Genomic DNA, 144179 nt, shown 5'->3' with positions numbered 1-144179 from the left:
CGCTTCCTTTCATTTCTTTTCAATTTTTTGATCTATTTTTTTAAATTAAGGAATAATTGGTTTACAGAATTTTGCTATTTTCTGTAAAATCTCAACATGAATTAGTCATAGATTTCCATATATCTCCTCCCTTTAGAAACTCCCTCCCTTTTCCCTCCCCATCCCACCCCTCTAGGTCGATACAGAGTCCCTGTTTGAGTTTCTTGAGCCATGCAGCAAATTACCCTTGGCTATCTATTCTATATATGGTAATGAAAGTTTCCATGCTACCCGTTCCATACATCGTACCCTCTCCTCCCCTCTCCCCATGTCCATAAGTCTATTCTCTATGACTGTTTCTCCATTTAGTTCGGTTAAGTTCAGTTGCTCAACGTGTCCAAGTCTTTGTGACCCCATGGAAGGCAGTGCACCAATCCTCCCTGTCTATTATGAACTTCCAGAGTTTACTCAAATTCATGTCCAATGAGGCCATGATGCCATCCAACCATCACATCCTCTGTTGTCCCCTTCTCCTCCTGCCTTCAATCATTACCAGAATCAGGGTCTTTTCAAACGAGTCAGTTCTTCGCATCAGGTGGCCAAAGTATTGGAGATTCGGCTTCAGCATCAGTCCTTCCAATGAATATTCAGGACGGGAGGGTGGATCTCCTTGCAGTCCAAGGGACTCTCAAGAGTATTCTCCAACACCACAGTTCAAAACCATCACTTTTTTGCTACTCAGCTTTCTTTAGAGTCCAACTCTCATGTGGATATATGACTACTGGAAAAACCAAAGCTTTGACTAGATGGACCTTTGTTGGCAAAGTAATGTCTCTGCTTTTTAATAAGCTGTCTAGGTTGGTCATAACTTTTCTTCCAAGGAGTAAGTGTCTTTTAATTTCATGGCTTCATTGACAATCTGCAATGATTTTGGAGCCCAAGAAAATAAAGTCTGTCTCTCTTTTCACTCCTCCCCCATCTATTTGCCATGAAATGATGGGACCATACGCCATGATCTTAATTTTCTGAATGCTGAGTTTCAAGCCAGTCTTTCACACCCCTCTTTCACTTTCATCAAGATGCTCCTTAGTTCTTCACTTTCTGACATAAGGGTGGTGTCATTGGCATATCTGAGGTTATTGATATTTCTCCCAGCAATCTTGATTCCAGTTGTGCTTCATCCAGCCCAGCGTTTCTCATGAGGTATTCTGCATATAAGTTAAATAGGCAAAGTGACAATATGCAGGCTTGATATAATCCTTTCCCTATTTGGAACCAGTCTATTGTCCCATGCCCAGTTCTAATTGTTGCTTCCTGACCTGCATACAGATTTCTCAAGAGGCAGGTCAGGTCGTCTGGTATTCCCATATCTTTCAGAATTTTTCATAGTTTGTTGTGATTCGCACAAAGTATTTGGCATAGTCAATAAAGCAGAAATAGATGTTTTTCTGAAACTCTGTTGCTTCTTTGATGATCCAACGGATGTTTGCAATTTGATCACTGGTTCCTCTGCCTTTTCTAAATCCAGCTTGAACATCTGGATGTTCACAGTCCATGTACTGTAGAAGGCTGGCTTGGAGAATTTTGAGCATTACTAGCATGTGAGATGAGTGCAATTGTGATGTAGTTTAAGCATTCTTTGGCATTGCCTTTTTTTGGGATTGGAATGAAAACTGACCCTTTCCAGTCCTGTGGCCATTGCTGTGTTTTCCAAATTTGCTGGCATATTGAGTACAACACCGTAACAGCATGATCTTTTAGGATTTGAAATAGCTCAACTGGAATTCCATCACCTTCACTAGCTTTGTTCTTAGTGATTCTTCCTAAGGCCTACTTGATTTCACATTCCAGAATGTCTGGCTCTAGGTGAGTGATAATACCATCGTTTTTATCTGGGTCATGAAGATCTTTTTTGTATAATTCTTCTGTTTATTCTTGCCAACTCTTCTTAATATCTTCTGCCTCTGTTAGGACCATACCATTTCTGCCCTTTATTGTGCCCATCTTTGCATAAAATATTCTCTTGGTATTTCTAATTTTCTCAAAGAGATCTGTAATCTTTCCCATTCTATTGTTTTCCTCCATTTCTTTTCACTGATCACCGAGGAAGGCTTTCTTATCTCTCCTTGCTATTCTTTGGAACTCTTCATTCAAATGGGTATATCTTTCCTTTTCCCCTTTGCTTTTTGCTTCTCTTCTTTTCAGAAATTTGTAAAGCCTCCTCAGTTTTCTCCATTGCTGCCCTGTAAATTAATTCCTCAGTACCATTATTCTAGATTCTATATATGTGTGTTAGAGTGCCATATTTATCTTTCTCTTTCTGACTCACTTCATGCTGTATAAGAGATTTTAGGTTCATCCTCCTCATCATAATTCACCTCAAATATGTTCCTCTTTTTGGCTAAGTAATTTCCCATTGTGTACATGTACCAGAACTCCTTTATGCATTCATCTGTCAATGGACATCTAGGTTGCTTCCATGTTCTAGCTATTATATATAGTGCTGTAATGTACAATGTGATACATGTGATATTTTCAATTTTTGTTTCCTCACAGTATATGCCTAGGAGTGGTATTGCTGTGTCATACAGTGGTTTTATTTCTGGCTTTTAAGGAATCTCCATACCATCTTCCATACTGGCTATATCAATTTACATTCCCACCAACAGTGCAAGAGTGTTCCTTTTTCTCCACAGTATCTCCAGTATTTATTGTTTGTAGACTTTTTGATGATGGCCAGTCTGACTGGTATGAGGTGATATCTCATTGTGGTTTTCATTTACATTGCTCTAATAATGAGCAATGTTGAGCATCTTTTCATGTGTTTGTTAGCCATCTATATGTCTTATTTAAAGAAATGCTTGTTTAGGTCTTTTCCCCCACTTTTTGATTGGGCTGTTTGTTTTTCTGGCATTGAGTTGTATGAGCTGCTTGTACATTTTGGAAATTAATCCTTTGTCAGTTTTTTCATTTGCCATTATTTTCTCCCATTCTGAGTGTTGTCTTTTCACCTTGCTTATAGTTTCCTCTGATGTGCAAAAGGCTTTATGTTTAATCAGGTCCCACTTGTTTACTTTTATTTTTATTTCCATTACTCTAGATGATGGGTCAGTGAGGATCTTGCTTTGATTTATGTCATGGAGTATTCTGCCTATGTTTTCCTCTAAGAGTTTTATACTTTCTGTTCTTACATTTAGGTCTTTGATCTATTTTGAGTTTATCTTTTTGTATGGTGTTAGGAAGTGTTTTAATTTCATTCTTTTACACATAGCCTTCCAGTTTTCCCAGCACCATTTATTGAAGTGGCTGTCTTTGCCTCATTGTATATTCTTGTCTCCTTTGTCAAAAAACAAGTACCCTTAGGTGCATGGGTTTATTTCTGGGCTTTCTATCTTGTTCCAATGGCCTATGTTTCTGTTTTTGTAACAGTACCATACTGTCTTGATGATTTTAGGTTTGTAGTATAATCTGAAGTCAGGAACATAGATTCTTCCAGTTTTATTGTTCTTTCTGAAGACTGCTTTGGCTCTTTGGTGTCTTTGTGTTTCCATATGAACTGTGATTTTTTGTTTGTTTGTTTGTTCTAGTTCTGTGAAAAATGCCATTGGCAATTTGATAGGGATTGCATTGAATCTGTAGATTGCATTTGGCAGTATAGTCATTTTCAAAATATTGATTTTTCCCACTCAGGAACATGGAATATCTCATCTTTTTTTATGTCATCTTTAATTTCTGTCATTCATGTCTAATAATTTTCTGTGTATAGTTCTTTTGTCTCCTTAGGTAATTTTATTTCTATATATTTAATTATTTTTGTTGCAGAGGTGAATGAGATTGATTCTTGATTTCTCTTTCTGATTTAGTATTATTAGTATATAGGAATACAAGTGATTTCTGTGTATCAATTTTGTATCCTGCAACTTTGCTAAATTCACTGATTAGCTCTAGTAATTTTCTGATACTATCTTTAGGATTTTCAACCAGTCCATTCTAAAGGAGATCAGTCCTGGGTATTCATTGGAAGGACTGATGCAAAAGCTGAAACTCCAATATTTTGGCCACCTCGTGTGAAGAGTTGACTCATTGGAAAAGACTCTGATGCTGGGAGGGATTGGGGGCAGGAGGAGAAGGGGATGACAGAGGATGAGATGGCTGGATGCCATTACCGACCTGATGGACATGAGTTTGAGTAAACTCCGGGAGTTGGTGGTAGACAGGGAGGCCTGGCATGTTGCGATTCATGGGGTCGCAAAGAGTCAGACACGACTGAGCCACTGAACTGAACTGAACTGAACTGATGAACAGTATCATGTCAACTGCAAACAGCAAGAGCTTTATTTCTTCTTTTCCAATCTGGATTCCTTTTATTTATTTTCCTTCTCTGATTACTGTAGCTAAGACTTCCATAAATATGTTGAATAATAGTGGTGAAAGTGGATGCCCTTGTCTTTTTCCTTATCTTAGGTGGAATGCTTAGAGTTTTATAACATTGAGAGTATTGTTTGCTGTAGGCTTATCATATATGGCATTTACTATGTTGAGGTATCCATATGGCTGGATGTCATCACGGACATGATGAACGTGAGTCTGAGTGAACTCCGGGAGATGGTGATGGACAGAGAGGCCTGGCGTGCTGCAATTCATGGGGTCACAAGGAGTCGGACATGACTGAGCGACTGAACTGAACTGAGGTTGAGGTAGGTTCCTTCTATTCCCATTTTTTGAAGAGTTTTATTGATAAATTGGTCCTGAACTTTGTCAAAGGCTTTTTCTGTCTCTATTTAGATGATTATATGGTTTTTATTTTTCAATTTGTTAGTATGGTGTATCACGTTGATTGATTTGTGTATATTGAAGAGTTCTTACATCCCTGGAATGAACCCAACTTGATCCTGGTGTTTGAGCTTCTTGATGTGTTGCTGAATTCTATTTGCTAAAATTTTGTTGAGGATTTCTGCATCTATGTTCATCAGTGATATTGGTCTGTAGTCTTCTTTTTTGTGTGTCATCTTTGTCTTTGTCTGCTTTTGGTATCAGGGTGAAGGTGGCCTCATAGAATGAGATTGGAAGTGATCCTTCCTTTGCAATTTTTTGAAAGAGTTTTAGGAAAGGCATTAGCTCTTCTCTGCATGTTTGATAGAATTCTCCTGTGAAGCCATCTGGTCCTGAGCTTTTTTTTGGGGGGGGAGGAGGGAGGGGGGAGTGTTGGGTGGAGATTCTTAATCACAGCTTCAATTTCAGTGCTTGTAATTGGGTTACTAAAAATTTCTATTTCTTCCTGGTTCAGTCTTGGAAATTGAACTTTTCTAAAAATCTGTCCATTTCTTCCTGGTTTTTCATTTTATTGCTATATAGTTCTTCACAGTACTCTCATAATTCTTTGTACCCCTGCATTTTCTTTTGCAGCTTCTCCTTTTTCATTTCCAGTTTTGTTGATTTGATTCTTCTCTCTTTTTTGCTAGATGAGTCCTGCTAAAGGTTTGTCAATTTTGTTTATCTTCTCAGAGAAACAGCTTTTAGTTTTATTAATCTTTACTATTGTATCTTTCATTTATTTCTGCTCTGATCTTTGTGATTTCATTCCTTCTACTAATTTTGGGGTTTTTGGTTCTTCTTTTTCCAGTTGTTTTAGGTGCAAATTTGGGTTGGCTATCCGATGTTCTTCTTGTTTCTTGAGGTAGGTTTGTATTGCTGTAAAGTTCCCTCTTACAACTGCTTTTGCTGCATCCCATAGGTTTTCAGTTGTCATGTTTTCATTGTCATTTATTTATAGAAAATTTTTTGACTTCCTGTTGATTTTTTAAGCAGCCTGTTGGTTATTTAGAAACATGTTGTTTAATCTCCATGTGTTTGAGTATCTTACTTTTTTTCTCTCCTTGTAATTAATATCTAGTCTCATAGCATTGTGATTAGAGAAGAAGATCGATAATATTTCAATTTTCTTAAATTTACTGAGGTTTCATTTATGACCAAAGATGTGGTCTACCCTGTAGAATGTTCCATGTGCCCTTGAGAAGAAGGTGTATTTTTTTGCGTTTGTATATAAATCCTGAAGATATCAATGAGATCCATCTCATCTAATGTATCATTTAAGACTTGTGTTTCCTTATTAATTTTCTATTTTGATGATCTGTCCATTGGTGGGAGTGGGTGTTAATGTCTTCTACTATTATTGTGTTACTGTGAATTTTTCCATTTTTGTCTGTTAGTGTTTGTCTTATGTATTGAGGTGCTTCTATGTTGGGTGAATTCAGTTCAGTTCAGTCGCTCAGTTGTGTCTGACTCTTTGCGACCCCATGAATAGCAGCACGCCAGGCCTCCCTGTCCATCACCAACACCTGGAGTTCACTCAGACTCATGAACATCAAGTCAGTGATGTCATCCAGCCATCTCATCGTCGGTTGTCCCCTTCTCCTCCTGCCCCCAATCCCTCCCAGCATCAGAGTCTTTTCCAATGAGTCAACTCTTCACATGAGGAGGCCAAAGTATTGGAGTTTCAGCTTTATCATCAGACCTTCCAATGAACAACCAAACTGATCTTCTTTAGAATGGACTGGTAGGATCTCCTTGTAGTCCAAGGGACTCTCAACAGTCTCAACACCACAATTCAAAAGCATCAATTCTTCAGCGCTCAGCTTTCTTCACAGTTGAACTCTCACATCCATACATGACAACTGGAAAAAAATATAGCCTTGACTAGATGGGCTTTTGTTGGCAAAGTAATGTCTCTGCTTTTCAATATGCTATCTAGTTTGGCCATAACTTTCCTTCCAAGGAGTAAGTGTCTTTTAATTTCATGGCTTCAATCATCATCTGCAGTGACTTTGGAGCCTCAAAACCCCAAAACATTGTCTGACACTGTTTCCACTGTTTCCCCATCTATTTCCCATGAAGTGATGGGACCAGATTCCATGAACTTGGTTTTCTGAATGTTAAGCTTTAAGCCAACATTTTCACTCTCCTCTTTCACTTCCATCAAGAGGCTTTTTAGTTCCTCTTCACTTTCTGCCATAAGGGTGGTGTCATCTACATATCTGAGGTTATTCATATTTCTCCCAGCAATCTTGATTCCAGCTTGTGTTTCTTTCAGCCCAGCATTTCTCATAATGTATTCTGCATATATGTTAAATGTCTGTTTTTCCATGTCCAGCTGTTAGTGTTGCTTCCTGACCTGCATACAGATTTCACAAAAGGCAGATCAGGTGGTCTGTTATTCCTATCTCTTTCATAATTTTCCACAGTTTATTGTGATCCACACAGTCAAATGCTTTGGCATAGTCAATAAAGCAGAAATAGATCTTTTCTGGAACTCTCTTGCTTTTTCCATGATCCAGTGGATGTTGGCAGTTTGATCTCTGGTTCCTATCCCTTTTCTAAAACCAGCTTTAACATTTGGAAATTCATGGTTCACATATTGCTGAAGCCTGGCTTGGAGAATTTTGAGCATTACTTTACTAGCGTGTGAGATGAGTGCAATTGTGTGGTTGTTTGAGCATTCTTTGGCATTGCCTTTCTTTGGGATTGGAATGAAAACTGACCTTTTCCAGTCCTGTGGCCACTGATGAGCTTTCCAAATTTGTTGGCATATTGAGTGCCACACTTTCACAGCATCGTCTTTCAGTTGAAATAGCTCAACTGAAATTCCATCACCTCCACTAGCTTTGTTCGTAGTGATGCTTTCTAAGGCCCACTTGACTTCTCATTCCAGGATGTCTGGCTCTTGGTGAGTGATCACACCATCATGATTATCTGGGTCATGAAGATCTTTCTTGAACACTTCTTCTGTGTATTCTTGGCATCTCTTCTTTGTATCTTCTGCTTCTGTTAGGACCATACCATTTCTTTCCTTTATCGAGTCCATCTATACATGAAATATTCCCTTGATATCTCTAATTTTCTTGAAGAGATCTCTATTCTTTCCCATTCTGTTGTTTTCCTCTATTTCTTTGCATTGATCACTGAGGAAAGCTTTTGTATCTCTCCTTGCTATTCTTTGGAACTTAGCATTGAGATGTCTATATCTTTCCTTTTCTTCTTTGCTTTTCTCTTCTCTTCTTTTCACAGCTATTTGTAAGGCCTCCCCAAATGGCCATTTTGCTGTTTTGCATTTCTTTTCCATGAGGATGGTCGTGATCCCTGTCTCCTGAACAATGTCACAAACCTCTGTGCATAGTTCATCAGGCATTCTATCTATCAGATCTAGTCCCTTAAATCTATTTCTCACTTCCACTGTAAAGGATTAGATTTAGGTCATATCTGAATGGTCTAGTGGTTTCTCCTAGTTTCTTCAATTTAAGTCTGAATTTGGCAATGAGTTCATGATCTGAGGCACAGTCACCTCCCAGTATTGTTTCGCTGACTGTATAGAGCTTCTCCATTGTTATATCTTCCTCTTGGATTGATCTCTTGATCATTATGTAGTGTCCTTCTTATCTTTTCCAATCTTCTTTATTTTAATGTCTATTTTTCTTATATTAAGATTGCTATTCCAGCTTTTTTTCCTTTTTCTTTTTTTGCTTCCCATTTGCATGGAATATGTTTTTCCATCCTCATGTATGGCTGTGAAAGTTGGACTGTGAAGAAGGCTGAGAGCTGAAGAATTGATGCTTTTGAATTGTGGTGTTGGAGAAGACTCTTGAGCGTCCCTTGGACTGCAAGGAGAGCCAACCAGTCCATTCTGAAGGAGATCAGCCCTGGGATTACTTTGGAAGGAATGATGCTAAAGCTGAAACTCCAGTACTTTGGCCACCTCATGTGAAGAGTTGACTCATTGGAAAAGACTCTGATGCTGGGAGGGATTGGGGGCAGGAGGAGAAGGGGACAACGGATGATGAGATGGCTGGATGGCATCACTGACTCGATGGACGCAAGTCTGAGTGAACTCCGGGAGTTGGTGATGGACAGGGAGGCCTGGCGTGCTGTGATTCATGGGGTTGCAAAGAGTCGGACACGACTGAGCAGCTGAACTGAACTGAACATTCAGTCTATATGGGTCTAAAGGTCTGAAGTGGTTTTCTTATAGATAACATATATATAAGCCTTGTTTTTGTATCCATTCAATCAGTCTGTCTCTTTTGGCTGGAACATTTAATTCATTTACATTTAAAGTAATTATTGATATATATGTTTCTATTGACATTTTCTTAGTTGTTTTGGGTTGATTTCATACATATTTTTTCTTCTCTGGTATTTCTTGACTGTATAATTCTGGTTAATATTTGTTATAAAGCTGGCTTCGTAGTACTGAATTCTCTTAGCTTTTAATTGTCTAAGAAGCTTTTTATTTATCCATAAATTTTGAATGAGATCCTTGCTCGGTACAGTAATCTTGGTTGTAGATTTTTCCCTTTCAGTACTTTAAATATATCCTGTCATTCCCTTCTGGCCTGCAGAGTTTCTACTGAAAAATCAGCTGTTAAGCATATGGAGTTTCCCTTGTATGTTACTTGTTTTTCCCTTGCTACTTTAATATTCTTTCTTTGTGTTTAGTCTTTATTAGTTTGATTAGTATGTTTCTTGGTGTGTTTCTCCTTGGTTTATCCTGTGTGGGACTTTTTGTGCCTCTTGGACATGATTGACTATTTTCTTTTCCATGTTGGGGAAATTTTAAACTATAATCTCCAAAAATTTTCTCATATCCTTACTTTTTCTCTTCTTCTGTGACCCCTATAATTCAAATGTTGGTGCATTTGATATTGTCCCAGAGGTCTCTGAAAGTGTTTTCAACTGTTTTTATTCTTCTTACTTTATTCTCCTCTTCAGAAGTTATTTCCACCATTTTTTCTTCCAGCTCACTGATTCGTTCTTCTGCTCAGATATGCTGCTATTGATTGCTTCTAGAGTATTTTTAATTTCAGTAATTGTGTGGTTTGTTTCTGTTGTTTATTCTTTAATTCTTCTAGGTCTTTGTTAATTGATTCTTGCATTTTCTCCATTCTGTTTTCAAGGTTTTTGATCATCTTTTCCTATCATTATTCTGAATTACTTTTCATGTAGTTTGCCTATTTCCTCTTCATTTTTTTGTACTTGTGTGTTTCTACTTTGTTCCTCCATTTGTGTGTTACTTCCTCGTCTTTTCATTATTTATTTTATTTTTTTTTAATTTATTATGTTTGAGGTCTCCTTTTCCCCTGGCTTAAGGTTGAACTCTTTCTTCCTTTGGTTTCTGCCTTCCTAAAATTGGTCCAGGGGTTTGTGTAAGGGTGAGATTTTTGCTGAGTGTTTGTTTGTTTGTTTGTTTGTTTCTCTGATGGGCAAGGCTGAGTGAGGTGGCAATCCTGTCTGTTGATGAAAGAGTTTGTATTTTTGTTTTGTTTGTTGTTAGATGAGGTGTTCTGCACAGGGTGTTACTCCTGTTTGGGTGATGCTGGGTCTTGTATTCAAGTGGTTTCCTTTGTGTGGGTTCTCACAGTTTGATACTTCCTAGGCTTCCCTGCTGGCTCAGATGGTTAAGCAGCTGCCTGCAATGAGAGAGATCCAGGTTTGATCATTATGTTGGGAAGATCCCCTGGAGAAGGAAATGGCAACACACTCCAGTACTCTTGCCTGGAATATCCCATAGACTGAGGAGCCTGGTAGGCTACCATCCATGGGGTCACAAAGAGTCAGACATTACTGAGCAACTTCACTTTCAGTGTTAGTTCTCTGGTAATCTATGGTCTTGAAGTCAGTGCTCCCACTCACAAGACTCAGGGCTTGTTCTCTGGTCAGGAACAAAGATTCAACAAGTGGTTTGTAATTAAGTGAGATTAAAACAAATATAAAAAACAAGAAACAAAAAATGAACCCCAGACAAATGGCAGTTACAAAATCAGGCATATAATAATTAAAATAATGGTACACATATACATATGCACCCATGAGAAAAATCAAAACAGTCCAACAAAAATAAAGTAAAATAAATTGGCCTGGCAAACAAAGGAAAGCAAAAATTATACTTATCTGTTAACAAAATTAACTAAAGTACAAACTGGAAAACAAAACTAAAGCAAGGTGCCAAGTGGAGAATAAAGAAATGAGAACAAAACTAAAAAATAGATTGAGAGGAAAGGAAAGAAAGAATAGATATGCAAAGTTAAAATGAGATATATGAAGATTTATATACATTAAAGATATTAACTGCAGAGGAAAAAAACATTAGGAAAAATAGACAAAGGAATAACTGTACAAAAATATGAGATGTATGAGAAAATTAAATGATAAAATTATAAAAAAGAAAAAAATACAACAGAAGAATAAAACACGAAAAAAAAGGTGGAAACTCTACAGAATTGCAAAAGCCCAATTTCAATGCAAATATTTATAACAACAATAAAAAGTTTGACTGAATATACACATATCCATATAAATCCATAAGCAAAATCAAAACAGTCCAACAAAAATAAAGTATAATACATTGACCTGGTGAACAAAGGAAACCAAAACTTATGTCTACGATAACAAAACTATCTAAAGCACAACCTGGAAAAAATAACTAAAGCAAGGTGCCAGTTGGGAAATAAAGCAATGAAAATAAAACTAACAAATATGTTGAGAGGAAAGGAAAGAAAGAAAATAAAGGATAAATGCAAAGTTAAATGAGGTAGATAAAGAAGATTTATATACATTAAAGATTAAATGCAAGGGGAAAAGTACATTAGGAAAAGCAAACAAAGGAATAAATGTAGAAAAATAATAATAGGTTAACAAATTAAAAATTCAAATTAAAAAAAGTGAAAAGAGAGAAAAAAAAATAGAAAACTCCACAGAACTATAAAAGCCCAATGTAGAGGGAGAGTTTTTTAACAATAAAAAAATGACTGAGAAAAAAAATTAAAAAGCTGAAAATCTTAATTACATTTCATAATGCCAATGAAATCCACAACTATGGGGGAAGGAGGGAAAAAAAAAAAAAACAGAAAAAAACATTCAAAAGATTCTACAGAGCAAATCAAAACATAAGAATAATAAATGTTATTCTTGAGTCACTGCTGTCAGAGTCCTTTCCCTTACTGGGAGTCACAGTCTACCTCATGTCCCTAAGATTCCCTCCAGCACTGTGTTGATCTCTGGGCCTGCTGTGGGGGCAGCTCAGATTCTAATCTGGTCCTTCTCCTCTGTGTTCTTGTCTCCAGTGTCCACAGCTATCAAAACCAATGAATTTTCTTTTGTGGGAGCTCTCAATGGCCTTTTATATATTCCATAGACACAGAATCTGCCTAGTTGACTGTGTGGATTTAATCTGTAGCTAGTATAGCTGGGACGGTTTTGGGTCTTATTCCTTAGCCACACTGCGCCTGGGTTTCAACTGTGATTTTATTTCCACCTCTACATGTGGGTCACCCACTGGGGTTTGCTCCTGAGGCTGCCCTAGAGGCCTTGTGTTTGCCCCTGTGAGGGCCAGATGTGGAGGTGGTGCAGCTGCTTGGGTAACAGGTTTTCTGGTAGCAGCAGGTACTCAGGGGGGTTGACAGCTAGCTCAGCAGGAAATATAGTGCTCGAGAAGGATATGGAAACCAGTATCAGCCAATACACTTCAGTATTCTTGCCTGAAGAACATCCTTCCCTGACAGAGAAGCCCAGCAGGCCACAGTCTCAGTTCAGTTCAGTTCAGTTGGTCAGTTGTGTCTGACTCTTTGAGACCCCATGAATCGCAGCACGCCAGGCCTCCCTGTCCATAACCAACTCCCAGAGTTCACTCAGACTCATGTCCATCGAGTCAGTGATGATATCCAGCCATTTCATCCTCTGTCGTCCCTTTCTCCTCCTGCCTCCAATCCCTCCCAGCATCAGAGTCGTTTCCAATGAGTCAACTCTTCGCATGAAGTGGCGAAAATACTGGCGTTTCAGCTTTAGCATCATTCCTTCCCAAGAAATCCCAGGGCTGATCTTCAGAATGGACTGGTTGGATATCCTTACAGTCCAAGGGACTCTCAAGAGTCTTCTCCAACACCACAGTTCAAAAGCATCAATTCTTCAGCTCTCCGCCCTCCTCACAGTCCAACTCTCACATCCATACATGACTACTGGAAAAACCATAGCCTTGACTAGACGGACCTTAGTTGGCAAAGCAATGTCTCTGCTTTTCAATATACTATCTAGGTTGGTCATAACTTTTCTTCCAAGGAGTAAGCGTCTTTTAATTTCATGGCTGCAATCACCATCTGCAGTGATTTTGGAGCCCCAAAATATAAAGTCTGACACTGTTTCCACTGTTTCCCCATCTATTTCCCATGAAGTGATGGAACCAGATGCCATGATTTTTGTTTTCTGAATGTTGAGCTGTAAGCCAACTTTTTCATTCTCCTCTTTTACTTTCATCAAGAGGCTTTTTAGTTCTTCTTCACATTCTGCCATAAGGGTGGTGTCATCTGCATATCTGAGGTGATTGATGTTTCTCCCTGCAATCTTGATTCCAGCTTGTGTTTCTTCCAGTCCAGCGTTTCTCATGATGTACTCTGCATAGAAGTTAAATAAGCAGGGTGACAATCTACAGCCTTGACGTACTCCTTTTCCTATTTGGAACCAGTCTGTTGTTCCATGTCCAGTTCTAACTGTTGCTTCCTGACCTGCATACAGATTTCTCAAGAGGCAGGTCAAGTGGTCTGGTATTCCCATCTCTTTCAGAATTTTCCACAGTTTATTGTGATCCACACAGTCAAAGGCTTTGGCATAGTCAGTAAAGGAGAAATAGATGTTTTTCTGGGACTCTCTTGCTTTTTCCATGATCCAGCGGATGTTGGCAATTTGATCTCTGGTTCCTCTGCCTTTTTTAAAACCAGCTTTAACATCAGGAAGTTCATGGTTCACATATTGCTGAAGCCTGGCTTGTAGAATTTTGAGCATTACTTAACTAGCATGTGAGATGAGTGCAACTGTGTGGTAGTTTGAGCATTCTTTGGCATTGCCTTTCTTTGGGATTGGAATGAAAACTGACCTTTTCCAGTCCTGTGGCCACTGCTGAGTTTTCCAAATTTGTTGGCGTATTGAGTTTAGCACTTTCACAGCATCATCTTTCAGGATTTGATACAGCTTACCTGGAATTCCATCACCTCCACTATCTTTGTTCGTAGTGATGCTTTCTAAGGCCCACTTGACTTCACATTCCAAGATGTCTGGCTCTTAGAGTAGAAATAAGTGAAACATAGGCAAGTAAAACAGCAGAAAAAAGATGAAGGAAACCAAACACTGAATAAGAGTGACAAAACTTTAGTTTGACTAAGGAAAAAAAAAAAAAAGATAAAGCTTAAATAAAGAACTTCAGAAGCTAAAGAGGAGACATTACTACTGACACCACAGAACAAATAGGAGTAAATAGGGCAACTATACATAATTATATATTAATGAATGAGATAGCTTAAAAGAAATGAATAAATTCCTAGAAATATACAAGATATAAGTATTGAATTTTGAAGAAATACAAAATATGAACAGACAAGTGACAAGCAGAAGATTGAATCAGTAATCAAATCCTACCAACAAAGAAAACCCCGTATCCAGATGTATTCACTGGTGAATTCTCTGAAACTTCAAAAGAATTTGTACCAATCTTTCTCAAACTATTCCAAAAACTGAAGAGGAGGAAACACTTCTGAACTAATCTTTTGAAGCCAGGATTACCTTGATACCAAAGCCATACAAAGACATTACAGGACAAGAAAACCAATAGCTCTGATTAACCTAGATACAAAGATTCTCAAAATACTAGCAAAGCCAATACTAGCTGTTGATAAAGCCAACAGCTTAATAAAATAATTATGATACAATGTGACCATAAGGTATTTATAGCTATGACGCAAAAATAGTTCAACTTATGCAAATAAGTGTGAAACACCACATTAACAGAAGGAATGAAAAAACTTTCAATAAATGAAATATAGAGGAAAACAGGTGGAAATTTTTATGATGTTATTTTCAATATGATACCAAGAATACAGAAAAAAAGTGAAAGTAGGCATATGGAACTTTATTAGACTAATACACTACTGCAAAGGAAACAATCCACAGAGTTAGTCAATATTTTATACATTCCTTTAGAATTTAATAATAGCAATGTTGTAAACTAATATCATTATTATGGAGGTATTATATATAGGTAAAGAAAACCTCCTCCAAGACAGTAGATATAATGACCTATCACTGATAGCTTATTAAAGAGTCAGAGATTACTAGTCATTTGCTATTTGTTCCATGAGTTTTGTCTTTTTTTTTTAATTTTTGTTTTGACTATGGTGGCTCAGATGGTAAAGCATCTGTCTACAATGCTGGAGACCTGGGTTCAAGCCCTGGGTTGGGAAGATCCCCTGGAGAAGGAAATGGCAATCCACTCCAGTACTGTTGCCTGGAGAATTCCATGGACAGAGGAGCCTGGTAGGCTACAGTCTATGGGGTCACAAAGAGTCGGACACAACTGAGCAACTTCAGTTCAGTTCATAATATTAGCATTTTGACCTTTTTTCTTTCTTTCTTTCTTTTTAAAATTTTTTTATTATTTTCTTTCTTTATTCTCATTTTGATTTATTTTTCTCCCTATAGTTGCTTATTTAGAAATAATACTTTAACGTATTAATTATCTGAATTAATAATTTCCCAATATGTTCATCTCATGAAGACAAAACCCTGCCTCACTTCTTTCTTGTTTTAGACCAATATCTTACCCTGCATTTAATTGATAAAATCTTATTAGAGACAAAATATATTTTTTTCAAATTTAAAATTCGTATTTGACAAATGTTTTTTAATCACACACACACACACACACACACACACACACAGCAACTCTGGAACTCTAGGAAATCAAATGATTTATATTTCAAACATATCATTTAAATGGGTAAGTGCTATATCATAAACTTACCTTAATATTTTAATTGCTTTTAACTCACCTAAATCAAATGGAGAGTTACACTTATATATTTCTAAAATAAAAAAATTATTTTCCCTGTCACTAAATATAAAAATTTTGTATTTTATTGCACTAATGTTTTGCAATGATGAGTACTAAATAAGTAGCATTTTGTTAAGAATCGGATAAAAATTTTCCACTCCTCAAGTGCATGATTGTTTGCTGGGAGCCAGTGTGAGGAACTCAGCCCATGGCAAAGGTCATGAGGAAGGAGGCTTCGGCATACGCAAAGGCGGGATCGAGCCTCAGGAAACCCCCTATTTCTGAGCATCTACCCTCAAAACCAGGGTCTGCCTACTTTATTGTTTCATGCTCTCACCTACACCTCTGAGGTGCTGTTCCCCACTGGTTCTCTCTGAGAAGGAGAAAACTTGCTCCAGTCAATAAAAATTCCTGAGTGTGACAAGGGTGTCTCAGGTCAAACCTCTCTGCTGGCAGACTAGTTTGTGTGACAGGATTATCCATACTCCTGCCACTATGCACATGATTGTTTACTACCTCTTAACCATAAATAGCACAAAGAGTTTGAAGTATTTTTAAATTCTTAATTAGCATAGGGCTTTTCTCACTGTTGAGTCAATGATTGCCGCCAGGCCTCCATATCCTTAGGCACCTGGGAATATATTAATGTATTTGGAATATAGAAAATGAAATATAGTAGTTTTTGATGTTAGCAATACTAGACTTTTTGAGTTAATGAATTTTCTCTTTTGTTATCGATCACTGTACTTTGTTACAAATCACTGTGTCCTTGCTATGTAAAAATGTAACTTTAAGACTTTTAGACTAAAGTAACTTTAAGACTAAATAGATCCTAAGGGGAACAATGGTGAAGGGTTTTCATTTGTTGGGCTGATGTTTGCTGCTAAATCTCCATATTCCCTGGCCTTATAATGAATATAACTAGCATATAGGAGAAATAAGTATTAACCTTTAAGATTAATCATGTTAACCTTAGGTTAAATAAATTCCTTTCTTAGTTGTAACCCACTACACCCTCACCCTATAGGAATACAACTTTATCTGGTACCTTCAGAGGGTGGCGCCTGGTTTAAGAAAAAACACCCTTGCAAAAAATAAGTTTTCTGGTTAACTGACCGTTATCAGAAAGAAAGGGTCATAAAATGTCAGCAGGCCTCATAGCCAGAAGATGATGTAAAACCCCTAAGACCTTTTTTTTTATACATTTATGTGAAGCACTTGATTTTGATAAAGGTCAGGACTGCTGACCCCCACGTGACATTAAAATTTCCATTTATCTCTATGTGTAACAAAAGGTATATAAGCAAACCTAAAAAACAAAGAGATCAGATCAGTTTCTGGAAAGACTGATTCCCACATGTCGTTCTTTCTTTCCCCTTCTGGCTGAATTCCACCTGGAGCGTGGGTGCTCGCCAAGTCTACTAACTTGCCCTGGCTTCTAAGATCTGTGAGAAAGGAAGCCCAAGGTAGGGCACCCTCTGATATTCAAATGGGCACTGGTGGCCCAACGTAGATGGTGCAAACTCCTTGTCTTGGAGTTTTATGGTATCCCACATAAACCAAATTATTCAGACTCTTTTTCTCCACTAATATTTTGTACTACACTAACCGTTTCTAATATCTCTATATATCTGTAATTAAGTAAGTTTTTTCCTAGGATGCCAATTCCATCTCCCCTTCAAATTACCCTGGATCTACTGGGGCTGGACCCCAGCAATTGCTCTTAAAAATATACAGACAATGTTGAATTATCCAAAATGGCTACTAATATGTACACAAGTGGCATAGCACATATAGATCATCATGGCCTTATGTTAACCATTTCTTTCTACTGCTGACCTGATAAAGTTCTTTATATTATCAATTAGTGAGATTAATGAGATTTTTAAAAAGGTCTATAGACTTTCACATCAATTCAGTTCAGTCGTTCAGTCGTGTCCGACTCTTTGCGACCCCATGAATTGCACCATGCCAGGCCTCCCTGTCCATCACCAACTCCCGGAGTGCACTCAGACTCACGTCCATCGAGTCAGTGATGGCATCCAGCCATCTCATTCTCTGTCATCCCCTTCTCCTCCTGCCCCCAATCCCTCCCAGCATCAGAGTCTTTTCCAATGAGTCAACTCTTGGCATGAGGTGGCCAAAGTACTGGAGTTTCAGCTTTAGCATCTTTCCTTCCAAAGAACACTCAGGACTGATATCCTCTAGAATGGACTGGTTGGATATCCTTGCAGTCCAAGGGACTCTCGAGAGTCTTCTCCAACACCACAGTTCAAAGGCATCAATTCTTCAGCACTCAGCTTTCTTCACAGTCCAACTCTCACATCCATACATGACTAGTGGAAAAACCATAGCCTTGACTAGATGGACTTTTGTTGGCAAAGTAATGTGAACTGTATTAATAAAAGAAAATTCAGCCCTGTAAAAATTTTTAAATTAGTTTTTTAGAAAATATAGCAAACACAAAATTTCACATTATTGAAAAGGAGAGAATTAAAACAAGCAAAAACAGAAGTTATTTCTGTCTAAAACCCCTGGCAAAAGGAGCATTTGTAGCTTCTTAGATTCTGTTCTGCTGCTGAGCCATGGTATGGCCTGAATCTGATGTAAATGAATCATAGCTATGTAGCTTCTAATATCATAAGATGATACTTCAGATTAATAAAATGAGAGGAAAAAAAAAAAAAAAAAAAGAATGCACTGTCAGTTTTCAAACCAGAAGGCATCAAGATTTGGCAATGTATTCACTGTAGGAAAGTTTATACAACAAATTCTGTTGTTGCTATTATTATTGATTTATGTGCCTGGTTGTGTGAATGAGTTTTATTTGTTTACAGAAAAGAGTAGTTTCAAAATATATACAATGAAGAGTTATTTGTAATTGATCCTACCTGCAGTAATTAATGGTGGCATATGTTAACAAATTACTTTTACTTCTCACTGCCTGAGCAACATGGACTTTGAGTGGAAGAAATAAATACTAATTCCCACACAGCTTTTGTATTACTTATATATTTGAAAAAAGAGACTGGTGTTTAAAGTTTAAACAGTATGTTTAAATATTAAATAGAATTTTCCTCGGATTAATTGAGAATGAAAGCTTAAAAAATGAATTTCTAATGCCTGCAATGTCTAACAAGACAGTATCACAAATAACACTTCTCTTCAATATGATGATCACAAGTTTGTTTTGTTTTTTTTTTCCAAAAGTTCTCTTTAATTTTTTATTTCACTTAAAATATATTCAGATCACAAGTGAAAAACTTATTTATCATTCAGGAAATTTGCTGCACTCTAGCAGGCAAAGGGAAAGGGTGGGACTCAGCTTTTAACAAAGCAGTTGGTAATATACTCTGGTCTTTATTTGTCCTTGGTCAAAACCAGACTATTAATAGCCCGAAGATGGATCCTTTCATACTTTAGAGTATCTGAAGTGTTCTTTAAGGAATCCTTTTTTTTTTTTTTCCACTCACTATTTAAACAGCATGAGATTTCCTCTTCTCTTGTTCTGTTTGTATCTGAAGTACTTTACTGGTATTTTCATTCTTCAAGGATATTGAAGCCAACAACATATAATTTTTCCTTTGAACTGCAGAGTATAATCTTTACAGTTTGGGTGAAGAATGTGAGATAAATGAATGAAAAGTGAGCAAACATTTATATTTTCCATTTAAATTATGTATTTCCTCAATATTGTGTACATCCTTGATATTCTCTTTGAAATAATATATCAATATTTCTTAGATCAGAAATTCTTGAGATTGAAGATCTATAATTTAAACATGACTGTGATATTCCCATTCCTACAATGTCAAGGTCCTTGTGTGGGTGTAAAGTCACTTCAATCATGTCTGACTTTTTGCAACCCTATGGGCTGTAGACTGTCAGGCTCCTCTGCCCATGGGATTCTCCAGGGAATAATACTAGAGTGGGTTGCCATTACCTCCTCCAGGGAATCTTTCTGACTCAGGGATCAAACCCTTATCTCCAGCATAGGTGGGTTTTTTTTTACCACTAATGCCACCTGGGAAGCTCTGCATAGTCAATGCTGACTTAAATAAGTAGTGTGTCACAGCCTGGAGATATGTTGAAAGGAAGATATAACTTATATAACATAATAATAATGAACTAACCACTTGCTTACTGTACTGCACTGTGGTCCAGACCGAGTATATATGAATTCTTTTAATATAACTTCAAGGAGAGTATTACCCACTGGCCAGAGAATTTGTTCTCCATCTTTGACTTGGTAAGAGAGAACAAGCAGAAACTGTAATCCAAGGGAATTCTGCATTTTAACTGAAGAGTGTCAGTATACTTCCTTTCCATTCTTGCTAAAATGAAGATTATCCAATTCTGAAAGTTATTCTCTATGAGATGACAGAGGGGAAGTTCAATTCTGCAAGACTTAAAGGAACTGCAGAGAACTGAGTCTAGGAGATTCTGAAATCGATCTCCAATTTATTCCACCAAGGCCTTATCCTCCAATTAAGCATTGCTATTAAAATTTAAAAAAAGAAAAAAGATTAAGCAAAAGCAGTGGTACATTAGTATCATATTATCCCTGTAGACCAAAAAAGTACGTTTCCAACCAGTGATAGAATCAAGCTCAACTTCCCAGCTTTGATGTCACAATAAAAGACAAAATGACACATATATCCATTCTATATTATCCTTCTTCATTTCCTGACAGAGATCCTCCACTTTAATCAATCTAACCAAACTGAAATATTGAATCCTGTCATTAAATTTGCATTTTTAATATGGATTATCTTTGTCATATTTTATAATTTTTAAAAAATCTATTAATTATTTCTAATACTAGGATTTGATATAATACTCAATATAGGTAGATCTACATTCATAAGGTATTCAATATTGAATATAGACTGTTGGTGTTCAGTCGCTAAATAGTGTATGACTCTTGTGATCCCAGGAACTGCAGCATGCCAGGCTTCCTTGTCTTTTACTGTCTCCCAGAGTTTGCTCAAATTTATATCCATTGAGTCGGTGATGCCATCCAACTATCTCATCCTCTGTTGCCCCCTTCTCCTTCTGTCCTCAATCTTTCCCAGGATCAAAGTCTTTTCCAGTGAGTCAGCTCTTCATATCAGGTCACCAAAGTATTAGAACTTCAGCATCAGTCCTTCCAATGAATATTTAGCACTGATTTCCTTCAGGATTGACTGGTTTGATCTCCTTCCTGTCGAAAGGACTATCTAGAATCTTATCCAGAACAATTCAAAAGCATCAACTCTTTAGTGGTCAGCTTTATTAATGATCTAAATCTCACATCCGTACATGACTACTGGAAAAAAACATACATTTGATTATATAGAGCTTTGTTGGCAAAATGATGTCTCTGTTTTTTAATACTCTGTCAATGTTTGTCAGAGCTTTTCTTCCAAGGTGTAAGAGCCTTTTAATTTTTCATATCTGCAGTCACCAACTGTAGAGATTTTGGAGCTCAAGAAAATAAAATATGTCACTGTTTTCACTTTTTCCCCATCTATATTTCATGACGTGATGGGACCAGATGTTATGATCTTAGTCTGTTGAAGGTTGAGTGTTAAGCCAGTTTTTTTTTTTTTTCTCTCTTTCCTCTTTCACCTTCATCAAGAGGCTCTTCACTTTCTGCCATTAGAGTGGTATCATCTGCATATCTGAAGTCGTTGACATTTCTCTCAGCAATCTTCATTGAAAAGCAGGGACATTACTTTGCCAAAAAACGTCCATATAGTCAAAGCTATGTTTTTTCCAGTAGTCATGTATGGGTGTGAGATTTGGACTATAAAGAAGGCTGAACATCAAACAATTGATGCTTTTGAACTGTGGTGTTGGAGAAGACTCTTGAGAGTTCCTTGGACTGCAAGGAGATCAAACCAGTCAATCCTAAAGGAAATCAGTTCTGAATATTCATTGAAAGAACTGGAGCTGAAGCTGAAGCTCCAATAATTTGGCCACCTGCTGCAAAGAACCAACTCATTAGAAAAGACCTTGGTGCTGGGAAAGATAGAAGGCAAAAAGAGAAGAGGGTGGCAGAGGATGAGATGTTTGGATGGCATCATCAACTCAATGGACATGAGCTTGAGATAGCTCTGGGGGATGGTGGATGACAGGAAAGCCTGGCGTGCTGCAATCCATGGGGTTTCAAAGAGTCAAACACATCTGAGTGACAGAACAACAACAATCTTGATCCCAGCTTTTGATTCAGCCAGCTCTGGCATTTCATATGATGCACTCTCCATATAAGTTAAACAAGCAGGGTGACAATATACTCCTTTTCCAATATTGAACCAGTCTGTTGTTCCATGTCTTGTTATACCTGTTGTTTCCTGACTTGCATACAAGTTTCTCAGGAGACAGGAAAATAATTTTCCAGTTTGTTGTGATTCACACAGTCAAAGGTTTTAGTATAGTCAATGAAGAATAATTAGATGTTTTCCTGAAATTCCCTTGCTTTCTCTATGATCCAATAAATGTTGGCAATTTGATCTCTGGTTCCTCTGCCTAGATAGACAACAAATAGTTAGGTATATAAGTAGATATCCAATAGTTAGTAGTGTGTTAATATGTTGTTGCTGTTTAATACTAAGTCATGTATGACTCTTTTTGGACCCCATGTAGCTTGCCAGGCTCCTCAGCCTATGGGATTTCTTAGGCAAGAATGCTGCAGTGGGACTCCATTTCCTTTTCTAGGCGATCTTCCTGACCCAAGATCAAGACTCATCTTCCTGTATTGGCAGGTGGATTCTTTACCACTGAGCCAGCAAGGAAGCCATATTGATATGTAACTATATGTTAATATTAAATCAGATACAAGGGTGCAAGATGAAATATACAAAAGTGGACTCATAACTCAGTTTAAGAGAAAAGGTATAGAGGGAACTTGTAGACTCTTAATTCCATCTCTGCCTCCTCAGAGAAGAACCTTCTCCTGCGTGTATCCTTATATTATTTGTATGATGTCATCACATATATTTCTATCCTAAACAACAGAGCACTTAACTAAACATGTTTTTAAATTAAATAGAATTAGTCATGCATTCTGAAACTGTTTTAGTTAATATTCTGATTCTGACATTCATGAATATTATCTCATAGAGTAATAATTCATTCTATATGGCATCTAATGCATGACTTATTTCAACCTGTTTCTCTATGCTGCTGTTGATATGTCAGTTACTAATTTTATATTAAAAAATCTTTGCTGTGAACATTTTGTGCATTTTGTTTGGTGCATATGTCAAAGTCCTTCTCTGAAAAAAATATGGTTGTGAAATTACTGAATTATAAAATATTTATATTTCAAAATTACTGGATAATGCTAGAATGGTTTTCAAATTAGATTTGTGAAAATTCACCACCTTCTTCAATGGATAATATTTATTGTTTCTCTATGTTGTCACCAATAGTGAAAAACTAAAAGTCTTCTAAAATATTTGCCAAGCTGGTGTGTATCTAATGAGGTTGACTGTGATTCAGTGAAGGCTAACATTGTGTTTTAGGCTTATAGACCTAGGTTTCTTCTTCTAGGCTATCCTTGTTCAAAACATTTGCCTATTTTTGTATTAAAAGGTTTGTTCATTTTCTTCATTGTATTAAGAGTTCTTAATCCTGTATTTTCTATATGTGCATAAAGTCTTATCCTAATTTACAATATACTCAATTTCATTGTAGTAAAACATCACAGATATTTTTATTCTGATTTATTGACCAACTCTAGAATTCTGGCCTAAAGAATTCCATGGACTTTATAGTCCACTGGGTTGCAAAGAGTCAGACAGGACTGAGTGACTTTCAATTTCACTTTCTTTCACATTGCTTTGTCATATCAGGAACTTAATTGCATGGATCTGGTTTTGATGCATTCATCAAATTATGTATTTCTACACTCATAAAATATTTCTTAGTTAATGTAGCTTTGTGATAATCTTTGATAACTGGTAATCTATATTTCTTACTGTACCCTGTCAATGATCTTCTTAAATATTTTGGTTACTGTAAGCCATTGTTCTTCTGTACACATTGTGGTCAGCTTCTAAGTTTCCAATAAACCTGCAGTGTTTTCCCTGAATTTATCTAGAATCCATGTTAAATGTTGGGATAATTGATATGTTGGTGATATTCTATCTTACAACCCAAGATATAGTATAGTTCTCCAGCTTTTTAGGTATTTTTAATTAATTTCAACCAAATATAAATAAATTATTTTAAACTACACTTTTGTTGATTTTAGAGTTCTTATATTTATTGTTTTTCTTTATGAAAAATATAGCTTAACCTCAAGGATAGTGTTGATATTTTGTGAAATATCACAGACATTTTATTTTTAATATAATAGTGATGATGTATTGTTTCTTTATTTCCAATTCAGAAAATGTATCTCAATATTTTACCACATGTTAGATATACAATAGACTTTTATCAATGTATTATGGCAATGAGAAAAATACTTTATATTCCTTGTTATCTGAAACTAATTTTTAGTCCCATAGAATATAGATATTTTTCAAATATATTCTCTGTATCTATTAAGATGACCATTTTTTGCTTTCTTTTATTGGCAGGATGATAACACTCATTGATCCATAATTTATATATTTCCAATATCATTCCATTGGTAATATTTTGTCATTTGTATTATGCTATCTTCTTTAACTATGCCTGACTCATAAATGTGTTTATATTTATTTAGATGTGTTTATGGACTATAGCCTACCAGGCTCCTCTGTCCATGGGATTTTCCAGGCAATAGTCCTGGAGTGGATCGCCATTTCCTTCTCCAGAGGATCTTCCCAACCCAGGGATTGAACCTGGGTCTCCCGCATTGTAGACAGACACTTTACCATCTGATCCACCAGGGAAGACACTGTATTTCTCTTTACCATCTTATTTGTACTATACCTCCCCATTCCCCCTTTATATCTATTTTCCTTCTTTTCTTACTCTTTTTGTATTGAATTTTTTTCCACTTACTTTTTCTTCAAGTCATTTGAAAGTTGAACACTGTGATTCTATTTTATTTTTTCATTAAAAGATATCTATCATTCCTTTTAATATTTGAATATCAATGTCTGTCTGTACTCTCATTCCAAACAATACAAACAATTTTAACAGTTTGATTCTCATCACTTTCCTCCTGTATATTTATTTATCTGGTGTCTTAGTTTGAAAACTTTGAAACACAAAAGCAATTATTAATTTTTATACTTAATAGCCATCTATGTTTAATTCATTTATCACTTTATTTGTTAATCCTTCTTGCAATACAGCCTTTACCCTGAAATCAATTTTACTTTTCAATCATCTTTATAATTTCTATTAATGAGAGTCAGTGAATAAACACAACTTTTGCTCAAAAATATTTGTTTTCTCCTTTTCACAAATTATACTGAGGCAATATTTCATCATATTGAAGATATGTGTTCATTATCTTTGAACTTCCATTATTTCTGGGAAGCTGTGGTGGAAAATCAAAGATGGATCACAGTTATCCCTACCTGCCAGTGCTCCTTATGTGCCCCTCCCATAACTTATAACTCAAGTGTGGGCAGTATCTATGACTTGGGCTTCCATAGCCATCAAGTAGTTAAGACTGCACACTTCCAATGCAGGGCACACGGGTTTGATCCCTGGTTGACGAACTAAGATCCCACATGCCACAGGTACTGCCAAAAATAAACAAATAAACCTACAAGAATCCTATGACTTGCATCCAGCCAAGGGAATTTGATAAAAGTTGTCACAGCCACAATAATGTTACCTAATGTTATTTCAGCTTCTAAAATGTTTGCCAAGTGGGTGTGCATCTGAGGTTGACTTGGGGTGAGTCCATGAGAGCTAATGTTGTTTTTGGCTTATAGACCTTAGGTTTCTTTTTCTAGACTATTCCTGTTCAAAATATTTGCCCATTTTCATATTAAAAGATTTGCACCTTTTCTTCATTGGATTAATAGACCTTAACCCTTTATTTTCTATATGTGCATAAAGTCTTCCCCTAATTCATATAACCAGATAAATAATTTCAACATAGTTAAATATATCACAGATATTTTTTATTCTAACTCATTGCTTTGTCATGTCAGGAACTTAATTACATGGATCTGGTCTTAATGTACTCTATCAAATCATTTTTTCCTACACTCATAAAATGCTGTTTAGTTTATGTAGCCAATTTTGTGAGCTCTGTCTCTTGCTGGCTTAGAAGAGGTTATGCCATAATCTGTTTTTTGACAAGGAATTTAAGGCAGCCTTTGGCTAACAGGTGAGCTTCCCTGATGACTCAGACTGTAAAGAATCTGTCTGCAATGCAGAAGACCCGGTTTTGATCCATCCCTGGGTCAGGAAGATCCCCTGGAGAAAGGAATGAAAACCCATTCTAGTATTTTTGTCTGGAGAACTGCATGGACAGAGGATCCTAGTGGTCTATATAGTCCATGGGGTAACAAAGAGTCGGACAAGACTGAGCAGCTAACATTTTCTCTTTGTCTAACAGACAGTCAGATGCCCTCAAATCTTATAACTTGCAGGCAACTTAGTGTTGCCAACAATCCACATGAGCCTGAAAGTGGTTTCTTCTCCAGATATAAAAGAGTGCAGAAATCTGACCAACCCCATAACTGAACCCTTACAGAGGACCAAGCTAAATCATATCCAGACTTCTGGTCCGCAGAAACTGTGTGAAATGATAAACATAGTTTTTATTTGTTTGTTTTGCTGCTAAGTTTGCAGTACTATTCTTATGCAACAATGTATGAACACGTATTTTTAATTTTAATTTCTGCGGTAGCCCATATTTATCTATATGGAAGTAGCTTTGGAATTGGGCGATGTACTAAGGCTGAAAAAGTTTTGATGTGATATATGAAGTCTAATTTGTCTTAAAGAGGCTTTTATGTTTATAAATCTACTTTGAAGATATTATCAGTGAGTATTCAAAAGGAAGTAAAAAACATTGAAAATCAATAGAAAACAGTAAGTTTTGTTTATACTTAGGTAGGAAGCAGACCATGTAGATGAGAAATTTGGCTGAAGAGATTTTCAGGCATAGTATTGAAGCTTCTGTTATTATTATTATTTTTTTTTTCCATCTTGCTGGTCATGGTAAAATGTAACAGAAAACGGACTTTGAGGAATTAACTGTTAAAGAGAAAGGGAACATGACTTGACTCCAAATCTCTTCAAATTTATGGGAGATCCAGAAATTGAAATTATTCAGTAAAAACTCTGCCAGCTTGGTTGAAAGAGGCAGAGAGAGCTAATAATGAAAAGCGGTTTTAGGGTTCCCAATTCTATTGCCAAGCAACAGGTTGATAGAATGTATTCAGTTTAAACATGTGATACATTCATGAGCTAGAAAGGATGACTCAGAGGACAAAAGCCAGAGTCCAGAAAGCAGAAATTAAATTGTCAGTGATTCCTAGTTTTAACACGTAATCAAGGAATCTAGAACACTTGACAAATTGAATTTTAGAATTGCTCTAGGCCAATGGCTATCTTGGTCTTCCAATTACCCTCCTTTTTAAAATAAATTTATTTATTTTTAATTGGTGAGTAACTGCTTTAGAGTATTGTGTTTGTTTCTACCAAACATCATCATGAATCAGCCATAGGTTTACCCATGTCCCCTCCCACTAGAACCTTCCTCCTACCTCCATCCCCATGCCACCCCTCTAGGTTGTACTGAACCCTTGTTTGAGCTCTCTAGTCACACAGAAAATTCCCATTGGCTACACTTTACCCCTTTTTGAATGGCAATTTTTATAATGGTTAACTACACCATTATATATAAGATATCTATATTGGAACAGATGTTAATCTGCAGCAGATGCACTCTCAGATTATCTCCACATTCCTGTGTAATATCTTTCTTTTAAAAGTGGACAAGATCTATGGCTTGCTTGTAGCCAGAATAATAATAATTTTATTAGGTTTTCTACAAATTAAAGATTCTAATTTGAGTCCCATTTGCCCAGGTATTAGTCCCTATTTTATTTTCTTGGAGAATTATTATTCTTTTTAAATCTACTTGATTATGCTTTAAAGTCACTGATCGCTGCTCTTGCTTATTCAGTTCAATATTTTGTTTCATCAAACACATTAAATATTTCACATTCTTGACTTCTAATATGTTAACCTGTTCTTTATTTAATTCTTGCTCTCAACCATTTTCCCTTATTTCCTTATAATTTTGAACATCTACTTTTTGGAAAATTGCATGCAGGTTTTGTGTAGATTTAAGTTGCAATTGAGTGCACAATTGCACTCATCTCACATGCTAATAAAGTAATGCTCAAAATTCTCCAAGCCAGGCTTCAGTAGTACGTGAACCATGAACTTCCAGGTGTTCAAGCTGGTTTTAGAAAAGGCAGAGGAACCAGAAATCAAATTGCCAACATCCGCTGGATCATGGAAAAAGGAAGAGATTTCCAGAAAAACCTCTATTTTGGTTTATTAACTAAGCCAAAGCCTTTGACTGTGAGGATCACAATAAACTGTGGGAAATACTGAAAGAGATGGGAATACCAGACCACTTGACCTGCCTCTTGAGAAACCTATATGCAGATGAGGAGGCAACAGTTAGAACTGGACATGGAACAACAGACTGGTTCCAAATAGGAAAAAGAGTACGTCAAGGCTGTATATTGTCACCCTGCTTGTTTAACTATTTGCAGAGTACATCATGAGAAATGCTGGGCTGGAAGAAGCACAAGCTGGAATCAAGATTGTCTGGAGAAATAACAATAACTTCAGATATGCAGATGACACCACCCTTATGGCAGAAAGTGAAGGGGAACTAAAAAGCCTCTTGATGAAGGTGAAAGAGGAGAGTGAAAGAGTTGGCTTAAAGCTCAACATTCAGAAAACAAAGATCATGGAATCTGGTCCCATCACTTCATGGGAAATAGATGGGGAAACAGTGGAAACAGTGGCTGACTTTATATTTTTGGGTTCCAAAATCACTGCAGATGGTGACTGCAGCCATGAAATTAAAAGACGCTTACTCCTTGGAAGGAAAGTTATGACCAACCTAGATAGCAATTGAAAAGCAGAGACATTACTTTGCCAACCAAGGTCCGTCTAGTCAAGGCTATGGTTTTTCCATTGGTCATGTATAGATATGAGAGTTGGACTGTGAAGAAAGCTGACTGACAAAGAATTGATGCTTTTGAACTGTGGTACTGGAGAAGACTGTTGAGAGTCCCTTGGACTACAGGGAGATCCAACCGGTCCATTCCAAAGGTGATCAGCCCTGGGATTTCTTTGAAAGGAGTGATGCTAAAGCTGAAACTCCAGTACTTTAGCCACCTCATGCGAAGAGTTGACTCACGGGAAAATACTCTGATGCTCGGAGGGATTGGGGGCAGGAGGAAAGGGGAAGACAGAGGATGAGATGGCTGGATGGCATCACTGATTCGATGCACATGAGTCTGAATGAACTCCGGGAGTTGGTGATGGACAGGGAGGCCTGGCATGCTGCGATTCATGGTTTGCAAATAGTTGGACACGACTGAGCAACTGAACTGAACTGAGCTGAAGTTCAGTTACAATTGTGTCCCTTAGAGAAGATGTGTGACTGCTTATAGCAGGTGCTTGTAGACAATATGGTTCTTATTACTATTCTACAATATATTCATAACTTGAAATTTTAATGATGAACAAGATGACTTGTGTAAGGGCTGAAAACTTGGCTGGGGGCTTGCTCCTGTTTACCAAATCTCTGTGGAGACTTTCCTGACCATGTTAGCAGTATTTTCAAACAGGATATTTTCTTTGAAATATTCTTAGCAGTGAGTAATATCATTTCAAATTTATACTTAAATTAATGCCTTGGGCTATAGGATACCAATTTTTGCAGGAGGAAGAAGGAAACAGCAGTCTTATACTATGGGTGGACACTGCACATTTTTCTCTAAGGCCATGAAAAACAAACAAGCTTGAATTTGTCTAATTCTTCAAACATCTAGAAGATAAAGGCAACATTTTTCTATTACCCCTCTGAGGTCCTGCTTTCCCTTAATGAAAGTGAAAGTCTCAGTCGTGTCCAAATCTTTGCGACCCCATGGACTGTGGCCTGCCAGGCTCCTCTGTCATAGGAACTCTTTAGGCAAGAATACTGGAGTGGGTTGCAATGCTTTTGTTTAGGCTATCTTCCCAAACCCAGGGATTGAATCCAGGTCTCTCATATTGCAGGTGAATTCTTTACCATTTGAGCTACCAAGGAAGCCCTCAAATATTATCATGAACTTTTAATGAGTGCATTATTAAAATATTTTAGCAACATTTACATATTTTCAGAGGTGTTTCAATCAAAGTTAAAAATTAGATACCTGCTGAAAACAGAATTTTCTCATAACTATTCATATCTTTATTCAAATTTCATATCTTTCATGATCCAAATCCCAGGTTTTCCAACATGCTTAAATTCTTTACAAAACTTACATTCTAAAATACTGTTACTGACTCAATTATATACCATCAGTACTCATAACCCCGTTTGATAACTCAGGAAGAGTTCAGTTCAGTTGCTCAGTTATGTCCGACTCACTGCAATCCATGAATCGCAGCAGGCCAAGCCTCCATGTCCATCACCAAATCCCAGAATTCACCCAAATTCATGTGCATCGAGTCAGTGATGCCATCCAGCCATCTCATTCTCTATGGTCCCCTTCTCCTCCTGCTCTCAAGCTCTCTCAGCATCAGGGTCTTTTCCAATGAGTCAACTCTTTGCATGAAGTGGCAGAAGTATTGGAGTTTCAGATTTAGAATCAGTTATTCCAATGAACACCCAGGACTGATCTCCTTTAGGATGGACTGGTTAGATCTCCTTGCAGTCCAAGCGACACTCAAGAGTCTACTCCAATACCACAGTTCAAAAGCATCAATTCTTCGGCGCTCAGCTTTCTTCACAATCCAACTCTCATATACATACATGACCGCTGGAAAAACAATAGCCTTGATTGGACAGACGTTAGTTGGCAAAGTAATGTCTCTGCTTTTCAATATGCTATCTAGTTTGGTCATAACTTTCCTTGCAAGGAGTAAGCATCTTTTTATTTCATGGCTGCAATCACCATCTGCAGTGATTTTGGAGCCCAGTAAAATAAGTCTGACAGTGTTTCCAGTGTTTCCCCATCTTTCCCATGAAGTGATGGGAACAGATGTCATGATCTTCGTTTTCTGAATGTTGAGCTTTAAGCCAACTTGTTTCACTCTCCTCTTTCACTTTCATCAAGAGGCTTTTTAGTTCCTCTTCACTTTCTGCCATAAGGGTGGTGTCATCTGCATATTTGAGGTTATTGATATTTCTCTTGGCAGTCTTGATTCTAGCTTGTGCTTCCTCCAGCCAAGCATTTTTCATTATATACTCTGCATATAAGTTAAATAAGCATGGTGAGAATATATAGCCTTGATGTACTCCTTTTACTATTTGGAACCAGTCTGTTGTTCCATGTCTAATTCTAACTGTTGCTTCCTGACCTGCATATAGGTTTCTCAACATTCAGGTCAAATGGTCTGGTATTCCCATCCCTTTCAGAATTTTCCACAGTTTATTGTAATCCACACAGTCAAAGGCTTTGGCATAGTCAATAAAGCAGAAATAGATGTTTTTCTGGAAATCTCTTACTTTTTCGATGATCCATCAGATGTGGGCAATTTGATCTCTGGTTCCTCTGCCTTTCCTAAAACTAGCTTAAACATCTGGAAGTTCACAGTTCACATACTGCTGAATCCTGGCTTGGATAATTTTGAGCATTGCTTTACTAGCATGTGAGATGAGGGCAATTGTGCTGTAGTTGGAGCATTCTTTGAAGAAGCTGAAGTTGAACGGTTCTGTGAAGACCTACAAGAACTTTTAGAACTAACACGCAAAAAAGATGTCCTTTTCATTATAGGGGACTGGATTGCAAAAGTAGGAAGTCAAGAAACACCTGGAGTAACAGGCAAATTTGGCCTTGGAGTATGGAATGATGCAGATCAAAGGCTAAAGAGTTTTGCCAAGAGAATGCACCGGTTATAGCAAACACTTTCTTCCCACAACACAAGAGAAGACTCTACAGTGGACATTACCAGATGGTTAACACCGAAATCAGATTGGTTATATTCTTTGCAGCCAAAGATGGAGATGCTCTATATAGTCAGCAAAAACAAGACCAAGAGCTGACTGTGGCTCAGATCATGAATTCCTTATTGCCAAAACAGACTTCAAGTGAAGAAAGTAGGGAAAACCACTAGACCGTTCAGGTATTATCTAAATCAAATCCCTAATAATTATACAGTAGAAGTGAGAAATAGATTTAAGGGACTAGATCTGATAGACAGAGTACCTGATGAACTATGGACGGAGGTTCATGACGTTTTACAGGAGACAGGGATCAAGAACATCCCCATGGATAAGAATGCAATAAAGCAAAATGGCTGTCTGAGAAGGCCTTACAAATAGTTGTGAAGAGAAGAGAAGCAAAAAACAAAGGAGAAAAAGAAAGATATTCCCTTTTGAATGCAGAGTTCCAAAGAATAGCAAGGAGAGATAAGAAAGCCTTCCTCAGTGATCAATGCAAAGAAATAGAGGAAACAACAGAATGGGAAAAACTAGAGATCTCTTCAAGAAAATTAGAGATAGCAAGGGAATATTTCATGCAATGATGGGCTCAATAAAGGACAGAAATGGTATGGACCTAACAGAAGCAGAAGACATGAAGAAGAGATGTCAAGAATACACCTAAGAACCGTACAAAAAGGATCTTCACAACTCAGATAATCACGATGGTGTAATCACTCACCTAGAGCCAGACATTCTGGAATGTGAAGTCAAGTGGGCCTTAGAAAGCATCACTACGAACAAAGTTAGTGGAGGTGATGGAATTCCAGTTGAGCTGCTTCAAATCCTGAAAGATGATGTTATGAAAGTGCTGCTCTCAATATGCCAGCAAATTTGGAAAGCTCAGCAGTGACCATAGGACTGGAAAAGGTCAGTTTTCATTCCAATCCTAAAGAAAGTCCATGCCAAAGAATGCTCAGGAAGAAAACTCTCATCAAAAAACAACCTTACCAGCACTTAGCTCTTGGACTTTGCACCCTTAAAACAGAAAAATAAATTTCTGTTTTTTGAACAACAAAATATAAAATCTGTCATGATACTATTTGCAGACAAATATGGACTTTAGAATTAGGGATGATGTTCTCCTGTAACAAATACTAAGCAAGGAAGTAGTATTGCTGTTCAGTTGCTCAGTCGTGTCCCACTCTGTGACCCCATGGGCAGCAGCAAGTCTTCCCTGTCCTTCACCATCTCCCGGAGCTTGCTCAATCTCATGTCTATCGAGGCAGTGATGCCATCCAACCATCTTGTCCCCTATCGTCCTTTTTTCCTGCTTTCAATCTTTCCCAGGATCAGAGTCTTTTCTAATGAGTTGGCTATTCATATCAGGTGTTCAAAGTATTATAGCTTCAGCTTCAGTCCTTCCAAAGAATATTCAGAACTGATTTCATTCAGGGTTGACTGGTTTGATTTCCTTGCAGTCCAACGGACTCTCAAGAGTCTTCTCCAACACCATAGTTGTTGTTCAATATTCAACCTTCTTTATAGTCCAGCTCTCACATTCATACATGGCTACTGGAAAAAATATAGCTTTGACTACATGGACATTTGTTGGCAAAGAAATGTCTCTGCTTTTTAATATGCTGTCTAGTTTGGTCATAGCTTTTCTGGCAAGGAGAAAGCCTCTTTTAATTTCATGGAGTAATCATCTGCAGTGATTTTGGAGCCCAAGAAAATAGTATTTCCATGGTTTCCCCATCTATTTGCCATGAAGTGATGGGACTAGATGCCATCATCTTGGTTTTTTTTTTTTTTTTTTTTTTTTTTTGAGTTTTAAGCCAACTTTTTCACTCTCCTCTTTCACCTTCATCAGGAGGCTCTTTAACTCCTCTTCTCTTTCTGTCATAAGGGTGGCGTCATCTGCACATCTGAAGTTATTGATAATCCTTCTGGCAATGTTAAATCCAGCTTGTTCTTCAATCCGACATTTCGCATGATGTACACTGTGTATAAGTTAAATAAGCAAGGTGACAATATGCAACCTAGAGGTACTCTTTCCCCAATTTGGAACCAGTCCATTATTCCATATTCAGACTAACTATTGTTCCTTGACCAGCATACAGATCTCTCAGGAGGCAGGTAATGTGATCTGCCATCTCTTTAAGAATTTTCCACAGCTTGGTGCGATCCACACAGTCAAAAGCTTTAGCATAGTCAATGGAACAGATGTAGATGCTCTTCAGGAACTCTCTTGCTTTTTCCATGAATCAACAGATGTTGGCAATTTGAATTCTGGTTCCTCTGTCTTTTCTAAATCCAGCTTGAGAATCTGGAAGTTCTCAGTTCATGTACTGTTGAAGCCTGGCTTAGAGAATGGGTAGCAGGTGGATGAGTTTTGAGATGCCAGGAAAAAAAAAAAAAAAAAGTGATGTTATGGTCTCTCTGGCAAAGTCACATATGGAAATGAGAACTTGTTATTGGAAACAGGAGAAAAAGGCAGTTTTTGTTATAATATGCCAATGCAAACAAACAGAAAACCCACCTCAACTGGAATGTGCTCTAGTATTTTGTGGAAGACAAAATTTGTGTTCAGTGGAATTGAATATTACCTGAGGAGACTTGTAAGCAAAGTTTTAAATGAGGAGATTGGTTCCCAATGACTTCTTACAGTGAAACGTGGAAAGAGAGAGATAAACAAAGAAAGGTGAAGAACGAAGAAATAAGAATTTGAGGATAGAAATTTTTCAGCCTATCCTTAACACAAAAAAATGAGAAAGCTTTCTCTGAAGGGGATCCTGGGAATGTAGCTGATAAAAATAATGAGTACGAGTCACGGATTTATCACCTATCTCAGTAGGAGCCAGGAATATAAATGGGATTGTACTAGCAAAGAATGAACCAGTCTGAACTAAAAGGAACAGAGAAAGCAGGATAAAAAAAAGGCAGTTTGTTACACTTCATGGATTCCACAGAACTGGATCACAGAGCAATTAAATGACTATGAATATGTATTGTTTTTCAAGTAAAGAAAGAATGATCTCAAAGGTGATTCAGAGATTACAGTGCTCAATGACTCCTTAAGATATGAGGACTGATGAAAGACACTGTTCTACTAGTTAACAATTTCTTTTTTCTTTTTTTTAATCTTCTTACAAAGACCTACTTTTGTATCTTTCAAAACGAGATATATATTTCATATGTATATTATATATATATATATATGTTCATTTATATCAAGTTTAATACTTGGTAGCTACTTGAAAATTGAATTTTGTTGAAAATAAAAACAGAAAACTTTCTAACAAGAATTTGACTTTCTTTCCTACTTACAGTAATTTCCTTTACATTTTTTTATTGGATATAGTTAGATTTGGCCAGCTATGAATCCATTTTGCTGCTGCTGCTGCTAAGTCGCTTCAGTCGTGTCCGACTCTGTACGACACCATAGACAGAAGCCCACCAGGCTCCACCATCCCTGGGATTCTCCAGGCAAGAACACTGGAGTGGGTTGCCATTTCCTTCTCCAATGCATGAAAGTGAAAAGTGAAAGTAAAGTCACTCGGTTATGTCTGACTCTTTGCAACCCCATGGACTGCAGCCTACCAGGTTCCTCCATCTATGGGATTTTCCAGGCAAGAGTACTGGAGTGGATTGCCGTTGCCTTCTCCAATGAATCTATTTTAGGATTTTGTTAATGTGAAAAATTTCTGTTTTCATTAGAAAAAAACTTAGACAAATATAAGAATGAGGTTATTTTGATAGCTAGGTGCTAGTATTCTTATAATGACTTTAAGATAAAATTGGTCATAGTTTGAAATCACATAATTGAAACATTTTTTTTTACCCTACCTACATTATTGGTCCATATTTATATCTGAATTTCAACTGAAAAACAAAGATAAATTTTCTGTCAAATAACTCCAAAATGACATTGAAAAAGTATTCAACTTCAATTTTAAAGAGTTATTGGGCTATTTAATACAAAGTTATTAATACTTCATAATGATTTTCTTGAAAATTGTACAAAATAATTCTATCAGAAGTGGTCCTTGGCTTTTGGCTTTTGCAAAAATATATTTTTATCTCTCTTTATAATTATTTTTCTGACAATATATTTTTAAAGACAATTGTTAAATCAAGGGCAAGAGTTCTGGTGTTGACCCTACAATTAATCCACATATTTCTCTTGGCCAAATCTCTACCATACTCTAGGCTTAAATTTCAGTTAATACAAATGGATAGGTCTGGTAAATATACTATCAAGCTTTCAATTTCTTCTAGATCCTTAGATTCTCTGCCATGTACCTCATTATCCAGATTGTATAGTACCAGCTTTATTTCTTCTATATATCCAGTTAATCACTTGATTGGTTACTATGACACTGTTTTCTACATTTTTTTATTGTTAATAAAAGTTTCAACAAAATGTTAGTTAAAATTTTGAAAATCGTTTTTCTCTTATGGAATCATTCTACCTCTAGAAGTAATCACCAGAATAGCAAACCTCAGATTTCTAGGGATAATAACTTAAAGTTTTGAAAGTGAGACTATAGGAATATTAGTTGGATGTACTCATCTACATTTTAATTCCCAAGTCCATCTATTTTTGAAATTGGAAAGGCATTACTATATGTATAAGACTAGACCTTAAAACCTTTCTTTAGTTATAAAGAGGTAATGAAATATGTCACTAAGAATTATAACTGCAAAGGAGTTTTAAGTCCAAGATTCTCTTTCCTATTTCTGCTGTGTTCTGTCATAACATAAAAACCAATCTTTTGTGGTTTTGGCAATGTGTCATAAAACTTTAGGCAATGTAGGAAAATAGTGTGGTTAGTAAAGCAACATTCTGCACTATGCTTTTATTCTGTCTTTATGTTCTAAAGGAGGGAAGGAAAAAAAAAAGAGTTTCAAGATGCAGAAGAAAAGAAATATTTTTGGAAAAAAGAAAGTAAGAAATATTATAGAGGGCTTTCTCTTTTCACCCCAATCCAGCTTTTATGTATTGGGAAGTTGGGCATGTAATAAATTTACTTATAACTATGCTTCCCTCAGTGCTCCAGAGGCAAGTTGATGATGCAAGAAATGTTTTCCTGGAGCTTACAATATTGAAAACTTAGAAGAAATCAAGATTGTTATGTCTACTGAGAGGCAGAGAAATTCAAAGAGATGTGTATTACCAGAAGGATGTGGCAAACTATCTGAAGGAATAAGTGGCTAAATCTCATTGGATCAGCAGAGTTAGAAAGAGCTGAATCAAAGAAGATCGTGTGCTTTTTGGCCTGGGAAACTTAACTAGAAAAGCACAATCACTAAAGATATTTGGCAGCATAACCATAACCAAGAGACACATAAAAATGCCTATTCCCACCTCTAAATTTTAGGAGGGAGGGATATTGGTGGAAAGTTTAAATCTATGTGGAGACTATTGAGTCTTATTTTCTAGGAAACTAATAGATTTAAATAGGAAACTAGCTCTGAATTTTAAATTAAATTCCTTGCCATCAGTACAGCTAAAGGTTTAGATGCAGCAATTACACTGTCTTAGATAAAATATATTTCTGAACAGTTTAATTATATTACTGATTATAACTGGAAAAGCCCATTTGGTACACCTACAACTTTTTGTTCATTTTGTTGTCAAATCAGTTATTTTCATTAATATGATCACATGTGGTTGAAAGTTGGCTTGAATTTGGGGTTCTAAGTGCCTGTAGGCTAAAAAGAAATCTCTAATTTCATATGATATTGCAAGAAAAAATGTAATGAGGATCAGAGAAATACATTTATTCAACTTAAATTTGTCCCTGCAAAGTAAATGTTATATACTAGTGAAAAAACAAAAGCAAAAACAAAACTTTCACAGATGTTTTGTTTGGTAAATAATCATATTTTTTAGAAAGATTATTCAAGAAAAACAAAACCATAAAAAGCTTGCACTTTGTTTTGCCAGAGATATGTAAGCAACTTATTAATCATGAACCACAAAGTAAAAATGATGGCAAAAACTATGAAATGTTTCAAAATGTTATAGAAAGTATAGAGCTCAGTGTGATTGAACTGAATCATGTGCTGTGAAAGATGTGATGATGCAAACATCTGACCATCTATATTTTTTCTATCTTTTTTTTAAAATATAAGATATAATCAAGCATTATATAATTCTGTTAAGGGGAAAAACAAAGGAGATATCAATTTAACCATGTAGAAAAAGGGGATGAAACTATAGCAACTTTTATAAATATTTTGTATGTTCTAGAGAAAATAAAAAGATATATTGTCTGAACACTTATATTGAAAAGTTATTTGTTCCTATGATGTATTACCACATAATTGTGGTTTCAGACCGTGGATTTTAAGTCATTATAACTAGGCTCAAACGTATCTTTATTACTCAAAGTAGGAATCATTACAATCAACAAAATTTTGCCAATGAGAAGTAAGTTTGTTTACTCCTGTAGCATAAAAATCCATGATTCAGAATTCAGTGAACACTCAGGAAGCATTTTCTACTTTTTGATTTTTTTTTCTTAATTGTTGCTTCTATTTACTTATTTTTAATATAAATTTATTTATTTTAATTGGAGGTTAATTGCTTTATAATATTGTATTGTTTTTGCCATACATCAACATGTATCCACCACAGGTATACACGTGTTCCCCATCCTGAACCCCCCTCCCGCCTCCCTCCCTGTACCATCCTTCTGGGTCGTCTCAGTGCACCAGCCCCAAGCATCCAGTATCATGCATTGAACCTGGACTGGCGACTCATTTCATATATGATATTATACATGTTTCAATGCCATTCTCCCAAATCATCCCACCCTCTCCCTCTCCCACACAATCCAAAAGACTGTTCTGATGGTTTTTCTTGCAAAAAGTTCTTGAGATACTTGAAGAAGTGGTAGTTGACTTAAAAGAGATCAGGTGAATATGGCAATGGTGCAAAACTTTGTAGCCCAATTCGTTCAACTGTTGTAGTGTTGGTTGTACAACATGCAGCTGGACTTTGTCATACAGAAGAATCGGGCCCTTTCTATTGATCAATCCCTGCTGTAGGCTTTACAGTTTTCAGTTCATTTCAATGACTTGCTGAGTTTACTTCTCAGATGTAATGGTTTGGCTGGGATTAAAAAAATTATAGTGGATCAGACAGGCAGCAGACTACCAAACAGTGACCGTGGCCATTTTTTGGTGCAAGTTTGGCTCTGCGAGATGCTTTGGAGCTTATTCTCTGTCCAATCACTGAGCTGGTCATCGCTGGTTGTCATATGAAATCCACTTTTCATTCCATGTCATAATCTGATTAAGAAGTGGTTCATTGCTGTTTGCAAAGAATAAGAGAATACAATACCTCAAAACAACATTTTTTTTTAAATTTTCAATCAGCTCATGAGGCATCCACTTATTGAACTTTGTTACCTTTCCAATTTGCTTCAAATAGCAAATGACTACAGAATGGTTAATGTTGAGTTAAAACTTCTGGTATAGTTGTAACAGGATCAACTTCCATGATTTCCCAGGAAAGAATACTGGAATGGGTTTCCATTTCCTTCTCCAGGGGATCTTCCTGATCCAAGGATCAACCTGCTGCTCTTGCATTGGCAAGTGGATTCCTTACCACTGAGCCACCAGGGAAGTCCAATTATATTGGGTGCAGAAAAAAAAGTTTTTAATTAATTTTTTAAAGTAGTCAAGTCACAGTAAAATGAACTATGACTCTAGTACTCTCAAGAACTCAGAACTCGCATATACTACCCCACACCCAAGAATGCACAATATTTTATACTGACATCCTGCCTGGTAGTGGTATTTTCATTACAGCTGATAAACCTACATTAACACATCTTTACACCCAACTTTCATAGTTAACATTAGGGCTAACTCTTTGGGTTTGAGCAAAAGTATAATAGCACATATCCATCACTTTAATATAATACAGAATATTCTCAGTGCCCTAAAATTCTCTGTGTTCCCTTCTTTTCTCTTGCTAATTCCTGGAAAACACTGATCTTTTCCCTGTCTTTATGATTTTTCTCTTTTCCAGAATGACATTCATTTAGAATCAAACAGCATGCAGCATTTTCACATTAGCCTTTTTCACTTAGTATTTATTTAAGCTTCTCCTATGTCTTTTCATAGCCTGGTAGGTGCTTTATTTTTACCACTGAGCACTATTCCATTTCCTCTATGTACCACAGTTCATTTATTCATGCATTCTACTCAAGAGCAGCTTGATTTCTTCCAAGTTTTGGAAATTATAAATAAAGCTGCTATAAAACATTCTCATTCAGGCTTCAGTTCAGTTCAGTCTCTCAGTCGTGTCTGACACTTTGTGACCGCATGGACTGCAGTACTCCAGGCCTCCTTGTCACCAACTCCAGGAGTTTACTCAAACTCATGTCGGTGATGCCATTCAACCATCTCATCCTCTGTCATCCCCTTCTCCTCCTGCCTTCAAACTTTCCCAGCATCAGGGTCTTTTCAAATGAGTCAGGCATATATATGGAAATTAGAAAGATGGTAACGATAACCCTGTATGGGAGACAGCAAAAGAGACACAGATGTATGGAACAGTCTTTTGGACTCTATGGGAGAGGGTGAGGGTGGGATGATTTGGGAGAATGGCATTGAAACATGTATAATATCATATATGAAACAAATTGCCAGTCCAGGTTCGATGCATGATACCGGATGCCTGGGGCTGGTGCACTGAGACGACCCAGAGGGATAGTACGAGGAGGGAGGAGGGTAGGGGGTTCAGGATGGGGAATACGTGTGTACCTGTGGTGGATTCACGTTAATGTATAGCAAAACCAATACAATACTGTAAAGTAATTAACCTCCAATTAAAATAAATAAATTTATATTTTAAAAAATGAGTCAGTTATTTGCATCAGGTAGACAAAGTATTGGAGTTTTGGCTTCAGTATCAGTCCTTACAATGAACACTCAGGACTGATTTCCTATATGATGGACTGGTTGGATCTTCTTGCAGTCCAAGGGACTCTTAAGAGTCTTCTCTACCACCATGGTTCAAAGCATTAAATCTTCAGGGCTCAGCTTTCTTTATAGTCCACCTCTTACATCCATACATGAATACTGGAAAAACCATAGCTCTGACTAGATGGACCTTTCTGGCAAAATCATGACTCTGCTTTTTAATATGCTGTCGAGGTTGGTCATAATTTTTCTTCCAAGAGGCAAGCATTTTTTAATTTCATGGCTGGTGTCACCATCTCCAGTGATTTTGGAGCACCCCAAAATAAAATATGTCACTGTTTCCATTGCTTCCCCATCTATTTGGCATGAAGTGATGGGACCAGATGCCATGATCTTTTTTTTTTTTTTTTTCTGAATGTTGAATTTTAAGCCAATTTTTTCACTCTCCTCTTTCACTTTCATCAAGAGGCTCTTTAGTTCTTCTTCACTTTCTGTCATAAGGGTGGTGTCATCTGCATGTCTGAAGTTATTGATACTTCTCCCAGAAATCTTGATTCCTGGTTGTACTTAATTCAGCCCAGTGCTTCTCATGATGTCTTCTGCATATAAGTTAAATAAACAGGGAGACAATATACAGCCTTGACATACTCCATTCCCATCTTTCCATTCAGGCTTATGTTTGAACAAAAGTTTTAAGTTGGTTGGGTAAATCTAAACAAGAAATTGTTTGATCACAGAGTCAGCATATGTATTATTATTATTATTTAATGTCAACCTATCTTACAATGTGGCTGCACCAATTCACATTCCTCTCAGTACTGACTCTTTGGAGAAGGAAATGGTAACCCACTCCGGTATTCTTGGCCTGGATAATTCCATGGACTGAGGAACCTGAAGGGCTACAGTTCATAGGATTGCAAAGAGTTGGACACGACTGAGCTACTAACACAAACGCACACACATGCAGTAGCAAATGAAAGTTCTCCTTGCTCCACAGCCTGGTCAGCACTTAAAGCAGTCATTGTTTCAGAGTTTGGCTTTTCTAATATGTACATGGTGATAATATGTTGTTATTTTAATTTTCAATTCCCTAATGACATGTTATATTGAGTACTTTTTTTATAATCTATTTGCCATCTGTATACTATCTTTGGTGAAACATCTTTTAAGTTCTTTTTCACATTTTTAATCACATTGTTTACTATTTTATTGATTTTTAAACATTCTTTGCATGTTTTGGATAATAATGCTTTGTCAGTTATAACATTTTCCCCCCAAATCTATGGCTTTTACCTTCACTGTTTTGATATCGTCTTCATTTTTTCTTCAGTACACCAGGAAATTTTAATTTTAATGAAGTATAGCTTATCAAGTGTTTATTTTATGGATCATTGCTTTTATATTGGAAACAGTGACAGCTTTTCTCTTCTTGGACTCTAAAATCACTGAAGATGGTGACTGCAGCCATGAAATAAGAAGACAGTGCTTCTTGGAAGAAAAGCTATGGCAAACCGAGACAGTGTGTTGAAAAGCAGAGACATCACTCTGCCGACAAAGATCCATATAGTCAAGGATATGATCTTCCCAGTAGTCATGTATGGCGATGAGAGCTGGACCATAAAGAAAGCTGAGCATCGAAGAATTGATGACTTCAAACTGTGATTCTGGTAAAATCTCCTGAGAGCCCTTTGGAAAGCAAGGATATCAAGCCAGTCAATCCTAAAGGAAATTAACCCTGAATACTCATTGGAAAAACTGATGCTGAAACTAAAGCTCCAGTATTTTGGTCACCTCTGAACAGGTGACTCATTGGAAAAGTCCCTGATGCTGGCAAAGATTGAGGACAGAAGGAGAAGAAGGCATTGGAGGATGAGATGGCTGGATGGCATCACTGATGCAATAGACATTAATGTGAGCAAACTTCAGGAGATGGTGAGGTACAGGGAGGCCTGGAGTGTTGCTGTCCATGTAGTCACAAAGAGTCAGACACAACTGGGTGAATGGACAACAACTTCTGTGTTGTATCTAAAAGAATATTGTGATAACTGAGGAGTTTTATGCTAATCATTTTATATTTAACTTATATGCAGAGTACATCATGTGAAATGCTAGGCTGGATGACCCACAAACTAGAATAAAGATTGCTGGGAGAAATATCAACAACCTCAGAAAATGCAGATGATACCATTTTATTTTTTAAGATTTCACATATAAGCGATATCATGATATCTTTGTCTGACTTGCTTCACTCAGTATGACAACATCTAGGTTCATCCATGTTGTTGCAAATGGCATTATTTAATTTTTTTTTACTGGTTGAGCAATACTTCATTATATATGTACTACATCTTCCTTATTCATTTATCTGTCAGTGGAGATTTGGGTTGCTTCCATGTCCTGGTTATTGTAAATAGTGCTGTAATGAACAATGGAGTGCAAGTATAATAGTGCTGCAATGAAGAATGGAGTACATGTATATTTTGAAATTACAGTAAGCCCCCTGTATAACAAACAAATTTCATTCTGAGAACACATTTTAAAGTCCAATTTGTTCATAAATCCAACAAAGTTAGCTTGGGTACCCAACTAACACAATGGGTTATATAATAATGTACTGAAATAGATTTGCAATAATTTTCACACAAATAATAAATAAAAAAACAAACAGAAAAAGAAAATATTTTAACCTTACAGGATTGTACCTTAAAATTACAGTAATATAGTACAATAGCTGACATCTAGTGAAGAGGCGAGAAGAGTTACTGTCTGGGGATGGGAGAAAAGGTGGGAGATAGTAGAGATGAAGGATTTTCAGCATTAGAAGATGGACAAGGTATACTTTCACATGTCTCACATTGATATAATGCAGGTTTGCATCTTAGAGCTCATAACTTGAAGGTTTACATGTGGGGGACTTACTGTATGGTTTTCTCTGGATATAGGTCCATGAGTGGGATTGTTGGAGAATATAGTACCTCTATTTTTAGTTTTTTAAGGAACCTCCATGCTGTTCTCCATAGTGACTGTGCCAAGCTACATCCCCACCAACGCTGTAGAATGGCTCCTTTTTCTCTACACCCTCTCCAGCATTTATCATTTGCAGACTTTTTGATGATGACCATTCTGATCAGTGTGAAGTGATACCTCATTGTAGTTTTGGATAATTAGTGATACTGAGCATCTTTTCGTGTGGTTATTGATCATCTGTATGTTTTTTTTGGGAGAAATGTCTATTTAGCACTTCTGCCCCTCCCTTGCTCTTTTTTTTTTTTCCCTTCGGTTATTAGATTCTCTCCGTTTTCTTTAAAATTGAGGTATAGATCCAAACTGCAAAATAACATGTTTCCTAAGTGTAACCTATTACTTATATTTTCATGGCGCTCTACAGATTATCCTGCTTTGCATTCTGCTTGTAAATAGGGCATCTTTGGGTCCAAATAATAGTTGGCCTTTAGAACAAGATGTAAAATCATAGCTTGCTACTTTTGCTAATCCACTGAATATGAAATATCTGTTGAGACTTCCCAAAACAATCAGTTTTGAATGATCTATACTTCCCGATGGAGGTATCAAATCAGACTGAATTAGATGAAGTGGAACTGCTGTGAAAAAGCCATTATTTATCTCCAAAGAAGTGAAACAGAGCAAAAAGCAGTGCATGTCTTATCCCATCCATCATGCATACAATTTTAAAATGCTAGTAAGAAAAACATAGATTAATAATGGACTCCTCTCTGAGAATTTTGAAAAATATTTTAACAAATTACAAGCATTCAGTAAGACTCATTATATTTGAATTTTGGAAATAAACAGGCAAAAAAAGGAAAACAAAAAATGTTGAGCTTTCTTATTCCACTATTTTTATCAACTCTGTGTCCAGTTGCTCAGTTTTGTCCAACTCTTTGTGACCCCATGAACTGTACCACATCAGGCTCCTCTGTCCATTGGATTCTCCAGGCAAGAATACTTTAGTGGGTTTCCATGCCTTCCTTCAGGGGATCTTCCTGATGCAGCATCTCCTGTGTCTCCTGTGTTGTAGACAGAGTCTTTACCTGTTGAGCCATTGGGAAAGACTCAACTATACACTCAATTGAAGAATATCAAAGTCATTCTCCAAAATGAACTTTGAGAAGCTACAGTAAGAATAACTTTATTATGGGAAATCCATCAGAAAGCCAACTTGATAGCCTGTTTCCCCAAACTGTTGTAAAAACAGTCAATGGTAACCCATAGACATATCAGTGGAGCTCACATACCATTCATTTAGTAAAGGTACAATCTCAATGTGGTGTTTGATGACCTAGCCAGTTGTAGAAGGAAACATGTCTGAAGGGAGTTGTTCAAACCTAGTATATTAAGATACATGTGTAGATGCAATCATCCATTCAGTCAATATATGCTGAGTTCTTACCATGCTCCAGGCATAATTTAGAAATATATCAGAAAACTAAAACAGTAAAAGGTAAACCTAAGTCATTTCTTCTCCATTGGAGTAAGAAATAGAAAACTAAATAAATGAGTATATCATATAGTAAGTTACGGAGAAGGCAATGGCAACCCACTCCAGTACTCTTGCCCGGAAGGTCCCATGGATGGAGGAGCCTGGTAGGCTGCAGTCCATGGGATCGCTAGGAGTCAGACACGACTTCACTTTCACTTTCAGGTGTTGGAGAAGGAAATGGCAACCCACTCCAGTATTCTTGCCTGGAGAATCCCAGGGACAGGACAGCCGGGTGGGCTGCCGTCTATGGGGTCGCACAGAGTTGGACACGACTGAAGCGACTTAGCAGCATAGTAAGTTACGAAGCAAACAAGTGCTGTGAGAAAGGCTAAAGGTAGTAAATGAAACAGGGTCTACTAGAAAAAGAAGTTAAAATTATAAATAAGGTGATCAAGTAAGGTCTTACTGAGAGGATACTATTTGGGTAAATTCTTAATGAACTTGAGGAAATGAGCCAGGTCAATAATATCAGAATATTTCAGGAAAAGAAAATAGTGCAAAAGCCTTGACATGGGAGTATGTCTGGAGTGTTCAGGGACAGCAAAGTGGTTAAGTAGAATAAATAAGGGCAGAAGAATAGGAGCTAACATTACAGGGATTAACAAGAGCCTGAACCGTGTAAGACCTTGTTTGACATTTGCTTGGAGTAAAACGTGGCACCACGGAAGTAGTGGAGAATGAAAACAGACTGACATGAAGTGATTAAATATTTAACAGACTAACTGTGACTGCTATATTGAGCATAAACAAGAATAATGCAAGAGTATAAGCGGGAAAAATAGAGGTCCTTACAATCTACTGAGTAGAAAAAAAAAAAAAAAGCAACAAGGATGTCTTGAATAAGGGTGATAGTGGTGGAGAAGTTAATGGTGATGGATCTGAGACTTAATTGGAAGGATTTCCTGAATGACTGAATATAAATTTGGAGGGAAAAAAATGTCTTTAATCTTGGGATGATTACCTTTATTAGGAGACTGTGATAGGAACAAGTTTGAATACAAAGAATCAGAGCTGGTTTATGTTATTTTGTGATGCTTTATAAGCATTCAATTTGAATTTTGAAGACAAGAAGTAAAGTAGCATTTTTTTAAAATACATTGTGGAGAACTAAACTTGTTAAATATATCAGAATTTGTTAAATAATAATTAAAACAAATTTTGAATATGACAATAAAATATCTAATTTTCCTTCTATATCATATTTATTTTAATTAATTTGTGAACAGTAACCCTATGTGTCTGTTCTAATCACAAATATTCTATAGGCTTTAACATAATCTTTTCAAACATGATTGTTTTTGCCTTTAACTTAAGTATTAAGCAAATAAGTAAACATTTTTTTTACTAATTTCTCTGAAAAAAAAAGAAAACTCTCAAATTAATAAACTGAATATTAATATCTAACTTTGAATGTTCATTAACAACTTTGAAGAAGTTCTAATTAGAGCAGATTTGTTATCACATTTTTAAAGAAAATGTATAAATCCCAGACAGTGTCTAATTATAATATCTGATACAGAAAAATGCTCACAAAAAGTTTTGATTGTGCTGATCATCTTCTCTTGTTAAAATAAATATTAAAGCTTTCTTAAAATTTATTGTCAAAATATATTTATGTTAAATACAAAAAATAAAACTATTAAAAATAATGCTGTAACAGTTCTATCAAATCATATTAAATTTTTCCCAAGAGACTAAGTATTAGAAATAAATTGTGATCTTTAAGTGAGTAGTACTATAGTTTACTGATTCTGATATATCTGTAACATCAGGACAAGCCTTGTAATTTGATTTGGAAGTGCTTTTTTTTTTTTAATGGTACTTAAACTAAAGGTGTTTTAACTATGAAAATGTTTGAACAAATTATGGTATAGTAACAATTATTTACTATACCATAATGATTGCAACCAAACATCACAAACTAACCAAACTGATCACATGGACCACAAACTTGTCTAATTCAATGAAACTATGAGCCATGCCATGTAGGGTCACCCAAGACTGACGGGTCATGGTGCAGAGCTCTGACAAAACGTGGTCCACTGGAGAAGGGAATGGCAAGCCACTTCAGTATTCTTGCCTTGAGAACCCCATGAACAATATGGAAAGGCAAAAAAAATATGACATTGAAAGAAAAACTATCCAGGTTGGTAGGTGCCCAATATGCTACTGGAGAAGAGTGGAGAAATAATTCCAGAAAGAAAAAAGAGGCAGAGAAAAAGCAAAAACAACAGCTGTGGATGTGACTGGTGATAGAAGTAAAGCCTGATGCTATAAAGAATAATATTGCGTAGGAATCTGGAAAGTTACGTCCTTGAATCAAGGTGAAGTGACCACAATCAACTGAAAGTGGTCAAATAGGAGATGGAGTAAAAAGAGTAAACATAGACATTTTAGGAATCAGTGAACTAAAATGGATTGGAATGGGATAATTTAATTCCTGTGACCATTATATCTACAACTGTAGGCAAGAATCCCTTAAAAGAAATGGAGTACCCCTCATAGTCAACAAAAGAATCCTAAATGCAGTACTTGGGTACAATCTTAAAAATGACAATGATTTCTGTTTGTTTCCAAGGCAAACCATTCAATATCACAGTAATCCAAGTCTATGCCCCAAGCACTAATGCCAAAGAAGCTGAAGTTGAATGGGTCTAAGATGACCTATATTATCTTCTAGAACTAATGCTAAACAATGATGTCCTTTTCATTATAGGGTACTGAAAAGAAAATGTAGGAAGTCACGAGATACCTGGAGTAACAGGCAAGTTTTCCCCTGGAGTACAAAGTGAATCAGGGCAAAGGCTAATAGAGTTTTGCCAAGACAATGCACTGGTCACAGCAAACCAGTGCAAACACTCCCTTCCAACAGTACAAGAGACGACTGTACACGTGGACATCACCAGATGGTCAATACAGAAATCAGATTGACTATAATTGTTGCACCCAAAGATGGAGAAGCTCTATACAGTCAAAATAAGCAATACCAGGAGATGACTGTGGCTCAACTCATGAGTTCCTTATTGCCAAATTCAGACTTAAATTGAAGAAAGTAGGAAAAACCACTAGACCATTCAGGTATGACCTAAATCAAATCCCTTAAGATTATACAGTGGAAGTGACAAACAAATTCAAGGGATTACATCTGACAGAGTGCCTGAATGACTATGGACAAAGGATCAGGACATTATACAGGAGGCAGGGATCAAGACCATCCTCAAGAAAAAGAAATGCAAAAAAGGCAAAATGGTCTGAGGACACCTTACAAGTAGCTGAGAAAAAAAAGAGAAGCCAAAGGTAAAGGAGAAAAAGAATGACATACCAATTTGAATACAGAGTTCCAAACAACAGCAAGGAGAGATAAGAAAGCATTCCTTAGTGAACAATGTGAAAAAATAAAGGAAAACAATAGAATGGGAAAGACTAGAGATCTCGTCAAGAAAATTAGAGATAAAAAGGGAATATTTCATGCAAAGATGGGCACAATAAAGGACAGAAACCATATGGACCTAACAGAAGGAGAAGATATTAAGAAGAGGTGACAAGAATACTCAGAAGAATTATGCAAAAATACCTTTATGACCCAGATAATCATGATGGTGTGATCCCTCACCTAGAGCCAAACATCCTGGAATCTGAAGTCAAGTGGGCCTTAGGAAGGTTCATTACGAGCCAAAAAGTGGAGATGATGGAATTCGAGCTAAGCTATTTCAAGTTTTAAAAGATGATGCTGTTAAAGTGTGGCACACAATATGCCAGCAAATTCGGAAAACTAAGTAGTGGACACAGGACTGGAAAAGGTCAGTTTTCATTCCAATCCCAAAGAAAGACAATGCCGAAGAATGCTCAAACTACCACACGATTGCACTCATCTCATAAACTAGCAAAGTAATTCTCAAAGTTCTCCAAGCCAGGCTTCAACAGTACTTGAACTGTAAACTTCCAAATGTTAAACCAGGATTTAGAAAAGGCAGAATAACTAGACATCAAATCTCCAACATCCATTGGACATAGAAAAAGCAAGAGAGTTTCAGAAAAACATCTACTTCTGCCCTTTTGACTATGCCAGAGCCTTTGACTTTGTGGATTACAACACTGTGGAAAATTCTTCAAGATATTGATATATCAGACTACCCTACATGCATCATGAGAAATCTGTAAGTAGGTCAGAAAGCAACAATTAGAACCGGACGTTGAGCAATGGAATTGGTTCCAAATTGGGAAAGGAATACATCAAGGATGTATATTGTCACTCTGCTTATTTAACTATATGCAGATACTTCGTGCAAAATGCTGAGTTGGATGAAGCACAAGCTGGAATCACGATTGTAGGGAGAAATATCAATAACCTCAAATATGCAGATGACACCACTCTTATGGCAGAGAGCAAAGAGAAACTAAAGCACCTCTTGATGAAAGAAGAGAGTGAAAAAACTGGCTTGAAACTCAGCATTCAAAAAATGAAGATCATGGCATCTGGTTCCATCACTTCATGGCAAATAGATGGGGAAACAATGGAAACAGTGACAGACTTTATTTTCTTGAGCTCCAAAATCACTGCAGAAGGTGACTGCAGCCATGACATTCAAAGACACTTGCTCCTTGAAAGTAAAACTGCTCAACCTATACATTTTTTAAAAAGCAGATCTGACAAAGATTCATATAGTCAAAGCTCTGTTTTTTCGATAGTCATGAATGGATGTGAAAGTTGGGCTATAAAGGAACCTGAGCGCTGAAGAATTAAGGCTTTTGAACTGTGGTGCTGGAGAAGACTCTTGAGAGTCCCTTGGGCAGCAAGGAGAGCCACCCAGTCCATCCTAAAGGAAATCAGTCCTGAAAATTCATTGGAATGACTGATTCTGAAGCTCCAATAATTTGTCCACCTGATGTGAAGAACTGACTCATTAAAAAGACCCTGATGCTGGGAAAGATTGAAGGTGGGAGGAGAAGGGGAAAACAGAAAATGAGATGGTTGCATGGCATCACCGACTCAATGGGCATGGGTTTGAGAAATCTCTGGGAGTTGATGATGGACAGGGAGGCCTGCTGTGCTGCAGTCCACGGGGTTGCAAAGAGCCGAACATGACTGAGCGACTCAACTGAACAGTTATGTATTAAATTGTAACACATATCTAACAGGGTACTAGAATTTTTTTTTTTTTTTAAATAATTTGGCAAGATTCTTTCTGTAAGATACTGAGGCTTAGAAAAAAACAGTCAGTACTTTTTTTTTTTTTGAGAATTATTTATTTATTTTTTTAATAGTTTTTTTATTTTTTTAATTTTAAAATCTTTAATTCTTACATGTGTTCCCAAACATGAACCTCCCTCCCACCTCCCTCCCCATAACATCTCTGTGGGTCATCCCCATGCACCAGCCCCAAGCATGCTGTATCCTGCGTCAGACATAGACTAGCAATTCAATTCTTACATGATAGTATACATGTTAGAATGCCATTCTCCCATATCATCCCACCCTCTCCCTCTCCCTCTGTGTCCAAAAGTCCGTTATACACAGCTGTGTCTTTTTTCCTGTCTTGCATACAGGGTCGTCATTGCCATCTTTCTAAATTCCATATATATGTGTTAGTATACTGTATTGGTGTTTTTCTTTCTGGCTTACTTCACTCTGTATAATCAGCTCCAGTTTCATCCATCTCATCAGAACTGATTCAAATGAATTCTTTTTAACGGCTGAGTAATACTCCATTGTGTATATGTACCACAGCTTTCTTATCCATTCATCTGCTTATGGACATCTAGGTTGTTTCCATGTCCTGGCTATTATAAACAATAAATCACAGCAGGATCCTCTATGATCCACCTCTCAGAATTCTGGAAATAAAAGCAAAAATAAACAAATGGGATCTGATTAAAATTAAAAGCTTCTGCACAACAAAGGAAAATATCAGCAAGGTGAAAAGACAGCCTTCTGAATGGGAGAAAATAATAGCAAATGAAGCAACTGACAAACAACTAATCTCAAAAATATACAAGCAACTTATGCAGCTCAATTCCAGAAAAATAAATGACCCAATCAAAAAATGGGCCAAAGAACTAAGTAGACATTTCTCCAAAGAAGACATACGGATGGCTAACAAACACATGAAAAGATGCTCAACATCACTCATTATCAGAGAAATGCAAATCAAAACCACAATGAGGTACCACTTCACACCAGTCAGAATGGCTGCGATCCAAAAATCTTCAAGCAATAAATGCTGGAGAGGGTGTGAAGAAAAGGGAACCCTCCTACACTGTTGGTGGGAATGCAAACTAGTACAGCCACTATAGAGAACAGTGTGGAGATTCCTTAAAAAATTGCAAATAGAACTCCCTTATGACCCAGCAATCCCACTGCTGGGCATACACACCGAGGAAACCAGAATTGAAAGAGACACATGTACCCCAATGTTCAGTCAGTACTTAAAATGGCACAGGAAATAAGTGACAGAAATGGAATCACATTCACATACTACTGTGTCCAAAAGTGTAATATTATTCACTACACTGTATTTAGAACTAGACATGGAACAACAGACTAGTTCCAAATAGGAAAAGGAGTGTGTCAAGGCTGTATATTGTCACCCTGCTTATTTAACTTCTATGCAGAGTACATCATGAGAAACGCTGGACTGGAAGAAACACAACCTGGAATCAAGATGTCGGGAGAAATATCAATAACCTCAGATATGCAGATGACACCAACCTTATGGCAGAAAGTGAGGAGGAACTAAAAAGCTTCTTGATGAAAGTGAAAGAGGAGAGTGAAAAAGTTGGCTTAAAGCTCAACATTCAGAAAATGAAGATCATGGCATCTGGTCCCATCACTTCATGGGAAATAGATGGAGAAACAGTGGAAACAGTGTCAGACTTTATTTTGAGGGGGCTCCAAAATCACTGCAGGTGGTGATTGCAGTGATGAAATTAAAAGACACTTACTCCTTGAAAGAAAGTTATGACCAACCTAGATAGTATATTCAAAAGCAGAGACATTACCTTGCCGACTAAGGTCCGTCTAGTCAAGGCTATGGTTTCTCCAGTAGTCATGTATGGATGTGAGAGTTGGACTGTGAAGAAGGCTGGTTGCCGAAGAATTGTTGCTTTTGAACTGTGGTGTTGGAGAAGACTCTTGAGAGTCCCTTGGACTGCAAGGAGATCCAACCAGTCCATTCTGAAAGAGATCAGCCCTGGGATTTCTTTGGAAGGAATGATGCTAAAACTGAAACTCCAGTACTTTGGCCACCTCATGCGAGGAGTTGACTTATTGGAAAAGACTTTGATGCTGGGAGGAATTGGGGGCAGGAGAAGAAGGGTATGACAGAGGATGAGATGGCTGGATGGCATCACTCACTTGATGGACGCGTCTGGGTAAATTCAGGGAGTTGGTGATGGACAGGGAGGCCTGGCGTGCTGCGATTCATGGGGTCACAAAGAGTTGGATAAGACTGAGTCATTGAAGTGAACTGAACTGATACTGTATTTATTTCAAAAACTTTCTATCAATGTCATTGCCATGTGAATTGAAGGTTTACAAAACCCAGCCTCTAGCTTAAGACCAAATGGAGCTATGGAGTTGAGGCTAGGCAAACAGAACAGAGGCATATATTTTTCAACTAAAAAACTTATATTTTCAGTCTCCTCAAAACCCACTCTGATATATCTAATGGCCAATGTTTATGCCTTGGCAGTGTCTTTATTTTGTCCCACAATCAGTTATAATGCATACTCCAAGTTGCACTGAGCCACCTCTCACATGATCACCTTGGACAACCTGGCCAAGTGGTGGATATCAATAAGAGTAACAAGGGGCTCTTCATTCAGTTCAGTTCAGTTGGTCAGTCATATCTGACTCTTTGTGACCCCATAGGCTGCATCACACCAGGCCACCTTCTCCATCACCAACTCCTGCAGTTTACTCAAACTCATGTCCATTGAGTCGGTGATGCCATACAACCATCTCATCCTCTGTCGCCTCCTTCTCCTCCTGCCTTCAATCTTTCCAAGCATCAGGGTCTTTTCCAATTAGTTGGTTCTTCACAGCAGGTGGCCAAAGTATGGGAGTTTCAGCTTCAACATCAGTCCTTCCAATGAATATTCAGGACTGATTTCCTTAACAAATGACTGGCTGGATTTTCTCACAGTCCAAGGGAGTCTCAAGAGTCTTCTCCAACACCATAGTTCAAAAGCATCAGTTCTTCAGCACTCAGCTTTCTTTATAGTCCAACTCTCACATCCATACATGACCACTGGAAAAACCATAGCTTTGAGTAGACAGACCTTTGTTGTAAAGTAATGTCTCTGCTTTTTAATATGCTGTCTAGGTTGGTCATAGCTTTCCTTCCAAGGAGCAAGCATCTTTTGAATTCATGGCTGCTGTCACCATCTGCAGTAATTTTGGAACTCAAAAAAAAAAAAAAAAAAAAAAAAAAAACAAAGTCAGCCACTGTTTCCCCATCTATTTGCCATGAAGTGATGGGACCAAATGTCACAATCTTAGTTTTCTGAATGTTGAGCTTTAAGCCAACTGTTTCACTCTCCTCTTTCACTTTCATCAAGAAGCTTTTTAGTTCTTCTTCATTTTCTGCCATAAGGGTGGTGTCATCTGCATATCTGAGGTTATTGATAATTCTCCCGGCAATTTTGATTCCAGCTTGTGCTTCCTCCAGCCCAGCATTTCTCATGATGTACTCCGCATATAAGTTACATAAGCAGGGTAACAATAGACAGCCTTGATGCACTACTTTCCCAGTTTGGAACTAGTCTGTTGTTCCATGTCCAGTTCTAACTGTTGCTTCCTCACGAGCATACCGATTTCTCAAGACGCAAGTCAGATGGTCTGGTATTCCCATCTCTTGAAAAATTTTCCAGTTTGTTCTGATCCTTTAGTATAAGGCTTTGGCATTGTCAGAAAAGCAGAGGTAGTTGTTTTTCAGAAGCTCTCTTGCTTTTTTGATGATCCAACTGATGTTGGCAGTTTGTTTTCTGGCTCCTCTGCCTTTTCTAAAACCAGATTGAACATCTGGAAGTTCATGGTTCATGAACTGTTGAAGACTGGCTTGGAGAATTTTGAGCATTACTTTGCTAGCATGTGAGATGAATGCATTTGTGCAGTAGTTTGAATATTCTCTGGCATTACCTTTCCTTGGGATTGGAATGAAAAGTGACCAGTTCTGTGGCCACTGCTGAGTTTTCCAAATTCGCTGGTACATTGAATGCAGCACTTTCACAGTAGCATCATTTAGGATTTGAAATAGCTCAACTGAAATTCCATCACTTCACCAGCTTTTTTCGTAGTGATGCTTCCTAAGGCCCACTTGATTTCATATTCCAGGATGTCTGGTTCTAGGTGAGTGATCACACCTTTGTGATTATCTGCATCATGAAGATCTTTTTTGTAAAGTTTTTCTGTGTATTCCTGCCACTTCTTCATATCTTCTGCTTCTGTTAGGTTCATACCATTTCTGTCCTTTATTGTTCCCATTTATGAAAGAACTATTCCCGCGGTATCTCTTGATGAGACCTCTAGTCTTTCCCATTTTATTTTTTTCCTGTATTTATTTCCAGATATCTGAAGAAGGCTTTCTTTTCTTTCTTTGCTATTCTATTATAGCAAGGATCTTCGTTACTTGAGTTTTAAACTCAGTTTGTTGGGTTTCTGAGATATCAGCAGTATTTGTTACACATGCTGTAAAGTGGGGATTTTCTGTCGGTTTCTAACATAATTTGAATCTCTATGCAGTCACTATGGGAATGTGGGAGGTAAAAAGAGAACTAACATTTCTACTAGTCTGTTTTTGACCAATATGAAAAATGCTTATTCAGGATTGAACCTGCACCTCCAGCAGTGGACTTAGATGGAACATCAGACTGTATATCTGTGCATAAATCTCCATAAAGATATTTGGCATGTGAAGCAAAAATATCTCTGTGGAGTTAAGTATATTTATATATCAGTGAACTACCACAAGTGCCCTATCATCCTGAAAAAGTATCGTCAGACCAGTTACAAAATTCTTAAAAGACTATGTAACACCCAAAACTAAAAGCAAAATCATGCAGAACTGGATATTGTTTTCATCATATTATTTAAAAATAATATGCTTTTTTGAAGTATAAACGATCAGAGTGATTTCCTCTCTAGATGATATGAGAGTCCAGTAAATATCAAGAAGGCTTAATATTGATTCCATTTAGGAAATAATTTGGTCCAAAAATTTTGCTTAATGATAATCCTTATCTCAGGCAAGAACTATAAAATGTGTGGATAAGGCAAACAGTTCCAAATAACCAAGCCAAAAAGGCAAAGATAAACTGCATTTTGGAAGCTAAAGTTATTTGAGGAGATGATGTTAAAGGTTTAGTCACTAAGTCATGTCTGACTCTTGCAACCCCATGGACAGTAACCCACCAGGCTCCTCTGTGCATGGGATTTCCCAGGCAAGAATACTGAAGTGGGCTGCCATTTCCTTCTCCAAGGGATCTTCCTGACCCAGGAATCAAACCCAGCCCTATTGCACTGCCAATGGATTCTTTACAAAGTGAGACACCAAGATATGTGTAAAATGATGAAGGAGAAAGGTGACTGTAATCAAGCAGAAGCGAGGGGATAAAAGAGGCAAGATTTGGGTATGCTGCTGCTCCTGCTGCTAAGTCGCTTCAGTCGTGTCCCACTCTGTGCGACCCCATAGACAGCAGCCCACCAGGCTCCCCCGTCCCTGGGATTCAGGCAAGAACACTGGAGTGGGTTGCCATTTCCTTCTCCAATGCATGAAACTGAAAAGTGAAAGTGAAGTCGCTCAGTCGTGTCCGACTCTTTGCGACCCCATGGGCTGCAGCCTTCCAGGCTCCTCCGTCCAAGGGATTTTCCAGGCCAGAGTACTGGAGTGGGGTGCCATCGCCTTCTCCATTTGGGTATGAGGTAAGGACTATTAGGAGTGAAAAACTGCAAATTTCACTTCCTAGCCATTAAATTATATGTGGCTTTCCTTTTATATCACAGTGTAAAGAGCTGTGGTTTTTGCCTTCTGTCAGCAATAAGAAAATAAACTAGATTTAACTACAGTTTACACGTTAGAGAAATGGAAATGAAACAAATGAATTTAGTAAGACTTAGAAAAAAAGGAAGAAAACATTTACCTAGTGCTACCAGTGTTTTCAATTTCTCCTCAATCACATGTTAAATGTTTAAATAGGACCTAAAAATCTAAGAATAATGTTCTGCTTATTCTACAAACAAAACAAATATCTGATCAATGATGCAAAATATTTTTGGCAGTTTGTTCTTCTTCTCATCACAGTAAAAAAAAAATAATAATAATATTTCATATCCCCTGATTTGCACATCCTTCATTCTTATTAAAATATATTTTATCTAAAAATATATGAAAGAATATTAAACACATTTTTCTTATTAGTTAACATTTAATTTTTTATACATACATAGCAATTTAATCACACAGATTTTTCTGGCATAAGATCTTGGTATAATTGAACACATATCAGTCATAATTATGTCATGATAATGTCAATTTCATTTAAAGTCTAGCTTTCTAAATTGCATTTTTAGAAGCAGAATTTCTTAATTTATTTTGTGTCTTTCATGACTATTGAGAATTGTTGGTTTTGGATAATTCTATTATGCATTGTTCATTCATTTATAAATCTATTGGCAAAATTACCCAACTAAAAATAGTGTACCTATATTCCTACTGCTGGAAATTCAAAGACAATTAAGTCACAAACCTAGAATCAAATTACTTAGCCAGATAAGGGAAACCATGCCAAACAATAAATTGGGGAGGATGTGATACATAACATAAGATACTTTTGTTCTAAGAAAACAAATGAAATAGAAAAATGATTCTTTCTGGATGGTTTGTAAAATAGTCTAGATAAGCAAAGTTAATCTGGCTCATAAAATAAGGTACACATATACATGAAGAAAGCAACAGTAATGCACTTATATTGTCTAATTGTATTTCTTTGGGGATGTGCAAAACTAATACCATTAAAAAAATTTTGTTTAAATATCACTTATTGATAAAGTGTTATGAACAACTGTTCCTTATCCTTTCAGAATTCTGACTGTCAGGCTATGCCTATTTTTTTCTAAATTATAAACAATTTTGCCATTTTGGATATGCTAATTACTATTTTTGTGTATTTGTGCATCATTTTCACTAAGTCAAATTACAGTAATTATTGTGCTTATATAAAGCATATATATTCAAACAACCAGCATTTTGCAAATAATTGAACAAAGTATGCTCTATACTTTATATTAAAATACATATTTCTGTCTTAAAAGAGAATTTTCCTTATCAACATTTGAGGAAAAACACACTTCACTTATAAATAATTCCATTGAATTAATAGGGCAAACATATTCTACAGTAAGTACCCTGCATACTAATGAGTTTCATTCTGGAAGTGCATCCATAAATCCAATTAGTTCCAAAGTCCAACAAAGTTAGCCTGGGTATCCAAATAACATAATCAGCTGTACTGTACTGTAATCTTTATAATGCTTTTTTTTTTTTTACTTTACAATACTGTATTGGTTTTGCCATACATCAATAAAAATTTTCACAAAATAACACATAAAAACAAACACACAAAATGATAACATTTTAACCTTATAGTACAGAACCTTGAAAAAGTACAGTAGTCCAGTATAATAGCTGGTATGCAGGGGCTTGTGTCTAGTAAACAGGCAAGAAGAGCTTCTGACTGGCAAAGGGAGGGAGGGGAAGTGGAGATGGCAGAGATGAAAGTTTGTAGCTTGAAGACTTCTTTGCAGAGTGCTTTTATTTGTCAGTTCAGCAGAGTTTGTGTCTAACTCTTTGTGACCCCATGGACTGTGGCACTCCAGGCCTCCCTGTCCATCACCAACTCCCAAAGTTCACCCAAACCCCTGTCCATCAAGTCGGTGATGCCATCCAGCCATCTCATCCTCTGTCGCCCCCTTCTCCTCCTGCCCTCAACTGTTCCCAGCAACATGGTCTTTTCCAATAATTCAGCTCTTCCAAACATGTGGCCAAAATTTTAGAGTTTCTGTTTCAGTATTAGTCGTTTCAATAAACACCCAGGACTCATCTTTAGGATGGACTGGTTGGATCTCCTTGCAGTCCAAGGGACTCTCAAGAGTCTTCTCCAACACCACAGTTCAAAAGTGTCAGTTCTTCAGTGCTCAGCATTCTTTATAGTCCAACTCTCACATCCATACATGACTACTGGAAAAACCATAGCCTTGACTAGATGGATGTTTGTTGGCGAAGTAATGCCTCGGCTTTTGAATATGCTATCTAGTTTGGTCATAATTTTCCTCCCAAGGAGTAAGCATCTTTTAATTTCTTGGCTGCAATCACCATCTGCAGTGATTTTGGAGCACCAAAAAATAAAGTCAGCCACTGTTTCTACTGTTTCCCCATCAATTTGCCATGAAGTGATGGGACTGGATGCTATGATCTTCGTTTTCTGAATGTTGAGCTTTAAGCCAACTTTTTCACTCTCCACTTTCACTTTCATCAAGAGGCTCTTTAGTTCTTCACTTTCTGCCATAAGGGTGGTTACCTGCATATCTGAGGTTATTCATATTTCTCCTGGCAATCTTGATTCCAGCTTGTGCTTCTTCCAGTCCAGAATTTCTCATGATATACTCTGCATATAAGTTAAATAAGCAGGGTGACAATTTACATCCTTGATGTACTCCTTTCCCTATTTGGAACCAATCTGTTGTTCCATGTCCAGTTCTAACTGTTGCTTCCTGACCTGCATACAGGTTTCTCAAGAGGCAGGTCAGGTGGTCTGGTATTCCACATCTTGAAGAATTTTCCAGTTTGTTGTGATCCACACAGTCAAAGGCTTTCGCATACAATCAATAAAGCAGAAATAGATGTTTCTCTGGAACTCTCTTGCTTTTTAGGTAATCCAGTGGATGTTGGCAATTTAATCTCTGGTTCCTCTGTCTTTTCTAAAATCAGCTTAAAAATCTGGAATTTCACAGTTCACATATTGTGGAAGCCTGGCTTGGAGAATTTTGAGCATTACTTTACTAGCACGTGAGATAAGCGCAATTGTGTGGTAGTCTGATCATTCTTTGGCATTGCCTTTCTTTTGGATTGGAATGAAAATTGACCTTTTCAAGTCCCATGGCCACTGCTGAGTTTTCCAAAGTTTGCTGGCATATTGAGTACAGCAGTACTTTTAGGATTTGAAATAGCTCAACTGGAATCCCATCACCTCCACTAGCTTTGTTCATAGTGATGCTTCCTAAGGCCCACTTGACTTCACATTTCAGGATGTCTGGTTCTAGGTGAGTGATCACACCATCATGATTACCTGGGTCGTGAAGATCTTTCTTGTATAGTTCTTCTGTGTAGTCTTGCCATCTCTTTAATACCTTCTGCTTCTGTTAGGTCCGTACCATTTCTGTCCTTTATTGAGCCCATCTTTGCATGAAATGTTTCCTTTTCATCTCTAATTTTCTTGATGAGATCTCTAGTCTTTCCCATTCTGTTATTTTCCTCTATTTCTTTACATTGATCACTGAGGAAGGCTTTTTTATCTCTCCTTGCTATTCTTTGGAACTCTGCATTCAAATCGGTATATCTTTCCTTTTCTCCTTTGCTTTCCACTTCTCTTCTTGTATTTTTAAAAGGTCCCAATAGTAGGGACCAACGAACTTTACATTTGTCATTTAACATTGTGTATTTTTATTCTCTTTTTAACTTTGCATATATTTATTTCCTTCATCTCTCATGCAAATCAACATTATTAGTCAAGTTTTCCTGTCTCATTCAAATCTTAGTTGTAAGCTCTATTTGTAAGTTAGATATGGTTTAATGATTATTAATGGTTTTTAATATAATATTTGCACAACCATAATGAAGGCATTTTGTTAATGTATGGCTACTTTTCCCCATAAAACAAAGATATAAAGAAAGCTATGATTAATACCATAAATTGGATCTGTATTTTTCTACTAAATTAATATAATTAACATGGGGATTGGTTTAATTTTCATGTAAATAGTCAACCATTCAAAATTTCTTTTTATTTTTAGATGAATAAATCTATTTTATTCTTCAGTGTTATAAATATTTATGAAGTTGTATGGACAAATACAGTTTCATTTCTTAATGTATTGTTTTTACTTCTGTGCCTTAAAATTCTGTTTAGCTTAACATAATATTTTGAGCAAATATTTTAAATAAACAATTTAACTGCCACTAATTACAGACACAATGCATATTTGTGGTTGATTCCCTTAGCTTTTTAAATTACTGAGATACAAAAAATGTAATTCCATTTGTAATTTCATTAGCTGAAGAATACCTTTATATTTCCTTAATTTGGAGCAAATTATACAAGATGCCCTGGATTTGCATATTAGTTGTATTCTAATTTTTTCTAACATTTTGGGAAGAAAGCATCAATTGATGATTTACTTAACATAAAAAATAGAGTGTACTTTGTTTAATTATTTACAAAATACTGGTTGTTTAGATATAAGTGCTCTATGTAAACACAATAATTAGATGCTAACAGATTATCATGCACAATAAATAGATTTTAAATTTTTTATACAAATTGAAAAAAATAAAGGAAGAAATAAGTGTTTTAAGCACCTAACTTGTTCTTGGTACATAGTAAATGATCATTAAATGGTTGCTAAATAAACATATTGGCACTTAAAACATGTTCTCTTCTAAAATCATAACTTGAGGTAAGTACTACCACTTTCAAAGTTCAGATAAGGAAGTTGTATGAAGAAAGCTAATATGTTAAAAAAGTGAACTTCTCAAAATATACTATATAATTTTTTAAATACAAATTTATTTTTTCATTGGAGGTTAATTACTTTACAATATTGTATTGGTTTTGCCATACCTGACTCCCAACAAAACACTGTGTCATTCCTCTGATAGCATCATATTTTTTACGTATTATATTATATCCACAGCTAAGCAGCTGAATCTAGTTAAATCTTTATTCTAATAGGAGATAGAACAAGGTAAATGTTCACTCCACAACAGACCACTATCATAAAACTACTTTATTAGATTAGTCACATGTTTTATATCTACACCTTGCCTGCACACTTTGTTTTGGACCATGATATTATACTCATGGGGCTTCCCTGGTGGCTCAAACTATGAAGAATCAGCCTGCAATTCAGGAGACCCAGGTTCAATCTCTGGGTTGGGAAGATCACATGGAGAAGGGCATGGCTACCCACTCCAGTATTCCTACCTGGAGAATCCCATGGACAGAGGAGCCTGGCAGGCTACAGTCCATGGGTTCCCAAAGAGCTAGCCACAATTGAGAAACTAACACCTTCACACACACATTATACTCATGGTGGCAAGTGTTCTAAGAAGTATCATGATGCTTGACAAAAAATTCTCAGAATCACCTTCAGTTTTGTTTTCCAGCAATTAATGGGAAATATTTTGTACCTATAGAATCAGAACTTTATTTGTAAGGACTCAGCTGTTTTAAAACATGGTATATCAGAAATTGAGACATACTCAACCGATTAATCTATTTAAGCAAAAATTGAATTAATTTATTGACCACCTGTTTCAGGAAAGACCCAGTTTTAGAGGTGGTCATTAGTTTTTAGAACAAGAAGTTTGGGTTCATTATGCTGTCTAGACTCCAAATTCTATAATTATCTGTTCAGAGATCTCTCCTTTTGTTAAAATCCCTCTTCAGCTCATATTTTCTTATCAAGGCTCAGAGTGTCATATACTCTTGGTTTCATAAGCATACAGGTCGGTCAAAATTAAGTGTTTCAATTTGACTTTAATTGAACTATGACAGAATCACTGTTCAATTCATTATTCAGATAACCATCAAATTTTTGCTATTGTGGCTATCACAATAAAATTTCTAACTAAATGAAAATGAGTCATACCTTCATTAATTTGAAAATTTTTATTAATTGCAGTCCACATCACAGCAGTTCAACTGAAGGAGAACAGCACTGTTCTAATTTTAACTTAACCTATCAATTGATGAACTGCATTTCTTTTAACTGGTGTTTATTGAGAAACTGCCAAGTTATTTGTTAGACTTTGGGCATTCATAAACATAGAAGCATGAACTCTGACATCATATGTGTACAATCTGGAGGGGAATGGAAACATCTATGAGCTAATCTCATTGAAATCAGTTAGGTGTTTACAATCTACAGGAGATTGATATGAAAGGACCAACAAGGGTTTTCTAAACCAGATTGGATGTGGTTGTATGCTATGATAGAAGTAGTACTGTGTGGTAGCGGAAAGTCTGCTGATTCAGAACCTCACAGTATTTTATATCAATCCTATATATGCATATAATTTCCATTTTCTGAATGAAATAAGTGTAAAGAGTAAGTGTTAACTTTCCAAAACTATTTTAACAATTAAGGAACTATTATATGTGACAGGAGCCTTGTGAAACAGTATGAGGTTATAGACAGGATTTGAAAGTTACTTCCAAACATATGAAGTTTGATAACTGTGTGATTACCTTGGAGAAATTAAGAAGTTTCTGGAAGCCTCTATCACATAGAGAGCACTAAAGAAATTTTTAAAAATATATGAATGACCCTTTCTTAATAAACTTTGAAATTTGTATATAACTTCTTCCCACTTTTCATCACATCACAATATTATATGAACAGCTGGTGCTTTGTGTTTCTTGTACCCAATCATTCACTAACATTTTGTTGTCTGAAAACTCTCAAAAAGGCTTCTAGTGAAAAACAACCCAAGAGAAACTCATTTTTAAAATCATTTTTGTCTAATAATTTCTATATAGGTATTAAAATCCTGCAAATAGCTTCTAGATTCATATAGAAGTGTTTTGGTCATTCTAGCTTAAAAATACTCTTCCACAGCTAGGAATTTTAAGTAATAAATGGATGACATGTGATATTATAAATATAGACAATCCATAGACTTTTTTTTAATTTATTCACTCATTCACTTTATGTCTTTTAACTGGAGAATTTACTTCATTGACATGCAAAGAGATTTTTGATAGGCATCACCAATGCAATGGACATAAACTTGGGCAAACTCTAGAAGTTGGTGAGGGACTTGGAGGCCTGGCATGCTGCTCTCCATGGGGTTGCAAAGAGTATCAGAAATGACTGGGTGACTGAACAAAACTTGCACTTATTGCCATTTTGTTACTTGAGTTCTCCTTATTTTTGTGTGTCTTCTCCTGTGGTTTGAGATGGGGAAGGCAATGGCAACCCACTCCAGTACTCTTGCCTGGAAAATCCCATGGATGGAGGAGCCTGGTGGGCTGCAGTCCATGGAGTCGCAAAGATTCAGACACTACTGAGAGACTTCACTTTTACTTTTCACTTTCATGTGTTGGAGAAGGAAATGGCAATGCACTCCAGTGTTCTTGCCTGGAGAATCCCAAGGACTGGGGAGCCTGGTGGGCTGCTGTCTGTGGGGTCGCACAGAGTGGGACATGACTGAAGCAACTTAGCAGCAGCAGCAGCAGCCTGTGGTTTGATGCTTTTCTTTAGTGTTATGTTTATGTATTTCTCTCTCTCTGGTTCTTGTATATACACTGAAGGTTTTTATTGTGAGTATCACATAGTCCAGACATGTTGACCTGTAACTATATCTCTTTTTTAACAGATAATCATTTAGTTCAAACACATTCTAAGAGCTCTACATTTTAATTCCACTCCCATTTTCTGCCATATTTTACATCTTTATATCCATCCCTTACCTATTTACTGTAATTATAATTGATTTTACAATTTTATTTTTAGCCTTTGTACTATCTTGTTTAAGTGGTTGAACCAGTGCCTCTACTATAGACCTGCCTTTACCAGTGGAATTTTTCTCTTCCTAATATTTCTTATTTATTATTGCAGTCTTCCTTTTTTTCATGTAAAGAAGGCTCTCTAACACTTTTTGTACAATGAAGTTAGTACTGATAAACTCTTTTAGTTTTTGCTTGTCTGAGCATTCCCTTATTTTCCTTCATTTCTGAATGATAAGCTTGCTGGGTAGAGTATCTTAAGTTATAGCATGCTTGTGTGTATGCTAAGTCACTTCAGTTATGTCCGACTCTTTGTGATCCCATGGACTGTAGCCTGCCAGACTCCTCTGCACATGAGATTTTTCCAGGCAAGAATACTGGAGTATGTTGCCGTGCCCTCCCCTAGAGAATCTTACCAACCCAGGAATCAAACCTGTGTCTCTTACATCTCCTTCACTGGCAGACGAGTTCTTTACCACCTGGTAGGGTTTTTTTGGTTGTTATTGTTGCTGTTCCTTTTAGCACTTTAAACATTATGCCATTCCCTTTTGACCTTAAAAGTTTCTACTGAAAACTCAGCTGATAGCCTTGTGGGGGTTCCTTTGTATGGGACTCGGTTTTTCCCATACTGCTTTTAGAATTCTCTGCCTTTCATATTTTCCATTTTAATTATATTATGCCTTGGTGCAGGTCTCTTTGGGTTCATCTTTTTTGAGATCTCTGTTCTTCATATAATTGGATATCTGTTTTTCTTCAGGTTCATGAAGTTATCAAACATAATTTCATGCCTTCTGAGACCTTTATAATGTGAACATTAGTAGACCTGATGCTGTCTCAGAGGTCACATAAACTTTTTTCTTATTTTTTCTTATTTTTTTTTTTTATTTTTGCTATTCTGATTGCCTGGTTTCCATTATTCTTTCTTCCTGATGGCTTATGTGTTCTTCTGTATCCCTTAATATGCTATTAGTTCCCTCTTTTGTAATTTTTAAAAAAATTCAATTACTGTATTCTTGAGCTCTGACAGGTTTTTAAATTTTTTATATTTTTGAAATTCTCACTGTGTTCATTTATTCCTTTCTCCACTTCAACTGGCATTCTTATTACTTTTGATTTGGATTCTTTATCAGGTAAATAATTTAGTTCTGGTTTATCAGGGTTTTTATTTCTTGCTTTTTCATTTAAATCACATTCATCTTTTGTTTACATTTCTCTGTTTCTATGAAATTGGGTGAAACAGTTACCTATTCTGGTCTTGAAACTGTTACCTATTCAAGGCTTCCCTGATAGCTCAGTTGGAAAAGAATCCACCTGCAATGCAGGAGACCCTGGTTCCATTCCTGGGTTAGGAAGATCTGCTGGAGAAGGGAATGGCTACCCACTCCAGTATCCTGGCCTGGAGAATTCCAAGGATGGTATAGTCCATGGGGTCGCATACAGTCGGACACAACTGAGAGACTTTCTCATGTCTGGTCTTAAAGTCATCTGCTTGTGTGGAACCATCCCTATAGAGTCTGCGTGAATGGCTTTGGTGAGAGAGCTAGAGGCAAAGCGGGCACCAGCAGTATCTTCCCTCAGGACATGCTGGCGGCCACCGTCTCGGTGTGAGGTAGCACTGGAGTCAGAGAGGGTGCAGCCAAAGCCGGATGCAATCCAGTGCTTCTCCTGTGCTCAGTCGGTATATCTCTATGTGGGCCCAAATTCTGGAGCAGGAGCTCTAAGGATGTTGGGTTTCTCCTAAGTGTAATGGCCGTCTCTGCCTTGATTTGTGATGTTACCGGTGCCAGATTGCTAGGGGCTGCACTTCTGTGCTCCTTTCACTTTCTCCTTCTTGTGCATACAGTGGTTAAAGGCTGAGTCAGATCCAGAGAGACTGGGGCAGCATCGCTGAGCTGGCCCCAGCCCCTTTCAGTAAGTGTGCACAGAGACTTAAACCCACAGTGACCGTCTCCACCATGGAGCCCCCTTAGCTCCCTCCAGAGTGTGTACACGCACACACCAGCTAGCAATGGCTGCCTCAGCCCTGGTCAGAGGCAGGGAAGGAGTCCCAGCTGACTCCATTCCATCTAAGTGTCTGCAGTCTCCTTGAAAACACCCTTTCTCCTATTTAGGAACAGAACAAGAGGGTGTGGAGTAGGAGTCTAATGTGGACTGGGTGGGGCTTCCCAGGTGGCACTAGTGGTAAAGAACCCACCTGCCAGTGCAGATGGCAAGAACCATGGGCTCCATCCCTGGGTTGGGAAGATCCTCTGGAGGAGGGCATGGCAACCCACTCCAGTGTTCTTGCCTGGAGAATCCCATGGGCAGAGGAGCCTGGCAGGTGATGGTCCATGGGGTTGCAAAGAGTCGGACATGACTGAAGTGACTTAGCGTGTACACAAGCATGTACATACGTGGGCTGGGTGGCATGCTGGGTTTGCCCTGGAAATCTAGCAGAGCTCCAGAGTTTTCAGCCTGCTGTGACTAAGAGTAAATAGGTCTGGGCATGCATTCTTTAAGAGTAGAGATTCAGTTTCTTATAGCTCTCCAGTAGGCCTCACTGGTTTTTAAGCCAGTAAGGGGGCTCATCTTACCTCTGTCAGACCCACGTCTAAGGTGTCCAATATGTGACTCAAACCTCTCACTCCCCAAGCCTATAATACTCATTTCCTCTTCTGTGTCCCCCAGGAGAGGTATGGTCCTAATCGAACTGATGTTTGTCACTTCCCACCAGACTGCATGTTAAGGTTTCTTTTTATTCTTGTTACAGAAAAGCTATTCTGCTATGAGAAGGCAATGGCACCCCACTCCAGTACTCTTGCCTGGACAATCCCATGGATGGAGGTGACTGGTAGGCTGCAGTCCACAGGGTCACTAGGGGTCAGACACGACTGAGTGACTTCACTTTCACTTTTCACTTTTATGCATTGGAGAAGGAAATGGCAACCCACTCAAGTATTCTTGCCTGGAGAATCCCCAGGACGAGGGAGCCTGGTGGGCTGCCGTCTATGGGGTTGCACAGAGCTGGACATGACTGAAGCCACTTAGCAACAGTAGCAGCAGTCCACAGAACAGTTTCAATGGGAGTCACTCTTAGTTGTACTATTGACATTTTCAGGAGAGGATGTGAGCCCAGCAACCTCTTTACTAGGCCATCTTAATCTCTGAACCTAATTTACCTAACCTAACCTTACTTCATCTCTGAACATATCCACCTTAGGTGTAAGGTAGATACTTACACCTAACAACATATCATGGATAATTCAATTAATTCATAGTATACATATCTTGCAATATATATGTTTACATATATCATGCTATATATGCACATATATAACACATGTTTTAACATGTAATCCATAATTCAAATACTGTCTATGACTTTGGTTAGCAAAAATGAAGATAGCACCTGCATGGTATCCAGAACACATTTTAAAAAGAAGCAATTCACAATTCAATTCTCTCCAAAACAAAATGTCAACTTTTTGACTGGTCCGGTAGCATAAATCAGAAAGAACTCATACACTCTTTTAAGCTGTAATGGAAATCCATTGAGTGTAACTGATGAGTGGCTGACTGAGCATATATATCTATAAAAGCAATTTAAGTGTTGAAACAGATTTCTTGGAATCCCTTAGAGAGAGAATTATTTTCTGCATATTTTGAAAATTACCTTTGAAACAAATGATGGAACAGAAACAGCAACAAAATACTGCAGATATGTTTTCTCCATGCAACTATTTGAACAATGTATCTGAAATGCATACACTTGTATTTTATCCTTTTCATTTCTTTGATCTTCATAGCTTCACAGTATGAAAATGAATAGATATATCTGTTTATCTATCTCTGGTTATTTATAAGCTCTGTATTCATATGTATGACACATATGGACAAATATAAACATGTTTCTTTAGAAAAGAAACATATTAAATATCTTTACACTCAGCCTACACACAGACACATGTATGCAACAGGGGATAAGGTATCACATTTGGGAAGGAATATAAATATATCAGGTCAACATGTGCCCAGATGGAATAGTATCCCCCAAGTTATTGAATATAAGGACCCATAACCATTGTTACCATGCATACTGTAGATAATAAATATGAAATATACATGCTTTCATATTTTTTCCTTCAGTGTTCTTAGTTATCGTGCAATTGACATGTACATATTGCTATGTGATTTTAACTAAGCAGCACATTTAAAATTTTACATACAGATAGAATGTAGTCAGCAAAGTTTTATATACTTACTCTCTGCCTTTTAACAGTATAGTATCTACAGTTTATATCTTACGTATGTCTTCCTCATTATCAGAATTAAATTTCAGCTTAACTGTGAGCATGTCCCCTGTGTTCCAGATTCTGTCTTATTATGTAGTTTCACAATTTTGAAGTTGATTTATGGATATAAAATTAGACAATGCTATTAATACATTCAAATATGAATTTTTAAAATGATTTTTAATAGGCAAAATTAGTGGATGTGGACTAACTATATCAATTCTTAGGACTGATGACAAGTGAACATTTATCTTTTTAGTTATGGAATATCATTAACATAAAGTTAATGTATCATAAGAACTGACTTGACTTGTTCTGCATTCAGTAGCTCATTGATAGCCTAATATCAGTGTATTACCATTATCAATGTAGAGTATCTATGTATGGTATATCAAGGTTAAAGATTAAACTTGAGAAATAACCATGGGCTCTTAGAGCTATTAGACTAATATTTGTTTAAAAGAGTGATTTTAAACAAATTTTAGAGAAAAGTAAAATTAGTGTTGGTTAGAAATTCTATAGAAAGTATCTTTAGAATAATCATCCATTTAGTTAGATATAATCAAGTGATGTTTATTGATAATTTAATTAAATGATGAGACTAAACATATTTTATTGCAATTATAAGATATTAACAAGAGAAAATTAATAATATAAAACATTGATTGGTATGTTATCTGAGACTATGCAGTAACATAATACAAAAATCTAGTTCTTTCTAGAAAGAAGTAAAAAATATCTCTAAGGATGCATAAACATAAACATGTAAAATAAAAAATGCTTAGTAAAGACGAAATAAAAAATAGATTCATTTCAATTGCAATGCAAGTGAAAGTGAAACAATCAACTTTCTCATTCCATGCATTTTATTTGAAAAAACACAGCTGAAGAATACATTGCTTCCTGTGCCAACTACATACTGAAAATGCTTATCTTTCATGATCCACTATGATGCAAAGCTATGATATCTATTATGTGTTTCTTAGAGAACTTTGTGTTTTCTAATTAAAATTAATCTTATTCCTACTGGTTTATCACTCTAGGTTCTCAGAAGTGTTGAGACCAAACTCTGCCATTCTGTTCCTGATACTGTATTGCTCACTTGGAAACTGTACCATGAATGCTTTTTTCCTAGTCATAATTAAGTGTTGATGGAGGCAAGACAAGGAGCTGGAAAGTCTCCAGCACATCACTGGAAGTGTTTGCTGAGTTCACATAAATCTAGTTTCTTTTGCTAATCTATGTTAATATATTGATTACAATTTTAATTTTTATTTCTTTATCATTAGTGAGAGGAACACATTTTCACATATTTAAGGACCTTTATTACATGTTTTGAAAAGCGGCTATTCATTATATTTTTCAAGTTTTCTATCATTTTTTATTTTATATTTCTCACCAATCTTTTAAGATTCCTTTGAGCCTTTCATCTATTGAAGTGAAAATGAAAGTGAAAGTCACTCAGTCTTGTCAGACTGTTTGTCACCTCATGGATTGTACAGTCCATAGAGTTCTCTAGGCCAGAATACTGGAGTGGATAGCCTTTCCATTCTCCAGAGGATCCTCCCAACCCAAGGATTGAACCCAGGTCTCCCGTACTGCAGGCAGATTCTTTACCAGCTGAACCACAGGGAAACCTTTCATCTATTAGATATTTCAGATGTTTCCCTCCAGTTTGCTAGTTATGTTTCTCTTTTTAAACAATTTCTACATTGCTTTTGTTTTACAATGTAGAAATATATTTTGAAGTCAAATTTATCAATCATTTCTTTCTATTGCATCTGAATTTTGAATCCTTAAAATGTCTTTCCTTACACTCAGATTAAAAAGAATTTCTTCATTTTCTCTATTATTTGCAAGATGTCTTTACTTATTAGATCCAGTTGGAGGTCAATTTTGGAGTATTATTTGAAGACTAATCCACATTCTATCCTTTTCAAAATAGTTAACCAGTTGCCATGACAATTTTGATTAAAAAAAAAAAAAATGCCTCAGAATCCTGAGATACCACATCTACCATATAGTATTAAAATTTTATATGTATTTACGCCTTTCTTTAGTCTACCTATTCACTTGCTATAATTCCACTATTTTGACTACAGGGTTTTCATAGTAAACTAAAGTCTTTCTTACAACTCAATTATAGAACTTAACAATTGTAGACCTTTTAATTGTAGACCTCAACAATTCAGCAATAATTTTGCACTACTGCATGTGGAAGTTTTTGAGATGCAGGCAATCTTTATTGAACTTGGAAATCCAGGGTATTCAAATTTCTGTTTTCTTTCTTGATATTTTTCATTCTCATCATGGAGAAAGAAAAAAGTTTTCAAAAAAGCTACACTTGAATTATAAGAGTATGTTCAGAGCTTTGGGGAGATGAAACAGAACTGCTAAAGAAATATATCTGTGCCTGTGGGCTCTGTAGTATCTGACACTTTGTAACCCCCATGGACTTTCATTCTGCCCATGGAATTTTCCAGGCAAGAATACTGGCCTGTTTTGCCATTTTCTCCTCCAGGGATCTCCCTTACCCAGGAAATGAACCCTTGTCTTCTGCATTATAGGTGGAGTCTTTACCTCTAAACCAACTGGAAAGAAAGGCACTAACAAAGGAAATAAATCACCTGAAAGTCAAAATTTGGAAGAAATAAAATTGAGAAGGATCAGGGGATACTCTTCAAGAGTATTACAAATTTGAATTGAGTAACACTACTAAAATTTGTGTTTCAATGTCCTAGTATTTACCATAAATAAATAACAGCATATGTCCAAAAGTAAAGGCTTGCCTTTTGATGTTTATTATATCTTTGTTCATCTAATAGCCAATGTAGGACACACCCAGGTATCCTTCATTTTGAGAATAAATAAAAAATGTTAGGTTCTTCTGTTGGAAGACAAAAAAAAAGTCAACATGCAAAACCAACTCACGATAGGAAAAAAAAAAATCAGACAGTGGTTGCCTCTGTTTATTGAAGGTAGAAACTATCTGAGAAGGGGCAGAAGGGAAGTTTCTGTATTTATATTGTGGTAGAATCCAGCAATTTTGTATTCAAATAAGCATATATTTGTATATATTGTGTATTTGCCAAAAGTTAGCAAATATACAAATACATTTGTGAATCTCATTGATGGTAAAATATTAATTGAAAAGAAGCATTTAAACAGATATTGAATTCTAGCTAACAACATGTATGCCGAACTTTTTAAGGAGAAATGCAGGATTTTATCAGTATTTATAATGTGTTTTGAAATGCATCAAAACATTATGTGGAATAAATGATCAAAAATGAATAGGTTACAAAGAATGATAAAACTGTGTTTATGTAAATAAATTTAGGAAAGAATTATAATTCTATCTCTTCCCTCTATGTTATTTCAAGTCCTTTTTATCTCTGGCTGTAGTACTTTATCCATATGGGAAATATGGGTATAGGTGTCATGTTACTATTAAGAAACTAATATAGAAAATAAATATTATACAGATAGGCATACCCAACATATATCTGAGTAACATAATTTCACAGCATAAATTCAACTCTAAAAATAGGAATAGAAATGACTTCCATTGAAAAGCTTACACATTTGGGGAAAAATAAATCATGCCACCTGAGGTCCTTGGTAAATTTAAAAGAAATTTATGTGAAATTGGTATTCACTGATGTAACTGAAATAATAACAGTTTTTCTCATAAGTCCTTATTATAACGTTCACATAATAATCCTTAAAATGACACAAATTTTGCAAAGAATATTGATCTATAATTTTGGTTTACTTAAAGGGATTCTCCAGAGAGTTTTAACACAAATATTTCCTAAAAAAAATTTAATTCTTATTGTCTATATGTCCCCATTGACTTGCAGTCTCTGAATCTGTTCAAATCCTCCTTTCACATTCTCCTCCTTAACAAATATCTTCACACTTTTTCAATTTTTAGTTAGGCTATATCTGCAATCATGAGAAATGCTGGGCTGGATGAAGCACAAGCTGGAATCAAGAGTGCCTGGAGAAATATTGAGAACCTCAGATATGCAGATGACTTTATCCTTATGGCAGAAAGTGAAGAAGAACTAAAGAGGCTCTAGATTAAGTGAAAGTGGAGAGTGAAAAAGTTGGCTTAAAGCTCAACATTCAGAAAACGAAGATCATGGCATCCAGTCCCATCACTTCATAGCAACTTGATGGGGAAACAGTGGAAACAGTGGCTGACTTTAATTTTGGGGCTCCAAAATCACTGCAGATGGTGACTGCAGCCATGAAATTAAAAGACGCTTACTTCTTGGAAGGAAAGTTATGACCAACCTAGACAGCATGTTAAAAAGCAGAGACATTACTTTGCCAATAAATGTCTGTCTGAGTCAAGGCTATGTTTTTTCCAGTAGTCATATATGGATGTGAGAGTTGGACTATAAAGAAAGCTAAGTGCTGAAGAATCAATGCTTTCAAACTGTGGTGTTGGAGAAGACTCTTGACTGTCCCTTGAACTTCAAGGAGATCAAACCAGTCCATTCTAAAGGAAATCAATCCTGAATATTCATTGAAAGGACTGATGCTGAAGCTCCAATACTTTGGCCATCTGACTCATTTGAAAAGCCCCTGATGCTGGGAAAGATTGAAGGCAGGCGGAGAAAGGGATGACAGAGAATGAAATGGTTGGATGGCATCACCGACTCAATGAACATAAGTTTTAGTAAACTCCTGGAGTTGATGATGGTCAGGGAGGCCTGTCGTGCTGCAGTTCATGGGGTTGCAAAGAGTCAGACATGACTGAGTGACTGAACTGAACTAAACATCTGCAATATACAGTTCACATACAAGAGTTGTGTCCATTTATTTATTCATTTCATCTCCATTTCTTAATTATAAATGTTGGAATTAGTACAGGTAGATGATGTTGCCCTCAACCAGTAACATTTTATAGAAGAGTTAAAATTAGGGACCAATAATGCCCACTTTGGGGGCTTCCTAAGTGGCACTAGTAGTGAATAACTCACCTGCTAATGCAGGAGATGTAAAAGATGTGGGTGTGATCCCTGTGTCAAGAAGAGCCCCTGGAGGAGGCCATGGCTACCCACTCCAGTATTATTGCCTGGAGATTCCCATGGACTGAGGAGCCTGGAGGGCTACCTCAAAGAGTAAGACATGACTGAAGTGACTTAGCATGCATACACATTCTGTCCATTTTTTATATCTAAAGGGCAAAGGAACTCAAACGTGAACGTTTTATATGTTCTATTAACTGATTCAGTGCTATTAACTTCCTTCATATCTCTGTTGGTAAAAAAATCCTCCTGGAAAGCTAGAGACCCGGGTTTGGTTCCTGGGTTGGGAAGATCTCCTCCTGGAGAAGGAAATAGCAACCCACTCCAGTGTTCTTGCCTTGGAAATCCCATGGACAGAAGAATCTGGTGGGCTACAGTCCATGGGGTCATAAGAGTCAGACACAACTGAATGACTAAACCACCACCATTAACTGATTCTGCATTTTGCATGTATTATATAGGATATATTTGCCAAATATTTGGAAAGGCCATTATTTTATTTCCATTGATTTACAAAGAAAATAATGCCATGGACATTTTGCAACCTATCTCTTAGCCTTTACCTATCTCATTGCTTTCTACTAATTTTTTTTCTCTTCTTCATAAAGGATTTAAAGTCTTATGCTGAGATCTGAAGATAAATAGATGTGGCACATCAAACAAAGATCTGAGAATGCAGAGGAAACAGGAGGCTCAAGAAAACAGACACTTGGAAACACATGGCATAATATAAAAGGAACACTGATTTAAACATTGTTGGAAGATGAGGTGCAATTGAAAGCATGATAAGGAGGAACACAGAAGAGACAGCTAGGAGCAAAGTTTCAGCGTATGATATAATGTGCTATTTCAGAAGCTGAGAAAAGAACAATTATTGAAATGCAGAGAGGGAACTGGTTAATACTGGCTTGCATGTGTGCTCAGTCATGTCCCATTCTTTGTAACCCCATGGACTATAGCCCACGAGGCTCCTTGGGCCATGGGATTATTCCAGGCAAGAATACTGGAGTGGGTTGCTGTTTCCTCCTCCAGGGAATCTTTCCAACCCAGGGACTGAACTCATGTCCCTTGTGTCCACTGCATTGGCTGTGCTGTGCTTAATCGCTCAGTTGTGTCCGACTCTTTGTGATCCCGTGGACTCTAACCCACTAGGCTCCTCTGTCCATGGAATTCTCCAGGCAAGAATACTGGAGCAGGTTGCCATTTCCTCCTCCAGGGGATCTTCCTGACCCAGGAGTCCAACCTGCAATTCCTGTGTCTCCTGCATTGCAAGCAGATTCTTTACCACTAGTGCAATTTGGGAATCTTGCTGCTGCTGCTGCTGCTAAGTCGCTTCAGTCATGTCCGACTCTGTGCGACCCCATAGATGGCAGCCCACTGGGTTCCTCTGTACCTGGGATTCTCCAGGCAAGAATACTGGAGTGGGTTGCCATTTCCTTCTCCAATGCATGAAAGTGAAAAGTGAAAGTGAAATCACTCAGTCGTGTCCACTTTTAGCGACCCCATAGACTGCAGCCCGCCAGGTTCTTCCATCCACAGGATTTTCCCGGCATGAGTACTGGATTGGGTTGCCATTGCCTTCTGCTAGGAATCCTACTAGGAGTTACTAAAGAGAGAATCTTGTACTGGGTTTTACACAGGAGAGTCTCCTGTATGATCCCTGGTAATGCCATGATTCTCTAGCAACTCATCATGTACTCTGAGAGCTGGAAAGGAGAGAACTTTTATTTTTCATGAGCCTTCCTGAAATTGGGGGAATGATATTGAATGGAAAGGATAGGAAAATGTGGTATTAAAATACTTAACAAATGTTATGACTTTAGTTACTAATCTCCTTTATTGGTTAAAAAATACATAAAAATTAATGGAGAGGATTTCTAGATTTAAGTGTATGAATTTCCTCAAGAAGTAAACTTTGGACACATCACAGGTTGACTTACTGACCACAGCAATGAAATGTTTGGTTTCCTAGTATATATAAAGGGTGCATTTGGACTTCCTTGTCTGTCCCCTGATTAAGACTACTTGATTCTAATTCAGGGGTCATTGGTTTGATCTCTGGTGGGGGAACAAAGATCCCATATGCCCTGAGGCATTGCCAAAAACAAACAAACAAAAAGTTATGTTTATACTACATTATAGTTTTTTTTACTGTGCAGTAGTGTTATGTCTAAAAAACAAACTTTAAAAATCTGCATTAATTTTAAAACAAATCTTTTAGAAGAATGGTATAAATAGACTTATTCATTGCAGAGTTGACTCATCTTCAAATTGCAATATTTACAAAGTGCAATAAAATAAAGTAAGTTCAGTTCAGTTCAGTCTTTCAGTCGTGTCCGACTCTTTCCGACCCCATGAAGCGCAGGACGCCAGGTCTCCCTGTATATCACAAACTCCCGGAGTCCACCCAAATCCATGTCTATTGAGTCGGTGATGCCATCCAACCATCTCATCCTCTGTCATCCCCTTCTCCTGACGTCAATCTTTCTCAGCATCAGGATCTTTTCAAATGAGTCAGTTCTTTGCATCAGGTAGCCAGAGTATTGGAGTTTCAGCTTCAACATCAGTCCTTCCAATAAACACCCAGGACTGATCTTCATTAGAATGGACTGGTCGGAACTCCTTGCAGTCCAAGGGACTCTCAAGAGTCTTCTCCAACACCACAGTTCAAAAGCATCAATTCTTTGGTGCTCAGCTTTCTTTATAGTCCAACTCTCACATCCATACATGCCTACTGGGAAAAACATAGCCTTGACTAGATGGACCTTTGTTGGCAAAGTAATGTTTCTGCTTTTGAATATGTTGTCTAGTTTGGTCATAATTTTTTTTCCAAGGAATAAACATCTTTTAATTTCATGGCTGCAATCACCATCAGCAGGGATTTTGGAGCCCCTGAAAATAAAGTCAGCCACTGTTTCCCCCATCATTTGCCATGAAGTGATGGGACTGGATGCCATGATCTTAGTTTTCTGAATGTTGAGCTTTAAGCCAACTTTCTTATTCTCCTCTTTCACTTTCATCAAGAGGCGCTTTAGTTCTTCACTTTGTGCCATAAGGGTGAGCCATTTGCATATCTGATGTTATTGATATTTCTCCTGGAAATCTTGATTCCAGTTCATGCAACATCCAGCCCAATATTTCTCATGATATTCTCTTCATATAAGTTAAATAAGCAGGGTGACAATATACAGCCTTGATGTACTGTTTTTCTTCTTTGGAACTAGTCTGTTGTTTCATGTTCAGTTCTAACTGTTGCTTCCTGACCTGCATACAGGTTTCTCAAGAGGCAGGTCAGGTGGTCTGGTATTCCCTTCTCTTTCAGAATTTTCCAGTTTATTGTGATGCACACAGTCAAAGGCTTTGGCATAGTCAATAAAGCAGAAATAGATGTTTTTCTGGAACTCTCTTGCTTTTTTGATGATCCAACTGATGTTGGCAATTTGATCTCTGATTCCTCTGCCTTTTCTAAAGCCTGCTTGAATATCTGGAAGTTCACAGTTCATGTGTTGCTGAAGCCTGGCTTGGAGAATTTTGAGCATTATTTTACTAGCGTGTGAGATGAGTGCAACTGTGTGGTAGTTTGAGCACTCTTTGGCATTGCCTTTCTTTGGGATTGGAATGAAAACTGTCCTGTGGCCACTGCTGAGTTTTCCAAATTTGCTGGCATGTTGAGTGCAGCACTTTCATAGCATCGTCTTTCAGTATTTGAAATATCTCAACTGGAATTCCATCACCTCCTCTAGCTTTGTTCGTAGTAGTGCTTCTTAAGTCCCACTTGACTTCGTACTCCAGGATGTCTGACTCTAGGTGAGTGATCATGCCATCGTGATTATCTGTGTCATGATGATCTTTTTTGTACAGTTCTTCCATGTATACCTGCCACCTCTTAATATCTTCTGCTTCTGTTAGGTCCATACCATTTCTATCCTTTATTTAGCCCATCTGTGCATGAAATGTTACCTTGGTATCTCTAGTTTTCTTGAAGAGATCTCTAGTCTTTCCCATTCTACTGTTTTCCTCTATTTATTTGCATTGATCGCTGAGGAAGGCTTTCTTATCTCTCCTTGCTATTCTTTGGAACTCTGCATTCAGGTGCTTATATCTTTCCTTTTCTACTTTGCTTTTTACTTCTCTTCTTTTAACACCTATTTGTAAGGCCTCCTCAAACAGCCATTTTGCTTTTTTGCATTTCTTTTTCTTGAGGATGGCCTTGATCCTTGTCTCCTGTACAATATCACAATCTTCCATCCATAGTTCATCAGACACTCTATCTATCAGATCTAGGCCCTTAAATCTATTTCTCACTTCCACTGTATAGTCATAAAGGATTTGACTTAGGTCATACCTGAATGTTTACTTATTTTGAATATCTTTTCATGAACCTATTGTCCATCTATATGTCTTCTTTGAATAAATATCTATGTACAGTATCAGAAAAATTTTTAAAATTAGATTGTTTATCTTTTTGCAGTTTAATTATATAGGTTCCTTATGTATTTTAGATATTAATTCTTTATCACATAGATATATATTTTTTGCAAGTATAAATTTCAGTTTGTTAATGGGTTTCTATTGCTCTATGATACTTTATAGCTTGATGCAATTCCACTTTTTTTTTTTCTTTTGGGCTTTTATTGCCTTTGTTTTTAATACCAAATCCAAAATTTATTACCGAGACCAATGCCAAGGAGCTTATTGTTTGTATTTTCTTCTAGGAATTTTATACTTTCAGGTCTTATTTTCAGGCCGTTATTGATTTTGAGTTGATTTTGTGTATAGTAAAAGATAAGGCTCCAGTGTCGTTATCTTCCATGTGTTTGTCCAGTTTTCCTAATACCATTTATTGAAAGGAATATCATATCCTCACTATATACATTTGGTTCCTTTATTATAAATTAATCAGCCATATATGTATGGGTTTATTTCTGGGACTTCTATTTGGCGGCAATTATCTATATTTCTGTGTTTTTACTAAAATCATATTGTTTTGATTATTATAGCATTGTAATTTATTTTGAAATAAGAAATTTTGATGCCTCCAGTTTTATTCTTTCTCAAAATTGATTTGGATATTCAGGGTCTTTTATGGCTCCTTATTCAAAGAGGCAGGAGAAGGTAAAGAACAGGGAAGCCTGGCATGCTGCAGTTCACAGGGTCAGAGTTGAACAAGACTTTGTGACTTAACAACAATAAACTTTAGGATTGTTTTCCTATTTCTGTGAAAAATCCCATTGGAATTTTGGTATGGATTTTATTGAATTTATAGATGGCTTTGGGTAGTATGCACATTTAACCAATATTAATTCTTCCAATCATTCTTAATATTTTATCTTTTATAATCAATAACTGAATGTTAAAGAAAAATATGCCACATTATTTTTCAAATGTGAAATGTTGGTGGCATGCTGCTAATAAATTACTAATTTTATTCTAATTGAAAAGATTTGTACATATGTCATTTTATGGTTACCATGTTTTAAAAATATATTTTATGCATATCATTGAAAAGTTTAAATTTTGGAGAAATTATATTAAAATGAAACAAGTAGTAGTCATGATTAACTGGTACACATTTTTGTAGGAAGCAATTTGGCAATAACTTAGGTTATACATCTTTTCTTGCATGGCCTACCTGTTTACCTGTCTTATAGAAGCCAGCATCATTTTTTCATTTTAATAAATGCTACATGTATATGGACAAAGCCGGCCATGCATTATAATATAATTTTACCATTTTATTTCTATGTCTTCAGACTCTATTTACTCATTTGTGTTTTGAACTTATTTTGTAATTCCAGTGGAATAAAATGGCAATTGTGAACCTAAAGTGCATATCCAATAAGAAAGAAAACAGACTTGTGGACACACTGGAAGAGGGAGAGGGTGGGATAAATTGAGAAAGTATCATTGAAAAACATACATTATCACATGTAAAACAGATAGCTAGTGAGATTGTGCTGTATGATGCAGGGAACTCAAATCTGGTGCTCTGAGATAATCTAGAGGAGTGGGATGGGATGGGAGGTGAGAGAGAGGTTCAAGAGGGAGGGAACATATGTATATTTTTGGCTGATTCATGTTGACATATGGCGGAAACCAAAACGATATTGTAAAGCGATTATCCTCCATTAAAAATAAAAGGGGAAAAAAAGAAGAAAATAACCACAAAAAAGAAAATATACAAATATTTCAGAGTAGAATAGAAAAGAAAATGATATTACATAATTAGAAATCATTTCTAATCTGAGAGCTTTATTTCTGTTATTCAGTCATTTTATACCAACTGAGAAATCTAGATTGTTTCTATAGGACCTGAAGTTTTGATTAGTACAACATAAACTAAAATCAGTCCTTTTTATCAACTTTCTTTTCCCTAAAAAAAATGTACACTGTGGTCATCAAAGGCCCAGTGTGTGTTAACAGAGCATACCTGCTAGTGTTATAAAAGGCATGTGTCAGTGAAATGTCTGTCATTGTGTAGATAAGCCTTGATGTAAAGGGAACTATGAAGGACAAACCAGTTAACATTTAAGATATGTAAAGTCAATTTTGAGAGAAGAAAGATATAAAATATAATAAGTGTATCAAAAAGAAGCAAAATTAATTCATACAATGAAATAAAGCAATGGAAGAATGATGTCTAACATATATTTGAAAGGCTGTATAATCAAAGGAACACTATTTTATTTCTTTGAGTATTGCATAAAAGAAAGTGAGAATAGATTAAAAAGCACACACAGAGTACATCAAAGTGACAGAAACCTAAAACTATTTGCATTTTTCCCTTCAAATGAAAAGATTATACATGGTTATATTATTTACAACTATCTTGTTGCCACATATTTAACAATGTTGTGGATTTGCTATTGAATGGACATTCTGTATTGTGGAGATGACAGAGGTCTTGTCTATAATTAATAGTGATGGAATATCAGCCAAGGCCCAACAATGCAAAATGGATGGGTAGCAGTTTTCAGCATCCTGCACTTTTTATATTACTACACTTCTGATCCCCTTCAAGCCAATTTATCTCACTGGTAATGTCGGTAGCCACTGGAATGGCCTATCTAGTTTAATGAAGTTTTGATGAGTGATAGTTCACTTGTATGAAAGAATCTACTAAAGTATTAAGCGAGGCATTTCATTTGCCCAAATCTGTGTGAAATAGATACAAATCTTCAAGGTAGAATGATTAGTACACAGAAAATCACATTGCCAAAATCATAGAGATTGCAAAAAGTGCCATAAATATCTACTATTTCACACTATTTACTCCCTAGATTCAGAGGAAGCTGACAGAGTTAGAGGTAAAATTCTTTGATCAAGTCTGTGCTTCTAGACAGAAACAAAGCCAGAATAATACCAATGATTTCTTCCCACAAACCCCAGTCTTTTCCCACCATAACACACTGACTTGATGTGTACATTAACTAATTATAATTTTATTAATACTTTCTTATTCTAAGCATTTTAAGTAGAAAATAATTTCATATTTTATTTTCTTTGCATTTTTACTTGAAGTAAAAGTTTAACCTCCATAAAAAATTCATACAAAATTAGCATATTTCATAATTGTCATATTGATGGTTCATTACAATAAGTAGTTTTTAATAAAAAGAATAATCATTCATTATACTCATGCCAATTTTTAGTTTTGCAAGTTATTTTGTTATGCATTTAAAACATTAATGAAAAAGTTTGGAGAAAATAACAACTAAATGGCAATGAAAAGAGATATCATTAATATTTTGCAAAATAAAAGATATAGATAAGATTCAAAGAATGCTCTAAAAGGGGAATTATATATGGACTGTTACTGCAGCAAAAATAAAATAATCATAAATAAAAAACCGAATTAATGTCATAAAACAAAATGAATATAAAGGCTAAAAAAAGTAAAATAAAATGATAATAGTATTTCTTAAATAATATGTTGTTATTATAACAACTTTGATGAACTTTTTGCTATTTAGAAATATTATTTTATTTCCATATCTTCAAAGTGAATATATATTAAAAATAGCTATGATAATATTACTATCTTTTATTTTTCTCTTCTTTAATATTATAGTCATATTACATTTCTAAAATTCTTTCATTTTTTTCTTAGTCCACTCATTCTTCCCACGTATCTAAGAGATTAATCCTCAAACATAAAAATGTACAAAATTAAATATGAATGATATTCATATTCTGTAAACATTGTAAATGTCTAACAAATATACTCATATTTAAGTGAATATTTAGACTATTAATTGCACATTATATTTATGAAGCACATTGAAAAACAGAATGGACAAAATAATGGCAATTTTCACACATAGACAGAGTTAAACATAATAAGCAAAGTCAGCAAAGTTGTATGATTAAAATCAACATGCCTAGTTCCTCTGTGTTACTAAACACTATAACTGAATTATCAAAAAATTAAGAAAATAATTTTGCTTACGATAGTATAAAAACAATAGCATACTTAGGAATAAACAAAAGGCAAAAGACTTTTACTCTGAAATTGATTAATTTTTTTATGACATAAATTAAAAAAAAAAAGTAAATGGAAAGACAGTCCATATTCAGAGATAAAAGTATCTAATATTGTTAAAGCATCCACAATGCTTAAAATAAATTATGACTCAATGGAATCTAATCAAAACCTCAACAGCATTTTATCATACAAATACAAAAAAAAAAAAAAAGTTCTACAATGTGTATGAAACCATGAAAGATCCCAAATAGCCAAAGCAATCTGAAGAAAGAAAAACTAACTTGGAGGCATTACACATCCATAGTTCAAAATAACTTATAAAGCCAAATTAAACCTGTGTGGTACTGGTATAAAAACAGATGTATAGGCCAATGGTACAGAACAGAAAGCCGTTAATGAAAGCATACATATATAGTAAACTGATTTTTTGACAAGGGTTCTAAGACTCCACAAAGGAACAAAGATAGTCTCTTTAACAAAAAGCACTGAAAAAACTAGCTACCTACATGCAAAAGAATGATGTCGGGCCTTTAACTTACACCATACACAAAAAACAACTAAACATAGATTAAAGCCTTGAACATAAGACCTGAAATCATAAAACTCCTAGATGAAAACCTAGGGGATAAGATTTATGATATTGACCGTGGAAATGAATTCTTGGATGTAACACCAATAGTACAGCCAACAAAGGCAAAAACAAGCAAATAGAAGTATACCAAACTGAAACGCATCCACAGAGCAATGAGTAAAAAGACAATCTAAAGAATGCAAGAAAATATTTGCAAAATTTATATCTGATAAGGGACTTCCCTGATAGCTCAGTTGATAAAGAATCTGCCTGCAATGCAGAAGACCCCGGGTTGATTCCTGGATTGGGAAGATCCTCTGGAGAAAGAAAAAGTTACCCACTCCAGTATTCTTCAGCTTCCCTGTGTTTCAGCTGGTAAATAAGTTAATATCAAATATATATATATATATATATATATATATATATATGGAATTTCTTCAATAAAAACAAATATACCAGTTAAAAAACAAAGAGAAATTAAAAAAAAAAAAAAAACTAAGCCCAATTAAAAACAAATAGCCCAATTTGTATGCCCCTTTTGGGAGAGGGGCTGTGGGGAGAGGGAAATGGAAAGTTCCTATCTTTGCATGCTCGGTTGCTTCAGTCGTGTCTGACTCTTTGTGACCCCATGGGCTGTACCACCCCCACCCCCCCACCAGGCTCCTCTGCCCACGAAGTTCTCCAGGCAAGAATACTGGAGTGGGTTGCCATGCCCTTCTCCAGGAAATCTTCTCAACTCAGGGATCAAATCTGTATTTCCTGCATTGCAGGCAGATTCTTTACCACTAAGCAACCGGGAAACCACAGAGTTCCTACTCAGGTACAAAGTTGTAGTTATGCAAGATGAATAAATTCTAGACATCTGCTGTACATGTCTGTAGTTGACTATGCTTGTTGTACACCCAAAAATTGTTAAAAGGGTAGCTTTCATGTTAAATGTTCTTTCAACTTTTTTTTTTTTTTGAAAGTACAAGCGAGAACAAATAAAGCATCCACTGAATTTTGAGGCACTTACTTTTTTAGAGGCAACATTTATCTTTTAAATGCCTCACGACATTAATCACATAATTATGATAGGATTTACACTAAGGAATTTGGATATTCTTTGATCAATAGAACAAAGTGAAATAGCTGTGGTAGAACAATTTCCTAGGTATAGATCTTCTTCAGAATATTAAAAGAGCTCCATAAAAGTAAAATTTTAGTGAGGAGAGGCTAATGATAAAACAGTACACCTGTGAGAAAAAAATGAAATAGTCCAGCTGAGAGCTAATGAAACACATTGGGGCCACAGCACCCAAAGGATGAATGCAGTTTGGCAAAATTTGCAACAACAGATTGTGACAATAAGAAGTGTTTTTTCATCACCTGCTTTCTGTCAAGTATTATAGTAGGCACTTTGCAAGTATTTAATCATCTCACCTCTATTATGCACATTCTGCTGTTCCTCCCATTTTACAGATGATGAGACATTTATGAAAACAAACCAAATATTATATAGTAACTACAGGTGCAGGATGGAAGTAAGAATTTGATATCAAGTAACATTCTTAAATAGTACCATATATTGGTTCCCTACACATCCCTAATATTTTCCTATCTCCACATACCTCTAGTTATCAGTTCCTTTTCTGCTGTCTTCTGGCCTGCATGTCTAGATCAAAATTAGCTTGAAACCAAACTCCAAATGATCTTACAGATCTGGCTTTCCACTGTGCTTACCTGGAAATATATCAGCTTTATATCTACTCAGCATTTTATTTTTATTACTTTTAAACACATTCAGTATTGTTAAAAAAGAATATAAATATTCAGATTAGGCACTATAAAAATATGATTTTGCCCTTGGCTACTTTTTCAAACAGAAAATAATCCAGTGCTACTCCTAATTTTCTACCTTTTCTCATCTTGTCCTTTAGCCTTGCTATTGTTGTCAAAGTCCACTTAATTAAAGAACTAGAGCTTATTTTGCATAATTTCCTAAAACATCTTGATGCCCATATCACTATCTAAATATCTTAGTTTCTTCTGTTCAATTTTAGAGGAAAATGTTTTTTTTTTTAAAATTTATATATCTGTTTATTTTTGCCTTTCAGCTTCTCATTTTTGCCTTCTCTTGGATGTCAGCTGATCAATTATCTTTGCCCTCTAATGGCTTGTCAGTTTTAACCAAAAAACTTTTGTCCCTGAAATTATTGCTCTTATGTTGTCATTACTCTTTTGTTAGTATTCATTTACTTTTCTATTTACTTTTACCATTTATTCACCCTCCAATTTGTAGCAATTGGGTTTTTATAAATATTTGTATCCAACTATGTTATAACTGTCTTGCTAATGTCACCAAGAATTATCTTATTTTTCCAAAGCAGTAAAGGTATATTGAGTTTTATTTTTGACTCATCTTCTGAGTGTGGCTCCGTTATCCCCAACTTCATTACTAAGAAACTTTACTTTCATGAACTCTGCAATACCCTCCCCAGTTCTCCTTAAAACATTAACTGCTTTTCTAAGTCTTCTTTCTAGAGTACTCTTCATTCCTTTGATCCTTAAAATATTGTTGTTCCATTGAATTTTATCTGTGTGTATGTCATTTATTACTTTTACAAAATGCCTTAGCTGCTTTTATACACACTTAGAGTTGTTCAATACCAAAGACCAATCTGAAATCTGTATCTAGTTTCCTATTATGCAAATATGTCTACATGTACTACTATGTTGATATTCCAGAAAATATCAAACCATTACTTGAAAACTGATTATCATCTATCTCTTAGAACATTTTCTTCCTGCAGTATTCTAGGTCTCAGTTCACAGCACTATGATCCATCTAGTTACTGATATTAGAAAATTGGCAGCTATGGTGAAAGACATATTTCTTTCAAACTAATGATTTATTTACTAAATATCCTAAAATTGGATTGTTCTCCATTCTACATATGTGAAAATCAAGCTAATACTGAGGTGTTTCATATCTCCATTTAAGTGACTAAATTTTTTATTGTCCCATCAGCTTTTTAATAAAATATTTTGATACTGCATACATTTTAACTACATAACAAAGTAATCTATTAATTCATTTGCATATTTTCAAAAAACATACATGAGCTGAAAAAAAGACATCAGGGCCTATGGTTTTTATCACAGAAGAATATGGACTAACACAAAATTTACTGCAGCAAATAATATACTTTTATAAGGAACTAGAGATCAAATTGCCAACCTCCACTGGATCATCAAAAAAACAATAGAGTTCCAGATAAACATCTACTTCTGCTTTATTGACTATGCCAAAGCTTTTGACTGTATGGATCACAAGAAACTCTGGAAAATTCTGAGAGAGATGGGAATGCCAGACCACCTGACTTGACTCCTGAGAAATCTGTATGCAGATCAAGAAGCAAAAGTTAGAACTGGACATGGAATAACAGACTGGTTTCAAATAGGAAAAGGAATACGCTGAGGCTGTATATTGTCACCTTGCTTATTTAAATTACATGCAGAGTACGTCATGAGAAATGCTTGCCTGGGTGAAGCACAAGCTGGAATCAAGACTGTCGGGAGAAATATCAATAACCTCAGATACCCAGGTGACACCACCTTTATGGCAGAAAGTGAAGACCTTAGAGCCTCTTGATGAAACTGGAAGAGGAGAGTTAAGAACTGGCTTAAAACTCAACATTCAGAAAGCTAAGATCACGGCATCCGGTCCCATCACTTCATGACAAAAAGATGGGGAAACAGTGGAAACAGTGACAGACTTTTATATTTTGGGGCTCCAAAAGCACTGTATATTGTGAAAGCAGCCGTGAAATTAAAAGATGCTTGCTCCTTGGAAGAAAAGTCATGACCAACATAGACAGCATATTAAAAAGCAGAGACATTACTTTGCCGACAAAGGTCCATCTAGTCAAAGCTATGGTTTTTTCCAATAGTCATGTATGGATTGGAGAAGGAAATGGCAACCCACTCCAGTATTCTTGCCTGGTGAATCCTGGGGATAGGGGAGCCTGGTGGGCTGCAGTCTATAGGGCTGCACAGAGTCAGACACAACTGAAGCAACTTAGCAGCTGCAGCACGTATGAATGTGAGAGTTGGACTATAAAGAAAGCTAGGTGCCAAAGAATTGATGCTTTTGAACTGTGGTGTTGGAGAAGACTCTTGAGAGTCCCGTGGACTGCAAGGAGATCCAGTCTGTTCATCCTAAAAGAAGTCAGTCCTGAATATTCTTTGGAAGGACAGATGCTGAAGCTGAAACTTCAATACTTTGGCCATCTGATGTGAAGAACTGACTCATCTGAAAAGACCCTGATGCTGGGAAAGGTTGAAGGTGGGAGGAGAAAGGAAACTCAGAGGATGAGATGATTGGATGGCATCACTGACTCAATGGACATGAGTTTGAGTAAACTCCAGGAGTTGGTGATGGGCAAGGAGGCCTGGTGTGCTGAAGTCCATAGGGATGCAAAGAGTTGGACACGATTGAGCTACTGAACTGAAGTGATAAGGTATGAAAGTTATGAACAAAATCCTAAAAAAAAAACTTGCAGAATCTTTTCTGAATATACAAGGTACACTTATAGGAGAAAGTGATTTGAAGACCAGAGAAAAGTAAGTGCAGAAATAAGGTAGACCAGTGCTAGAATAATGTAGTTGTTGAAAGTTTGTGAAAAATTAAGTGTTACTCACTCAGTCATGTCTCACTTTTTGACACCCCATGGACTATAGCTTGCCAAGCTCCTCTGTCCAGGGAATTCTCCAGGCAAGAGCACTGGAGTAGGCAGTCATTACCTTCAACAGGGAATCTTTCATACCTAGGGAGTGAATCTGGGTCTCCTGCATTGCAAATGGACTCTTTATCATATGACCACCACGGAAGCCCAACTGAACAGTTGTGCCTGTGTGTAACTATATCCTATTATCTGATGTTAATTTCTTTATTCTGAGTCCAGCTTTCATATATGGGATACCTTCTGTAAATGCCCTGTTATCTAGTGTCCACCAAATCTCAGTGTCTTGCTTTGAAGTTTGAATCTTCTCATTCCCTTTGGCCTGGCTCCAATAGTTCTGAAATTGTTAGAAACATGGTAATCTTAGTCTATTTCTTTGATTACTAATGGAAAATCATTTACTTATATCATCAGAATATATCGATAATACACTCATTCTTCAAAGTATAGCATTGCAAAGTTATTAAGTAAAGATCAAACTAAAATATAAGATTTACAAATAGACTTCCATACTAACTTATTACAAATGAATCATGGATGCTGATACCTTTAGGACTTAGAAAGATCCAGACAAAGAATGGATTACTGGGACTCAACAGAAGAATGGTGATAGTATTAAGTGATTTTGAGGGCACAGTCCTCTACTGAACCCCTGGTATGAATATTTCTCCTCCTCAAGCATTTCATCCTTAAGGAACATTGGAATATCAACTTATAAATTTATTATTGTTGTTTACTGTAAAACAATATATAAACATTTTTTTTTATTTTGCTTTAAATGGTTTTAAAGGAATTTATAAAATTTTTACACAATATCTAGTTTAAAAGGAAAGGGATGAAGATAATATGTTGCATAAAAGTATAAAGCATTCATCTTAACCTAGGCTATTAGAATTGAAACTGAAAAATTCTTCTTTGTTTATTTGATGACATATATTATAGATTCTGGAAATTAAGAATTTCACTCCTCTCAATTTTGCCGTCTCCAAGCCAAATGAAAAATTAACCAGTGGGCTGTAACTAGAAATGACTTTGCCCCTAAGGAACAAAGGGAAACATAAACAATCAGAAGCTTATCTCTCTTAATAGCAACTGGATCTTGTATGTTCTTAGTTTTTACAGGGAGTTCCATATGCATCAGATTTTTTTAAAAAATTGAAACAGATATTCAGGTTAGATACTCATAAAGATAACCCACAAGTTTTCACATGACAAATTACAATAATAAATAAATATCAGTGGTGATTTTGGATATGACATTAATGAGATCATTAGTTGGGTGCTGATTTATTCCTTTTTTATCTAAAGAAGGATAATATCATTGGATTCTGAAACAATTGTTTTCATACAAGTTGTACATTCATGTAAACATTTAGGAAAAATATAACAGTACTATCTAGTGAATAAGAAAATGTCAGCTTAGCTTAGGGGAAAGTCCTGAGGTCAAAATGACACATTAAGAACATTAAAGTAGTAAAGAATGCCATAAAATATTGGAAAACATAGCAGAATAATCAAAGTTATCTAAAATAAAATTCTAGAAGAAATTTTGAGAAAGCTTCTGTAACAAGATAGCATAGTCATGAATTTATAACAAAGGTATATAAAGTGGAAGTAAAGAAAACCTAATCAAGCCTAGAAAGAAATGAGAATCTGCTTATAAGTAAGTTTAAAAATGAAATATTGCATATAGATACGTGGTGTGTGTTTTGTGTTTGTGTGGTGAGTTTTCTTCTGAGAATATTAATTTGTTTGCTTGCCAACAACTTGCTTGACAAATACCCACAATTAAAGGCTACTGAATATTTTAAAATTCTAATTTTATTTTAAAAATGAATAATTTTGAATAATAGATACAAATTAATTAATACCTAATGAAAATACGTGGTTATGTCTTGCTCAATACCCTAGGTTATCATTAAGATAATTTTTTACTGAAGGCCAGAGTGTACTTAGGCTTTTAATGAAAACTTTTAGCTGAAAGATTGTGAACATTGTTGAGGTTAAGCATATTTTCCAAGTAGCTCAAGAAATCAGTCCATTCTGAAGCTATCTGATTTAATTATATTGTAAAGACTAACTGAAAGATTTAATTATTTAAACTGAGAAAATAATTCTTGTTTAAGTAATTATTTCCTGTTGGCACATACTATTAAAAAATGTTCAGTATGTATTTTAAGTTGAGAATCAGTCACATAATAAACTCAAAGACACAATTTAGTAAGAAAAAAACTGGAATAATCATAATAATGTAACCATAATGATGTTTTGATAAAGAAAATAAATGAACTCCTAGGGATTTTTGAAGGTTAAGAAAGGCATTTTCTCTATATATTAGAGTTGCTAGTATTATCTATAGTTTCTCAGATTTTTCATCCATTTTACTCAGGATTATGTAAAAAATAATATTACTTTAGTAAATCTTCTTGATCAAAACAGATATATTCTTCCCATATTTTATTAGTTCAGTTCAGTTCAGTCGCTCAGTCGAGTCCAACTCTTTTCAATCCCATGAAGCGCAGCACGCCAGGCCTCCCTGTCCATCACCATCTCCCGGAGTTCACTCAGACTCACGTCCATCGAGTCCGTGATGCCATCCAGCCATCTCATCCTCGGTCGTCCCCTTCTCCTCCTGCCCCCAATCCCACCCAGCATCAGAGTCTTTTCCAATGAGTCAACTGTTCACATGAGGTGGCCAAAATACTGGAGTTTCAGCTTTAGCATCATTCCTTCCAAATAAATCCCAGGGCTGATCTCCTTCAGAATGGACTGGTTGGATCTCCTTGAAGTCCAGGGGACTCTCAAGAGTCTTCTCCAACACCACAGTTCAAAAGCATCAATTCTTCGGCGTTCAGCCTTCTTCACAGTCCAACTCTCACATCCATAGAGGACCACAGGAAAAACCATAGCCCTGACTAGACGGACCTTACTCAGCAAAGTAATGCCTCTGCTTTTGAATATACTATCTAGATTGGTCAAAACTTCTCTTCCAAGAAGTAAGCGTCTTTTAATTTCATGGCTGCAATCACCATCTGCAGTGATTTTGGAGCCCCCAAAAATAAAGTCTGACACTTTCTACTGTTTCCCCATCTATTTCCCATGAAGTGATGGGACCAGATGCCATCATCTTCGTTTTCTGAATGTTGAGACCAGATGCCATGATCTTTGTTTCCTGAATGTTGAGACTTAAGCCAACTTTTTCACTCTCCTCTTTCACATTCATCAAGAGGCTTTCTAGCTCCTCTTCACTTTCTGCCATAAGGGTGGTGACATCTGCATATCTGAGGTTATCGATATTTCTCCCGGAACACTTGATTCCAGCTTGTGTTTCTTCCAACCCAGCGCTTCTCATGATGTACTCTGCATAGAAGTTAAATAAGCAGGGTGACAATATACAGTCTTGACGTACTCCTTTTCCTATTTGGAACCAGTCTGTTCTTCCATGTCCAGTCCTAACTGTTGCTTCCTGACCTGCATACAGATTTCTCAAGAGGCCAGTTAGGTGGTCTGGTATTCCCATCTCTTTTAGAATTTTCCACAATTTATTGTGATCCACACAGTCAAAGGCTTTGGCATAGTCAAAAAAACAGAAATAGATGTTTTTCTTCCATGATCCAGCAGATGTTGGCAATTTGATCTCTGGTTCCTCTGCCTTTTCTAAAACCAGCTTGAACATCAGGGAGGTCACGGTTCACGTATTGCTGAAGCCTGGCTTGGATAATTTTGAGCATTACTTTTATTAGTAGTCCTCCACTAACTTTAAAATCATTTTTTTAGTAAAGTGAGCATTATGCACTTTATATTGCAACTCAAAGAATGCCTTCCACAGTAAAATTCTACTAGCATTCCTCATTTTTAATTATGAACTTTTCCCTCTCTGCAATCTCAAATGCTTATAAAATTCTGCATTCTTACAGGATATAAAATGATTTCAACATATGAGTTTGAAATTTTAATAAAGAAGCATATTATCTTTTTTAAACAAGATGCACTAAACATAATTACTAGCAATTAGGAAATACAAAATGGATACATTAGATTGATATTTATCTCAATAATAAAAATATAATTTATAGTGTTTAATGCATTACCAATACATATGTTATCTCATTTCCCACCAAACTCAAATAACAATAAATTATTATTATATATCAGGTAAAAATTCTGAACAACCCTTAAGGATACATAATGTCACTGGTCTGAAATTGCATATGTATAAGAAAATAACTTTCCTTTTAAAACCCATTTTGTGTATACAGTCTGAGTTATCGTCAATGACTGTTCATTGCTTTCAAAGTATAGACAATCTTTGGTCAATTCAATGATGAAAAGCTTTTCTTTAGATTATTCAGCCATATTAGCTGTCAGCCTACTGTTGAGTCAAGGTGGTCTTCTTCCTTTGAAGTTGAGGAAGAATCTTCTTTCTTAGCATTAACAGGAGGTACAGTACAGGGAGTCTCTCTTACCTAACAGTCTCACCACTTTATGGTTTCTGTATCCTCAACCCTTTGTATTCTCTAGAGATAAATGTGTGCCTTAAAATTATATAGCTAGTGTTCAGCCACCTCTTATGAAAGTACTGCCTAGACATGCAAGACAATTAATTTTAGGTCTTCTTCAAACAGTAGTCAGAAAGAATTCCAATTAAGCCCTCTGTTACAGCTGTCTTCCTGACCTTCAACGTGGGATAGCTCCTCTAGGCCCTCCTGCGCCTGTGCAGCCACCACTCCTCTGGTTGCTCCTCCCGGCCGCCGCCCCTGGCCTCAGACGCGGGTTAGCTCCTCTCGGCCGCCGCCCTTGATCTCTGACGCAGGATGTCTCCTCCCAGCCGCCACTGATCTCAGACGTGGGGTAGCTCCTCTCAGCCATTCCTGCACCATCGCAGCCTGGCAAACTCAGCTGCTGCCATTGACCTTGGAAGTGGGCTAACTCCTCTTGGCCATGCTTAGTGCGCCGGGTTGTAGCCCCCTGCACTTAGTGCACCAGGTCGCAGCCGCCCGCACTATTTAATACATGAAGTAGATCATCATGGAGATACCCCTTGTCCAAGGTAAGGAGCAGTGGCTGTGCTTTGCAGGAGCAGCCGTGAAGAGATACACCACGTCCAAGGTAAGAGAAACCCAAGTAAGATGGTAGGTGTTGCAAGAGGGCACAGAGGGCAGACAAATGAAACCATACAGAAAACTAGTCAATCTAATCACACTAGGACCACAGCCTTGTCTAACTCAGTGAAATGAAGCCATGCCTGTGGGGCAACCCAAGATGGACGGGTCATGGTGAAGAAGTCTGACAGAATGTGATCCACTGGAGAAGGGAATGGCAAGCCACTTCAGTATTCTTGCTTTGAGAACCCCATGAACAGTATGAAAAGGCAAAATGATAGAATACTGAAAGAGGAACTCTCCAGGTCAGGAGGTGCCCAATATGCTACTAAAGATCAGTGGAGAAATAACTCCAGAAAGAATGAAGGGATGGAGCCAAAACAAAAACAATACCCAGCTGTGGATGTGGCTGGTGATAGAAGCAAGGTCTGATGCTATAAAGAGCAATATTGCATAGGAACCTGTAATGTCAGGTCCATGAATCAAAGCAAATTGGAAGTGGTCAAACAAGAGATGGCAAGGGTGAACGTTGACATTCTAGGAATCAGCAAATTAAAATGGACTGGAATGGGTGAATTTAACTCAGATGACCATTATATCTACTACTGAGGGCAGGAATCCCTCAGAAGAAATGGAGTAGCCATCATGGTCAACAAAAGAGTCCAAAATGCAGTACTTGGATGTAATCTCAAAAACGACAGACTGATCTCTGTTCGTATCCAAGGCAAACCATTCAATATCACAGTTATCCAAGTCTATGCCCCAATCAGTAATGCTGAAAAAGCTGAAGTTGAATGGTTTTATGAAGACCTATAAGAGCTTTTAGAACTAACACCCAAAGAAGATGTCCTTTTCATTATAGGGGACTGGAATGCAAAAGTAGGAAGTCAAAAAACACCTGGAGTAATAGGCAAATTTGGCCTTGGAAAGTGGAATGAAGCAGGGCAATGACTAATAGAGTTTTGCCAAGAGAACACACTGGTCATAGCAAACACCCCCTTCCAACAACACAGGAGAACACTACACACGGACATCACCAGATGGTAAACACCAAAATCAGAATGATTATATTCTTTGCAGCCAAAGATGGAGAAGCTCTATACAGTCAACAAAAACAAGACAAGGAGCTGACTGAGGCTCAGATCATGAACTCCTTATTATCAAATTCAGACTCAAATTGAAGAAGGTAGGGAAAACCGCTAGACCATTCAGATGTGACCTAAATCAAATCCCTTATGATTATATAGTGGAAGTGAGAAATAGATTTAAGGGTCTAGATCTGATAGATAGAGTGCCTGATGAACTATGGAATGAGGTTCATGACATTGTACAGGAGACAGGGAGCATGATCATCCCCATAGAAAAGAAATGCAAAAAAGCAAAATGGCTGTCTGGGGAGGCCTTACAAATAGCTGTCAAAAGAAGAAGGGTGAGAAGGAAAGGAGAAAAGGAAAGATATAAGCATCTGAATGCAGAGTTCCAAAGAATAGCAGAAGAGATAAGAAAGCCGTCTTCAGAGATCAATGCAAAGAAATAGAGGAAAACAACAGAATGGGAAAGACTAGAGATCTCTTCAAGAAAATTAGAGATACCAAGGGAGCATTTCATGCAAAGATGGGCTCGATAAAGGACAGAAATGGTTTGGACCTAACAGAATCAGAAGATATTAAGAAGAGGTCAAGAATACACAGAAGAACTGTACAAAAAAAATCTTCACGACCCAGATAATCATGATGGTGTGAGCACTCATCTAGAGACAGACATCCTGGAATGTGAAGTCAAGTGGGCCTTAGAAAGCATCACTATGAAGAAAGCTAGCGGAGGTGATGGAATTCCAGTTGAGCTGTTTCAAATCCTGAAAGATGATGCTGTGAAAGTGCTGTACTCAATATGTCAGCAAATTTGGAAAACTCAGCAGTGGCCACAAGACTGGAAAAGGTCAGTTTTCATTCCAATCCCAAGGAAAGGCAATGCCAAAGAATGCTCAAACTACTGCACAATTGCACTCATTTCACATGCTAGTAAAGTAATGCTCACAATTCTTCAAACCAGGCTTCAGCAATACGTGAACCGTGAACTTCCTGATGTTTAAGCTGGTTTTAGAAAACGCAGAGGAACATGAGATCAAATTGCCAGCATCCTCTGGATCAGGGAAAAAGCGAGAGAGTTCCAGAAAAACATATATTTCTGCTTTATTAACTATGCCAAAGTCTTTGAATATGTGGATCACAATAAACTGGAAAATTCTGAAAGAGATGCTTTATTGACTATGCCAAAGCCTTTGACTGTGTGGATCACAATAAACTGTAGAAATTCTGAAAGAGACACCAGACCACCTGATCTGCCTCTTGAGAAATCTGTATGCAGGTCAGGAAGCAACAGTTAGAGCTGGACATGGAACAACAGACTGGTTCCAAATAGGAAAAGGAGTACGTCAAGGCTGTATATTGTCACCCTGCTTATTTAACTCATATGTGGAGTACATCATGAGAAACGCTGGACTGGAAGAAACACAGCCTGGAATCAAGATTGCCAGGAGAAATATCGATAACTTCAGATATGCAGATGACACCACCCTTATGGCAGAAAGTGAAGAGGAACTAAAGTGCCTCTTGAGGAAAGTGAAAGAAGAGAGCGAAAAAGTTGGCTTACAGCTCAACATTCAGAAAACGAAGACCATGGCATCTGGTTCCATCACTTCATGGGAAATAGATGGGGAAACAGTGGAAACAGTGTCAGACTTTATATTTTTGGGCTCCAAAATCACTGCAGATGGTGATTGCAGCCATGAAATTAAAAGACGCTTACTCCTTGGAAGAAAAGTTATGACCAACCTACATAGTATATTCAAAAGCAGAGACATTACCTTGCCGACTAAGATCCACCTATTCAAGGCTATGGTTTTTCCTGTGGTCATGTATGGATGTGAGAGTTGGACTGTGAAGAAGGATGAGCACCGAAGAATTGATGCTTTTGAACTGTGGTGTTGGAGAAGACTCTTTAGACTCCATTGGACTGCAGGGAGATCCAACCAGTCCATTCTGAAGAGATCAGTCCTGGGATTTCTTTGGAGGGAATGATGCTAAAAGCTGAAACTCCAGTACTTTGGCCACCTCATGTGAACAGTTGACTCATTGGAAAAGACTCTGATGCTGGGAGGGATTGGGGGCAGGAAGGGAAGGGGACGACCGAGGATGAGATGTCTGGATGGCATCATTGACTTGATGGATGTGCGTCTGAGTGAACTCCGGGAGATGGTGATGGACAGGGAGGCGTGGCCTGCTGCAATTCATGGGGTTGAAAAGAGTTGGACACGACTGAGCTACTGAACTGAACTAAACTGACAGCTCTCTTCCTTAATATCACTCTCGAGTAAATGAGAACTCAGGGTTGAACTTAGACCTTTCAGTCAGTACTCTAAAGCTCAAGTCTAAATCTTTACATTATTCTGAGATATACCTTAAACACCTTTAAGGTGATTTCCTGTACTCCTCAACATCTTGCTGTACATATATTGTAATTAATGAATGTCCTAGTAGTAAAATTTCATATTCTTCTTGTTCATGGCTTATATATTCATGTATATTGGAGATAATGCCTTTTAAAACATCCATCACGTTGGTCACAGTTAATGGTAGGTTTTCAAACGTTCAAGTCTATGCAATATAAAAATCTCTCTCAAAAAGAATGGCAAAACCAATACAAACCAATGAAATATTGTAAAGTAATTAACCTCCAACTAAAATAAATAAATTTATATTAAAAAAGAAGCATTAATACTCTCTAAAGAATTTTATTTTCTATGAAAGGCACTTTCATATGAAAATTTAGTTAAATGAACAGTTTGTGAATCCCTCCTTATTCACTGCAGAGACACTTCTTTGTAGTTAAATCTCACTAGAAGGTGTTAGCCAAATTTTTTTAAGTCTAGAAAAATAATTAAATAATTATACTATAAACAGAGATGTAGAGATGTAATGTAATTCTGCATTCTGTTAATTTAAATATATATGTCATTTAGAGTCATTGTTACATTAGTCAATATCATAAAAAAGCAATATATAAGAGAAGAAAAAAGGGTTAAAATTAGGCAATTAGAGTAAAATTTCATATGAATGCCAAAAGATATTATGTGCTATTCTAAGTGCTAATATATCTTTTATTAATAAATCATCCAATCATTTGTTTATATTTTTATGATTCTCAAAATACTTTACTGATTTTATACTTCAAATTTATCAAATGGCTATTTGAACCTAATATGGAAACAGAGAGACTGCATAATATTTTTTAAACCTTAGATCCATATGATGGAAAGAATTCCAACTACATCTTGGGCAATAACATAGATAATTCTCTATAATCATGTTGATGTATGGAAAAACCAATGAAATATTGTATAGTAATTAACCTCCAATTAAAATAAATAAATTTGTATTTAAAAAAGAAAAAAGTAAAAAAAATAAATAAAAATGTTTGTTTTTAATATAATGATATCTACTGGATAATAAATATTTCAATATTTCCATTTCAGTAGAGACTGTTTTAAAAATTTACTACAGAGTTCTGATATTTGGAAAGATAATTTTCTCATTAAATTTAATTTGAATATTTAAACACAAAAAGTCAACTTTAGCTTTCTTTCATTCAGAGAGATCACATTGTCCCTACTTGGGTATGCTAAAAGTACCCTCAACTTATGTGGACTCAGAAAGAAACAATGATTTATAAGAACAACATTATTACATAATGTAACTGCTAGAGCATATATATAAAAAAACAATATGAGATAACAGGGGAAGATTCAGGAGGGAGAGCAATAGTCTTCAACAATCCATCCTTCTGTCATGGAAACACAGTTCAGGCCTGGTGGCTCAGATGGTAGAGAATCCGCCCACAATGCGGGAGACCTTGATGTGACCCCTGGGTCTAGAAGATACCTTGGAAGAAGAAATGCAACCCACTCCAGTATTCTTGCCTGGAGAATTCCATGGTAAGAGGATGCATGGTGAGCTAAAGTCCATACAACTGAGCAACTAACTCTATAACTTTAAAGAAGTTACAGAATGCCATGTTTACAACGTGTTTTTTATGGACACTCTTGTTTATAATGAGCACTCTTTATAAGTGTCTTCCCAACAGGATTTGTAGTTAATAAATGGAAAGGATTCATATGTTCCACCTGTCACTGATTCTTCCTTATTAGTCTAGGTTCCTGGTATATAGTTAATGATAATTGATTAAATTATTGGTTTCTTGATTGGTTGGTTATTGATAGTAGCAACTGATTGATTAAAGAGGTATAATCTATTTTCTTTATTAGGTTTCATCTATGACATAATGGACTGGTTAGTGGATCTTTTAAGATGGCAGTTTGACACTGAAGAATAGCTTACACTGAAATAAACACATATTCTCTGTAATATGCCTTTATAGGAATATGTTTTGGTTAACCACTGCATGTTAGTGATTTGTATACTAGTGAGCATTCTCATTTGTTATTTGTTTAAATAGGAAAGCTTATTATTTTATCACTATTCTCTACATGTTCTATAAAATTGAGGGTTAATGTGTCTATAGAAATGACCCAGGAAAATAATAATTGTATTGAAGTGATATGCAGATGACACCACCCTTATGGCAGAAAATGAAGAGGAACTAAAAAGCCTCTTGATGAAAGTGAAAAAGGAGACTGGAAAAGGTGGCTTAAAGCTCAACATTCAGAAAACAAAGATCATGGCATCCGGTTCTGTCACTTCATGGCAAATAGATGGGGAAACAGTGGAAATAGTGTCAGACTTTATATTTTATGCAGATGCTGATGGCAGCCATGAAATTAAAAGATGCTTACTCCTTGGAAGGAAAGTTATGACCAACTTAGACAGCATATTCAAAAGCAGAGACATTACTTTGCTGACTAAGGTCCGTTTAGTCAAGGCTATTGTTCTTCCTGTGGTCATGTATGGATGTGAGAGTTGGACTGTGAAGAAGGATGAGCACCGAAGAATTGATGCTTTTGAGCTGTGGTGTTGGAGAAGACTCTTGAGAGTCCCTTGGACTTCAAGGAGATCCAACCAGTCCATTCTGAAGGAGATCAGCCCTGGGATTTCTTTGGAAGGAATGATGCTAAAGCTGAAACTCCAGGACTTTGGCCACCTCATGCGAAGAGCTGACTCATTGGAAAAGACTCTGATGCTGGGAGGAATTGGGGGCAGGAGGAGAAGGGGACGACCGAGGATGAGATGGCTGGATGGCATCACAGACTCGATGGACGTGAGTCTGAGTGAACTCTGGGAGTTGGTGATGTACAGGGAGTCCTGGTGTGCTGCGATTCATGGGGTCGCAAAGAGTCAGACATGACTGAGTGAATGAACTGAACTGAACTGAACTGATATATATTTATTTTTTATTTAGTATATCCCTGACATTTTTAAACATCTTAATGACAACAATGGACATCGTATGTAGTTTTTGAAAATTTGTTTAGCTCCATAATTTTATTTTATCTATTTTTTGAAGCATTCTTTTTATTTTACTTCATTTTAAAATGTTTATTGAAAGATAGTTGGTTTACTATGGTGTGTTAGTTTCAGGTGTACAGCAAAGTGAATCAGTTATACATATGCATGTATCTGCTCTTTTTTAGATTCTTTTTCCTTATAGGCCATTACAGAGTATTGAGTAGTTCTCTGTCCTATACACAGCTATGGTTTTTCCAGTAGTTTTGAATTGTGGTGTTGGAGAAGACTCTTGACAGTCCCTTGGACTGTAAGGAGATCAAACCAGTCAATCATTAAGGAAACCAGTCAATCCTAAAGGAAATCAGTCCTGAATATTTCCATTGAAAGGACTGAAGCTGAAACTGAAGCTCCAATACCTTGGCCACTTGATGTGAAGAACTGACTCATTGAAAAAGACCCTGATGCTGGGAAAGATTGAAGGCAGGAGGAGAAGGGGATGACAGAAGATGAGATGGTTGAATGGCATCACCAACTCAATGGACATGAGTTTGAGCAAGCTCCAGGGAAGCCTGGTGTACTGCGGTCAATGGGGTTGCAAAGAGTTAACATGACTGAGTGACTGAACTGAACTGAACTGTGATATACAGTAGGTCTTAAGAGTTATCAATTTTATATATAGTAGTGATCAATTTTAAATATAGTAGTATGTATATGTCAATCTCAATCTTCCAGTTTATCCCTCTCACCCTTTACCCCCTTGTAACCATAAGTTTGTTTTGTACCCCTGTGATTCTACTCCTGTTTTGTAGCTGAGTTTATTAATACCACTTTTACAGATTGCAAATATAAGTGATATCATATGATCTTTGCCTTTCTGTGTTTGACTACTTCTCTCAGTATGACAGTCTCTAGGTCCATCTATGTTGCTTCATATGGCATTATTTTGTTCTTTTTATGGCTGAATAATAGGCCACTGCATATATGTACCACATCTTCTTTATCCATTTCTTTGTTGATGGAAATTAAGGTTACTCCTGTGTCTTGGCTATTGTAAACATTGCCACGTGAACATTGGGATGCATGTATCCTTTCAAACAGGATGGAAGTTCCTTAAAAACAGAACTACCATATGACCTAGAAAGTCGATTCCTAGGCATATACTGGGAAGAAAACCATCATTTGAAAAGATAGCTGCAAAATTTTAAAGTGTAGAATGTTAAATGCTACAGTTATTTTATTTGAATTATAGACACAATGTGAAGAACAGATAAGATTTACATATGACTCCTACACTGATAATTACTCCACATAATTTTGGACCAAATGCATAAGTTTGACTAAATGTACCTGTTTGTATATACATTTTTAAAATTAAATGTATTTGTCACCTTTGAGTGGAGAAGGAAATAGCAACCCACTGCAGTATTCTTCCCTGGGAAATCCCATGGACAGAAGAGCCTGGTGGCCTACAGTCCATGGGCTTGCAAAAAAGTTAGTCATGATATAGCAACTAAACAAGGGGATCACCTTTGAGAAAATATTTCTTTTTTCAAATTTAAGGACAATTCAGTTCAGTTAATTCACTCACTCATGTCCAGCTCTTTGCGACCCCATGAACCGCAGCACACCAGGCCTCCCTGTCAATCACCAACTCCTGGAGTTCACCCAAACCCATGTCCATTGAGTCAGTATGCCATCCAGCCATCTCATCCTCTGTCGTCCCCTTCTCCTGCCCCCAAACTTTCCCAGCATCAGGGTCTTTTCCAATAGTCAGCTCTTCATATGAGGTGGCCAAAGTATTGGAGTTTCAGCTTCAACATCAATCCTACCAATGAACATCCAGGACTGATCTTCATTAGAATGGACTGGTGTGATCTCCTTGAAATTCAAAAGACTGTCAAGAGTCTTCTCCAACACCACAGTTCAAAAGCATCAATTCTTCAGCCCTCAGTTTCTTTATAGTCCAATTCTCACATCCATACATGACCACTGGAAAAACCATAGTCTTGACTAAATGGACTTTGTTGGCAAAGTAATGTCTCTGCTCTTCAATATGCTGTCTAGGTTGGTCATAACGTTCCTTCCAAGAAGTAAGCATCTAACTGAAATTAACAATAACCTATTAGTGACTAATGTAAGCTACACATGACTATTGGTGAAAACAATGCATTAAATATTTATATGGAGGGATATTTATATGTGAGTCATCCATTTCCCTTTTAGTTTCCTTAGTTTAGCAGTGAAAAAAAAAAAAAAAAGAACTTCTCACAAGAAGTGGGGAAGGGAAACCCTCTTGTGAAGATTGAGTATGTATTTTCAACACTTTTGTGAAGAGGAACATAAAAGTTTATTTCTTCACTAGCATCATTTATCTGTACCCAAGAAAATCATAATTTTTAATTAGAAAAGAAAGTTTAAAGATATTTCTGGTTTTCAGAGGTGGGATCCTGAAAATGTTTCACAACTCATAATATCCCATTTTATGTGGCGGATTCATGTTGATGTATGGCAAAACCAATACAATAATGTAAAGTAATTAACTGCCAATTAAAGTATATAAATTTATATTAAAAAAGAAACTGTGTAAAGTATTTATTCAGCACTGCCTTGCTATATTTTATTAAGATATTCAGTCTTATACTTGCTGAGATCACTATTTTACATCTTCTCTTTCTTCTAACACTTCTAATTTATTTTCTTCTCAATTTTAGCTATCAATTTTTTACCCTGTTTCAATGTGAAAGCAAATGTAACAGAAGACTTTCCCAGATTTTTACTTTTAAACTTACCTATAAACACACATATAAACTATGTCTTGCAGTTTTCCATATTTTAGTAAAATAAATAAACATTAAAAAAAATAACCAAAACTTTTTCATTGCATTCAGCTTCACTTCCACTTCATTTTTTTTTTTTTTTGGTTGCATTCACTTCTCTTAGAAAGAATAATTATGTATAATAATAGTGCTCACTTTCTTATCTATCCAAGTCATTCTCATTAAAATTTCCAAAGAACCCAGCACTTCAAATCTCCAAAGTTAATTCACTGTTCTAATCTTAACATTCTAAGCAGCAACTGAGTCCTTTTCTCTTTTTATAATTTCTTTTTTTTTTCTTTTAAGTGTTCTCCCTTGGCTTCTGGAACACTCTACTCTCCTAATGTTACTTCATTACACAATGGTTGCTACTCTCTCCCTCTGTTCTGGTTTTTTCTCCTCTTGCCATTTATTAAATTTGGGAGGCTTAGTACTCAAAACTGTCTCTACTAATGTTCTGTTTACATTACTTACACAAGTGATAATTTTTCGCACACATTTTAAATATTATTGGTAGACCTATTGCTTTTAAATTTCTAGTTTTGAACTACCTGAAGTAGAATAACAACTTACATAAAGTATCTTAGATGAGTCAGAGTTACTTGTCCACAAAATAAATTCTTTAATTTTTTTCTCATATTCTTACTAATGTGTTCTTAGTCTCAGTAAATGACACTAAGCTCCAGTTTAACTTGCTTTTATTGCTTTGTAATTAACATATGCAGAATATCTGTGACAGAAAACAATAAACATTTGTTTCTCATATTTCTGTTGTTTGGTGACTTGGCTGATATTGGTTGGCCTGGCAGAGTAGCTCTAAGCAGGAGGTTGGAACAGTTCTAAATGTCAGTCATCCTCCTGGGATCTGTGGTACTTGGAATGATTTTCTCATTGAAATTATAGCATCTGGAGGATTGTTAGAATCAGGTTAAACATCTTGAAGCCTAGACTTGAAAAGAGTACAATAACAATGTTTCATGTCTTATCCCAAAATGAAGAGGAAGCAAATTGCATGCCATTATTATGAGAGCTGTAATGTTTTATGACAAAGGGTTGATTACAGAGAGAGGTTACAAATTGAGCCCATAATTCAGTCAGCAAACTGAAATTTTCAATACCTGATAAATGGAGGAGTATAAAAGGCAGTCTTACTTTTATCAACGACTATTAGAAACAACAGACATAATGAAAAAACCGACAGTTCAGAGCTATTAGAGGCTGGTCAAACCAAGAAGGAATTGAGGAGCTGAGATCCCAGTGACTGAAGAATCCCAGAGAAATTACTTTAACTCTGCAACACTTTTCTCCACCTACCCCCTCCACCCGCCCCCCCCCCTCCCACCCGGGGAGTATTTGCTGACATGGTTATTGAAAAAAAGGCTTAGAATATGACTTTTTTCCTTGCTGAGGGCTATTCCTTATTAATATAGAAAACAGCAGAGCTTTATGCTGAGACTAGTGATGGAAAGAAAGACTGGAAAGTGAAGGGCCTCAAATAAGTGTTCTTAAAATAATTACCTAAATCTAAGGCTGTATGGGACTTCATTGGTGGCTTAGATGGTAAAGAATCTGCCTGCAGTGCAGGAGACCTGGGTTTGATCCCTGGGTCAGGAAAATCCCCAGGAGAAAGGAATGGCTACACATTGCAGTATTCTGACCTGGAGAATTCCATGGGCAAAGGAGTCTGGCAGACATGAAAAATTGACTAACACAACACAAGACTGTGTGAGAAAAGAGGCTGAAACATTCCTATAAGGTGTGTGGAATTTTACTGAGGAGGAGACAAATGCTTTGAGAGTGAAGGTCTCAAAAGAATACATTTTAAAATAAAAAATCTCTTATATGAATGTGCTTGAAGGATAGACATTAAAAAGATGCGAACCAGAAATGTGTCTTGCCAGAATTTCAACACAGTTTGACTTCACTTAATTCTTGAATGAATTATGGTGATTAAATCACCCTTGTCTACCTTTCTAGTAGAGGTAGAAGGGATATCCCTGTGTGGAAAAAGGACTTCCCTGGTGGCTCAGATGGTAAAGCATCTGCCTAACAATGTGGGAGACCTGGGTTCAATCCCTGGGTCGGGAAGATCTCCTGGAGAAGGAAATGGCAACCCACACAGTATTCTTGCATGGAAAATTCCATGGACAGAGAAGTCTGGTAGTCTACAGTCCATCAGGTCACAAAGAGCCAGACACGACTGAGCAGCTTCACTATTCCTTTATGTGGAAAAAAAATATATATATCTTCCTTTGTATCTATCAATTTACTATGTAAAATTATATTAAAATCTAGGTGCCAGAAGATGAGACTTTATCACTAAAATAGAAAATATAAATAGAACCAGTTGTTTTCTAGACACTGAAGTTAGGATAATGATTTATAAATAATCTTCATTAATAAAGTCAAGAATCTATGTGTGGATACTGGAAAATCATATTAAAATTTGAACTATTTTATCACTCAGTTAAAATCTATAAAATTATATAGAAATTCTAGAAAATATATTCAATCAATAAAGTACTGAATTTGAAGCAGAGATTATAACAGACAATTTTTGAACTTAAATATAAAGAAAAACAATATAAGAAATAGAGAAAAGAGCATAAGCAGTATATCTGATATAAAAGTAATTTGAGGCCCCAATGGGAAAATAAGCAAGTGAAAAGAAGGCAAAAATTCTTTTTATAATAAAATAATCAACAAATATCTTCAAAAAGTAATGAGTATCCTCATGTTTAAAAATGTCTGCACACAAAGATTAGTTTAAATACAAAGAAAAATAAAAACTGGGCTCATCATAATTGATCTCTAAAACCCAAGGACAAAGAGAAAAAACATAAACCATGCCAGAGAGAAATGACACATTATATTGGAAGTAGTAATAATAAGGTTAAATAATAAGGTTAAATTCTCAGGACAATAATTTAGCCAGAAGACAATGAAATCACACAATTTAAGAGTTGACATAACATTAACATCAACTTCTATATGGAAAAAAATACAAGATTGTAAAGTGAAGCTGTTTCAAACATATTTATCTTAGTCTATGTAATTCCAAAAGAAACTCCAAGTTATTTTGTGAAAATTCAAAAGCTGTTCTAAAGTTTAATCAGAAATATAAAGATCCAAGAATATCTAAGATGATATCGAAGAGGAAAACCAAAGTTGAACACTTAAAAACAAAATGAAAATTATTTATTTTAGTTATATAATTTAAGACAAAAAAATACAAGTGCATAATAAAAAGACCAAAGAGAATAATGTGGAAAAAAAGTGATTTTCAACAACTGTGCTACATCAATTAAGGATCCACATAGAAAAAAAAGGGAATATTAAAGACAATCTCACATCATACACAAAAAAGGTAAATTAAAGCTGAATTTAGAACCAAATGTGAAAGTAAAAACATTAAAGCATCTAGGAGAATTCAAATATATATCTTCCTGATGTTATAGACCAACATCCTTTAAACAAGATCCAAAAAATAAAAAATCATAAATGAAGAAAAAAAGATTAATTGAAATACATTAAAATATGTTAAGAAAAGACACATTTCTAAAGTTTAAGCTGCAAACTATACATTTGGAAAACATTTATAATAAATATATGTAACATGCATCCTAAAGGAGATCAGTCCTGGGTGTTCATTGGAAGGACTGATGTTGAAGCTGAAACTCCAATACTTTGGCCCCCTGATGTGAAGAGCTGACTCATTAGAAAAGACCCTGATGCTGGGAGAGATTGAGGCAGGAGGAGAAGGGGACAACAGAGGATGAGATGGTTAGATGGCATCATTGACTCAATGGACATGTGTTTGGGTAGACTCCTGCAGTTGGTGATGGACAGGGAGGCCTGGCGTGCTATGGTTCATGGGGTCACAGGGTCGGACATGACTGAGTGACTGAACTAAACTGAACATGCATTCTGTATACACATATACATACATGCAACATATATATAACATGGACATAGAGCTTATAATGAGTATGGAATATATAACAAAATTCAGTAAAGAAAGAAACTCAAACACCCAAATACAAGTAAGGGCAAAAGACTTTCAAAAACATTCCATCAAAGACTATGCATGTGCAATGCTCAGCATGAGTATTTATCAGGGAAATTCAATAAAATCAAATCACAATATGAACATAAATCATACCAGCTAAATGAAAAAAATAAATAAATAAAGGTGATACTAAGTGATGGTGAGGATATATAGATCAATTAGGTCTATTAGGCACTGCTGGAGGAAACATAAATTAGTATATCTTCTTTGAAAAACTCATCAGCAATATCTACCAAAATGTGTATACAAAAACACCATGACTCAATAGTCTTATTCCAGAGAACATATATGCAGAAATGTACATGTATGTTCACCAAAAGTATCATACAAAAGTGTTCATGGGCAGGATTACCCATCAGTTCATTTCAGTCACTCAGTCGTGTCCGAGCTACCCCATGAATCGCAGCACGAGTCTGTGCTACCCCATGAATCGCAGCACGTGAGGCCTCCCTGTCTATCACCAACTCCCGGAGTTCACTCAGACTCACGGCCATCGAGTCAGTGATGACATCCAGCCATCTCATCCTCTGTCGTCCCCTAATCCTCCTGCCCACAATCCCTCCCGCATCAGAGTCTTTTCTAATGAGTCAACTTTTCACATGAGGTGGCCAAAGGACTGGAGTTTCAGCTTCAGCATCATTCCCTCCAAAGAAATCCCAGGGCTTATCTCCTTCAGAATGGACCGATTGGATCTCTTTGCAGTCCAAGGGACTCTCAAGAGTCTTCTCCAACACCACAGTTCAAACACATCAATTCTTCGGCGCTCAGCTTTCTTCACAGTCCGACTCACATCCATACATGGCTACGGGAAAAACCATAGCCTTGACTAGACGGACCTTCGTGGGCAAAGTAATGTCTCTGCTTTTGAATATGCTATCTAGGTTGGTCATAACTTTTCTTCCAAGGAGTAAGTGTTTTTTAATTTCATGGCTGCAGTCACCATCTGCAGTGATTTTGGAGCCCCCCCCAAAATAAAGTCTGACACTGTTTCCACTGTTTCCCCATCTATTTCCCATGAAGTGATGGAACCGGATGCCATGATCTTCGTTTTCTGAATGTTGAGCTTTAAGCCAACTTTTTCACTCTCCTCTTTCACTTTCATCAAGAGGCTTTTTAGTTCCTCTTCACTTTCTTGCATAAAGATGGTGTCATCTGCATATCTGAGGTTATTGATATTTCTCCTGGCAATCTTGATTCCAGCCTGTGCTTCTTCCAGCCCAGCGTTTCTCATGATGTACTCTGCATATAACCCATAGTATCACTAACACCAGTAGAGGAGATACATACATTACATAATATTTGTCCAATCACCTGGCATATTGCAGAGAAAAGAACACCCACAACTGTGTACAGCAATATGGTGACTGTTAAATGGAAGCAACCAGACAGAAATGAAATTATACATTGTATGATTCTATTTATATAATGTTCTGAAAAGCAAGTAATGTGGTGCAATAGAAGCTATGACTCTTAGAACAGGGGAAAGACAAAAAGGGAACCAAGTATGTTTCTGTCTGGTCATTAATGGTTATTTTCTTTCATGTGTTGGTAAAATTGATCTATAATATTTATGATTTGAACACATTTCTATTTATAGGTATATTTAAATTCAAAATATACCTCCAACAGTTTAGTTACTATGCACTTATAATCCCAGCTTCAATACTTACATTCCTTTTTGGATTTTTCCTTACTTCTTACTATTATTTTTCTATTATCATAGGATTTTCCTGTAGAATCAAAACCTGTTATATCATCAGAGGACTTGCCTCTACCAAGCACTTGTTTCTACATACAATCTAATTATGAAGCAAAAGTCCTTGCAGTAGAATTCAGAATTTGCGTGCAGTTTTTTTGTTTGTTTGTTTGTTTTAATGAAGAGACAATAAACACTGTCTTGAGTATCACTAATTAGATGAATGGCTAATCTGGACGTTCAGGTTCACATGGATAGCGTATTAAGATTTAGAGGCAAAAGGAAGTGTAGAAACTTGTGAAAATTGCTGAAAATTCACTGTCATTGAAATGTAGATATCAAAGGGAAAAGTGATGAAAGTTACATTTCATCATGTTGCAAGTAAAAAACAAAAACAAAACTTCAAGAGATGGAGCACATATTAAAGCACTTTTAAATACTAAGAATAGTAAAGGGTCATGAAATTCCTATTTACTTCTTTTGTTAGTTGTTTTGTACATTTATTTTACTACAAAAGTGTAATTTCCAAGTGGAAATTATAAGAACCAGTGTTTACTTTGTCTCTGTTTCTCCTCCAGATAGTGACCGATCAGATAATCTGGCCCTGGGAGGGAAGGCAAAAACAGTTTAATCGCAGAGCCCCAGCAGACTGGAAGAAGTCCTAAACTGCTAACACATGGTAGCACTCACAGGATGCTTACTGAGCATTCTATAAAGATTGGCATTTGGCAATCATATATCACTTTGAGAAACACAGACTTCTGTTTTGAGTTAGCACCCTGGGATTTATTGAACCCAACCATAAACAAAGGGGTTAACATGGTCAAAGTTATGTAAAGCCAAGGGAAATTCAGTTCAAACAAGCAGAAATACATTATGTGGAGTTATCAGACACTGGCAGTTACAAAATTTTTATTATAGACTTTTCCCTCCCATATTCTGTCTCTGAGCTATCATTATAAGCCAGAAATTTAAACACAAAAACTTGACTGAACTCCAAATTTTATAGAGAGTACTAGTATGTGAGATTTGGTTTTATTTAGTTTTAGTTTTTTGTTGTTTTAGTTGTCTTAACATACTTGGCTCAGGCTGGGCCAGAGTCCCAGAACTCCCCAAATTCAGTCTTTATCTCAAAATGACTGGTGCAAGGTCAGAGTGGAAATGAGCAAGTGGTTTTTAGTACTTGTAGAGAGTTTAAACTTCTCAGCTCTACTTTCCTTCCAAAAAGAATGGTATAATTCCTGCATTAGGGTTCTCCAGAGGAACAGAACCAGTTGAATAAATCATCTCTTACAATTTATTATAGGAAATGACTCACACAGCTATGAAGGCTAATATGTCCCACAGTCTACCATTTGCAAGCTGGTGAACCATGAAAGCCAGTGATACTACCCAGTTCAGTTCAGTTCAGTCACTCAGTCATATCTGACTCTGATCCCATGGACTGTAGCATGCCAGGTTTCCCTGTCCATTACCAACTCCTGGAGCTCACTAAAACTCATGTCCATTGAGTTGGTGATACCATCTAGCCGTCTTGTCCTCTAATTTCTTCTTCTCCACCTGCCTTCAATCTTTCCCAGCATCAGGGTTTTTCTTTTCTTTTCTTTCTTTCTTTTTTTTTTTTTTTTCATCAGGGTCTTTTCAAATAAATCAGCTCGTCACATCATATGGCCAAAGTATTGGAGTTTCATCTTCAACATCAATCCTTCCAATGAACACCCAGGACTGATCTCCTTTAGCATGGACTGGGTGGATCTGGTTGCAGTCCCAGGGACACTCAAGAGTCTTCTCCAAAACCACAGTTCAAAAGCATAAATTCTTCTGTGCTCAGCTTTTTTTATGGTCCAACTCTCACATCCATACATGACTACTGGAAAAACCATAGCTTTGTCAGTAAAGTAATGTCTCTGCTTTTTAATATGCTGTCCAGATTGGTCATAGCTTTTCTTCCAAGGAGCACTGTTGTTTAATTTCATGGCTGAAGTCACCACCTACAATGAATTTGGAGCCCAAGAAAATAAAGTCTCTCACTGTTTCCATTGTTTCCCCATCTATTTGCCATGAAGTGATGGGACTGAATGCCATTATCTTAGTTTTCTGAATGTTAAGTTTTAAGTCAGGTTTTTCACTGTCCACTTTCACTTTCATCAAGAGGCTCTTTAGTTCTTCTTCACTTTCTGCCATAAGGGTGTTATTGTCTGCTTATCTGAGGTTCTTGATATTTCTTCTGGCCCTCTTGATTCCAATTTTAGCTTCATCCAGATACTACTCAGTCTTAGTCCAAAGTCCTGAGATCCAGGGAGTCATTGATGTAAGTCCCAGAACTTAAAAACTTAAGAAACAATACCTCAAGGGTAGGAGAAGGTAGAGAGGAGATAGTGCAAATTAGTCTTTCTTCACTTTTTTGTTCTAATCAGGTCTCAATATATTGGATGATTCCCACCCCTATTGGTGAGAGCATATCTTTTTTATTTGATCAACTGGATCAGATGTTAGTCACTTCTGGAAACATCCTTGACAGACACATCCAGAAATAATAATTTTTCAGCTATTTGGGTAATCATTAGCTCAATCAATTTACATTAAATTTAATGTTTATTATCCCTAAACATAATTATTATTTCTTTCTCCCAAACTAAAAGTGGCAGATTCTAACCAAGGGTGGAAAACAAGGAAAACAGGAGTCTGTTTTTATGGATAGCAAAACTTCAGATTTAGCTAAAATGGAGGAAATTATGAACAGTCATAATCCAAAATCTGAAACTTATTAAAGAAAGCTTCATCTCAAAACACTGGTCTTGAATGTAGTTTACATAAAATAAAATTTAAAAATGTCTTAAGTTACAATTGCTCAAATAACAGCCTGCCCCTCCAGAAAACTCCTTATTCTTTAATTTTTTTTCTGTAATCAAGGTATTTCATGTCTTAAAGTCTCTCCTATATTCATCACAATAAAATAAATAAATAAATAAACATTTTAAATGGTATATATAGAAAAATAGCTTGCTCATTTTTTTTCTCAATAAAATATTAAAAAAGAAATCCTAGAGATCATCTGGCCAAACATAATATTTTATAAATGAGAAGAGTAAGATACCAGGATATATCCTCATGACCTAAGATTCCCATTTCCAAATACCATCATTTTGGAGGTTAGGATTTCAACATATGAATTTGGGGACACAAATATTCAGATTAGAGCAGCTATCAAAGAATAATGGAGATTAGAATGAGACAACTCTGGAGAAGACAATATTAAAAAAAGTGAAAATAATGAATACATTGTGACACATAAGAAACAGGATGAAAGACTGAATGCTAAAGCTGTGACAGACTGAGAAGGGGTAGAGAGTGAAACCAGAGGAAATGCATTGAAGGGATATGCCAATTTCTTAGTACCCTCAGTAGGAGACAGGGAAATGCCCAGATGATCCTTGTATTTCTTGATTCAATGATTCAGAAAGTAATGGAACTGTCCTCACTGATGGAGAACAGAAACAAACCAAAGTGAAGAGACAGTGATGTCTTCCAGTCTGAGCATGTTCAGCTACTTCTTTTATTTTCTTCTTCAACTCACCAAACTTACCAAAAATGCCTATGCTATTTTAATGGGAAAATATAATTCTCACATTTGAGATTGTTGTGAGAGTATTTATATTTTAATAAGAAAAACAGACTATTTTAAAATTTGAGATGATTTTAGGACATTGGAATGAAGAACATTACATAACATTTCCATGTTCCAGAGAAGCCCACACTAGAGTTTTTGAACTTAGGCATCAGGTTACAGGTGGTAAATGGAGTCATGTGTGAATGGTATCATTCATTCATCCCTTTCTCTCTTCCCTTACTCATTCAGGCTATAAATATTTTGTGCCATATGTTGTGTTTCTAGCCTTGTGATGGATACTAGAAAAAACACTGCAGAAAGAGTAAGAAACAAAATTAGATAAGCGTGCATTCAAAGGTGAACTGACCTCTGAATATTGAATAGGGGGAAAATGGAATATATTCAGAAAACAGGTTAAAGACATAAGCAGAAAACTGAAAAGAATTATGTCCTATAATGTAAGAAACTATAAAGATGAAAAACACTTTTACCTGACTCTGTATTACTTAAAATAAAAACTGTTTACCCTCTATAGCTCTAATTCAGTGATGTTCAGATTTGTATTGGACATAAAAATAATTCTTAAATAGTGGCTTGAATGAGAACCTAAGGAATTGGCATGACACTGAAATCCTTTACAAGAACACACGCCCCATCACCCCTTATCTCCTATTCCCTCGGGCTTCTAGAGGAACTTGAGAAAATAGAAAAAGCACCCTATTCAAACATCATGTCTTGGATAACGCAAATTAAGCCTTCAATGTGTTATTAATAGAATAGTGAGATTTTAAAGGGTAGAAAATTACTCATCATAAACAGGAGCTTGAAACAACTGACTCCCTAATACAACAGACATGGTCATAGAAATTAGTACAGATACCTTAGAAGAATAATTTAACAGTATCTATGGAAATTGTATCTATTCATGTAAATGACTAGCAATTTCTCTATAGGTATAAACCCATGGTGGTGGTTGGTTTGGTCACTAAGTCATGTCCAACTCTTGCAACCCCATGGACTGTAGCCCACAAGGCTCCTCTGTTCATGAGATTTCCCAGACAAGAATACTGGAGAGGATTGCCATTATCTTTCCAGAGGATCTTCCCAGCTCAGGGATCAAACTTGGGTCTCCTGCATTGCAGGCAGATTCTTTACCACTGAGCTCCCTGGGAAGCCTCATTAAAAACATAGTAGATGAAATCAATATGTTTACATGTATTTATGGTAAGAAATACTATAGAACACTGGGAAGGAAAAATGTTGTATGTGACGGTATATCTAAATCACATAATGTGTTAAAGTTATAACTTCAGATACAAAAGAATATGTGGTGTATTATTCCATTTACATTAAAAAATCAGTCAAAAGGTATTAAATGTTGTAACAGTTAGTTAAATTATTGGGGAATTAATGATGAAAGGGACATGAGATTGTCTCCTGGGGGTAGTTCTGTTTTTATTGTATTATGAAGACATAGATGTTTTCATTTATGAAAAGTGAGTGAAAGTGAAGTCGCTCAGTCGTGTCCAACTCTTTGCGACCCCATGGACACCAGGCTCCTCCGTCTGTGGGATTTTCTAGGCAAGAGTACTGGAGCGGGTTGCCGTTTCCTTCTCCAGGGAACTTCCTGACCCAGGGATTGAACCCAGGTTTCCCACATTGTAGACAGACGCTTTCCGTCTGAGCCACCACTTGATCTTAGCCAAAAGGCCAAAACATAAGTGTAAATTAATTTGATTGTATACTTATGATAAGTGCTATTTTCTGTACAGATATCTTACATTAACTAGAATTTAAAAATAAATTAAAAAATATTAAGCATGAGCATAATTGTTGGAATTTCAAATGGACAACATTTAATGACAAAAAATAACATCATTTTCTATTTCATGTCTATCACTAGACTGACAATGTTAGTGTTAGTCGCTCAGTCATGCCTGACTCTTTGCGACCCCGTGGACTGCAGCCCACCAGGCTCCTCTGTCCATGAGATTTTTTCTAGGCAAGGATACTGGAGTGTGTTGCCATTTCCTTCTCCAGGGGATCTTCCCAACCCAGGGATCGAACCTGGGTCTCCTGCACTGCAGGCAGATTCTTTACCTACTGAGCTACAAGGGAAGCCCCAATTGGCAATAGATCCATTAATTTCAGTTCTCAGTGAATATCTATTTATTACATTTTATAATTGCATAGAGTCTTTTGAAAATAGACATGTTTGCTTCATTTTGAATAAATAATTCTAAATTATTTTGACAAACAGAAAATAAATTATTATAACGCAACAGTAATTTTCTACTTGAAAAAACAGAGTATCTGTCATCTCTTTTGGTCACTTTTGATTTAACATTATTAGCATATGCCTCTAATATATTCTAAATTTATTAAATCAGAGACCTTAGTGCATACATCTTCTTTAAGAGACATTTACATTCTTGTCAAAAGAGGATGTAACATAAAGTGTCTTGAAATAAATTCGTCTGCCTCTAGAATCTCTTCTCCACTGTGAATTAATATAAATGAAATTGCATGCTTATCATTTCAAGGAACTAGCATAAACTAATTTGATTACAGTAATTTAGTCAATAACATTCTACATTTTGAGAAACTTTGTTTTGTCATGGTAAATGTGGCAGAATAATATACATTCAACCTATAAAGCATCCCCAAATTTAGGCCTTTTTATTGGACTAATACTTCTGTTCAGATTATTTTATTTCCATAGCCATTAAAGAGCATTTTAAGGTTTCATTATTATTAAATAAAATCAGCAAAAATTTCTGATATCTTGTAGTCTAAAGGAATTATAAGGTGAGAATATGTGACTTATCTGTCAATCATATGTTTAGAGCATATTCTCCTCATATTAACATTTTTTGTCCTCCCCCTAATCTATTAATATTTCTTCAGAATTTTTACTGGGCTTCCCTGGTAGCTCAGCTGGTAAAGAATCTGCCTGCAATGCAGGAGCTGCTCCTGCTGCTGCTGCTGCTGCTAAGTAGCTTCAGTCATGTCCGTCTCTGCGCGACCCCAGAGACAGCAGCCCACCAGGCTCCCCCGTCCCGGGGATTCTCCAGGCAAGAGTACTGGAGTGGGTTGCCATTTCCTTCTCCAATGCATGAAAGTGAAAAATGAAAGTGAAGTCGCTTAGTCATGTCTGACTCTTAGCGACATCATGGACTGCAGCCCACCAGGCTCCTCCATCCGTGGGATTTTCCAGGCAAGAGTGCTGGAGTGGGGTGCCATTTCCTTCTCCAATGCATGAAAGTGAAAAATGAAAGTGAAGTCGCTTAGTCATGTCTGACTCTTAGCGACATCATGGACTGCAGCCCACCAGGCTCCTCCATCCGTGGGATTTTCCAGGCAAGAGTGCTGGAGTGGGGTGCCATTTCCTTCTCCAATGCATGAAAGTGAAAAATGAAAGTGAAGTCGCTTAGTCATGTCTGACTCTTAGCGACATCATGGACTGCAGCCCACCAGGCTCCTCCATCCGTGGGATTTTCCAGGCAAGAGTGCTGGAGTGGGGTGCCATTTCCTTCTCCAATGCATGAAAGTGAAAAATGAAAGTGAAGTCGCTTAGTCATGTCTGACTCTTAGCGACATCATGGACTGCAGCCCACCAGGCTCCTCCATCCGTGGGATTTTCCAGGCAAGAGTGCTGGAGTGGGGTGCCATTTCCTTCTCCAATGCATGAAAGTGAAAAATGAAAGTGAAGTCGCTTAGTCATGTCTGACTCTTAGCGACATCATGGACTGCAGCCCACCAGGCTCCTCCATCCGTGGGATTTTCCAGGCAAGAGTGCTGGAGTGGGGTGCCATTGCAATGCAGTAGACTTTAGTTCAATTCCTGGGTCAGAAAGATCTGCTGGAGCAGGGATAAGCTAACCACTCCAGTATTCTTGGGCTTCCCTGGTGGCTCAACTGGTACAGAATACATCTGCAATATGGGAGACCTGGGTTCAATCCCTGGGTTGGGAAGACATGCTGGAGAAGGGAATGGCTACCCACTCCAGTATTCTGGCCTGGAGAATTCCATAGACTGTATTGTCCATGAGGTTGCGAAGAGTAAGACATGACTGAGCAACTTTGATTTTCAGCATTTTTCCTATGAATAATTCTCTATACTTATTTATCTCGTTTATTGTTATCTCCTTTAATATAATGGAAGCTCATTTAAGGCAGTAATTGTTATCTATTTGTTCTGTACTATACACTAGTATTTGGAACAGTACACAGTACGTAGTAGGTAGTAGGTGTTCAACAAATACTTTTGATTGAGGGAATGGGCTGCTTATGATTTGATAGGCTCAGGTTAAATGTTTGAACAGGCTAACTTCACAGAGGATTCCTGAACTTTCATCGAACTATGGTCTTTGCTGATGATCTCCAAAAGAACGTGGGTAACAAGTTATGTTTTAACTCTAAAGCTACCCTTAGGTGAATATAACTGCAGTAGAATTCCTTAGATCTGAGGATCTTAATCAATCTTCTTCTGTTTAGAATGAGGAACAGATCTAGAAAAAGGATGGACCAAAGGATTTTCAGGCTCCAGTCAGGGTATATATATTTAACTTTTGTTGATCATTAGCCAAAAGCCTTTAATTGCTTTGGAATATCCCATGTAATTGCTGTGTCTTCAAAGAAACATGATATCTGATGACAAAACATCATCTCTTTTCTGATTTTTCCTAGAACCAAGCACAAGATTTAATTTATAACAGGTCCTTCATAATATTCCTAGAGTCAGTAAACATATTACTGTCTAGAAAATTTCTAAGTGTTCTGTGAAACTATAGTTTAACTCTTGTGCCATGGCTGAGTGTCCACCAGTACAAAGGTTTGTTTCGGGGGATACACATAGTAGAGACTTGGTAATTATTCGGGGAAAATAAAGATCTGATGCAGATGTAAAAAACCTGTGATAAAAAGGAAAAAAAATAGCATTCTCTCTAAGAATAGATTTTCAATGAAATTATTCATGTCTTCATTTGAGCCTATCTATCTCTAAATGTATTTTCTAAATGTGTATTAATACATGTTTTATTTTAGGAATCTGGACTTCTCAGACTTACATAGCTTATATTCTATCAAGGGGAAAAAAGATGTAATCAATAAATCTAGTGAGTAGATCATAAATTTTAAATTAATACATAATTTGATTTTTTAAGAGATGAGTATAAAGGGTTGAATAGCAGCCCCATCAAGATATGTTTATAATGGAAAATAATCTGACTCTCTCTATATATATAAATAGATAGATGTAAAAAAGAGAAGTATGTCCAAGACCTAATTTAGGAACCTTTGAACATTACCTTATTCAGGAAAAGAGTCCTTCTAGATGTAAGTTAAAGATCTCAAGATAAAACCACCCCAGACTTAGGTTGGGGTATAGGTACCATAACAGGTGTTCTTACCTGAGAAAAGTGAAGGAAGATGTGAAACACAGGGATAGACAGAGGAGATGTGAAGATGGGGCAGAGACTGGTGTTATACAGGCTCAGGTCAAGGACCTCCAGTTCACAGAAACGAACAAGCGTTCTCCCCTATACCCTGCAGAGGGAGCATGCTCCATCTAGTCTTTGTTCAGGTTTCCAGCCTCCACACCAATGAGAATGCAAAGGGAAAGACAGTCGCTCAGTCATGTCCAACTCTTTGCAACCCCATGGAATATACAGCTCATGGAATTCTCTAGGCCAGAATACCACAGTGGGTAGCCTTTCCCTTCTTCAGGGGATCTTCCCAACCCAGGGATCCTGCATTGCAAGTTGAAGCATTACCAGCTGAGCTACAAGGGAAGTCCAAGAATACTGGAGTGGGTAGCCTATCCCTTTTCCAGGGGATCTTCCTGACCCAGGGATTGAACCAGGGTCTCCTGCATTGCAGGCAGATTCTTTACCAACTGAGCTATCAAGGAAGCCCATGAAAGTGTAAACCTCTATTGATTTTAAGACAGTCTGTTTGTGGTAATTCATGATAGTAGCCCTAAGAAATAAATGCAGTGGATAAAGAAGAATAAGGAATGTCATCAGTGGAAGGTGCTGGTGGATCAGATCAAGAAAGTGATATTTGAGCAAGCCTTAAAAGCAACTCACATGATTAATTAAAAACAGTTTTGAAGTTCAAACTGGGTATAAATTTAAATTTGGGAGATGACTATAAAATCTGTTACCTCTTTGGAATCAATTTAGTATACATTATCAAGGGCAAGGCATATATGAATTTCGACACTGGAAAAATCTATTCAAACTCTCAAAGACAAACATAGATTTAGCATAGTGATTAAGATCATGGTCTTCAGATACTAAATGTCCTGGTTTTGAGCGCAAGACCATGTTTACTCTGTGACCTTAGTTATACTACCCTGTGTCTCAGTTTTCTCATCTGTAATAAAGAAGCAACTATAAGGTAATTGTGGAGATTATGTGAGTTAATATAAATTAAACCAGCACCTGACAAACTGCAAATGTTAGCTGTTATTTTACAAGGAAGAGAAATTTCTTAGAAAGGTGTAGAAATTGGTAACTATATCAGTTATCACCTAAAGGAATTAGATTATTTTGGGGACATGATAAGAGAAAGGAGAGCTATTTTATACAACTCTGATCTTCATATACCTGACATAGATCTAGATATTGGTCTTATTAGGGGAAAAAATGAGGCCTGAAGTAGAAGGAAACATTTTGATTTGGGGATAATTTAGCATCATTCCCCTGATATTTGATAAAATAGGCAATATAAATCCAATTTTGTTTATTAATTAAATATGACACCTTCTTTTGCTGCAGTTCCTTCTACTATGACAGTGATGATACTAAACCTCATCAGAAAATGGAGACAATTGAGTGAAGTGCTTAACGCAAAATTTCCCACAGGCTATTGACAAGTCAGTTATTTCAGAAACAAGATCTCTCTCCCACTACCAGTGTATTAATATCCGTGGACTGCACAGGACTCAGAGGATAAAGAGGAGGGAGTGATTAACACATCTTTGGTAATTATTCTATGCCTGGCTGTTCTAATCTGTTTATCTATACTGCCTGCTGCTTTCTCCTGCCAGCTCTTATCAGTGTCCCATCAGGGCACAGCTCCTTGGAACAGACAACCTACTGTCAACTAGGCTTCTAGGCAAGTTCTATCTGTCTGCTATGCTTCAGGAATGCCAAGGCTTCCTGAGAACTTTGCTAGATGCCATTGGTGGAGCTAAATGGTGATGTTGCCCGTCCATCGTTTATACTTACTCCATGATTCTTTAATGGAGCCTTCATGTGTCTCTTTTCTGGGAGAAAATATATTGCATTCTAAGCAACTGCCTACCAATGTGAACTCTCAGAATTGCCTTTGACAGATTCTTAATCTTTTTGAAGTAAAGATCTCATTGCTCCCATTCATTTTGGTTGACATTGTTTCTGTCTTTAGGTGGAAATCTTAAATAGGCTTCTCAAGTGTTTGCATATGAAGTAGAGAAAAATGGATAATTTTTCTGCTCTATCCCATTGTTTGTCTGCCAGTCTTTGTCAAATCTTTTAAGAATGTAGAGGAGGAAATTATTCTCACTCTAAAGAAAATGGGCTTCACTGTCAAGTTAATTATTCAGTTACAAACTTTTTACTTACAAATGTTTTTTCTGAAGCCAATTAATTAATTATGCTCACTTTATTTTACAATGTGTCAAGAGAAAAAAAGGATTTAGACAAGAAAGACCAAGAAAATTAAGCAGACTGAATTCTTTTCCTTAAACAGAGGTCACATGCTAGGAGTGTTGTTAAATTTCCTCATGACAAGATATTGATGATGATGTGTTTATATAAATAAATTGCCACTAATTCCGTGAAGGCTAATTGATTTACACATACTAGGATATAATTCTATATACCATTATCATCATACAGTTGTCTTATTGCCTAGTATTTTTTTATATAATGCCATCAAATATGATTCAAATGAAGAAAATAGTATAATGAGAATATTGTTCACTTAAGAACTTTTATTATCTAAATAACTGATTTACAAAATAAAAATAATAAAAGTAATTTCTAATATCACTGCTAGAAATATAGAGTTTGCAAAGTTTTTTATATATATATATATATGTAGCCCTGAATATATATATGCACACTTACACATCACATACTTATTAGTTATTTTAGAGCTATAACCTTCAAAAATGTTATGGAGACTTCCCATAAAATATCATCAGTGCCATATAAAAGGAAATGATTAAACTTTGGGCTCAGATAGTTCTAAATTTGAATACCGTTTCCTCTAGTTGTTCTGTGACTTAGAATAAAACATTAAACCTCATTAAGTCAGAACTTTCTCACTTACCAAAAGGTTAAGTGACTAATATTCACCTTTAAGAGTATTCATAGAATTAAATATGGTAATTAAATGTAAAATATGTACAGAGTCAAATTCATGGTACTTAATGAATGTTACCCCTTATTTAATTAGTTACTTAAATCTTGCCCAATATTCAAAATGGTTTCAGTAGTTTTTCAGTGAGAATATGTATTTTTGCAACTTAATACAGCTGCTATTTCACACTATTTTTATCATTTATTATCATTTAATTCTAATATAAGAAAATAGCTAGATTGGAATATTTTAAATATAATGACTGAAATTAAAATGACTTCTCATTGTCTATATAATTTCCAAAGGAATACCAGCCACAGAAATCTTAGTGTGATTGCTAATGCACTCTCAAATAGCTTCAAATATAATGAGAGAACATGCAGAAAAGTCATGTGCTTTTGAAAGTCCGGACTGACTTACTCTAAGAAATTCATTGAAACAAATGGAAATATATATATATATATGTGACTAGCTGATAATTAAAATGGTAGATTTCCTCTGCACAAACTTAATTTATTGCTTCTCTATATTTGCATTCAGTAAGTCTCTTCTTTTCACGTTTGAAAGCTCTAGACTGAAGCATAGTTCAAACACTCCATTCATTCTTTTCTCACAGGGTGAAGCTGTCCTTTCCCCAGCGTGAAAATGTTGGAACATATGTTGCTCTGTTCTCCTTCTACTATGAAGATAAGCTCCTACTGTCTCATAGAAAATTGTGCCACTAGGAGACCAAACATGAGACATAGCAACTTTATATACTGAACATATAGAAATAAGAATCAAAGTAGAATGACAGAGAAAAATAAAGTTTTATATTTTATCACTAGTTTTGCAAGCAAGGTAATTGTGTACCTACAATATGTATTTGTGATTTGAAAAACAAATTTTGAAATATAATTGTTTCATCAAGGCATATTGATTAGTTACCTCCAGTTATTTCTAGAGCAAGCAGAATACATTGGATTAAAGCAGATATAAAATTAATTTTTAATATACTAAGTAAATGCAAGAGTTTTTAAGAAGATAAATTAGATAGATGTTTTAGAGACTATGCTAAAAAAGAATTTGAACTAACAAAAATTGTACAAGTTGATTATTATGTTTAGTTTTACTAGAAAACTTTTGGGCTTTTTTTCTTCTTGAATATACAGCTCCTGTTCATACTTCTCTTATAGTTATCAGACACAATTAAGTAAGTTTTTGGCTCATTATTATCCTGAGGGAAAGATAGAGAAATAATGAGAAGGTTAGAAAGGATGACAAAATGAGTACCTAAGGTAAATTTATTCATCTGTCAGCAAGGAATAAAATCATGCTGGAGACAGTGTTTCCTCGGGAAGTTTGTAAAGGGAGAATAGGAGCAAAGAATGTTCAGTTGTCGTCCATCTTTGGCCAACTGCTCCTGGGTATCATTTATTAGAATGCTTTGCTGCTGTTCAAAACAAATTGTGAGGTTGGATTGGCAGGATAGTGTTGAATTTGTTAGAGGGAACGGAAAGCAATTTTTTACACATAGTTAGATATTGCTGGAGAAGGCAATGACAACCCACTCCAGTACCATTGCTTGGAAAATCCCATGGATGGAGGAGCCTGGTGGGCTGCAGTCCATGGCGTTGCTAAGAGTCAGACACGACTGGGAGACTTCACTTTCACTTTTCACTTTCATGAATTGGAGAAGGAAATGGCAACCCACTCCAGTGTTCTTGCCTGGAGAATCCCAAGGATGGGGGAGCCTGGTGGGCTATGGGGTCACACAGAGTCAGACACAACTGAGGTGACTTAGCAGCAGCAGTAGCAACAGCAGCAAATATTGCCAGATAGGTGTCCCAACTTCAAGTATTGTGAATTCAAAGCACAATGAAGACTTTGCAGCTTGTTGTGAAATTTTTGTTCATTCTTGTTCTTGTTTTGTTTTATTTTTATAATGTTGATCTTGAATGTCAATAGATCATCATCTTAAATCTGAATAAAACTTTTCCCAACATGCATATACCTCTCCAATTTCTCCTGAGGAAACTTGCCACTGTGAAACCATTGTTTCCAGCGAGCACAGTAACCCTGATGTCTCAGTGAATATTCTACTCTAATCATCCTTGATGCTTTACAGGTGAAATAAAACCAATTTCTGAATTTTCTATTTTATGCTTGCATGATTTCTTCACAAATCCATTTTACGTAGTCAGATCTTCACTGCCTCACTCTATGAAATGCTTTCGCCTTTGTTTTAGCATCGTTTTCCAGAAGCACTGAGACCTCTCCCTTAAAATGGGATGGGTGGCCACTCCACATTATTAAAGAAACTCTGACATTGATCCAAACCATTGCTATCTTTTCAATGAGAGAATAGCCTGCTAATAACCTCTGAGCTCATTTGTGTCAATTGCCCACACTCCCTGGTGAAGCCTTTTTGAACCATCAGGTGCTGTGCTTTGTGCACTCAGAACCGTTTGTGCTGTGCTTTGCCACTCAGTCATGTCTGACCCTTTGCGACCCCTTGGATTGTAGTCTGCCAGGATCCTCTGTCCATGGGGATTCTCCACGCAAGAATACTGGAGTGGGTTGCCATTTCCTTCTCCAGGGGATCTTCTCAACCCAGAAATTAAATCCAGGTCTCCTGCATTGCAGGCAAATTCTTTACCATCTGAGCCATGAAGGAAGCCCAAATCACATCATTCTCCTGTTCAAAGTCAGCCCCAGGGTCTTGGCAAGATATACCACCAGAAAGGAGAGGATAAACTGTTCTCATAATTTGACACTTAACATCCCTCAGAATTCATCTCATAATCCCCAATGCCATATTCACTATACTGCTCTCATGGGCCTTCTCTTTCTTATTACTACACAGCAAAGATTGTTCCCACCTTAGTGCCTTTGCTCTAGATGCCTTCTCTGCAAATTTAAGCCTACTTTGTAGCATTCTGCATCAGTGTTTCTAATGAATATTCAAGGTTGATTTCCTTCCCAATTAACTGGTTTAATCTCCTTGCAGTCCAAATGACTCTCAAGAATCTTCTCCAACATCCCATTTCAAAAGCATCAACTCTTTGGCACACAGTCCTCTTTATGGTCTAACTATCACATCCACACATGACTACTGGATAAGCCATAGCTTTGACTGTATGGACACTTGTCGACAAAGTAATTTCTCTGCTTTTTAATATGCTGTCTATGTTGGTCATAGCTTTTCTTCCAAGGAGCAAGCATCTTTGAATTTCATGGCTGCAGTCACCATCTGTAGTGATTTTGGAGCCAATAAAAAATAAAATAAAGTCTGTTACCATTTCCATTGTTTCCCAATCTATTTGCCACGAAACAATGAGACCAGATGCCATGATCATCGTTTTTTGAATGTTGAGTTTTAAGCCAGCTTTTTCACTCTCCTCTTTCATTTTCATCAAGAAGCTCTTTATTTCCTCTTCACTTTCTGTCATAAGTGTGTTATTATCTGCATATCTGTGTTACTGGTATTTTTCTGGCAATATTGAGTCAAGCTTGTGCTTCACCCATTCTGGCATTTCACATGATGTAGTCTACATTGGGCTTCTCTGGTCGCTCAGATGGTAAAGAATCCACCTGCAATGTGGGAGACCTAGGTTCGATCCCTGGGCTGGGAAGATCCCCTGGAGGAGGACATGGCAATCCACTCCACTATTCTTGCCTGGAGAATGCCATGGACAGAGGAATCTGGTGGAGTATGGTCCATGGGGTCATGAAAATTCGAACATGACTAATGGACGAAGCAAGCATATAAATACTGTCCATAGACATTAAATACACAGGGTAACAAAGTAAAGCCTTGAATGCTCCTTTCCTAATTTTGAACCAGTCCACTGTTCCAGTCTGGTTCTAACTGTTGCTTCTTTAACTGAATACAGGTTTCTCAGGAGGCAGAGGTAAGGTGAACTATTATTCCCATCTCCTTAACAATTTTCCACAGTTTATTGTGAGCCACACCATCAAAGGATTTAGCGTGGTCAGTGAGGCAGAAGTAGACATTTTTCTGAAATTCTCTCTTTTTATGATCCAACAGATGTTAGAAATTTGATCTCTTATTCCTCTGCTTTTTCTAAACCCAGTTTGTATATCTGGAAGTTCTCAGTTCATTTACTGTTGAAGTCTAGCTTGGAAGATTTTGAGCAATACATTGCTAGCATGTGAAGTGACTTCAATTGTGAGGTAGTTTGGAGAAGGCAATGGCAACCCACTCCAATACTCTTGCCTGGAAAATCCCATGGACAGAGAAGCCTGGTAGTCTGCAGTCCATGTGAATTGGACACGATTGAGCAACTTCACTTTCACTTTTATGAACTGAAGGAGGAAATGGCAACCCACTCCAGTGTTCTTGCCTGGAGAATCCCAGGGTCAGGGTAGCCTGGTGGGCTGCCATCTATGGGGTCGTGCAGAGTCAGATACAACTGAAGCAACTTAGCAGCAGCAGCAGCTGTGAAGTAGTTTGAACATTCATTGGCATTGCTTTTCTTTGGGATTGGAATGAAAACTGAATTTTTCCACTCTCGTGGCTACTGCTGAGTTTCCCAAATTTGCTGGCATAATGAGTGCAGCACTTCAACAGCATTATCTTTTAGGATTTGAATTAGCTCAGCTGGAATTCCATCACTTCCTCTAGCTTTGTTCATAATGATGCTTCCTATGGCCCACTTGACTTTGCACAGCAAGATGTCTGGCTCTAGGTGAGAGATCATACCATAGTGCTTATCTGGGTCATTAATATCATTTTTGGATATTTCTGTGTATTCTTGATACCTCTTCTTAATTTCCTCTGTTTCTGTTTGTCCATATCCTTTCTGTCCTTTGTTACGCCCATCTTTGCATGAAATGTTCCCTTGGTATCTCTAATTTTCTTGAAGAGATCTCTAGTTTTTCTCATTCTATTGTTTTCCTCTATTTCTTTGCATTGTCAGCTTAAGAGGGTTTTCTTATATCTTCAGACTATTCATTGAAACTACATTCAGATTGGTATATCTCTCCTTGACTCCTTTGCCTTTCTCTTCTCTTCTTTTCTCAGCTCTTTGTAAGTCCTCCTCAGACAACCATTTTGTCTTTTTGCATTTCTTTTCTTGGGGATAGTTTTGATCATTCATCCTGTACAATGTTGGATCCTCCATCCATCTTTCTTCAGGCACTCTGTCTATTGTATATAATCACTTGAATCTATTTGTCATTTCACTATATAATCATAAGGGTTTTGATTTAGATCATACTTGAATGGCCTAATGGTTTTCCTTACATTCTTCAATTTGTCTGAATTTTGCAATAAGGAGTTCAGGATCTGAACCACAGTTAGCTCCTGGTCTTGTTTTTGCTGGTTATATGGAGCTTCTTCATCTTCGGCTGCAAAGATTGTAATCAATCTGTTCTTAGTACTGACCTTCTGGTGATGTTCATGTATAGAATCGTCTCTTGCATTGCTGGAAGAGGCTGTTTGCCATGACTTGTGCATTCTCTTGGCAAAACTCTGTTAGCCTTTGCCCTGCTTTATTTTGTACTCCAAGGCCAAAGTTGCCTGTTATTCCAGGTACCTGTTAACTTCCCACTTTTGCATTCCAATCCCCTATGATGAAAAGGTTATCTTTTTTGGGAGCTAGTTCTGGAAGTTCTTTTAGTTCTTCATGGAACTGTTCAACTTGTTTCTTTTTCATTAGTGTTTGGGGCATAGACTTGGTTGGGGCAAAAATAGTTTAAATCTTTCTATTAGTTTTCAGTTCTTAGAAGCAACATATAAACAAAATTGAATAATTAAAATTATAGAACAGAGAGTCAGTATATTAACATGCATACTTAAAAATAATGATAATTAAATTTTTGAAAATAGAGAAAGGAAATAAAATAATTGTCTGAAAGATACAGATAAATAGGAATACTTTTAAGGGAAAAAGCATGAAAGTTACTGCAAAGGTGATAACTTCCTCATCACATATAATACATGAATTTTGTTTTTTGTTTTCTTTTGTAGGCTATATAAAAAGATAAAATTCTTAAATATCATTATAGCTAAAAGTGTAAATGTCTTATTCTATAGGCTTACATTTAATATCACTCATAATGTAATTATATAAATGAAAATAGCATCATTCCCATTCTTCTCAGTCAATAAAATGTTAATTTATGGTAGTTACCACTAGATGATGGAATTACAGACACATTTTGTAATGCATTTTATTTTATTTTATTTTATTTTTTATTTTTACTTTATTTTACTTTACAATACTGTATTGGTTTTGCCATACATTGACATGAATGCATTTTAAATTTTTTAAATTAGACTTTTCAATTAAACTACATGTTTTGAAATCAGAATAGCTTAGTAAGATTGTTTTTTTTTTTTATTGTACTGTTCATTACAGTTTCTTTTATTTTTGTTTCATGTCAGACCTCCAAAGAAAAGCAACTTGAAAATTGAACAGAATAACTAAGCCCAAGATAGCAATTTCCTTCCCTGTTTTGTAGCAGCTTTCTCTAGTAGAAAGTATTATAACTGAATAACTGAAAATTCATCCCATTTCTATACTTACATGCTACCACTTACATTGCAAGGTAGAGGCTAGAGCTAGACTTGTGATCAATAAAATAAAACTCAAGAGATACTCCGAGCTTCTACCCCTTTCTCTGGATTCTAGACATCATGCAGTGAAGATGCTCATGCCAAGGCTGAGCTGTTAGAGGTCACATGATGGAGGTGGACATTCCAACCCTCAGATGCAAACCCAGGGATTCAACCCCATGAGTAATCTCACTTTGTAAGATGTGGAGTAGGATATGAGACAAGCTGAGCACATCCAACCTGTAGAAACAGGAAAAGGATTCAATAAGTGATTTAAGTCACTGAGTTTGGGTATGATTTATTATGCAATCATAGATAACAAATATATTCACTCAGGTATGTGATGTGTTCAAAATTAACCTCCTTTCTAACTTACACTAAAACCTGAAAGTCAAACAGGATAGATTGTGTTCTGCTTGGAGGGGAAATGTTACCCACTCCAATATTCTGGCATAGAGCATTCCATGGACTGTATAATTCATGGGGTCACAAAGAGTCAGACACGACTGAACAATTTTCACTGGAATACTTTGTGCTTAGTTGCTGAGTGGTGTTCAACTCTTTGAAAGCCTGTGGACTGTAGCCCACCAGGCTTCTCTGCCCATGGGTATTCTCCAGACAAGAATACTGGAGTGGGTTGCCATGATCTCCTCCAGGGGAATCTTCCCAATCCAGGAATCGAACCCAGGATTCCCACATTGCCAGCAGATTCTTTACCATCTGAGCCACTAGGGAAGCCCTGGAATACTTTAGGATTATGTTTATTTTAAAGTAGGGGATAAGTTTCCTGACTTTCTGAAAAACATTGACTTAATAGAATTACAAAGTATTAACAAACGCACCAGAGCAAGTAGTGGTGCTCAAATAGTAACTAAAATGGAAGGAATCTGAAATTTTCTAACTGTTGCAGGCAAGGCATATACAGTTCAACAGCATCTATGAACACTGATAGATTTTAATTCCATCTTGGCCTATTAATATCTCATTTAGAATTCTTATAGATAAAAATCATTCTGAGAATTGTGTTCAGTTTTCCAAGATGTTAGCTTAAGTGATGCCTTTGCAGTGTATCTCTGGGGTATGCACTAAAAGGAGCAGGTGGGGGACTGTTTTGATCTGTAATGATTTAAAGTCATTTGAAGATATTGCATAACTTTTTCATTCAAATTTATACATAAAAATTTAGGTTGACCTAAGTTTAGCTCTTTGGAGAATTGGCTTTTCAAATATAACCTTGACAAGCTATAAATTCAAGTGATTTTATCATTTTAACTACATGCAAAATGTTTTGTCCCTTGGTTCTGGAGGAAAATTTCAACTTTTCTCCCTGAAAATGACAGATATCATTCAAGGAAAAAGTCATCTTCAGCATCTGTTCTTTCTAAAGATGTCTGTATCATAGCAAATTGTCATCATATTTCAATAAGTATTGAACTCCTTAATAATTGATTGCTGTTATAGTTGAAATTATACACATATTTATATATATATGACCCTCTGATTGCTTTTGTTTATCAATTAAATCATTGGAAGGGCTGATGCTGAAGCTGAAACTTCAATACTTTAACCACCTGATGCAAAGAGCTGACTCATGGGAAAAGACTCTTATGCCGAGAATGATTGAAGGCAGAAGGAGAAGAGGGCATCACAGGATGAGATGGTTGGATGGCATCATTGACTCAATGAACATCACTTTGAGCAAATTCCAGGAGATAGTGAGGGGCAAGGAAGCCCAGCATGCTGCAGTCCATGGGTCACAGAGTCAGACATGACTTAGTGACTGAACAACAAATGTTTTTGACATTATTTTCATTATGTTAAGGAAAAGTATTTCAATGCATAATATTTTAAAGGTATGACTTGGTCCTCTTAAGATTACTTTCAAGGACAAATAAGAAAAGTCTAATATTCTAAAATTCCTTTTATTCATTATGTGACACCTTAGTCTTATTGACACTTTGGCATATTATGTTTTAGCTTGCATTAAACATTTAATACTTTCATCATGCTAATGACTAATAAATTACTTAAATAAATTTTAAGCACTTATTTAGTGGTCTTACTGAAATTTGTAATATTATACATTTGTCAAGTACCAATTTAATTCACACAATATATTATGAATTAGGGATTGCAATTTCAGAGATGAAATATAAAACCCAGAGAAAATACATATTGCAGTATCTAAAAGCCATTAATTTTCTATTTAGATATTTTGAAGGCATTTTGATTTACTACAATATTTAATTTATACTTAAGGACTCATTTTATGAATTTGAATATTCATCTTTAAAGCATTCTTAAATAAATTAAAACAGTTTTTTAAATTTATTTTTATTAAAAGATAATTGCTTTACAGAATTTTGCTGTTTTCTGTCAAACCTCAACATGAGTCAGCCATAGGTGTACATATATTCTCTCCCTTCTGTACCTCCCTCCCATCACCCTCCCCATCCACACCTCTAGGTTGATACAGAGCCCCTGTTTGAGTTTCCTGAACCATGCAGCAAATTCCTGTTGGCTATTTTATAAATGGTAGTGTAAGTTTCCATGTTACTCTTTCCACATACCTCACCCTCTCCTTCCCTCTCCCCACATCCATAAGTCTATTCTCTATGTCTGTTTCTCCATTGTTTCATGTAAATAAATTCTTCAGTACCATTTTTCTAGATTCCATATATATGTGTTAGAATACTATATTTATCTTTCTGACTTACTTCACTCTGTATAATAAGTTCTAGGTTCATCCACCTCATCAGAACTAACTCAAATGTGTTCTTTTTTATGTCTGAGTAATATTCCATTGAGTATATGTACAATAACTTCTTTATCCATTCATCTATCGATGGAGATCTAGGTTGCTTCCATGTTCTAGCTATTGTAAATAGTGCTGCCATGAACAATGGGACATAGGTGTATCTTTCAATTTTGGTTTACTCAGAGTATATGCCAGATATGGGATTACAAGTTCATATGATGATTTTATTCTTAATTTTTTAAGGAATATCCATGCCATCTTCCATAGTGGCTATATCAGTTTACATTTCCACCAATAGTGCAAGAGTGTTCCCTTTTCTCCACAACCTCTTCAGCATTCATTGTTTGTAGACTTTTTGATGATGGCCATTCTGGCAGGTGTGAGGTGATATCTCATTGTAGTTATGATTTGCATTTCTCTAACAATGAATGATGTTCAGCATCTTTTCATGCGTTTGTTAGCCATCTCTATGTCCTTGGAGATGTATCTGTTTAGGTATTTTTCCCACTTTTTGATTGGGTTGTTTGTTTTTCTGGCATTGAGTTGTATGAGCTGCTTATATATTTTGGAAATTAATCCTTTGTCAGTTGTTTCATTTGCTTTTATTTTCTCCCATTCTGAGTGTTTTCTTTTCACCTTACTTATAGTTTCCTTTGCTGTGCAAAAGCTCTTAAGTTTAATCAGGTTCCACTTATTTACTTTTGCTTTTATTTCCATTACTCTAGAAGATGGGTCATAGAGGATCCTGCTTTGATTTATGTTATCAAGGGTTCTGCCTATGTTTTTCTCTAAGAGTTTTATAGTTTTTGGTCTTACATTTAGGTCTTTAATCCATTTGGGGTTTATTTTTGTGTATAGTGTTAGAAAGTGTTCTAATTTAATTATTATACATGTAGCTGTCCAGTTTTACCAACACCTTTTATTGAAGAGGCTTTCTTTGCCACCTTTGTCAAAAATAAGTTTCCCATAGGTGCAAAGGTTTATTTCTGGACTTTCTATCTGTTCCATTGGTCTATATTTCTGTTTCTTTGCCAGTATCATACTAATTTGATGACTGTAGCTTTGTAGTATAATCTGAAGTCAGGAAGGCTGATTACTCAATCTCCATTCTTCTTTCTTAAGAGTGCTTTGGCTATTTGGGGGTATTTTATGTTTCCATACAAACTGTGAAATTGTTTGTTCTAGTTCTCTGAAAAGGTCATTCATAATTTGATAAGGATCACATTGAATCTGTAGATTGCATTTGGTAGTAAAATCATTTTCACGATAGTGATTCTTCCTACCGAGTAACATGGAATATCTCTCCATCTCTTTATGTCATCTCTGAGTTCTTTCATCAGTGTCTTATAATTTTCTGTGTACAGTTCTTTTGTCTCCTTAGGTAAGTTCATTCCTAGATTTTTAATTCTTTTGCCAAGATGAATGGGGTTGAAATGATGAATGGGGTTAATTCCTTAAATTCTCTTTCTGATTTTCATTGTTGGTATATAGAAATCCAAGTGATTTCTGTGTATTGACTTTGTATCCTGTAACTTTGCTGAGTTCACTGATTAGCTAGTACTTTTCTGATTCTATTTTTAGGGTTTTCTATGTACAGTATCATGTCAACTGCCAAGAGCAAGAGCCTTACTTTTTCTTTTTCAATATGGATTCCTTTTTTTAAATTTTTTTTTCTCTGATTGCTGTAGCTAAGACTTCCAGAGTTATGTTGAATAATACTGGTAAATGTGGATACCTTTGTCTTGTTCCTGATCTTAGAGGGAATGCTTTCAGTTTTTCACCATTGAGAAAAATGTTTGCTGTAGGCTTATCATATATGGCTTTTGCTATGTTGAGGTCAGTTCAATTCAGTCACTCTGTCCTGTCCAACTCTTTGTGACCCTATGAACTGTAGCACACCAGGCTTCCCTGTCCATCACCAACTCCTGGAGTTCACTCAAACTCATGTCCATCGAGTAGGTGATGCCATCCAAACATGCCATCCTGTCTTGTCCCCTTCTCTTCCTGCCCAAAATCTCTCCCAGAATCAGAGCATTTTCCAATGAGTCAACTCTTCACATGAGATGGCCAAAGTATTGAAGTTTCAGCGTTAGCATCAGTCCTTCCAAAGAACACCCAGGACTGATCACCTTTAGAATGAACTGGTTAGATCTCCTTGCAGTCCAAGGGACTCTCAAGAGTCTTCTCAAACACTACAGTTCAAAAGCCTCAATTCTTCAGTGCTCAGGTTTCTTCACAGTCCAACTCTCACATCCATACATGACCACTGGAAAAACCATAGCCTTGACTAGAGGGACCTTTAGGTTCCTTCTATTCCCCTTTTTTGAAGTGTATTATGGTGAAGAGATACCCTTTGTCCAAGGTAAGGAGCAGCAGCTGTGCTTTGCTGGAGCAGCCATGAAGAGATACCGCACGTCCAAGGTAAGAAAACCCAGTAAGACGGTAGGTGTTGCCCGAGGGCATCAGAGGGCAGACACACTGAAACCATAATCACAGAAAACTAGCCAATCTAATCACTCTGGGACCACAGCCTTGTCTAACTCAATGAAACTAAGCCATCCCCGTGGGGCCACCCAAGACGGGTGTGTCTTGGTGGAGAGGTCTGACAGTATGTGGTCCACTGGAGAAGGGAATGGCAAACCACTTCAGTATTCTTGTCTTGAGAACCCCGTGAACAGTATGAAAAGGCAAAATGATAAGATACTGAAAGAGGAACTCCCCAGGTCAGTAGGTGCCCAATATGCTACTGGAGATCAGTGGAGAAATAACTCAAGAAATAATGAAGGGATGGAGCCAAAGCAAAAACAATACCCAGTTGTAGATGTCACTGGTGATAGAAGTAAGGTCCATTGCTGTAAAGAGCAACATTGCATAGGAACCTGGAATGTTAGGTCCATGAATCAAGGCAAATTGGAAGTGGTCAAACAGGAGAGGGCAAGATGAACTTCGACAGTCTAGGAATCATCAAGGACTGAAATGGGTGAATTTAACTCAGATGGACCATTATACCTAAAACTGCAGGCAGGAATCCATTAGAAGAAATGGAGTAGCCCAACAAAAGGGTCCAAAATGCAGTATCTGGATGCCAGCTGAAAAGCGACAGAATGATCTCCATTCCTTTCCAAGGCAAACCATTCAATATCACAGTAAACCAAGTCTATGCCCCAACCAGTAATGCTGAAGAATCTAAAGTTGAACGGTTCTGTGAAGACCTACAAGACCTTTTTGAACTAACCCCAAAATGATGTCCTTTTCATTATAGTGGACTGGAATGCAAAAGAAGGAAGTCAGGAAGCACCTGGAATAACAGGCGAATTGTCCTTGGAATACAGAATGAAGCAGGGCAAAGACTAAGAGAGTTTCGCCAAGAAAATACACTGGTCATAGCAAACACCCTCTTCCAACAGCACAAGAGAAGACTCTACACATGGACATCACCAGATGGTCAACACTGAAATCAGATTGATTATATTCTTTGTAGCCAAAGATGGAGAAGCTCTATACAGTCAGCAAAAACAAGACCAGAAGCTGACTGTGACTCAGATCATGAACCCCTTATTGCCAAATTCAGACTTAAATTAAAGTAGGGAAAACCACTAGACCATTCAGGGATGACCTAAATCAAATCCCTTATGATTATGCAGTGGAACTGAGAAATAGATTTAAAGGACTAGATCTGATAGATAGAGTGCCTGATGAACTATGGACTGAGGTTCATGACATTGTACAGGAGAGAGGGATCAAGACCATCCCCATGGAAAAGAAATGAAAAAGCAAAATGGCTGTCTGAAGAGGCCTTAAAAATAGCTGTGAACAGCAGAGAAGAGAAAAGCAAAGGAGAAAAGGAAAGATATAACCATCTGAAAGCAGAGTTACAAAGAAGATCAAGAAGAGATAAGAAAGACTTCCTCAGCGATCAATGCAAAGAAATAGAAGAAAACAACAGAATGGGAAAGACTAGAGATCTCTTCAAGAAAATTAGAGATACCAACGGAATATTTCATGCAAAGATGGGCTCAATAAAGGACAGAAATGGTATAGACCTAATAGAAGCAGAAGATATTAAGAAAAGGTGGCAAGAATACACAGAAGAACTGTACAAAAAAAGATCTTCATGACACAGGTAATCATGATGGTGTGATCACTCAACTAGAGCCAGACATCCTGGAATGTGAAGTCAAGTGGCCTTAGAAAGCATCATTATGAACAAAGCTAGTAGAGGTGATGACATTCCAATTGAGCTATTTCAAATCCTGAAAGATGATGCTGTGAAAGTGCTACACTTAATATGCTGGCAAATTTGGAAAGTTCAGCAGTGGCCACAAGACTGGAAAAAGTCAGTTTTCATTCCAATTCCAAAGAAAGACAATGCCAAATAATGCTCCAACTACCACACAATTGCACTCATCTCACATGCTAGTAAAATAATACTCAAAATTCTCCAAGCCAGGCTTCAGCAATACTTGAACCATGAACTTCCAGATGTTCAAGGTGATTTTAGAAGAGGGAGAGGAAACAGAGATCAAATTGCCAACATCTGCTGGATCATGGAAAAAGCAAAAGAGTTCCAGAAAAATATCTATTTCTCCTTTATTGACTATGCCAAAGCCTTTGACTGTGTGGATCACAATAAACTGTGGAAAATTCTGAAAGAGATGGGAATACCAGATCACCTGACCTGCCTCTTGAGAAACCTATATGCAGGTCAGGAAGCAACAGTTGGAACTGGACATGGAACAACAGACTGGTTCCAAATAGGAAAAGGAGTACATCAAGGCTGTGTATTCTCACCATACTTATTTAACTTCTATGCAGAGTACATCATGAGAAACGCTGGGCTGGAAGAAGCACAAGCTGGAATCAAGATTGCCAGGAGAAATATCAATAACCTCAGATATGCCAATGACACCACCACGCTTATGGCAGAAAGTGAAGAGGAACAAAAAGCCTCTTGATCAAAATGAAAGTGGAGAGTGAAAAAGTTGGCTTAAAGCTCAACATTCAGAAAACGAAGATCATGGCATCTGGTCCAATAACTTCATGGCAAATAGATGGGGAAACAGTGGAAACAGTTTCGGACTTTATGTTTTTTGGCTCCAAAATCACTGCAGATGGTGACTGCTGCCATGAAATTAAAAGACACTTACTCTTTGGAAGAAAAGTTATGATCAACCTAGATAGCATATTCAAAAGCAGAGACATTATTTTGCCAACCAAGGTCCATCTAGTCAAGGCTATGGTTTTTCCAGTGGTCAAGTATGGATGTGAGTGTTGGACTGTGAAGAAGGCTGAACGCCGAAGAATTGATGCTTTTGAACTGTGGTGTTGGAGAAGACTATTGAGAGTCCCTTGGACTGCAAGGAGATCCAACTAGTCCATTCTGAAGGAGATCAGCCCTAGGATTTCTTTGGAAGGAATGATGCTAAAGCTGAAACTCCAGTACTTTGGCCACTTCATGCGAAGAGCTGACTCATTGGAAGAAACTCTGATGCTGGGAGGGACTGGAGGCAGGAGGAAAAGGGGATGACAGAGAATGAGATGGCTGGATGGCATCAACCACTCTATGGACATGAGTTTGATTGAACTCCGGGAGTTGGTGTTGGGCTGGGAAGCCTGGCGTGCTGCTATTGATGGTGTCTCAAAGGGTCAGACATGACTGAGGGACTGAACTGAACTGAACTGAACTGAATCATAAATGGGTCCTGAATTTCGTCAAAATCTTTTTCTACATCTATTGAGATGATCATATGTTTTTTTTTTATCTTTCAGTTTCTTAATATGTTGTATTACATTGATTGATTTGCATATATTGAAGAATCCTTGCAACAATGGAATATACCCAAATTGATCTTGGTGTGCAAAGTTCTTGATGTGTTGCTGAATTCTGTTTGCTAAAATTTTTTTGAGGATTTTTGCACCTAAGTTCATCAGTGATATTAGTCTGTAGTTTGTGTGTGTGTGTGTGTGTGTGTGTGTGTGTAGTTTCTTTCTGCTTTTGGTATCAGGGTGATGGTGGCCTCATAAAATGAATTCGGAACTGTTCCTTCCTCTGCAGTTTTTGAAAGAGTTTTAGAAGGATAGGCATTAGCTCTTCTCTACATGTTAGATAGAATTCTCCTGTGAAAAAACCTGGTCCTGTGCTTTTTCATTTGGGGAGATTTTTGAACACAGCTTCAATTTAATTGGGTTGTTCATAACTTCTCGTTCCTCCTTGTTCAGTCTTAGATGATTGAAATTTTCTAAGAATGTGTCTATTCCCAGTTATCCATTGTACTATCATATAGTTGTTCATAACAGTCTCTTATTATTCTTTGTATTTTTGCATTGTCTGTTATAACCTCTCCTTTTTCATTTCTAATTTTGTTAATTTTATTCTTCTCTCTTTTTCCCCTTGATGAGTCCTGCTCAAAGCTTGTCAATTTTGTTTATATTCTCAAAGAACCAGCGTTTTATTAATCTTTACTATTGTTTCTTTCACTTATTTCTACTCGAATCTTTATGATTTATTTTCTTCTACTAATTTTGGGGTTTATTGCTTTTTCTTTTCCCAGTTGTTTTAGGTGAAATTTAGTTTGTCTGTTTGATGTTCTTCATGTTTCTTGAGGCAAGATTGTATTGCTATAAACTTCCCTATTAGAACTGCTTTTGTTGCATCCCATAGGTTTTGTTATGTGGTTTCATTTTCATTTGTTTCTCGATTTTATTGGTTTCCCTTTTGATTTCTTCAATAGCCTGTTGGTTATTTAGAAATATGTTATTTAATTTCCATGTGTTTTTGTTTCTTACAGTTTTTTTTTTTTTTCTAATTGATATCTAGTCTCATAGCATTGTGGTTGGAGAAGATGTTTGATAGGATTTCAATTTTCTCAAATTTACTAAAGTTTGATTTGTGACCCAAGATGTGGTCTATCCTGGAGGATATTCCATGTGAACTTGAGAAGATGTATTATTTTGCATTTGTATGGAATGTCCTGAAGATGTCAATGAGATGCATCTCATCTAAAGTATCCTTTAAGACTTGTGTTTCCTTATTATTTTATTTTTTGATGATCTGCCCATTGGTGTGAGTGAGGTGTTAAAGTCTCCTAATATTATATTACTGTTAATTTCTCTTTTTATGTCTGTATTGTTTGTCTTATGTATTGAGGTGCTCCTATGTTGGGCGCGTAGATATTTGCAATTGTTATGTCTTTCTCTTGGACTGATCCCTTGATCATTATGTAGTGTCCTTCCTTATCTCTTTTAATCTTCTTTATTTTAAGGTCTATTTTGTCTGATATGAGGATTGCTACTCCAGCTATCTTTTCCTTCCCATTTGCATGGAATATATTTTTATATCTTCTCACTTTTAGTCTATATGTGTCTTTTGGTCTGAAGTGGGTTTCATGTAGATAGCATATATATGGGTCTTGTTTAGGTATCCATTCAGCAAGTCTGTGTCTTTTGGTTGGAACATTTAATTCATTTATGTTTAAAGTAATTACTGATAGGAATACCAGGCCACCTGACCAGCCTTTTGAGAAACCTGTAAGTAGGTCAGGAAGCAACAGTTAGAACTGGACATGGAACAACAGACTGGTTCCAAATACGAAAATGAGTATGTCAAGGCTGTATGTTGTAACCCTGCTTATTTAACTTATAAGCAGAGTACATCATGAGAAACACTGGGCTGGAGGAAGCACAAGCTGGAATCAAAATTGCTGGGAGAAATATCAATAACCTCAGATATGCAGATGACTCCACCCCTATGGCAGAAAGTGAAGAGGAACTAAAGAGCCTCTTGATGAAAGTGAAAGTGGAGAGTGAAAATGTGGCTTAAAGTTCAACATTCAGAAAACTAAGATCATGGCATCTTGTCCAATCATTTTATGGCAAATAGATGGGGAAACAGTCAAAACGGTGGTTGACTTTATTTTGGGGGGCTCCAAAATCACTGCAGATGGGGATTGCAGCCATGAAATTAAAAGACGCTTACTCCTTGGAAAGAAAGTTATGACCAACCTAGACAGCATATTAAAAAGCAGAGATATTGCTTTGTCGACAAAAGTCTGTCTAGTCAAGGCTATGGTTTCTGCAGTGGTCAAGTATGGATGTGAGAGTTGGACTGTGAAGAAAGCTGAGCACTGAAGAATTGATGCTTTTGAACTGTGGCATTGGAGAAGACTCTTGAGAGTCCCTTGGACTGCAAGGATATCCAACCAGTCCATTCTAAAGGTGATCAGTCCTGGGTGTTCATTGGAGGGACTGATGTTGAAATTGAAACTCCAATACTTTAACCACCTGATGAAAAGAGCCGACTCATTTGAAAAGACCCTAATACTGGGAAAAATTGAGGGCAGGAGGAAAAGGGGATGACAGAGAATGAGACTGTTGAATGGCATCATCGACTCAGTGGACATGGGTTTGGGTGGACTCCAGGAGTTGGTGATAGACAGAGAGGCCTTGTACGCTGCAGTTCATGGGGTCGTAAAGAGTCAGACATGACTGAATGACTGAACTGAACTGAATGTTCCTGTTACTAATTTTTTAATTGTTTCGGGTTGACTTTGTAGATTTTTTTTTTTTCCCCCATCTCTTGTATGTCTTGACTATATGGGTCCCTTTAACTTTTTGTAAAGTTGGTTTGGTAGTACTGAATTCTGTTAACTTTTGCTTGTCTGAAAAGATTTTGATTTCTCCATCAATTTTGAATGAGATCCTTGCTGGGTACAGTAATCTTGGTTATAGATTTTTCCCTTTCAGTTATTTAAGTATATCCTGACATTCCCCTCTGGCCTTCAGAGTTTCTGCTGAAAGATCAGCTGTTCAGTGTATGAGGTGTTCCTTGTATATTACTTGTTGCTTCTTCCTTTCTGCTTTTAATATTCTTTCTTTGTTTTTAGTCTTTGTTAGTTTGATTAGTTTGTGTCCTGGCATGTTTCTCCTTGGGTTTATCCTCTATGGGACTCTTTGTGCCTCTTGGACTTGATGGACTATTTCCTTTTTCATGTTGAGAAAATTTTCAACCATAATGTCTTCAAAAATTTTATCATATCCTTTCTTTTTCTGTTCTTCTTCAGTCAGCCAGTTCAGTCACTCAGTTATATCCAACTCTTAGTGACTCCATGGACTGGAACATGCTAGTCTGCCCTGTCCAACACCAACTCCTGGAAATTACTTAAACTCATGTCCATTGAGTCTGTGATGCCAATCCAACCATCTCATCCTCTATTGTCCCCTTCTCCTCCTACCTTCAATATTTTCTAGCATCAGGGTCTTTTCAAATGAGTCAGTTCTTCGCACCAGGTGGCCAAAGTATTGGAGTTTCAGCTTCAACATCAGTCCTTCCATGAATACTCATGACTGATTTCTTTAAGATGGAATGATTGGATCTCCATGCAATCCAAGGGACTCGCAAGAGTCTTCTCCAATAGCACAGTTCAAAAGCATCAATTCACCTCTTCTTCTAGGGCCCTTATAATTTGAATGTTGGTTTTTTTGTTATTGTCTCAGAGGTCTCTGAGTCTGTCCTCAGTCTCTTCATCCTTTTTACTTTATTCTGCTCTTCAGAAGTTGTTTTCAACATTTTATCTTCCAACTCACTGATTCCTTCTTCTGCTTCAGATATTCTGCTATTGATTGCTCCTAGAGTATTTTTTTTAATTTCAGTAATTGTGTTGTTTGTATCTGTATGTTTATTTGTTAATACTTCTAAGTCTTCTTAAATTGATACTTGCATTCTCTCCAGTTTGTTTTCAAAGGTTTTGATCATTTTTACTATCATTATTCTGAATTCTTCTTCAGATAGATTGTATATTGTGTTTTCATTTATTGGGACTTCTGTGTTTCTAGTTTATTCCTTCATTTGTATAGCATTTCTCTACTTTTCTAGTTTTGTTTGTTGCTTTTTTTTTTTTTTTTTTTACTTATTGTGTTTGAGGTCTCCTTTTCCTCAACTTCAAAGAAAGTTGAACTCTTTCCTTGAAGATGGTTGAATTATTTCTTCCTTTTGTTTTCTACCCTCCTAAGGTTGATCTACTGGTTTGTGTAAGGGTGAGATTTGTGCTGAGTTTTTGTTTGTTTGTTTATCTTTCCTCTGAAGGGAAAGGCTGATTGATGTGGTAATCCTGTCTGCTAATGATTCAGTTCAGTTCAGTCACTCAGTCGTGTCCAACTATTTGGGAACCCATGAATCACAGCACACCAGGCCTCCCTGTTCATCACCATCTCCTGGAGTTCACTCAGACTCATGTCCATCGAGTCCATGATGCCATCCAGCCATTTCATTCGGGGTCGTCGCTTCTCCTCCTGTCCCCAATCTCTCCCAGCATCAGTCTTTTCCAATGAGTCAACTCTTCGCATAAGGTGTCCAAAATACTGGAGCTTCAGCTTTAGCATCATTCCTTCCAAAGAAATCCGAGGGTTGATCTCCTTCGGAATGGATTGGTTGGATCTCCTTGCTGTCCAAGGGACCCTCAAGAGTCTTTTCCAACACCACAGTTCAAACACATCAATTCTTCAGCGCTCAGCCTTCTTCACAGTCCAACACTCACATCCATACATGACGACTGGAAAAACCATAGCCTTGAGTAGACGGACTTTAGTTGGCAAAGCAATATCTCTACTATCTAGGTTGGTCATAACTTTTCTTCCAAGGAGTAAGCATCTTTTAACTTCATGGCTACAGTCACCATCTGCAGTGATTTTGGAGCCCCCAAAAATAAAGTCTGACACTGTTTCAACTGTTTCCCCATCTATTTCCCATGAAGTGATAGGACCAGATGCCATGATCTTCGTTTTCTGAATGTTGAGCTTTAGGCCAATTTTTTGACTTTCCTCTTTCACTTTCATCAAGAGGCTTTTTAGCTCCTCTTCACTTTCTGCCATAAGTGTGGTGATGATTGGGTTTGTATTATTGTTTTATTTGTTGTTTAGATGAGGTGTCCTGAACAGTCTGCTACAGGTGGTTGGGTGATGCCAGTGCTTGTATTCAAGTGGTTTCCTTTGTGTGAGGTCTCACTATTTTATATTCCTTAAGGTGAGTTCTCTGGTAATCTAGGGTTTTGGAGTCAGTGCTACCACTTCAAAGGTTCAGGGCTTGATCTCTGGTCAGGAACAAAGTTTCCAGAAGTGGTTTGTTATGTCATTAAGTGAGATTAAAACGACTTTCCAAAAATGATAAACTAAAGATGAACTCCAAACAAATGGCAGTTACATAATCAGGCAAATAATAATTAAAATAATGGAATTTACAGTTATACATATACACCTATAAGCAAATTCAAAATAGTACAACAAATATAAAGCATAGTAGATTGACCTGGTTAACAGGCAAAATCAAATATTATATTTGCCAATTAAAAACAAAACTAACTAAAGCACAAATTGGAAAAGAAAATTAAAGTATGGTACCAAGTGGAGAATAAATAAATGAAAACATAACTAACAAATATTTTATGAGGAAATGAAAGAAAGAAAGAAAGAATAGATATGCAAAGTTAAATGGAGATAGATGAAGAAGGTTTATGTACATTAAGCATTAACTTCAAGGGGAAAAGATCAGTAAGAAAAGCAAACAAAGGAATACATGTAGAAAAAATATAAAAAGTTTTAAAAATGAAAAATTAAAATTGCAAAGAAAAAAGAAAATAAAAAAAAATGGAAGAAGAAAGAAAAAAAGGTGGGGGGGGGGGGGGGGGGAGTAAAACTACACAGAACTGCAAAAGCCCAGCATGGAGGCAGAGGTTTATAACAACAAAAAGTGTGACTGAATATACAGATATACATTTACACTCATAAGTAAAATCAAAACAGTTCAACAAAAATAAAGTATAACAGATTGACCTGGCAAACAAAGGAAAACAAAGTTGTATATACCAAAAGAAAGCTAACCAAAATCCAAACTGGAAAACAAAACTAAAAAAAGGTGCCAACTAGAGGATAAAGCAATGAAAATGAAACTTACATTTATGTTTAGAGGAAAGGAGAGAAAGAAAAGAAAGAAAGAATTTAAATAGAGGTAGATAAGGAAGGTTTGTATATGTTCAAGAGTAGTTGCAAGGGGTAAAGAACAGTAGGAAAAGAAAAGAAAGGAATATATGTAGAAAAAACGATAATAGGTTTAAAATTTTTAATATTAGTAACAAAAAAGGAGAAGAAAAAAAAAAAAAAGGAAAATTCCACAGAACTGCAAAAGCCCAACACAGGAGCAGAGTTTTATAACAACCATTTAAAAAAAAAAGTGACTTAAGGGGAAAAAAAAAAAAAACAACACTCCACAACTTAATTGGATTTCTTAGTGCCAACAAAATAGACAACTACAATGGGGAGGGGGGTGGAGATAGAAGGAAAAATAAAATAAAATCTAAAAGAATCTACAGGAAAAGGTAAAAAATAAAATAAAATAAAATAAAATAATGTTTTTCTTGAGTCACTTTGGTCAGTGTCCTTTTCATAGCTTGGAGTCACTGTCCAGCTTACCTCCCTAGAATGTCTTCCTACACTGATCTCTGGACATGCTGTGGGAGCAGGTCAAATTCTAATCTGGTCCTACTCCTGTGTGTTCTTGTGTCCAATGTGAGCAGCTATTAGAAATAGTGTATTTTCTTTTGTGGGAGCTCTCAATGTCCTTTTATATATTTCATAGACACAGAGTCTGCCTAGTTGATCATGTGAATTTAGTCTGGATCTTGTATAGCTAGGGGGAATATTTTAGGTATCCTTCCTTAGCCACACTGCCTTTGGTTTTCCATTGTGGTTTTATTTCCACCTCTATACGTGGGTCATCCACTGGGGTTGCTTCTGAGGTTGCCCTGGAAGCCTTGGGTTTGCCTCTGTGAGGGCCAGGTTTGGAGGTGTTGCAGCTGCTTCAGTTGCAGGGGTTCTGGCAGCACCGGGTTCTGGGGGAAGTTGGTGGCTAGGTCAGCAGGAAATATAGTGCTCTAGAAGGACAGGGCAACAGTATTGGCCAAATCACCCCAGTATTCTCACTTGGAGAACCTCCCTCACTGACAGAGAAGCCTGGCAGGCCGCAGTCTACAGGGTTGCAAAGTGTCAGACACTACTGAAGTGACCCTGCATGCATAGACACAAGGCTTTTTTTCACCTGTAGCAACTCTTCCCCAGTGAGAGTTGAACATGAAGGTGATGCAGCTTCTTGGCTTGTGGGGACCCTGGTGGCACCAAATGTGCAGAGATGCAGATTGCCTCTGCTGCAGGAGTTATGGCCCTATTGGAGTCTTTTTTCGAGCCTCTTGTAGCTGGCAATCAGAAGGCCTCTTTGGCCAGTTTTTCTCCATAGCTCCACCCATTCAGGCACTTAGAAGGCTCCCTTTCCTGGGATCCTTCTCTGTTGTTTGGTGCCTCATGTACACAAAGGTGTACCCCCTGGCTGGGGTCCTACTCTGTAGACTGGTGCATCTGGCACTTAATGGGGCATCCTGGATGGGGTCCTACATTCAAGTTCAGTGTGTCAGGGGTTTGATGGGACAGTCTCTTTACTGCTCAGCTGGTAATGCTGGGTGGAGAGAGGCTATGATGATGGCTCCACCTGCTACCATGACTCAGCAGTACCACCCTGCTCCCATGGCTGTGCAGCTTTCCTCCACAGACATTTCCCACCATGATCTCCTCCCTCACATCCCTTCAATCTGTCTCTGCAGTCAGCAGCAGCACTCACCCTTGGATTGTTCCACAGTCCCTAAACTCCAGCTTGTAGCTGCTGCTTCTTCTAGGTGACCAGCATCCTTGTCCCGGGTATGTATGGCTGTGGACTGTCTGATTCTCATTCTATTTAGACTACCACAGATCAGCTGTTTCACTCTCAGACTTAAATGTTTCTCCTCTGACACAGACAATTGCCTGCATGTGGGGATCAAACCACTGCTTCTGTTCCTCAACCTGCCAAGGGAAGTCCAGTCCTACTAACACTCCTGTTTTCCCCCCTAGTTCCTTTGTCTTATTTTGCATGGTTATATATATACATATATTCCACCCCCCACTGGTCAGGTACTCCTGTCCTCTCTCAGGTGGTATTCTGCAGGCACTTCTGTATCTGAAAGTTTATTCTTGATATATCCATGGAGAGAGATGTACTCCATACTAAAGTTGCCATTTCCTTCTCTACAGGTTTTCTTGATGCAGGGATTGAACCCACGTCAGCTGCTTTGGCAAGTGGATTCTTCACCATTGAGCCATTCTGCTAAACCAAGTGGATTCTTCACCATTGAGCCATTCTGCTAAACCTGTCTTAAGACAGTGGTTAAATAAAATATGGTACATCCAAACTATGTAAAACTAAGAGAAGGTTAAGCAGAATTATAGAAAGCAAAAAATAATAATAGGGAAAAAAAGCTCAAGCATAACTTTAAGGGATAAAAGAAAGCTGAAGAACAGCACCTGTGAAATAACAGCATTTTTTTTTAAAAATTAATGTATTTTATCCCCTGGAGAAGGAAATGACAATCCACTCCAGCACCCTTGCCTGGAAAATCCCATGGATGGAGGAGCCTGGTGGGCTACAATCCATGGGGTTGCTAAGAGTCAGACACGACTGAGTGACTTCACTTTCACTTTCAATTACTTTATCCCCCTCCCACTTCTCCTCCCACCACCCCTCCCACCTCCCTTCCCATTCCATCCATCTGGGTCATCCCAGTGCAGTAGCTTTGAGTGCCCTGTTTCATGCATTGAACTTGAACTGGTCTTTCACATATGGTCATATACATGTTTTAATGCTATCCTCTCAAATCATCCCACCCTCAACTTCTCCCACGCAGTCCAAAAGTCTGTCCTTATATCTGCATCTCTTTTGCTGGCCCGCATAGGGTCATTGTTAATATCTTTCTAAATTCCATATATATGTGTTAATATAATGTATTGGGGTTTTTCTTTCTGACTTACTTCACTCTGTATAATAGGCTTCAGTTTCATCCACCTCATTAGAACTGACTCAACTGCATTCTTTTAAAAAGCTGAATGTGAAAGAGGAGAGTGAAAAAGTTGGCTTAAAGCTCAACATTCAGAAAACGAAGATCATGGCATCTGGTCCCATCACTTCATGGGAAATAGATGGGAAAACAGTAGAAACAGTGTCAGACTTTATTTTTGGGGGCTCCAAAATCACTGCAGATGGTGACTGCAGCCATGAAATTAAAAGACGCTTACTCCTTGGAAGAAAAGTTATGACCAAACTAGATAGCATATTCAAAAGCAGAGACATTACTTTGCCAACTAAGGTCCGTCTAGTCAAGGCTATGGTTTTTCCAGTGGTCATGTATGGATGTGAGAGTTGGACCGTGAAGAAGGCTTTGATGGTTTTGAACTGTGTTGTTGGAGAAGACTCTTGAGAGTCCCTTGGACTGCAAGGAGACCCAACCAGTCCATTCTGAAGGAGATCAGCCCTGGGATTTCTTTGGAAGGAATGATGCTGAAGTGAAACTCCAGTACTTCGGCCACCTCATGCAAAGAGTTGACTCATTGGAGAAGACTCTGTTGCTGGGAAAGATTGGGGGCAGGAGGAAAAGGGGATGACAGAGGATGAGATGGCTGGATGGCATCACGGAGTT

This window comes from Budorcas taxicolor, chromosome 12 (assembly GCF_023091745.1).
Source record: "Budorcas taxicolor isolate Tak-1 chromosome 12, Takin1.1, whole genome shotgun sequence".
Lineage (NCBI taxonomy): Eukaryota > Metazoa > Chordata > Mammalia > Artiodactyla > Bovidae > Budorcas > Budorcas taxicolor.
Note: the sequence above shows the minus strand (reverse complement) of the source record.